Raw genomic sequence first — 144,179 nt, 5'->3', positions numbered from 1 at the left:
TTTTGAAGTGAGAAAAGGTTTTCTTCAAAGGGCTACTTCATAGAGTATCAGACGAGTATAAGATTCTTTGTATTGGGTTGATTTATATTTTCAACAACAATATTTTCTTTTTAGCTTACATGTATAGACCTTTGATAGTATAACGAATTATAGGAAAGTCTAATACATCTGCCAGCAACAAGAAAGCACTTTTTTAATAAAAGAAATGTCTTTTTCCCATTTATCATTTTATATATTTGTTTTTAATAGGTTGAAGGTGCTATTACAACTCAACCATTAGCATACGAAGTAAAAGGATTTAAAGAGTATTTCTTAAAATTAAAACCAGGCAGCAATCATCGGAATCCTTGGTTTATAGAATACTGGGAGCAACAATTCAAATGCAAATATCGAGGTAGTCCCTGGACACCTTATAACGAGAACTTTATAAAGGACTGCACTGGAAACGAATCGTTTGATCTAGACACATTTGATATGGAGGCCCAATTACAGTTTGTCAGCGATGCTGTTCTGGCGTTTGCACATGCAATCAAGGTATACGTTATCACATTCTGTAAACCAAATTATTTTCGCGAATACTTTATTTCGCAATCAACCCTTTCTAGTAAACTTCGCTACTATTTAATTTCTTAATTTTCTTATGTATACACTGGACATTTCGGTGGAACAATACATATATATATGTATCAACTTATGCATATAATATTCAATATCGAGCAAAAATTGATAAACAGTGTGGCTGTGGCCATTGATTGACACATTAAATTATTCCATTGACTGGGACAATTTACGTGAACGTTTGTCTGTAACGACCACTGTTCACGACGTACCTACGATAGACATTTAAACTGTGGGGTCACCAAGGTTTCTTAACGCCTTTTATTATAAAATAATTCGAAAAATTTATCAGAAATAACCTTTATGTTTTGATTTATATAATTGATATCAATCAAAACATCGTGTTATTTCTGATTAATTTTTTCGAATTACTTTATTAAGGTGTTGAGAACCTTTGGTGACCCCATAGTTTAAGTGTCTTTAAAAAGTACAAAGTGAGCAATCAATGGTCGTTACTTACAAACGTTCACCTAAATTGTCCCAGTCAATGGATGAATTTAATATGTCAATCAATGGCCACAGCCACACTGTTTTGAATTTCATTCTAAATCAAAGATTATAATAAGTTAATATTTTGATACTTTTAGAATATGCACCGAACACTCTGTCCAAATACCAAAGGATTGTGCGATGCTATGAATCCGATAGATGGTGAAACATTGAAAAAGTTTCTTTTAGAAGTGCAATTCAAAGGTACGGTAAAATTGTAGAATATGATCACTTTAAACTTCGTAACTTAGAAAGGAAAATGTTATACTCCAAATTAACTCTGACACGTTGAAGTCTTAAACAGATACAAGTATAAACATACGCTTATGAATGAAAGGAAATATGCAGCTTACTTCAATTAACAGCTTAGCTCAGGGGTCCTGATCCCGAAATCCTGGACTTAAAAACATGAAATCCCGCCGTCCCGAATTTAAAGTAATTTAAATCCCGACATCCCGAAATTCGAAAAAAAAAATATTCCCGGATTCGGAAAGGATTAATGGATTAATCCCGAAAGGATCAATCTCGAAATCCCGAGCTTAAAAATAACCGATCCCGAAGTCCCGGAAAATGTCCTGTCCCCACCCACCCTCCATCATAGACGTGTTTTCGATTTAATGATGTTATAATTTACCGTAAAAGAACAAAAGTATTGATGTAGCGTTATACCTATTTCCTTAAAATGTATTATAACCCAAAACAAAACTAGTGTACTCATTATGCAATATTTACTGAGTCCCGTTGGTTACAAAAAGGTATTATAAACTTAGCATTATATGAAGGATACAGCTATCATAAAATGTAAAGGTATGCTTAATAAAAACAAACATCGGCTAATAATTATCTGGAGTTCCCTTTGATACATTAGAATTGTAATAAAATATAAGAATCGGTTGACCTTGTTGGCGGTCAAAGCAAATGTAAGTAACGATTATCAGGTAAAACACATAACTATATTCATTTCAATTGGTTCAAAAGCCTTGAGTAAAATTAATAGATAATACATGTATGCCTATGCATATTGTACATCAATTCTTCTGTTGTAACTTTGAATCATGAAGCTACTCCTGAAACGTTCATTGTTGGGCTCGAGACGACATTTATATAAACAGCATATCTTCTTTTGATATCAGTATTCATTATGTCTTGATAGAACTTCATATCTCTTGTTCAAACATTTTTCCTCCAGAAATTTTATTTATGATAGACAATGTCAGAACTGAAATGCTGCGTGGTGAAACATCAAAAGTGATCTTGGTATTAATATTAGGTCATTCGAGATTCAATGAATTGTATAACATGACATAGAAGAAACTAAAATAGAACTACACTAATATAAACCCTTTTAATTCATCTTTACCTTAAGCTTGTCAGTCAGTTTCTTTATACTAGATCGACAACATTTGTAAACATAGAGATCAAATCATCTTTTCATATACTGGTGAATAAACTCATCATAGATACCAGGATTAAAATGGTATACGCCAGACATGTTTTTCGTCTGCAAAAGACTCAATTTTGAAAGGTTTTGTAAAATAAAGCTATGGTAATACATTTCTGAGGTAGAAAGTCCTAGGTGTTTCTAAAACCTGAAGTTTATATAAATAGTTGATTTATAAGTATGACCATATCAGTGGCAATTCATGTCAATATAGAAGTACTGATCACTAGGCTGGTCATACTCTCAGGGGAAATTTTTACCAGCAGTGGTGAAGCAATGTATTTTTTTATATACAATTTTAATGTTTTACGTTGGATTCTACTGCCTTATTTTTAATATATATATCTTTATTTCTACTGCCTTATATTTTTAAGTCGGCCTCATATCTTGACTTACATCTAGAAATTGATAATGAGGGTCGGTTGAAAACAAAACTTTACGACAAAAGAGATGATTTCAGCTTTCAAATTGTGAAATTTCCATTTCTAAGTAGCAACATTCCAGCAGTACCCGCATACGGGGTATATATCTCCCAATTGATACGATATTCCCGTGCTTGAATTTTCTTGATAGAGGGTTGCTGCTCACAAGGAAGTTATTAAACCAACAGTTCCAAATTGGGAAGTTGAAATCATCCCTTCGTAAATTTTACTGACGCAATAACGAGTTGGTTGACCGTAATGGAATAACCGTTTCACAAATGATATCGGATATGTTCCTTACGTCGTAACTACAATCCCTTTCCCTTTCATGAATATGACCTACCGAATTAGACAATTTACCGGATTTGTTATCACATAAGCAACACGACGGGTGCCACATGTGGAGTAGGATCTGCTTACCCTTCCGGAGCACATGAGATCACCCCTAGTTTTTGGTGGGGTTCGTGTTGCTTATTCTTTAGTTGTTTATGTTGTGGCATGTGTTCTATTGTTTGTCTGTTTGTCTTTTTCATTTTTAGCCACGGTATTGTCAGTTTTTTTTTCGATTTATGAGTTTGACTATCCCTTTGGTATCTTTCGTCCCTCTTTTTAAGCTCTAGGACTCATCGTGATTTCGGTTAATTATTGTCACGAGTCAACAAATTTTGTAATCATAACTAACCTTTAAAGGGATTACGCAACAGAAGTGCTTGGATTAAACTAAACATAAGAAAATGCCTAAACAGTATTCATTAATGAAATCAACATTGTTCGCAATGAAATCATAAACATTTTACATACCACTAATTTGACAAATTTTATATATCCAAAATATATTGATATAATTGAATTAGAGATCAGGCCTCACGGTCATAAAACTTTGGAGCATGATTTTTGTACTCAGACTCGAAAATCAACCAATCAAATTGCTGGATTTCATGTTTCGAGCATGATTTTTGTGCTCCGAGCACTGAGCAAAGTTTTATGCCTTCAAGGCCAGAGTTAGACAATTTAAGACCAATGTATGAGAGTAATCTTGCAAAATTTTTTATTAAAATAGCAATACATGTTTTGCTAATTTTGGAATTTTGGGTCTTCAATGCTCTTCAACTTTATGCTTGTTTTGCTTTTAAACTTTTTTTTTATCTGAGCATCACTGATGATTCTTATGTAGACGATACGCGCGTCTGGCGCAACAAATAATAAGCATTGTACCTTTGCTAACTATTTGCAAAACTAATCAAACTATAAAAATATAAAAGCTATATGCAATTGCTAAAAACAGAAGAAAAAAAAACCCGATAAATAGTATGATGTAAAAGTGATATGTTATCAAGTAGGTTATTCCCTTATTACAACCAACAAGACGATGTTTACAGTACTGGTTGTCTTTTTTTTGTGAAAAATATTGATTTCTATTGAAAATTTAATCCTTGATGTATATAAAATCAGGATCAGGAATTCAATAAGCACAATCAAACAAAGTTTCTAATGTCATAATCCAGATGTTATCTAAGTCGTGTATGTTTCATATATCAAGCAAAAAGATGTTATGATTAAAATATTGATCAAACTAAAAAATAGATAAAAAAATGAAGAAAGTAGTGTTTCCTTATCTCTTAAAAGACATGTGATCATTATAGAAATGTAACTGATATGTGTTCGTTTGATAGCTTGGTAATATCGTCTTCGGAAAGCCAATTAGTGGTTTATTAGCATCACAAATCGCTTAGGGTAATAAAACACCATAAGTCGAGGAATTACAAACTACAACATAATATCAGTAAAAAAAGACGTTTAGGCTAACAGCGGTCAATACGCACTACACATAGCACTTACTATTGAGCTGTGCGAAAATCGTACTAAAATTTTGGGCGAATTAATGAATGAATGAATGAATGAATGAATGAATGAATGAATGAATGAATGAATGAATTTTATTCTCATCAACTAATGACATAGTTATAGACACAATAAGTATATACAACAATATAATATACAGTGCATGTATGAGGAAAATGATATACATTAACCAGGAGGAGAGACTTTCACATTAACAGCTTTAATATATCGACATAAATTTTCTAAAACAGTAATATTATTTGAGGAAAACAGATTACATAATTTCAAGATAGTTGATGTGTAATCAAAATAAGATAATGGACGCCGATAGTTTATGATGACAAATCCTCTTTTTTTTTTAGCGTTCAAAATCACAAAAAATATAAACAAACTAGAGACAAATAATGAGAAATATAACAACTTTAGAAAATTGTGGTTATTTTCTTAAATTTTAATGTTCGCATTGTAGTTTGGTATGTTTTTCATTTATATTCAATTTTTATGATTCTGGCGAGGGGTTGAATTTTGCCTAACCAAAAGGTTTTTCTAATTAAAATCATGTACAAATAAAAATATCTATATTTTTAAAATATTAAAAATTAGAAAAAAAAATAGACATATTTCCTGGAAAGAAACATATACAATTAAAATTGATCTAGTTTTTGTGAATTTTATTTCTTACAAAATCGTTTTACAATGTATTTCCATTAATAAATTATATCACAGTAAGTCATCATTATAAAAGAGGGACGAAAGATACCAAAGGGACAGTCAAATTCATAAATCTAAAACAAACTGACAACGCCATGGCTAAAAATGAAAAAGACAAACAAACAACAGCACACATGACACAACATAGAAAACTAAAGAATAAACAACACGAACCCCACCAAAAACCTAGGGGTGATCTCATGTGCTCCGGAAGGGTAAGCAGATCCTGCCTGCACAACATGTGGCACCCGTCGTGTTGCTTAGGTCACATTCATGAAAGGGAAGGGGATTGTAGTTACGACGTAAGGAACATATCCGATATCATTTGTGAAACGGTTATTCCATATCGTGCATAAATGTTTTGATCAGGTTTAAACTGACGCATAAAATATACAGGCGACTGCTGCAGCTTTAATTTTAAAGGATGTAGCCCACATACTTCATAGGAACATGCCCTGAATATACCTATCAAAGTCATGGTATTATCATTGATTATCATATAAATCCATCTTCCCATAAAATCCAATTTTGGACAATATATAGTCTGTACTTAAATGTACTACTCAGACTCAAGTCTCCTCATGATTAAACTTAGAGAGAGAAAACAAAACAGTTTCCATCTCCTGGGAAGTATGAGGTATATATCTGTAATGTGACATAATCAGTGAAAAGATTTGTTGAGAGTTTGTCAAAGGATGTACAGAAGATTATGAATTATTTTTTTTTGTTTTAAACTTTGGTTAAGTTTTGAATTAGTCTGTAGGCTACATGAATAACTGTGATCACATTCAACAGTATAACCAACGTTATTATCAATGTTCCTTGATATGGGGAATTATGTGGCAAATGAATATAAGTAGCCATGGTCAACCAGTGCACCGGAGTTTACCCTGTATGCCGCATGGCCATTATAAATTAAATCCCGAAAAGTATTACTAGCAGAGGTTTTTTCTGTGTTCCCATGGCTGGACGGAACTTTTACGCTAAATATGTTATCATTAATTATGATTGTGGGACTTTTAAATGATGTACTTGTGATTATTTAGGAAATTTGTTTTGACCTCACTGATAATGGAATGATGAGCAGACGAAACATGGCATCGGATGTTGTTGTCCAAACTTCGGTTATTTCCGTGGTGCAATAAAATTTAAATATAATATAAAAGTTACCAAAATTTCTTAATTCTTGTTTTTATAAACAAATAAATATTCATGTCGTATTTAACATCGAAATTATTCACGGCCGATCTGTTCCGTTTTTTTAAGTTCGCGTTGAAACGTTAAATTCGGCAGCCATTAAAAGAAATTAATCGTACGAGATTTAACGAGAGTGACGAAACTTTTAAGATGGGTCGTGTAGAGAGAGTTATCGTTCTTTATTGTGAAATACTTGTGTAATGAGTAGAAAAGTCAAATGTTTTAATACTGTTACAAGATGAAAGAGAGTTAGAGTGTATGTACTCTAAAAGATCTTTGGAATTTTTAAGTATCCACATCTGATTCACGCCACCTCTAGAATAGGCAGTTTCACAATAACTTTGAAGCCCGTCTTTGATTGCTGATAAAAGCCCTCAATTCAACCTTATAATTTAATACTAGTATAATGTTTTTAAAATAAAATGAATGTAAAACAATCGTAAGAGAACCAAAACACTGTTAACCAATGTTTTGTACTACCATTTTAAACGAAGAGCAATTGAAATAAACATATCTACACAATATGAAACATGTGAACTTCGGAATAACAACGTTCAAATCGATTATAGCTATAGATAAACATATACTTTGACCCATAATGGTTTACTATGAATTAAAATGTGCTTTGTTATTAAATGCAATATCAGTATTTAGTTCAAATATATAATCTTAAATTAATCCTAATTCTAATGACGTCATTTTTTCGTCATTTTTCATTTTTTGATGCTCTGTTTTACTAATTCTAATGACGTCATTTTTTCGTCATTTTTCAGTTTCAAATAGGACGTCACTTGGCGTAGAGGTTTATACGTATTCGGATGTGTCTACTTTTGTGTTTCAAATGTCTGGTTATGTAAATGTATTTCAGTTGTTTCCTGTAGTTAGTTAATACTTCAGCTTTATCATGTACATCTTTTGAATATTCATTTTATTAAATTTACTGTTTGCAAAAGTATAAATTACTCTAAATTATAGGGATTTTCTGGTAACTTAACGGAAAACCCTTGCCGTTTTTGGCACAACCTTTTTGATCTTTTGGTCCTCGATGCTGTTCAACTTTGTACTCGTTTCGGCTTTCAAACTTTTGTATCTGTGCGTCACACATATGTCTTGTGTGGACAAAATACACTTCTGGCGTATTGAAATTTTGAACTTGTTGCCTTTTGTTGGCTGTTGTTCGTGTGATTCTTTGTCTATTGTGTTCTCCAATTTATTTATATTGTAGTCCTGTGTTGTCATTTTGATGTTATATTTCACATGGCCATAAAAGTGCGAGGTTTGGCATGCCACAAAACCAGGTTCAACCCACCATTTTTTCCTTTAAAAATGCCCTGTACCAAGTCAGGAATATGGTCATTGTTATATTATAGTTCGTTTCTGTGTGTATTACATTATAACGTTGTGTCGTTTGTTTTCTCTTATTTTTGAGTGTAAATTCACATTGCGATAAGACGTGTCACGGTACTTGTCTATCCCAAATTCATGTATTTGGTTTTGATGTTATATATATATGTTATATTTGTTTTTCTCGTGGGATTTTGTCTATATGTGTTACATTTTAGTGTTATGTCGTTGTTCTCCTCTTATATTTAATGCGTTTCCCTCGGTTTTAGTTTGTTATCCCGATTTTGTTTTTTGTCCATGGATTTATGAGTTTTGAACAGCGGTATACTACTGTTGCCTTTATTTACTTCTACAAATTATGACTTGGATGGACAGTTGCCTCATTGGCACTCATACCACATCTTCTTATATCTATAACTATAAGAAAGAAAGCTGTGTTGATATTTTTAGATTTGTCCGGTGATGATTTCCAGTTTCTGCCTAACGGAGATGGTCCTGCTCGATATCGAATCCTTAATTTCCATCAAAAAGAAAAAGGTGAATATGAATGGAGTACAGTTGGATATTTCAAAAATGGAAATCTTACTGAGGTTTGTAAAATCATTTTTCTAATTGGAACTCGGTGAAGATTACTAAAGTTTATTTTAAAATGTAACGGCCAATAGAAAATGTCCATGTCATACACAGCTTCGTTGATACTGAATAATATACTTTGTTTTCAACCTATTCATATAATAGAAATTGGGTAAGTTTGATGGAAATAGTACCGGTAAAAACATGCCATAAAAATTTAACAAGGAGAACCAGTATTGTTTACCTTTGATTGCTGTAATGTTTTTTCTGTGTCGATGAATTATTAATATAAATATGTGCTTAAATAGTCTCCCGTAATTCTTTTAAGACCAAGGAGCAGCAAATTGGCTACATGTATGTCACAGATTTTGGTAACATTTTGCATACAATTTCAGCTCTTTGAGTTGTATCTGAAAATCGAATAAAAAAACTACAAACAACACGTTTAATAATTTCTTGCGTTCGAAGCGCTTTTCTGGATCTACCTTCATCAGGAACGCTCAAAGCCAAACATTTGAAATCCGAAAATGTATAAGTAGCGAAACCGTTGAAGAGCTATATGTCAAAAATACCTAAAAAAAAGATAGACCCAAATGCATCTAAAGTCAACTTTGCCTTTCTTTCTTTATAATTTCAAAATTTATAAACGGACAATTTTAGTAAAGTTTGTTAAATCATGTCAGTACCGAAGTACTACTACTGAGCTGATGATACCCTCGGGGACTAATAGTCCACCAGCAGAGGTATCGACTCAGTGATGTAAAAAAAAATGAAAACATTTATCTATTTTAAAAGAAACCAATCTGCAAAATCAAGAAATTCTGAGACTTCGCTTTGAACTATTTTATTATATCTGACTATATGCGGTATTGCTCTTTGTTAAGGTTACCTATAGTTGTTAATTTCTGTGTCATATTTGGTCTTTTGTGGAGAGTTGTCTCATTTGCAATTATGTTCCATCTTCTTATGTTTATTATTAACCACTCTTTATCACTTGTGCAATGTTAAATGTTCATAGTGTTTCTCCCTACACGATAACATTCAAGTATCTATGTAATTAACTTTTTGTTCCAAGGTGTTACATTTCAATTTTGACAATATTTTGAAACTGCTCTCGTAAATTATTAATTGCACTCCATATAGTATTATTATGTGAAATGTTTTGTGACGGAATCCTTACTTTAATAATCTATTAACAACTGTTATTTACATTTGAAGATTATGCATTTAGTCATGTCATTAAAAAATTATTTATGATAACAAATAATTGTTTCACAAATATTTTCTAACAACACTTCTATTTTATATGAACAGATGCAAAACTTAACGTACAGACTTGACGAACCGATGCATCCACCATCTGTTTGTAGTCATCCATGTGGACCAGGGGAAGCAACTCAACTTGTTGAAGGTGACTCGTGTTGCTGGACATGCATGAAATGTCATACTTATCAATACATGCCATCTAAATCTGAATGTGTCACGTGTCCTATGGGTACAATACCCATGGCCGATAAATCTTATTGTCAACCAATTCCACAGAAATTTCTTGACTATGGTGATGCGTTAAGTTTTGCTGCCATGATTGTTGCAACACTTGGATTAGCAGCGACATCTACCGCAATGATTACGTTCCTTAGATATAGTGCTACACCCATTGTAAAAGCATCAGGGAGAGAGCTGAGTTTTGTTCTTCTAGTTGGAATTTTTCTGTGTTATTCAATGACTTTTATACTTGTTTCAAAACCAACGGAAATTTCGTGTGGAGCACAAAAATTTGGAATTGGACTTTGTTTTTCAATTGTGTATTCTGCCATATTGACTAAAACTAACAGAATTTATAGAATCTTTAAAGCAGGGAAAAGAACAACAAAACGTCCTAAATTTATTAGCCCTAAATCACAACTTGTAATTTGTGGGTCATTGGTTGCAGTTCAAAATGCGGTGGGTATAGTATGGGTACTGCTACGTCCACCCAAAGTTATATCTTATTATGCCAATCGGGATGACCATCAGTTAGTGTGTAATGACGCCGTGGAGGCGTGGTATATGGTGGGATTTACCTATCCAATATGTTTGATTATTGTTTGTACTTTCTTTGCATTTTTGACACGTAACATACCAGAAGCATTTAATGAATCAAAACATATAGGATTGACTATGTATACCACGTGTATTATATGGTTAGCATTTGTGCCAATATTCTTTAGTACAGCAGACGAAATAGACATCCGAATAGCCACCATGTCGTTTGCTATAAGCCTTAGTGCCACCGTAGCTTTAGCATGTATGTTCGCGCCAAAATCATACATTATTATATTCCATGCAGAAAGAAACGTCCGACAATCTTTAATGGCAGCCAAGCCGGTAATGTCCGGCCCTGTAGTACAGAATAATTATAGAGCTACTAAATGTAACATTCGTATCGACACAGATTCAAAGTCATACCAAGGTAAAATTACATGTAGTACAGATTCACAATTCCAACGTTTTACAAAAGTGAAGATCCCTTTCTGTATGGTTTTCCTCTTGTCCTCTTAGTATCACCCAAAACACCTACCCTATTTTCCCGACATAGGAAACATATATGTTTGTGTTTGGTCTAAGTAAAGAGCTTTGTTAAATTAACCAGATCAGAAGAAAACATATTTACATTGACCATTTTCTCCAATTATAATGTCAATTAATTAAAAACTAATTGTTAAAGGTTGCACTTTGTAAATACAGCTCATTCACAAACCACGCCTCTTTTGAGATATTATATTTTCATAAATATTTTGTTTTGTTTGACTATTGGTAACGAGATATGATCGCCATGTTACATCCGAAAGAGACTTTACTTTGGAACTTTACCAGCAAAAATACTGTTCGACAGCGGACAAATTGAATTCGCAGAAAGTCTCAAAGTGAAGGGGAGGGTAATATATATTTTAGTATAAGTTTAAACTCTTTGAAGTTCCATCCATGATAATGTTGATACATGACTCACTATATCCCATATTTTTATCTCTGGAAAAATCGTAGTGCATATGAACTTTACATTTCAAAGTCGAATTTCTTGTGAAACATTTTAGTAAAACTTACACAGTTCCTGTGGGAAGTGGTATATTGTCTATATTTACAGAAGAGAAACCTACATCGTATATAATACAATTTACTAAGCTGTCTCGGTGGTTTGGTTGTAGCATCCAAAGTGGAATGCTGAGTTTGTTAGTGCTTTAAAAATGGGATAATTTTAAGGAATATAAGGAATTATACAAAATGGCAGGTAGGAGATCACATGTCGAACTACTTGTACAAGACGAATAAAAGTGGAATAAAACTGGTGTAAACGATAGTCATTTTACCTTCTCTATCAGCATCTTTTCGTACTTATCTTCAATTGTGATTATTGCGTGCCGTTGCCTTTACTGTGTATGTCACCTATAGCCACGACTGTACAGTTAAATTAAATGGATAGAGCTATTACAATTACTGACAGTATGTTCACTTTGAGATATATTTTTTTTTAAATCACAAAATATAAAACATTTCTAAGTTTTGTAGCGTTCTAAAAATACATTTGGGGTAAATTCAATGGAGCACATAAAACACTTAACCATCCCTATAAACATCAAAATAACAATAGTGTAACCAAACAGAAACAGAAAAGGATGGAAAATGAGTTTAAGTCGTAACTTTTGAAATGTATTGATTTACTGAAGTAGGTATTGAAGATAACTGTTTTTTAACTGATTTTTCTATTTGCAGGTTCCGATATGGAACTTACTCATAGACTAAGAACTTCCGGTTCCTGCAATAGCTTGTGTAGTAGATCAACTAATCTGACGCAAGCCAATGGGATCAGTATAAGTACGCAGACACTAAACTGTCCTGTCAGACACAAATATGAGAACAGGGAACCAGAACAAGATCAGGCAGAAGAAACAGAACCAGACCAGGATGTTCAGTTATGAGTCAGAATTAAAACCAGAAATATTTTTGTATGCTTGATTTGATTTTTGAACTTTTTGTCCATCATTTCGACAATTTCGAGATTGTTGTTTCTGCATTATTCATTGATCTGAACCAGTGGTACGCTGAATATTTGTATAATTAACTTATTTCATATGAAAGAAAATTGCTTTCGTCAAACACGTTGGTATATTTTATGTAATCTTGTTTAGAAACGGGAGACTAAAAGTTAAAACAAATACAACATTTGATAAAAGAGAAAAATGTACATGAAAGGCAAACTCTAACACAATATACATGGTTATCTTATTTTTTTAAGGAAAATACGTGTGTTTCTGAAAGAGTAAAACGGTCCATTTGCATGCAATGTCATAAATATTAAACTATTTGGTTAACATGTCATAATTAACGGTACTCCTATATTTATTTTGGTAATTCGGGTACTTTAGTCAAACAATTGCAAAATATTTGAATGAAAAGCAAGGTGTATCCATAATATCATGTCATTATCTTATAAATGAAAAAGAATTCCTTTTTATGCTCAATTATGTATGTTTTATAATAAATGAAAATATTGTAAAAACGTTTGTTTGTGTGATGTTATTTACAAAGAATCACCAGGTGGTTTGTAATTGTCTTAATGACAATTTTAAACTTATATGATTAGTTAGAATGAAATATGACAAGTGCAAAGAAACTGAAAACAAAAATTGGTTTTCTCGTTTGGCTGTTTTACATTTGTGATTTCGGATCCTTTTGTAGCTGACTATGCGGTGTGGGTTTTGCCTATTGTTGAAGGTCATACTGTACCTATACCTGTTCATTTCTGTATTAACTGGTCTCTTGTGGAGAGTTGTCTCATTTGCTATCATATCACATCTTCTATTCTATATTGATAAAAGAGAAATACATCCAGATGACTGTTGACGAACAATACAAGTAAAAAATATCAAGCCAGGTGTACGCATAATTGGACAAATTCGTACCGAGTTTCCCACATCAAAAGTCCTACCGATACAAATTTCGTCTAATCTACGGCAATTCAGTGATACATACGTTTATGTTATTTTCCCTCTTCATAGTGGGTATGTTGGAAATAATTTTTTACATATAGAATGTGAACTTATGCTGGTAAGGTAAACAATATGGGTATAACTACCGCCAAAATATGTTCATTTCAAAAAATGTAAACTATTAGTATAAATGTAATCTATCAAATTCAGATTATATATTAAACATTTTTTTTAAATGGAAGACAGTAATTTGACAGCAATTACTCATACAAATACACCTGCAAGACAAAATAGTTCTCTCGTTACTGGTGAATTGGTGTACATGCCGCGTGCCAGGTGCAAAGTGCCCCGAGTACTAGACAATTACAGATATTACCACAGATATCTTAACAACAAATAGTAAGACAAGCACTGGCGATAACCCCAGTTTTGCTAGTACATACCAATCTTAAATACTCTATCTTTAATTTTTGATTTCAAAAATGTTTAGAGAAGAAGGCCCAATAAAAAAGATATCCAGAAAAAGCAATTGGCTAAATAAACGTTTATTATACGAGAAATTATGACCCAAACAATACCAACAAACACTGCATGCAATATAACCATTGGCGTCACTTTTAAACGAAGTATTGTCAATTTGCTTAGTTTCTGTTGTTACTTATTCTGACCTCAGACTCGGACTTCTTTTAAACTTTTAACGGTGCGTATTGTTGTGGTTTTTTTTTTTAATTCTACAATGGCTAGAGGTATAGGAGAAGGGTTGTGATCTCGCAAAATATGTGTTTCTAGGTAATAGGGATATGTTTGGTATTCCTCGATAAAACATCACACAATAAAACAAGAAAAGACATCAGATTGCATTTTATTAAAATATTATGCTTGAGACAATGTGTTTCTACAAAAAAGAATTCAACTCTAGATTTAAAATATTGATATTAATTGCAACATCCTTGGCTCTATCATAAGCAATGTGCTGCAAACTCTGTATTTATATGTTATTGTTGTCAAAACTACATTGTATGCTATTTTACATTTCAAATGTAATTTTACACTCTTTTTGAAGCCCTTCTTATTTCATATAGTTTGAAATTATTTCTTTCATACATTTCGTTTGTAAAATAAAATATCCCGCCACATCATTTTACTTTTAAAAGAAACAGAAAATTATATTTGATTGAAAGATAATTTCTGAAGTTCATGATCTTTTCTTTATTTTACATACTTATTGCCGTTAATTGTGCTTTGTTTAAAATATATATACATTTTATGTGCTTCATTATTATAACTAAATTGGAGGTCAGATTGTTCAGAAATATACCTCATTAAGAAACAATTCTGCACATTTTACAGATACAGGATTTCTATAATCTTTACCATTTTTTTTTTTACAGCTGTACAACAAAGTAAAAAAATATATTTATTTATACATAATATACACAACAGCACTGTTCAACACAAACGATGAAAGACATAGTTTCAATGATAAAATTTTACAACATAAAAATGGCCGACAGGATTATCGTAGTTATACTGATGGTAAATGTTGTTGCTCTTGTGAATGGTGCACCTGATACTTGTCTGAGTTTACGCGCGAAGTTGTCGATGCTGCAGGCATCGTTTGCCAATGTCTTCTGTAGTGATTGGTCATTCTGGCAAGTCTTTGGAAGCAGACGACACTCGTACTCATTTTTGAGTCCGACGCTGGCAGGAGAACATTTTCTAGTCCATGCACCCATATCACACTGGAGATGGCTTACACGAATGCTGAAATATAAATGTATAATCTTAAATACATGTATAATCTTAAATACATGTATAAACCATAATTATACATTAATTACGTGTATTTTTATACAATCATAATAATGAATGAAATTCAACAAAAGAAACTAAATAATACAGAACAATGATAATGATGATAATAATAATAATATAAAGACAAAAAAAAATAAAAAATATTAATACTGATAAGAGGAATAGAGTAAGATATTTTTTTCACAAATTACGAACTGAAAAAAAATATATATCAAAGATTATAATAAAAACCCAGAAATTAAAACTTCACTCACGTGCAATATTCTTTGAAAAATGCTGATTGGTTCATTCCAAACTCGATTTGTCTTGCTGCCAAATCAATCATTCCAGATGACATTTTGTCCATGCAATTTTTCACATCCGTGGTTGCCTCTTGGAAACATTGGAGACCATCAATATATACTGAAACGAAACAAAAAATATATTTAATTGTATTCGAGTATTAAATGTCGCACATACATTTCTGACATTTCAAAATATGGAATTAATGAAAGGGCAAAGAAAAGCGCAAGATAACAACATACCAATAGACGAGTGTAGCATTTTTTTGTCAACTTACACATTGTACTTACTGTATTTGAATTTTTAATTAATTTAACGTACATTTTGAATTACAAAAATGATATAAAAACAAGAATGTGTCCATAGTACACGGATGCCCCGCTCGCACTATCATTTGCTGTGTTCAGTGGATAGTGAAAGTGGGATTAAACTCTGATTTGACATTAAAATTACAAAGATACTATCATAGGGAACATATGTACTAAGTTTCAAATTGATTCAAAATGCAACTTCATCAAAAACTACCTCGACCAAAAACTTTAACCTGAAGCGGGACAGACGTACGAACGGTGGGTGGGACATAAACATAAAACCGTATGAGCGTGAGTATCACTTATTCAAAGTTACCTTCTATGTCATCACAGAGGACCTCAATGCTGGCCTCCATGGAAGAATGGTCGTATCCGGTCAGCAGCAGATACTCGGCAGCGCCTGCGCAGTTATCCAAAACGTCTCTCATACATCCAAACAGTTTACCACGAAGTCTGTGAAATATAAGACAGAGTTAAAGTAATATTCAACGCAAACATGAACACAAATCAGTAAATCTCCAATATGTTAAAGTTACAAATAAGCGAGTTAACAGAATGGTATAATAAGGGAGCTACCATTTGATTTTTATGGGGGGGGGGGGGGGGGGGGGGGGGGGCTAGGATGAAAAATTTTGTCCTGCATTTTTTTTAGTTGTAATCTCTGTCCTGCCTTTTTATTGTCACTCTATTCGGTCCTGCCTTCTTTTTTTTTTAGTTTATCCAGACTTTTTTTTTTTTTGCAAGTGTCTCACCATGTCTTTTTTTTTTACCTCAAAATTCCTGTCCTGCCTATTTTTCAAATTCCCCCCCCCCCCCCCATAAAAATCAAATGGTAGCTCCCTAACCATGGTATAACTAAAATAACAGTAAAATTACCATCCATCAACAACAACAAAAGGTTGGTGGTTCTCTCCGGCCACACTTTGAACTCGTTCGACCTCCACCAATAGAAACTGACCGCCACGAAATAGCACAATAGTTTTGAAAGTGGCATTAAGTACCAATAAATCAATCCTTCGAACAAATCAAAAAGCATACTGTACATACCCACAAAATTTAGATGCGGCTGGGTTATCCTTTCCGATAATAGCTCCTTTAATTTCAGTTTCATTAGAAATAAACATATCGGCTGTCAATCCAATTTTCCCATAGCAACCCTGTAAGTCTCCGTTGCTGTTTGGATACATGGTCTTGACGTTGGTAGATTACCTTTAGTAAAACATGATTAAAAAATACAGTTACCTACTGTCGTGAAAAAAACATTTTGTTTAATTGGGTTGTTTTAGATTTTAATGTGCATTTTTTTTTCAATATTTCAATGTACATATATTACATTATTTTAGAACACATTGAAAAGTTATCGCTTAGTCGGTAGTGAATATATTATCGTGCGATATATAATACAGAATGTGTAAATTTATTAGAATATTATATTTCCTACAACCGTTGAGTTCCATATAAAACTCAAGAACATGCAATGCGAAAACAGTAGTAATAATTCAGACAGGTACCAGTTGCTTACCCTTAAACAATTATAACAAATGAAACGAATCTGTATTAGAAAACATTCATTTTCTAATTCCCCATTTTCATTCTCTATTTTATTTTCTAACACTAACGGAGGTTCAAACTCACTCAAGACCTTAACATTAGGAGAAATTGACTGTTCTCTTTAATAGTTTTTTTTTTGGTCATGTAGTTTAGTAATTGTTTTATTATTCATTCATTCTTTGCATTTAAATGTTGGGTTTAGACGTTACTGATAAGAGATAATCCAAAAAGATGCTTAGGATGCACCAAATTATTAAATTTGAAGTGTTATGATCGTTAACACTGGGTCGATAACGATGTTGGTTGGCGATAAGTCCCCAGCAGTATCATCAGCTCAGTAGGCAGTACTTCGGCACTACTATACTGCCATGAATAATACTAAATTTGTCTTAATTTTTCTATAAATAAAACTAGAACTTATCAAGAAAATTAGAGTCCTACTCCCTTAGCAATGTTGACCATAGGAGGATTTGCCTGTTCTCTGTGTGTCCCTCCTGATCTTGTATCAATAAGCGAATACTAGTATTCTAAATTTATAACCATCAAAACATTTTGAAATGAGCACAAAGAAGAACCTGTTGATGTAATTTTGTGTATTCTTAAATGTTTTTTGTTGGATTTTTTTCGAACGCGATATAACATGATATTTTCAAACACAACTAGCTTGTCCTTCGTTTACTTAAACGGTTCATGGATTTAAATAACGGTTAGGGTTAGGGTTATGATATGGTTTGTTTGAAGTCCATGTTAGGTTTGTTTGAAGTCCATGTTAGGTTTCAAGCCTATTGCTAGTGTTAGGGTAACCTATGGATAACTAAGTATTAGTTTTATGCTTAGAGTTAGTATAGTACAATCCTATATACATGAAGATATGGGTTATATCTCCAAAATAAAAAGAAAGCCATCAGCATTACGTGTATGGCATAGAAAGATAGTACAGACAGAACCAGATATATGAAAGATACAGATAGATACCAAAAGAACCAGTTATACCTGAGTTAGTATTAGATGTACCTGCTCCACACATATCCTGGAGGGAGGACAATCTTCGTACAACCTGGTTCTCTGCAAAGTTAAATTCTAGAGGATCTGTACATGAACCAGCTCCTCTCTTGTTTAATGTGGCGGGAATAATGCACTGTATCACCTGAGGTCGGATGCTGTTTAAAAAACCATTAAAAAATTTAAATATTTGTGTTTTAGATTTGCAATTTTGTTCTCAATTTTACAGTTTAACATAATTATATAAACATTTGAATACACATACATATCTTTATTAGAGGATGAGCTCGTAATTGTCCCATGGATGATAAGTAGAACTCTAAGTAGTTCTGAATGTATTCGACAACAGAAACGACAAAATAACTGGCATTTAAAGCCCAATGACATCTTTCGGATCAACACAGATTACCAAATAGTATGCCAATATGGTTGCATTTTAAATTTGTTATTACAAGACACAGGCACTCGTCTCAGAATATTTTTTTCCATATACCTTAATGTAAAGGTATATGGGAATTTTTTTTCTGAGACGAGTGCCTGTGTTACAAGATTATATAATAATATCATAATATTTGTTTTTTTATTTCGGCGTGAATAGGAAAAATCTGTTTGATATTAACATTTAAAATGTTGCATTTGTTTTTTACTGGCTGTTAAGTAGACTACAACCAATCATTTGATACAGAAAGCATACTCTGTTAAAATATGTTTCAATGGCTAATTAACAGAGAGAAAAAAACATTTGTAAATCAAAATTCACGGTTTCCGTAACAAGTATCGAGTATTTCTACTACACATTATACTATGAAGGTAGCTACTTTCAGATACATGTATACCCACCAAAACCTCCGATTTATATCCCCCGGCCCCGACTGTGAAAACTTTAGAAAAGGCATGCTTACTTGCAGAGGGCACGTCTAAGATCTAGTAAGTTGGCGTTTGGTGGCAGTGGTGTAATTGTTCCGTTAGAAATAACAGCATCAACAAGTTGTAACTGGTAGCCGGCATTCTGGAAACAATTTGAACTAATCGAAATAACTTCCATCACGCATGAGTCAGCCTGACGAAGAATGTTGCCCTGTTGGTTGACTGGGTTTTCAGGTAATGTCGATTGAGGCACGTTCTGAGCTTGGATTCTGCCTTGATTTTGTCTGGTGTTCATAGGAAATGCTTGTCTGGGTCCTGGTTGTACTGGCTGTCCTGGCTGTCCCGGCTGTCCTGGTTGTCTAGGTTGCACTGACTGGGCAACAGATTGCAAAATCATTGTAAAGCCTGAAAATAAATTGACAACGAAAATTTAAAAAACCGACCAACGTTTCAAAAATGTCCGGAGAAACTGCAATGATTTGTATTTTTTTGTATGTGCTGAAACATATAAAATTTAAAATTAAAATATCGCTCTTTTTTCGCTCACTGCTTTCTTACGGGGACTAGATATGAAGAACGACAAACTGATTTGTTCGGTCTAATATTACCTTAACACTGCGGGATCTAGAAATTTTATTAAGTGGGGGCCCACTGACTGCATAAGAGGGGGCCCGCTCCAGTCACGCTTCAGTGATTCCCTTTATAAGCAACCAATTTTTTCCCAAAAAGGGGGGCCCCTGCCCCCCCCCTAAATCCGCCTCTGCTTAAAACAAAACTCAAGTGTCCAGCTCTCATTATCTGTCAATACAGTTGGTGCGCACTTAACAGTGTAGCCCTCTGTAGCCTTTCTTTTGTAGACATATTTATTTGAGACAAACTTAATCAATTTTTGTATCCAGGATGGTATTTGTATGAAATACTTTTCACTGGACGTTTTGTAAAAAAGCGAAAATAAAATAAATCAGTGAGTCTATCAAGCAAAAAAAAAACTTCCGCACATCAAAGTAGCATTTGTGGATCGCTTATAGTATAGACCTGGATCTATGATTGCTGTAATTATATGTTGTACATTTAAATTTGATTTGTTGTGTTTCTGTATATTTCAATATTACTCTTTTTACTATGAGCCGATGTATTTCGGTGACATATTTTAGGAATACAAAATAGTAGTATGATATTCGGCAATTCCAAAAGATAAGTGTATTACTATTCAAATTCTTAGTCCATTTATATTGTTTATAATGATGATGTGCTATTATTGCCGATGAGACAACTCTTCACAATAGACCAAATGGCAGAATTTAATAACTATTGGTTACTTTAGATGATAATTTTTGAGATTTTTACTAATTCGTTGAAAATTCTTTTTAACAATTTTTTAACCAATTTGATGAAGTTTTTCCGATTCTTAATTTATTTTTATATTTGATTTGATTTTGTAAGCTTTTAAGCGTATTTTTTTACCTTATATATATAGTTTTGTGTATGTATGAATTTGTGTATATTATTTAATATGTCAAGCGCTTTGAGTAATGGTAGTGTTATTTAATGCGCTTTATAAATGCCTTTTATTTTAAATAACTGAGCTTTATAACTTATTTTTTTTTTAATTACACTTCTTTTTGGCATGCAGTTATTATGTTTTACTCCTGTACGTATGTACAGCTTGATTTTTTTCTTTTGACAAATTCGTAAAATATAGATAGTAAAGAAATTATATCTGAAAATAAATATTTCATGTGTTATCGTAATAAATTTTAACTCAAATTTTTTAAATTAAATCATTTGGATGTATGTATAATAAATTGAACGAATTAATTTTAAAATTGTGTAAAAGAAGGGTATTTATACAATAACCTTGTCGAATTCTAGCAAATTCAATTGTTTTTTTTTAAATACAATCATGTATTTCAAATAATCAAAAATACTTACATGTAAATGTTATAAGAATCGATTCCATGGTAAACATCCTTGAAATTAGTTACTGTTTTAAATTAGTTTGGTTTCTTTAAAAGTTTTCTGTACAACCACACGCAAATGAGTTCCGCTGAATCTAACTCGAAATGTAAATAAGATCGAAATGAAGGTGTAGATAGATTGACGTCAAATGATAAAGTTAAATGATTAAATATCGGGTGATTTACAAAATGTTTCTTTAAGATGATTAATTAATAAGTTTCCAATGCATCAATCTAATATTTGACTATGTGCAATGATGTATTTCAAACCTCAGGGTATATATATGATTCTACTAATTAATATTTAACAGGTACAGTAATAATTACAAATATTTACAAATATGTCATATAATCAAAATAATATGTTTTCACTGGGCCTTCAGGGCGTTAGAACTTGTAACTGCAGTAAAACATGTAACATACTGAGTCAGCTTCTTGTAAGGGTTTCTAGTTTAAACAATGTACATGTACAAACATAAGTATAATCGTTATATACTGTTAATTTTATTGTACAGCAAATTACCATACCCAATCGAATCATTAGCTGACGTAAACGGATATGACCGAATTAGTTCAATTTTTTAAATAGTTTTATGTGTTTTCAAAAATCTACGATTATTTAATTGATCTTTTATAGACCATATAATAAATTTATTCATTTAACAATTTGGTGATCACGAAGAAGGTGTATGATCAAGACAGAAAATCATTACATAATTCATAATTCAATACTTTTATACAGTCACATCTCTCAACAAGTACAAACGATATCATAAAACGAGAGCCATTCTATACAGAATTATAAGAGACTATTTTTAAATATGAAATAATGTACTATTTACAATATGTAAAATTTCTACGTCTTCTTTAAATTAAATAACAGGTTTCTATATGAGCGCAAATTACATGTACCTAACTAAATGCAAAGTTGAACAGATCAAAGTCCATGGAACCATTTTTTAACGCTTACCAGTGTTTTGGACCTTTTTATGCATCTTAACTCTTTTTTTCAGATCTTTTCATGTAAGCACATGTACTTCAACGATTAACAAAATTGATTCCATGGCAGTCAGGATAAAACAATAACAAAGAGATATAAGAAAATTCGAATAATTGAAATACTTTCTTTGATCTCCTTTTGATATTAGCATGCAGGTACATTCAAATTTCATTACCCCCCTTTTTTATAATTACACGTCATTACTAGTACACCAATTGATTATTTTCTTTAAATGCTATGATTGTTTGATTTTGTATTAAAAAAAATCAAGAATTTTTGAAAAAAGTACGTTTTGCGAGTTCAGCAAGATGTTCATGAAGAAAATTAATACAAGGTTTCTTCAATATCACACATGGAAGAGTCTCAACCGCAATCAAAAATTAATTTAGATATATAGCAATACATTAAAATTTCGAAGCAAACGACCTAAGGCATATAGTCAATATAAAATAAGATGTGGTATGATTGCCAATGAGACAACTCTCTACAAGAGACCAAAATGACACAGAAATTAACAGCTATAAAGGGCCCCTAAATGACAATGTAAAACAATTCAAACGAGAAAACTAACGACCTAATTTATGTACAATAAATGGACGAAAAACAAATAATTATGTAACACATAAATAAACGACAACCACTGAATTACAGGCTCTTGACTTGGTACAGGCACGTACATACATAATGTGGCGGGGTTAAACATGTTACCGGGATCCCAACCCTCCCCTAACCTGGTACAGTGGTATAACAGTTCAACATAACGAACTAAAAAAATCAGTTGAAAAAGGCTTAAACTCATCAGATGGATAAAAATAAAGTCTGGAAAGTCTGCGTTCCTGTCATACCAAAACACCATGATTATGATTTTACATTGCTACAGGACACACATGAACTCCTCTTAGAATTATTGCAAGGGTTTACCATCGTGGGAGTAGTGCCATACCAACAAATTTAACGATGGGTCTTGTCTGGGTGTTTATTTGCCCCGGTCGACGCCGTTATGCATTGGTTTAACTGTCTGATAGAAGAGCTACAGTTGATCCTTTTACCCAACTACCCGATAAACCCATAGGATAAGTTTTTATAGGTCACGAATTAATGTACGATGATTAATATTTGAAATTTCCAATTGTCATAGTTTCTATCATCTTGAACTGCAATGGCGAATTTGTATTCTTCATTTGTTTCATTGTTTACGTTGTTGCATGTTTAATATAAGATGCATTGTTAATGTTTTATTCTGTTCCTGCCGGTTCTCGTCATGACCATGTATGCAATATGTTCCACTGAGCCACGGGGGGTCAACTTCCTATTATTGGGAATACGGGGATGTGCCAAAAATATGGGTCATAATTTTGCGAGATTTTATATAAAAATGACCCTCCTTTTTAATGACATCCTATATTAAAATGCATTTACGTTTGACAACTATATATTGATTCGGGGTATGATCTACATATCATATATAAATATGCTATTGAGAATCATACATTATTAATGGTCAATTATTATATTAAATTAAATCAATTCATTTGAAAGTTCACCTTTCAAACAAAATGCTTTCAAATAAGTTCCCAAATGAACCCCTGTGAGTTAGTGCTAATATAAGCATGGGTCATATTTTAAATATTGTATATAAGTATAGGTCATTCTTTCTTAAATATTTATATAACTATAGGTACTGAATTTCAGTGAATGTTATATTAAAATGGGTACGTTTTTTGAGGCTAATATGGCACACCCCTACCAAAAAAATATCGAAGTTACCCCCCCCCCCCCCCCCCCCCCCCCCCGTGCACTGAGCACGAATGACAAATGTAAAACAATTCAAACGAGAAACTAATGTCCTAATTTATGTACAAATAATGAAGGAAAAACAAATATGAAACACAACAACAAACGACAACCACTAAATAACAGGCTCCTGACTTGGGACAGGCACATACATACAGAATGTGCCGGGGTTAAACATGTTAGAGAGATCCCCCTAACCTGTGACAGTAGTGTAACAGTACAAAATAAAAACGAACAATAAAAATCAGTTGAAAAAGTCATAACCCATCAGATGGATACAAATAGAAATACTCCTAACAAAAAAAAGTCAGTTTATTTTCGATCAAGAGTTTGAATGTCCCTCTTGTATTCGCCCCTTTATTTGTGATCAGACAGGGACGCAACAAAATAAAACATAGTAAATATGTGGAGAAAACAATCACAGAGATACAAAATCTGAGAAACAACAACAAAAGGAGCACATTCCTTCTTGGAGGTGACTTCAACCTACCTGATATCAGCTGGGAAAGAAATGAGATTAAAGGTAACCAACTACCACAAACAATCAATCGAGCATTTTTACAGATGTCAGCTGACTTGTCAATCCAGCAAAGAAACAACTACAACACAAGAGGAAACAACATACTAGACCTGATGTTTACAAGCCACCCAGGACACATAGAGAGATGTAAAACACTGCCACCTATAGGAATACCCAACTAAGACGTTTAAGCAAACAGAAGCAAAGAGCTTACTCCAAGCTAAACTCAACAACTCACCAAAGGACAGGAAAAGGTATAAAAACATCAAAGCTGAACTTCAACGAGAGTCTAGACGAGCGCATACAAAATTCATGCAAAATATAGTCAGTGATGATTTATACAATGGACCAGGGATCAGTACCAGAAGATTGGAGGACAGCCAACATAGTCCCAGTCTTTAAGAAAGGGGAAAACATACAGCTGCAAACTACCGTCCAGTTTCCTTGACTTCCATCTCATGTAAGCTGCTAGAGCACATAGTACACAGTTCTATCATGGACCACTTTGACTAAAACAACATACTCTGCGACGAACACCATGGGTTTAGAACCAAACGGTCATGCGAGTCCCAGCTGGTAATAACTATACATGAAATAGCTAAGAACATGGAGGACGGCGACCAGACAGACATCATCCTGTTAGACTTCGCCAAGGCCTTTGATAAGGTACCACATGCTAGATTTCTACGTAAAATGGATTATTACGGGGTAAGAGGTTCCCAGCTCGAATGGATCAAACAGTTTCTGTCTAACAGAACTCAGTCTGTGATTCTTGAAAACCATAAATCGGACCCTCTTGACGTGGTATCTGGAGTACCTCAGGGCACTGTGATGGGTCCCTTACCCTTCTGGCCTACATCAACGACCTCCCTGAAGCAACAACTTCAAGTGCTAGACTGTTTGCTGATGACTGTCTACTCTTCCGCCGCATTAGGAATACGGAAGATGCAGACTTGCTGCAAAAAGACCTAACCTCGCTGGAAAATGGGAAAAGGAGTGGCAAATGTGTTTCCACCCGGAGAAATGTACAGTCATCCGTGTCTCAGGACGACGTCATCAACCCCAGGCGTCATACACACTCCATGGACACAAATTAGAGACAAAAGACAGCGGGAAATACCTGGGGCTCACTATCAACAAAGACCTCACCTGGACAAACCATATCAACCAGACAATAGGGAAAGCCTCAAAGACACTTGGCTTCTTACGGAGAAATCTTGGTAGGTGTACTCCAGCAACAAAAGTCACAGCCTACTCTACGCTCGTCCCCAGTATGGGATCCTCACCAAATCACCACCATACGCGACATAGAGTAGGTACAAAGACGAGCAGCTCGCTTTGTTTATAGTTGCTACCAGGACAGCTCTCCTGGATGTGTAACTTAGCTACTGGATCAACTTCAGTGGGAATCACTGCAGCACAGACGATGGAAACAGAGTCTGGTGCTGTGTTACAAGACTCAACATCAGATGATTGCCATTGATCCAGCCAAATACTACACGACAGGAGACAGTAGGACCAGGGGCAACCACAAACTTAGACACACTAGAGTAAAGAGGGATGTCTACTACCACTCATTCTTCCCAAGAACAACTAGAGAATGCAATTAACTCCCTGTATCTGTAGTGGAGTCCGGATCTCTAGAGGACTTCAAGGCCAGAGTGAATACCATCCCCTGGACCCAGCCACATCTGAAATAGACAGCAGGATAACCAGTGTACATAGATGTAATTTTAAAGATCATATTTTATTGTAAATACCGTCCAGTTTATTTCCTGGACTTTTACTTTTGGCCAGAGGAGTGGCCTCCTGTCTGTTTGATATGCGCCCGAGTCAATTACACTTTACTACAGAGTTCGACTCGTAACGAGAAGAAGCAGAAGATCAGTAAGTTAGTTAATACAGAACCACCAGTGGAAGGTTACTTATATTTTGTATGCAGTTATTTTAGCGTTGGCACATTTTCATTTCCATGAAGACTTTTTGACATCAAAATGGTTTATTGACGTTCAATGTTTTGCGTAGTTTACAATTTGCCATTTAATATCAATATTTGTTTTAATCTATCGAAATTACCCAAAGGCGAGACAGTTTCAGTTTATGTTATACGCATCAGTGTGCAGGATCTGGCCGCAACTCCCCTACATGCTTCATCAGAGGTTATTACACTTTGTAAAACATGTAAACGGCAAATAAGTTAGGCATCCTGGTCTGTTGAGAAATCAAAGTTTTGCCCCTTTGCACATATACATTTTTAATATGATATCATTTAAAATTTGAAAACAATAGATATAAGAAAAATTTAGAGAATGTACATTCCTATCATTTTCTTATAGACATTTGAGGCAAACAAAAAGATTGTCAGATATCAGTTGTAATACCTTGAGTTTTGTTTAGTATAAATAAAAAGCTTGCTTAGAAGTCTGGGTTTTCTCATTGTTGGAAGACCATACGATATACTTGGCTCTATTTTGATTACTTTATACATAAATGACCTTCAACAAAATTACTATCATTTACCTGTGTAAATTATTCCATTTGGCGGCATTTTGTTCAAGGTTAATATGGTTGTTTTTTTTTCTTCAAATTGTTTAAAATCTAACCCCTTATTTTATTGATTTTGTATTTACAATGTCTCGTAGACCAAAGTTATTCCTGCAGGTATGTTCACTTGTGTTTATATGTCTTTTGATTGAGTTAAGCCATTTTAATTCATATTTTATAGCGTGTCTTTCTATGTTGTGATATTACAACGTTGTTTCAGCAAAAAAGGTGACAGTTGGTACCTATCAAAACGTTTAAAACCGCTGCATTTGTTTGAACCTGTCCTAAGTCAGGAATCTGATGTTCAGTAGTTGTTGTTTGTTGGTGTGGTTTAAACATGTTTCTCGGTTTTTTTTTAAATAGATTGAACCGTCGTGTTTCAGCATTGGAATGTCAAATTAATTATTATCGGTTTTAAAAAAATAGTTTGGAGAAACATTAAAACTTCGCTTTCCATCCTTGGAAAACGCCAAACTGTTTGGCATAAATAGAATTCGATGGCAAACTCATTTCAAATGTGACCTATGATATCGATTAGTTGTATAGGTTTTTTTATTTAATGCACATTTAATGCTACATTTCAATATAACTGTACTGCAGACCTGACTTTTTCTTAAATGATTTAAAACTTCACAACATTAAAAGATATGACTAAATTGCTAACTGCTTTATTTAGGTATTTTAGAAATTCATGTACTCGCAGTATTCTTCATTGAAGAGGTAACAGCGAAGATTTGCAAACATAAAGAAACCTTTCAATGACCAATGCGCCCCACTTTCCATTGGCGCATATGGTTCCTGATCCCACATCCAGGCGTTGAACTTGAACGCTAATCGCCAGGGCAAAAATATCAAATGTACAATGTCTTGGTCCTCATAGGTAGCGTATGATGATACAAGATGGTCGTCGACAATCAGATTTCCAGTTTCTGTCAAAGGTGCGTATAGTCCGGTTTTAACTTCTTCAGATATATGAATGACACGGACAGCTTTCGTGTAACCTCTGTATTTATCGAACACATGAATGAAATCTCCTTCTTTGATTTTTCCAGCAGCTTTGACCTCAATTTTGTCGTTTCGTCTTTTTGCCGTATATATCAAATGTTCAAGGCTTATTTCAATAGAATGACCGTTTTCAGTTACAATCTTACGGTATTTCAGTTTTCCTTTGCTGTCGTTGTGGAACATTAGTATAACTTTAGTATATTTGTATCTCCCATGTGCATCGACAGTTAAGATGGTCTCGCCAACTCTCAGAGATTTCATCTTGATGGTTTTGTTATTAACTCCAATTACCAAGGAATCCGGAGGAAAACATCCCCCAGCTAGCTTTTCATCTGCAAAATCATTTGTACAAGACAGTTTAAATAACTTATATTTGTATAGGTGATATACCACCATTGATTTCCTCTAAAGGTCTTTGTTAAATTTGCACGTTTTAAAAAATTGTGCCGATTTTTTTTTTGTTTCAAATAAAGATTTGACGAGAGTAAAGTTTTATCCTGTTCAGTACAAAATTTCACATACCATTTCATTGCATATAAGAAAATAACCATCACTGGAAGTTAACCATTCACATGTTCACCTCTTTTTTTACCCGTGTACAGCTTTAGTGACCATGTAACCTCAAGTTTCCAAATTATTCTATAGGAGCACTAAATAAAAAGATAATGGTGCTTTAAAACATCCAAGATATATGTTAATGACCCAGAAATGTTGATTACCTACTTACGACTACAACTGTCAAATTCAAGGGAACATCTTTTTCAACCGTTTTACGTGCAACCGGATATCACGTACTATGATTTGGTGGTATATGATTGTTCATTTGATAAGTTCTCGATAACTATGCATGTACGGATAGGGACATTCTTTTATATTGAGATTTACATTATCCATAGAACAAATGATGTATTGTGAAATATTTATTCACAGCTGCTGTTGAACACTACAAGGTTCTAACTATGTTTTTGCTTCCTACATTACATTATAAATTACGTTTTCTATCTATATAACAAAGATGTGGGATGATTGCAAATGGGACTACTATCCACTAAAGTTCAAATGACATGAGTGTAAGCAATAATAGACAACCGTACGGACTTCAACAGAAAACCCCATACCTTATAGTCGCCTGTAAAAGACAAAGTCCCGACATGAAGAGTATGAAAGAAAACAATTTTTACGAAAACAAATATGGCTGAAATGTAAGCAACAACCACTCAACTAGCGAACTACAGGGTCCTGCTTGGGACACATGCAGAATGTGGAGAGCTCCAACATGCTTGAAAGCACAAAACTCCCCTAGCCATAATAAAGGTGTAACGGCGTAACACAAGAACAGACTAAAAAACAATTATGACAAACACCAATAAACGACAACTACTCAATTCCAGGCTCCAGATTTTGGACAGGAACATGTAAAACTTGGCGGGGTTAAACTACTTTGAAGGGGCCAACCCTCCCTTAACTTGGGACACTGGTGTAACGGCACAACATACTAACACACTATACTTATATACTTGAAAAGTGCTTAACTGATCAGATCGATACAAAGCAGAATTTTTTTTTCCTTTCACAAAATGATCATTTGAATCCTTCAATGTAGTATTCTATTGCTTGTACATAACTTGTATTTAAAAAAAAAGCATTACAACAATTTGAAATAGTTTAATTGCCATAAGGACTTTAGGCTATTAACATTGCAAAATAAAACTAATTGCTTCATTCTCTATAACTATTTTGGGTTATGAAGCATTGACATGATTGACAAAATCACATTTTGTATGAAAAAGTAAAATACCAAAAATACCAAACTCTGGTGAAAAATCAAAACGGTTCTTAATCAAATTGCAAAAATCTGAAGCGCGTTTTTATGCTATAAACATGAAATTACGATCTAAATCAAACCTTTCCGTTGTCACGGAGAACATGTTACGGAAATAACATTTTAATTTAGGAATGCCTCAGCCAATTGTGTGTTTACGTACCGTGGTCCTTGTTGATTCTTTCCACAAAGGATCCATCGATTAATTTTAGCCTGACATTTTCTCCTTCTATATTTATATCACATATGACTCCACTTTTTGTGAACGGGTACAAATAGCATGTGTGACAATTACGAATAGTATCAATTGGACATAAATCAAAGGTTACATCCGTATGATACGGTGCTTTTTGTCCGCAATTTGCTTTTTGTCCGCTTTTGCTTTTTGTCCGATAATTTTGCTTTTTGTCCGAAACTTTTGCTTTTTGTCCGTTGCTTTTTGTCCGTTTCGCTTTTTGTCCGATAATTTTGCTTTTTGTCCGAAACTTTTGCTTTTTGTCCGTTGCCTTTTGTCCGTTTCGCTTTTTGTCCGATAATTTTGCTTTTTGTCCGACACTTTTGCTTTTTGTCCGTTGCTTTTTGTCCGTTTTGCTGGTTTAGCTCACCTGGACCAGAGGACTAACTGAGATTTACTCATCAGTAGGCATCCGTCTTCGACGTTAAATTTTACAAAAATCTTTCTCCTCTGAAACTACTGGCACAATCATCCTTTAGGTATCTAGTTTAAAAAAATATATCACATGACCCCACCCAATAATCAAGATGGCCACCATGTCTATAAATAGAACTTTGGGTAAAATTTAGATTTTGGCTTATATTTCTGAAACCAAAGCATTCAGAGCCAATCTGACAAGGAGTAAATATGTTTATCAAGTCAAGATCTATCTGCTGAATTTTTTTTCGACACATCGGATAACAGTTTTTAGAGTTGCTGCCCCTTAATTGTTAATTTTAAAGAAAATTATCAGATTTTGGTTTTTATTTGAATGAAGTTTTATTACGATCTGTGAAAAAAATGTCAGATCAAAAAGTGTAGATCGCAGTAAGGTCGTATCACGATCGTGGTGAGGTTTTCAAGATCGTGATGAGCGTGGCCAACTTTGAACATGTTCAAAACAATCGTGGTGCGGTCGTGGTGAAATCAGGTCGTATTAGAAGCGTAGTGACAGCGCACTAAGGTCGTGGTAAGATCACAAAGGTCTCTGTACCATCGTAGCGAGGGCGCAGCGAAAGCGTGATTCTATTTTCGGAGAGACAGCGCTATTATCTCACAGCGACGTTATTACGACCTCACTACGACCATCGTGTTATCATAGAGACCCAACTACAAACATACCACGTTAACACCACGCTGTTCACGACCATAGTAGGATTCTAGTACGCCCTTGGCGTCCTCAACACGCTCTTCTTACGACCCCACTACGTTCATTTTACGACCGTCATTCTCATTGTCATTGTCAAAATATATTAAATCTCTCCAGGTTTTATTTGTCTGTATGTAATTAGGACTTCTTTTTCTCTAACGGCTTAACCATGCTTCTTGTTTTTATATGCTAGTAGATTAGACCGTTGGTTTTCCCGTTTGAATGGTTTTACACTAGTAGTAATTATGGGGCCCTTTATAGCTTGTTGTTCGGTGTGAGCATTATTTTTTGGATTAAGTTATTTTTGGATTAAGCATTAAGTTTCCGTGTAGAAGGCCGTACCTTGACCTATATTGGTTTACTAATATAGATTGTTACTTGGATGGAGCGTTGTCTCATTGACACTCATATCACATCTCCTATTTCTATTGACACATCTTTGTCATCTCTGCTATCGTTCACTAAAATATCGTCATTTGAGCTTGATGGACCAGCAATAGGTTGTAATTTAGATTTGATTGGTCGGTTCGACATCTCTGCTGGATCAGGATTCGAAACTATTAGAGCTCCCTTTGCCTCTACATCAACCCCTCAGTACCACCACTCCCACGTGCGGTGAGAACGTGTTATTATCGTAGAAGGATTGTCGTAGAAGCGTAATGAGAACGTAGTAGGATCGTGAAAGCAACGAAAATTTCCATTTCCATGCCGCTCATACCGCGACCTCACTACGATCTGAATTTATTTTAGAACTCGGTGAGCGTGGTGTGATCGTGGTTTAGAGGGACTGGGGTTTAACTTGTTATAACGGCTTGGATTTCAACTTAGCTAACTTGTTTTAACGACTTAACCAACATCGTACTCTCTTGTTCCTGTCAAAAAGGGACAAGTTTTGGTGTGATTTAATAGAAATAGATATGAGGGTTTGGATGGGGTTAACTGATTAGAGAATAATGCCCTTAAAAAATGAAGATTAGAGAATAACGGGCAAAAAAAAAAGATTAGAGAAATGTATGGTCTAAAAATATAATGAATATTGAATGATTAATAAAAGAAAACACTAAAAATTAACTGTTAACAGAATTTTCCCTTCTTAAAATTTAAAGAAAATTATCAAAATTATCATTGTAAAAATATGATAAAAGTGAAAACAAACTTGGTAAACCTTTTTTGGGTTTCGTGATAACAAACTATAGGATTCAGTCAATGTGAACTGGTTTCCGATACTTCTACTTGGACTTTTAATTCAGTGGCGGATCCAGAGGGGAGCGTAGAGGGCGTCCTTTGTTCAGACTTTAAAAAAAAAGATTAATCAGACATATTTATATTTTTGTCCATCTGTTGAGTTAAGCCTTTTTCAACTGATTTTTATAGTTCGTTCTTATTTTGTACTGTTATACCACTGTCCCAGGTTAGGGGAGGGTTGGGATCCCGCTAACATGTTTAACCCCGCCACATTATTTATGTATGTGCCTGTCCCAAGTCAGGAGCCTGTAATTCAGTGGTTGTCGTTTGTTTATATGTTACATATTTGTTTTTTTTTACATAAATAAGACCGATAGCCAAGTTTTTTCGTTTGAATTGTTTTACATTGTCTTATCGGGGCCTTCTATAACGGACTATGCGGTATGGGCTTTGCTCATTGTTGAAGGCCGTACGGTTACCTATAGTTGTTAATGTTTGTGTCATTTTGGTCTTTTGTGGATAGTTGTCTCATTGGCAATAATACAACATCTTCTTTTTTATATAGACTTCGTGAACATGGTGAACTTTGCCATTTCCCGTGTACTACTATTTAATTTTATACGACAATTTTTGACTTATAAAGATATTTTTCGCTGGAATTTACTGATTATCAAAGTCATATGATTCGATATGGTGAAGTTGACCTGCAGTGCGTCGAATAAAACGTCTCTCAGTCATTTTGAAATTCAAATTACAGTAACACATTGCATAGGCTGAGGATGACAATCATAACCTTCAAAGCAACACAGGATTTAGCAAGAACATATTGACTTCTATTTCACTATTCCACCAAACAGAAAGTAATGCTCTATAGACTATTACACTCTCATGAAAAATAGTTCCACTGCAATATATAGTATCTAACTACGGAAATATGTTTAACCCCAAACGCCCTAGCCTATTTAAAAATAATTTAGCTGAATATCGATCCCTAGTCAGTATAAGCTCTATATAGTTTTAAAGTCGTAAGTCCGAACCATTTGATTTGAGGAGACAGTCTTAGATATTTGAGAGAAAAAAAATTAACTCTGATTTTTGCCTTAAACAAAATTTATAGACGCAAAATAAAAATCTTGTCCACTATTTTGCTATTAGAAACGAAAATTCCCAACAGAATTATTTAGCATTAAATGAACATGATGAATAAAAGCGGGCATATTTTTTTGTGGCAGGGGTTTTCATGGTTGACCGGACTGTCTGTTTCGCCGAACTGAAATATATGGAATACTTTTTTCAAGACCAGACTGCAACCTTCCTGCTGGGTGTGGCCTTTATGTCTTCATGTGTCGGCCGGCATTCATAAATTCATTGTCATTTCAGACTCATTCTTAGCCTTTGATTGATTTGGAACCCTTTACTTCCCTTAATGTTGTTGGTGAAACATATCAACCAAATATTTGGATAAAAATTGCTTTTTTGTCTATTTTTACTCGTGTCGGTCGTATTTCAAATTCAATCGAATAGCCCAGCGTATATCTTGTTAACAACAACAACTCTGTGAGGTTATTCTTACTTAACTTACAACAAACGTACGAACATTTTTCATGCCTATGTTTTACTGACACATCACACATTAAATGTATCAGTACATAGCTCTTGGATCCAAACTATCATTTAATGATAGAAATTAATAAGGAGATACAGCATCTAAAATGTCCAACCCTTACACCTTACCAGCAATTACAAAATATGCATACCCCACGCCAGGAACCGTTTAAAAAGTGCATATTTCACTTATTTTATGTTTTAAGTCCTAAAAAGTGGCCAAACATAATTTTGCCTCGCTCCGCTCGTCGATCTTTGCAAAATACGGCCCCACTTTCAAAAAACCTGGATCCGCCCCTGTTTATAGCTGACTATACGGTTGGCTTTTGCTCATTGTTGAATGCCGTACAGTGACCTATAGTTGTTAATTTCGGTGTCATTTTGTCTCTTTGAAGAGTTGTCTCATTGGCAATTACACCACATCTTCTTATATGTAGTCAAAATCACCGGAAAGAACTGATGAGAACTTGGACTTGTTACATGAAGGAACTAGCACTTTAATCATGCAGAACAATACGCATCGACACGTCATTGTTGAGAAACAAATGAAAGCCTTGCTGTTGTTTGGAAATCACCGTTCTCATTCATTTAAAAGAATGTTATTTTACTTTTATTTTAAGATTAAAGAAAACTGGAAAAATCAGAGAATAATGCGTAAAAAATCAATTTTAAAGAATAGACTTATTTTTGGAAGATTAGAGAAAAAAGGGGGGAAATTAAATGTTTACAGAATAACAGACCCCCCCCCCCCCATTGAGACCCTCAGATATAGGTCCAATCGAATTCAGTGCCTATCTACATAGCTTAACTGACGAAGACTTTTTAGCATGCATCTTAGCATCTTATGATGTCATACAGACTTTGTGGCGAAAGAATAAACTATTAGTTTCTGATTAATGTTCTATTAATAATATAGATGTTACAACAATACACAGTCCACATTGATACTGATTTAAAGTTCTAAATTGTTTTTGTTCAGCCCACGTTTTCAAGGGAGATAATTTCAGTCTAATAAAAAACTAGCTAAAATAAGTATCACAAATTTCCGATATTAAATGTAAAGTTAAACTGAATTGAATTATTAATAGTCCATAAAGAAAAATATTGTTCACAGAATGTCAGTTAATAAAATAAACTCGCGTCCTTCGCGACACTCCCAAGGAACAGAAAGTATTTAACAAATTAAAGTCAATGTTCACTATCAAGACGTCCACTCCTGGATTTTCTGTTTTGCTTGTGTCGCAGCACGTCTCTGAGGTCTAGTAGATGAGGTTTGCGTCTCACACTTTGAGTTCTGTTCAACATTATTAACATTGTCAGTTTGTTCAACATTTGACAGTTTAGTGTTTTTGTGAACAGTTACTTCAAATTGGTCCCAAAATTCTTTAAACTTCTGTTTATCTCCATTATAACCCATTATTTCCAGTTTTGGTAATTTTACAGCTGCTTGATTTAGTTCATCATGTTGAGGTTTAGCATTTTGTAATTGCATTTGTTGCATCATTTGTATTTGTATTTCTATTAATTGTTCAATTTTAGAATCTGGTTCTGGTTTTGATAAGTTTTTGTATTTTTCCTGTAGGAAATTGTCAATCAGTTTGAGCTCTTCCTTGCGGCTTGTTACCTCTGTTATTATATTAAAGTACAATTCACTTTCTTTTTGAAATGTTTTCAGGTCTTCTTCGGCTTTGGCAGTTTCTAATGCGAGTGATAACCTTTCCAAAGTTTCTTCAAATTTTGGGCCAAATTCATCAAATCTGCGATACGATTTGTTTACCTTTCTGATTTGGGATTCAAGATCAAAATCGGACACTTCTCTTGTCAAGAGTTCTTCAGATTTACCAAGTTCGACTTCTAATAAATTTTTATATCGTGTTTTAAGGCCTTTCAGATATGCGAGTGACATTTTGAATGTTTACGTTTTGTCGTTTGTATGTATCGGAAATTATTGTCAGTTTCTATCACTTACTCCCGGGTTCCGGCACCATTCAATGTGGCGAAAGAATAAACTATTAGTTTCTGATTAATGTTCTATTAATAATATAGATGTTACAACAATACACAGTCCACATTGATACTGATTTAAAGTTCTAAATTGTTTTTGTTCAGCCCACGTTTTCAAGGGAGATAATTTCAGTCTAATAAAAAACTAGCTAAAATAAGTATCACAAATTTCCGATATTAAATGTAAAGTTAAACTGAATTGAATTATTAATAGTCCATAAAGAAAAATATTGTTCACAGAATGTCAGTTAATAAAATAAACTCGCGTCCTTCGCGACAGACTTCGATCTAACGAAGATGAACGGACTATGTTTCAAAAGGCCTGCATCACAAACATATACTGGATGTGTGCGACTTGAATTGGATGAATGGAACAATTTCTACATATTAGACAATTAGTTGTGTCAAAGATTCTACTGTGTGAATATTGCTACTTTCTTAGGCTGATAAACATTTAAATTCATTCTCTTGTTTCGCATTCTTTACATTTATATATTTGTGTAAAGGTTAACTTTGATATATCATATGTAAATATACTGTCCTATCTCCAACGTTTACCTCAACTATCGATCTAACTAATGCTCTTCATTATTGGAGGAAATAAAGATACTGTTTTATATATATATCACATATTAATTTCTTAAATTCAACCGTCTGGGTAACCGAGGCCTGTTCCAGATTTGATTTTATTTCTCCTCTTTTTTCGGGACTAATTACTGGAGATGTACAGTCATCTATCTTTGGTTACTACATACATATTCCGAAGAAATATAAATGAAAATATAAGAAATATACCGAAAACTTGATAATATTTACGGATTTTATGAGTAACGCATTTCAGTGAAGAGGAAAAAAATAACAATAACTTTTAACGCCCTACAGACTTAACCTATTTTGAAAATAAACATTGTTGATGTATTTATTTCAAATATTTCTATTAAAAAAGTGTTTTGTATTCAAAAATGCACTATGTGTACATGAGATATTGTGCACATCTATTTCGTTAATTAAATGCTAAGTAGCCTTTTTTTTACTTCCCCATCTCTTTTTACCAATTCTAGCCAGTCCAGGCGCTAATGGATGGCGAAGGAACAAAGAAGATTCCTTTTAAAAACAATCTTTCTGAGGCCTCATCATTTTGTTAGAAGTTTGTATATTTTGGATGTAAAAAAAGGATGCCTCAGTCGTTGTTATAGGGGAAATAGGGTCCCCAGTGCACTGCGTTGTGTGCATGTGGTGGAGAGTGTGAATAAACATGTATTTTTTGGCCAAATAGTAGTAATTTAAAAAATATTTCAATTAGTAATTTAGTGAATATTTTGTTTTATCAATCTATTCAAAACTCTACATCAAAGATATGGATAGAGGACTCACCTTTGAAATTTACGCCATATTTTTACCGGACGTGTCAACTTTGTATTTAGGGGACGACCATTTGATATTCTTGGGGGGGGGGGGGGGGGCAGCCTTGATAATCACAAAAATAAATGGTTTGTTCTGTGGTGGTTTGAAAATAAATAACCCAACTTGCAATGTATTGAAAATAAATAACTCAGCAGGTCTATAGCTTCTATGGCCTTCACCGGTTCATACTATGTATTTGTGTTTCGTTTGTCCTGTCTCGCTATGTATTATCTTAAAATGTTTGTATATTGTCCTATTGTACACAAGTATGTGTCTGGGGTTATGAATGAAATCTTGAATCTTAAAATTTCTGCAGGGGATAATGATCTTTTCTGATTAAATGGTACATAATGACTGGACTATACATGTATAATTAACAAATATTTAAAAAAAATGTATGTTTTCGAGTATCATAAATATAGTTGTGAAAATGAATAATCAGTCCCTTGCTTTCATGAAAATGAAAAATCTTGCTTCAATAGTGCAGAAAATGAATAATCTGTCCTCTCAGTTTACAAAAAAAAATAACTGATCAAAAACAAATCCTCCTGCCCCCCCCCCCTCTTCCCAGAATATCAAATGGTCGTCCCCTTAAACAGTTACAACAGAATAGAATAAGTGGTTTTGGTGATAACTTAAAGCCAAAAGTTGAATGACCCAACGTTTTCTTTACATGTTAAAAAAGTTGAATATTTAAGTAATAAATCGATATTTCTATGTCCGCCATTTATTTATCTTACCGGAAGTCAGGGTTTTAAAGATATACGTCTTATACATTATGTCCATGAGAAGCACTAAAGAAAGGTTTCTGCATAATGTAATGATAGTGGCAATACATTAAAACACACTTCAATTACCCTTCCTAAAAAAAAACTTTTTTTAATACAATAACCGCCATGTGGGATTTTACCGGAAGTAGTGTTTTCAAAGACATCTTATCTATATAATATATCCAAAAGTAGTCAAAAACAAAGGTTTGTACTGAATATTATGATAGAAACATGATAATAACACCTTTTCAAATACTAGTCTTCGATATTAGGCTGATTCAAATATGGTGTCCGTCATTTTGTATTTTTACCGGAAGTGAGACTTTTTTTTCAAATGCCTCCGTATCTGAAATCAAAGAGTAATAGTTGAGGAAAGTCTATGCCAAATTTCATGCTTGTAGCAGGATGTACACAATTCGTCTGATATATGCTTGTAGCCGCCGGACTATACTTAACTATGTCAGCAAAATTTGACATGTAAGCAGATCTTGACTTGCAGATCATTTTTGTGATTTAAAGTGTATCTTTATCTATTATAATTTTCTATGAGATATGACAAAACGCAAAATAGGTGGTGAAAATCGTCTTTTAGGTGGTATGGGAGAATAGATTAAAAATGATTTTGCAACAAACTTAGTAATATTGTGAAATGTTCAAAAATATAATAAGTATGATAGGTAAACGAACATTTTCTCAAGATACAGGTTGTGACAAAATGACACATTTGTATGGATAATACAGGGAAAAAAAACCAGCATTATGTGATCAGAAGCTAAATTAAATGATAGAATGATGAACAAATGATAGAATATAGCTTTTAGAAAAGAAAATGCTTTGAAAACATTAATAGATTAGAAAGGGTCACCGTGCTCAAATGTAAAATAGCAAAAGATCATGTAGTAGTCTGTTGTTATTTATAAATATTGTATTGTCATTTTATTTCTTTTCTTTTGTTACATCTTCTAACATCGCACTCGGACTTCTCTTGAACTGAATTTTAATGTGCGTATTTTTATCCGTTTACTTTTCTACATTGGCTAGAGATATAGGGGAGGGTTGAGATCTCATATACATGTTTAACCCCGCAGCAATTTTGCACGTGTCCCAAGTCAGGAGCATCTGGCCTTTTTAGTCTTGTATGATTTTTTATTTTAGTTTCTTGTGTATAATTCGGAGTTTAGTATGACGTCCATTATCACTGTACTAGTATACATATTTTTTAAGGGGCCAGCTAAATGACACCTACGGGTGCGGGAGTTTCTCGCTACATTGAAGACCCATTGGTGGCATTCGGCTGTTGTCTGCTCTGTTTTATAGTTATCTCCCCTAAAATTACCATTTAAAAACATTACTAATCAAACAAACAAAATCAAATTTTACTACCTTAATTACAAATTTGTCCTTGGGTTCTCTGTTATTTACATTTAAAAAAAAGAAGAGGAAAGACACTACATTAAAGGGCAATAACTTAAATAAGAAGTCGCCTTCATATTGTCTTTATTGCAGATTTAAGATCCAGTATGAGGCAAAAAACGCAAACAAAAAAATGGTCAAAATCATCATCAAAGGACATTTACTGTAAGTAGGATTCTATTAATGAGTTCGACCATGTTGTCTCACTTGTATAGAACTGATCATACTGATCATCATAAAGTTTTTCTGTCTCCATGGTCTCTATTTTAATTTTCAAAATAGTAGGCAAACACGAAAATAAATGGTAAAATCCATTTGAGGGCAATAAATCCAAATGAGTCCTTTGGACACAGATAATGATTCCGCTTGCATTTACCTTTTGAAAGGGACACAAACATGGCACAAGTGACACTACCCAAATTTGAACTTGATCGTACTTCTGTTAGTATAAGCATTTTGTATAAGTTTCATAACACTTGCTTAAGACGAACTTAAGTTAGAAAACAAAAACGACAAAGTCAGCCTTTTCTTATTTATAAAGGGGCATAACTGGAAAAGTGATGCCACCATTTTGACCTGTGATTTGTAGTAATGCACATTGCACCTTTCATACCATTTTTTAAGTAAAAGAACGAGAATAAAAAAATAAACAGTTTTTGCAAAGGGACATAACTCTATAGCAGTAAAAGTGAAGCCACCGAATTTCAAACTTGTTCTGGGTTATGTGGTAATAAGCATTGTGTTCAAGTTTAATAGCATTGGTTTAAGGCAAACCATAGTTAGAGAATGGAAACCAATTTTGGGACATCATCTGACTGTTATGAAATGTATAAACAATCGGTAGAGCTCAACATCCTGCTGTTGTCAGATTTCTACCTCTTTAGTGGTTTTCAAAATAAAAGACAAAAATTAAATTTTACCCCATATATTCTATTTCCGGCGTGGTTTTCATCTTGGTTGGTAGGCGAGTTAATTAGACAATGGAATGAATATTGAATATTTAAAACTTCCATGATTAGACATATTTTTTTTAATGAGATACCCTAATGATGAGTGTTGCCAAGTTTGTTTAAATTTGGCCCAGTAACTTTAGAGTATTTTTTTGTAAAAGTTAACGGTCGACGACGACGACGGACGCCGGACGCTACTTGATTAGAAAAGCCTATTTGGTCAAAAGAGCCAGATGGGCTAAAATAAATAAGTATGTTTTTTGATGAAAAAGATAAAAGCATTGCATGTTTGATAGCATTCAGTTATAAATAATGTTATGTGCATAACTTAAAATTTTAGCTATGTAATACTTCTTACAAACTATCAAACACAAAACGCAAAAAATCATAAATATGCACGATACCAATAAAAATTTCTGCCTCTGTTGACAATATGCGCAATCACTTATGTATGTTTACTTTTGTAATAATAAAAAATGGCAGGGGGTTTTGATGTTCAAAACGAAACCGGCAAAAGATATACACATTTTTATATCGGACATAAAGCAAAATCAGCGGACAAAAAGCAAAACGGACAAAAAGCAACGGACAAAAAGCAAAAGTTTCGGACAAAAAGCAAAATTATCGGACAAAAGGCGAAACGGACAAAAAGCAACGGACAAAAAGCAAAAGTTTCGGACAAAAAGCAAAATTATCGGACAAAAGGCGAAACGGACAAAAAGCAACGGACAAAAAGCAAAAGTTTCGGACAAAAAGCAAAATTATCGGACAAAAAGCAAAAGCGGACAAAAAGCAAATTGCGGACAAAAAGCACCGTATCATCCGTATCTGAAAGTATTTTATTTGATACATGATTTTTTTAATTTTACTTAATATATTTATTGTAGTAATTCTATGAAGTATGAAGGTATAGTATGTATTATTATTACATGTATATACTTTAAATGCTTTAATCATGTTTTAGTTAAAAGTTATTCACTCACCAAAGACAAATATGATACTTCCATATTATTACCAGGTTCATGGCCGATTAACGTACAATAGCAATGTACAATGTATAATATGCAAGTTAGAGACATTACAATACTTTGTTTTGAACTGCATTGACAAGACGATCAACATTATACGTGTTAGCCCGCATGGTGAATGTATATTGTTCCAATAGCCTTCATCAAATGTGTTAAACAGTATACTGTTTACTCAGAAAAAAGCATTTCCTAAACTTATGAACGGCCATCTTAGTAATTATAAACAGTATGAGATCTTTCTCTCAGTCGTTATTTGAGATTCCGTGGATACATTGAGGCTGATCTTAATTGAATGACTATTTTAAGACCACTAAACAGCTTGATTAATTTAAAGGGTAGAGATCACTCGAGAAAAAAATGGATTAGAAAATTTAAAAAGTTTGTACCAAAAATTATTAGTGTTAAACCATTCAAACGGGAAAACCAACGCTATAATCTATATAAAAAACAAGAAACGAGAAACACTTATGAACCACATCAACAAACTTTGAAACAAACTACTGAATTTTAAAACATGCATTTACTGTTTCAATTGTGAACCCACATAATAAAACACAGCCGTACTTTAAGCTAGTTTAACCGTTTCATTCCAAATTCCCCCATCAAAATAATTTTTGTTCAAATTTTGTATTAAAAAAATATTACACATCAGTACAGTTTGGGTTTCAAATTAATTGCTATGAATAAATTTTACTACAATTTTAATGTTCCCTCAAAATTCATTTTGTATACTAAAATTATATTCTGCAATATTTATTTTGGTATGGTATTCACACCAGGAAATAAAAAACCAAACAGCAAAAACAAACACAACTTTGTTCATGAAAAACGTGTATCATTAGTAGTATGCATCTTTCAATAACAGAAAAGATAAGTAAACGATATTACCATATGGGAAACAATGAGAAATGGTAGAGTATCCATTTTGACACTGCTGCACTGAAATAAAATAAATATTCGACTCGTTATGACCTTTCAAGTATTTTGACGTATATATAGCGTATTGGTTATCACATCATGTAATTCCTTCAAAATAGCATAAACGTGAGCAAACTAGAGCCTGTCATGTACAATGTTCAATAAAATCATTTTACGACAAAGCTGCCAAAATGGCCTATTGTAAGTGGTTTCCCATTTAGCAAGTCGCTGATTTTTGTTTATCACTAGATAATGGTGTTGTCAGCTATTATTCTACATGTGCACTTTAATTTTACCGTTGTTATTCCTTAACCCCCCCCCCCCCCCCCCCAAACACACACACACACACACACTGTTTTGGCAGTGATTATTCTTTACATAATTTATTTTTATATACTACTCTTAAATACGATAGATAACCATCATATGCTGTCACACTAGAAATACAATTTACATTGAAACTGACAGAGAGAAGAAAAATAAAAAATCTCGTACTTACAGGTATCACAAAGTTCACCTTCCCATCCCATATCGCATAAACAGAATGTTCCAACACAAACACCGTGGTTACATAGTTTCCCATTGCAATATTTGACAATATGAACAGTTTCTTGGAAAAAGGAAAATCAAGTTGTCAACAAAATAAATTAAAAAGACTGCAGCAGGGTTTATTCAAAATCTAATATATAGTACGACAGTTTTTAATTATTTTTTACGGTAAATAAATAAGTAGGCATGTAAGTAACTAAATTGTTTATTATAGTGACGTGTATGAATATGGACAGATATTAAATATATAATATATGATATTAAAGAAAACACCCGGGCCAATGGACACATAAGTCACCTCAGATGATATTAAATAAATAAAAACAGTTGTCATGTTCTTGAAAATAACAAATTATACATGAAATTATCTTTTTATCATCGGTAAATAGAATTGCGTCTTCTGGAATAAGCCTGTCCTGTACAATGTAATTTTTCGAGAATATTCATAATTAATAATTTCCGCTTTTCATTATAAGTCATAGATGTAATGAAAGAAGTTATCAAAAGTTCACCAAAATACATTTTCTCGTATACCAGAACAGAGTGTAATAAAAACAAATGAGTCTCAGTTTCAGACTATTCTTTAGTGCATAATGTACAGTCTTTATATTGGTCGTTCACCAATATACTGTCTGGTTTCTATCCCCAGGGGTAATATTCCACATACCAAATGTGAGCATCAATTAAATGACTTAAATTGATTTTTACATATTGTCCCTGATTAAAGGCAGATTTGAAAGCTTAATAAGTTTTGGTGCATGTTGTATATTATCATACCAGATGTTTGAATAAAGGCACCTAATGCTCAATTCAACAGTTTTAAAATTGATAACTGTTTTTGATTCCAAATAGTATTCATTTTATGTCGTCCTTTTCGCTACACCAGTTTGTTCAGCTTCGAAACTGGCTTGGGATCCATCCAACATCCAAAATGACGGGCGATAGTAAGCGCAATACGATGAACACTCACTGGTCTTCGGTAATTCGACAATACGACGAACTGATTAAAAGGTCATTTGTCATCTATGACATCGACCACCGACTTGTATATCACTGTTTTAAAATGTATACAAAAACCACGAAAGAATTGATAAAGCATGTTTCATATGTCACGAAACATCAAATGAAATGTTGGAATAATCCACTTCGGTTATCCATTACTTCTATCATTTGAGAAAGTTTCAATATCCTATCTTTAGTTTCTTTTTTTCTCGTGCCAAGATGGATTGAAAAATATGTATGTTTGTTATTCACCGGTCATTTCCGAATGTTGATATAAAATGAAAGTGGTTGAGACTCCATAAACCATATATTTTCTTGTTACTTGTCTCAGGAAAAATGAAAAAAAGATCCGTATCAGAATGTTGTTTTATTTGAACATGTTTTAGGCTTGATATTGTCGTGTTTCTGTGTAAAGTTTCTGTAAGTTGAGTATATTTAACCCAGGTATACTGATTGATAGCGTTCAAACATTTTGAAATGATTGAGATCCTCGGTATCATTTATCATATTGCTTCTCATGTCAATAGTGATTAAATGCTATAAAGACTGATTCAAAAAGAATCATTCCTGTCCTTGCATACTTGATAGTATAAAATTTTACAATACCCAACTCAAAATAAAAGTAGAAGTTACAAAACGGACAATTATAGATCAAAATTTTAGGAAAAATGGACAAAATTATTGCATTTTTTACCTTCTATTAGGATGGAAGAATGCCTCATTACGTTTGTCTGAGGAGACTTCGGTAAGGGATATAAGCCGATAACAGTCCATTCTTTAAAATATTGGACAGAAAAATAAGCAAACAATGATTAATTTTCATCAAGTATGAAAATTGTTTTGTGAATAAACTTTCTTTACTTTAAAATAAATCCTACATGTTGGCCCCTTTAAACAGTAGCTCAACTTAAAAAAAAATAGACAAAAAGAAAGTACAGCTGAAGGTAAACAACATGTATTGCTACATGACGAATAATACACAGGGTATGCTAATCATGATTTTTGCGTACGCAAGGACTACTTATATTTCCGCCTAAAGTTTCCGTGAATACCTTTACATGCATTTTGTGTTTCAAAATGGATAAAGCGAAGAAAGAATTTTCTTAATGCAAAAACGAAGAAAGAGAAGTCGTTATTAGTGATTGTGTTGTTTCAAACTTTCTGATACGAATACATTATTTTACAAAGAGGATATAGTCAAATCAGCTAATAATGGCAAATTTTATATATATTATATATTGCAAAAAGTAGTCTTCTCCTAATATTTTCTTGTTTATTCTCAGGTTTTATATTTTACTTGGTGAATGAGGAAAAAAAATAATAGCATATGAAGACAGGTTTTTGTTGAACCATATCGAGTGCACCGCAGTAGATTTTATTTCAAATATATAATTAATATGAACAAATAAGAGACAACAATTAACATGCAATCAGTTGTATTCTTTTGTTGGAATTTTCAAGAGACTGTTATTGTTTACCTAAACGGTACCACCTGAATAACCCCCCTTTTCAGTTTTTGTTTCCGCAAGGTCGTGTCGCTCTTTTTACGTTTATTTGTTTATTGATTCCCCCTGTATTTGTAAAAGGTTACCGAAACGCAATTGTGTCTCGATTTTCTTTTGAAAAAAATCTTTTATAAAATGATCACTGCGAACAAAGTGCGAATCGGACACACAATTGGTTTGTTTGACAGATAAAATGCGGTAATATCTTCCTTATTCTGCTTCCCATATTCATCGTCTTTCATAAGAGAAGTGTTGCATTATATTCATATGTAATCAGACTTAAAAACAACTTGTAAATCAACGCCGAAACTGAAAACTATAAAAACTTTTATAGTCCCCTAGCTAGTTCATGTAGGAAATTCTAGATTCACACTTTGTAACAGGACAAGGTTAGGTTGTTCGTGGCCCCTGTATTGAGGCATGATCTATCGAGTTTTTGAAGCATGGCTTTATTGCTTTTTTTTTTCGTTTTAATTGTAGTTGAAAATGATGTTAGGAAGAATAAGAGCAACACCAGAGGTCAATTTTGATAACCTAAAGACGGACGAGGATCAATCTTTTGAAAAAGGAAATTCATAAAAGCAACACAAACCAGATATCAACAAGCATAATCAACTTATTCAATTAGTGCTAAAAGAGACAGAAACATGAGAAAATTGGCTGTAATATAAGTATCGATAGTGTTAAAAATCAATTTGAGAGTGGTATTTAATAGTTTTTTTTGTATATATATATTTTAGTGATTGAACTATCATATACCTGTAAGAATCAATTATGTTACCTTTAGCTGTCCAATATTTTTAAGTAAGATGAGGGCTATTCTTAAAATATTGGACAGCTAAAGGTAACATTATGGTTTCTTACAGGTAAATGATAGTCTAATCACTGAAATAAATAACGGATTAAACAAGGGAATGACGTCACAACAATGTTTTAATAAACAATGTATTCAAATCAATCGGTAGTTTTATTCGTTTTGTCCACTCCCAGTAGTCGATTAGTGTTTAATGACTGGAAGTATCATTGATATTGTTTTGGGGCTAAAATGTTAAAACATTTCTCAAGTACTAAGGTTTTCATTCCCTTAAATACAAAGCATAATAGATGATGAACATCTTTTATGATTTCGTGGTTTGCTGCGCATGCAATGCTCAAAAACACAGAAAAAGATTCTTGAATTCGAACTGTGATTCGCATGCCACTGGTAAGTCGTGTGCGAACACAGTATGTATGATTTAAGTTGTATTTGTACATAATGTATGTAGAATTTTATTATATGTAGTACAGCATTTTGATACTTTTTGGAAACCCCAAAAAGAAATAACGATCTCTTTTTTTCCCGCGTAAGAAAATCAAGATACAAGATTTGAACCAAATACAGATCAAATTCAATCGTTATAGGACTCATCTTCAAGCTGCATCTAATTATAATCATTGTCTTTTTTCTTTGATTCAATTTTGATTTTGCTCTACAACAAAATAATACACTACCTATGAAAATGATAACGATATATTTACATACGTACTTGTATCACACCTCAGTCCTGTGTATCCACTTTCACAGACGCATGTGGGTATTAATGTAGTGTTCAAACATGTACCATGTACACAGTAGTCAGATAGAATACAGAGACTCATATCTTCAAAGATTTGAAATACAAGTTACTTTTAAACAACTAATTGACGTATGATAACAGATGGGAACAAATTTGATTTGTTCTGTACTTCGGATTCGTTTCTACCTCAGGAATAGATTTCCTTAGCTGTTTTTGGCAAACCTTTTAGTAACCTTTGGTCCTCAATGCTCTTCAACGTCGTAATTTATTTGGCCTTTTAAACATTTTTTGATTCGAGCGTCACTGATGAGTCTTTTGTAGACGAAACGCGCGTCTGACGTAAATATAAAATTTTAATCCTGGTATCTTTCTATGATGAGCTCGGTCAAAAATATCCATCTTTTCTTGCCTACAGTAGATTTGTTTATCAACAAATATATATATATAGGATTCCATAGTTTGGATTGGCAGACATAAATCACAAGATGCTGTATGTCCTGATAGAAAAAAGAGCAAGTTAGAACTCAAATTAGGGGTTAAATGACAATTTCGGTAATTTAACCTATACGTAGATCTAGTCTTATTGGAAAGTTTGCAGCAATGCTATGATAAATATATATGTCTATCTATCACAATAATTGTCAATAACACTAAACATTGGTAAAAACCTCACTTTAATTAAGAGCAAATACTCAATTATGGAATTGACTCGCGATTGCGGCTTATGAACTTGTTTGTAGATCTTGTCTTACTGGTAATGTTGGCTTTAAAGTTTCAATCTATCTAAAGTTTTTAAGATATCAGAAAACAAAAACAAAGTCTAGGTAGGCAAAACCAATTAAGGTGGCTAGGGAGTCTTCAATAAAACTGATAGAATTTTTTGATAACTTGACAAAATGAAGATTTTATATTGCTTTTTTCAAAAATATATTAAAAAGTATGGGTCACCGGACATTTTTTCACGCTACAGGTTGTGCAAAATTGTCAGATTTTGTATAGATTATATGCATGGAAAATCAAATTCTGTGTAATATAAAGAAAATGTTCTGCACAGATAATAGCGGATATTTTCCTAATGTCGTAACTACTATCCCGTCCTTTTTCACGAATGTGACCTACCGAATAAGACATGTAACCGGGTTTGTACTAACATGAGTAATATAACGGGTACCACATGTGAAGCAGGATCTGCTTACCCGTCCACAGCACCTGCGATCACCCCCAGTTTAGTTGGGTTCGTGTTGTTTTAAATTCTTTAGTTTTCTATGCACTATTATTTGTCTGTTTGTCTTGTTCTTTTTCAGCCATGGTTTTTATTTTCAAACTACGAGTTTGGGAGTCCTTTTGGTAACGTTCGCCCCTCTATTTCAATTCTTAAATCTATTTGTAACCCATAAACTTTATTTACAAGAAAAAATAAAAACGAAATAAAAATAGAAATAAAATACTTAGTCACAACATATTTTGTTAGATATGGTTATAATTATTTACCTGTACATGTTCCATCAAGTTTTCGCATTTGCCCTCCTTGACATCCGCACATGGAGAGTGAATGATTGGAATACAGCAATGCTCGTGTTTGTCCACAATAACAATACACTCCTCTTACCAATGGATTGGAAGAAGTGGACACAATGCAATCTTCGTTCAATGGGTAGATAGAACCTTTAGAAGTATAGAACTCCTATCTTATATATGTATAATTAATAGAAAAACACATATAAACGCAATAATTACAATAATAATGTATGAGATATACCTTGCTACGCTCATGGTAGCAGTTCTACTTAACGGAGGTTTAATGGAAATATTTCTTAACAAATAGTAAGTGGTATTTTCCCTTTGTGAACAAGTTAAAAGTTTCTTTAAATAAAACTCCAAATATCAATTGAATGTCGGAAAATTGGATAAAACGATTCAAATGAGCAATAAATGTTTATACTAGCCGCAAATGAACGCTTCAATTGCCAAAACACAAAAACTTAAAGACGATACCTCAAACACAACTCCGTCGATCTCTTTTTCGTTTTGTTTTTTTTAAGTTTAAAATCGTATGATTTATAAGTGATGTACAATCATAGCTCATTTGTAAATAAGAAACGAGACAGAATCAGTTGGTGTGTTTTGATTTTTAGGCAGGTTGTTCGCCATTACTGTATTTCGTCAATTTATGGTTTTGTACAGTCGGTGTTCATTCATACTTAATAATATTTTGTTTCTTTTTCATTCGGTAAATTGTTTTGTTTTTTATATTTTCTTATATGTTTTTTTTTTTCATTTTTGTTCAGCTGTATGTCTTAGTGAGTGGGAGGTGTTGCGGTTTATTTCTTGCTTATTTTTGCGTTTAATATTTGTATGGTCTTCTTACATTTATTTTTTTAAAGGATTGTCCATTTGTGTGCATTAATGAAAATAAATATACACAAAATGCCACTATGCATATGGAAACGATAGATCTTTCGAAATTTAAATAACTTACCCGCAAAATTATATTCCGCTACATGACTGAGGTTGTGATGTACTAAGTCATGATTTATAAGGTCATAGCACTTTCCAGCCACCGAAATCTTTGATCGTGTACAGACATGCTCTGCACAGAAACAAAGATAAATTACAAAATTTTCGAAATAAATAGGTAAGCATTTGGGCTCGGAGTTAAAACTATAAAGGATAGGATGACATGTCTGTTGTGGACTAACCTATACTTTGAGAACTAGCATGTTATATATCCAACTCAGCTTGTCGGTTTAGAGTTCATTATCATATTGCATCAACATCTCCTCGTTCTGTACAGGCATATAATTTTGTCACTGGACGTTAAACCACCAGTCATCATTATCCTAAAACGCTCTTGCATTACCTTTTGAAAATGATGAAAAAATTGACAAAGGCCCCGTTTGCTAGATAATGGCATTTTTTTCCCGTCTTGCTTCTTACCGCCTATGAACATTGTTCTATCGAAAAGCAATATTAAATGTTATTTCAAATGATCAGCAGCGTATATTTACATTTATAAGGTGATCTTATGAACATTCCAGTTTCTTTGGGAAATGAAAATGGGACTGTACTGTACATTATGCTCAGACTTTATACTATTACGATTTATAAACCAGACTGAGCATTAAAGATAAAATCTAAAAGAAAATTAAAAAAAATTGGTAAAAGAGGGTAAAACTTATGAAAACCAGTTGGAATTGTCAATTCAAGAAGACCCTGACCAAGGAGTTGACATTCCACCGCCTTTGAAAATAGATAGAACTGAAAGTTATGTTTTCTTTGACCTTGAAACCACCGGATTAGGTAGAAAAAGTGACATCACTCAAATAGCAGCACTTACAAATGGGAAAAAGTTTCAGAGATATGTTATTCCACGAGTTGAAATTAATATTGAAGCCAGTAAGGTAACTGGAATAACATATAGTCATTCAACAAACACAATGTACGTAAGAGGTCAAAAAGTGGAACCTGTAACACTACAGAAAGCACTGCTAGATTTTATTTCCTTCATCAAAGAATTTAACAATCCAATTCTAATTGGACATAATATTTGCAATTTTGACATTCCAATAATTAGTGAAAAATTAAAGGAATGTAAACTTTTTACATCATTTTCTACTATTGTTAAAGGATTTATTGACACTTTGAAAGTTGCCAAAAAATATGTTTCAAATTCAGATATTCCTAACTTCAAACAGGAAACCCTTGTGAAGCATTTTTTAGGAGAAACTTACTTGGCTCACAATGCTATTGAGGATGTTAAATCCTTGCATAGTTTATATGAAATGAAATTGGCTCACCACATCAAATCTGATGATTTGTATGCATTTGTTTACCACAAATGTCTGGATTCTTACTCCGATATCTTAAAGAGCAAGGCAGTAAGTAGGCTGATCTGTGTAAGACTGGCGAAAGAGGGTATTTCTCTTAAACATCTTAAACTGGCTGCCTCAAGAGATAGCAATGGGATAAAATTTGTATTCGAAGACCATAAAGTTCCACAGAAAAGTGTGAAAGCCTTCAGTGAATACCTGAAAGATGAAGAATGAATAACAGTTCCATTGACATAATGAAGAATTTATTGCTTATATATATTTATTTACTTGAAATGTCATTCATTGAATAAGAATACCTGGATATTATGGTTCAACCATAATTTGATCTGTCTGTCAACCAGTCCGTCCACCAGTATCAAATTTTGTCAGCTCAATGACTTTTTTACAGTCATGATTTTAAAGATTATACTTGTAAATATAAATAAGGATATGTGGCTATATGATATCAATGAGACATCAGATTACTCTTCAAAAGAGACCATCTGACACAGATATTTACAGCTACAGGTCACTGTACAGCCTTCCGCTATGAGCAAAACCCATACCACATGTTTATTCATTAACACCAGAAGATGTTTCATACTTATATAAAATCATAAGGTTAATACTAAGGTTGTGAACCCAATGCTATGCATGTAGTAAAGATCTACTCCTGATTTTTAAAGTCTATACTTTGCATGTATGTTCACTTGCATCAGCTGGTCTGTGATTATAAATAAACTTGAGAATAATTTGAAGTAATGTAAAGGTACCCACATGGTTGTTTAGCACTGTCAAAAAGAATATCATGATTATTTGGCAAATCATAAATCCAGGTAAATTACTGAAGTCAATGTGGGATAGCTGAATTTGTGTTTGAAAATATTGCATTTGTTTTACTTAAGAACAGCTAAAAGTGGCCTGGGGTGACATTATATGGCACGATTATATCCATGTTCATATATAATTTTATATGCATCACATATGAAGTTGTGTCTCAAATGATGTCCACATATCTTTGTTAATGGTTAAAGTCAAAGAATGTAATTCACAGATGGGTACCAAGGACCCAGAATCTTTAATTAAGTCTTCCTCACTTTTTTTTACATTAGAACCTTTTCAGGGGGCATACAGAGATGGATTCTATCTCATTCATGTTAGTTTTATTTGGTCTATGATACAATAATCCCTGTCTTTCTCACTCATGTATGACTGAGTATGGTTATCAAACAGTATTTCTAAAGATAATGGAAGAAAGGAAAAAAGTTGCGGATGATGACCAATTTATTGATGCCAGTTCACTCTTTTTTCTATCATGCTTGATACTTTTATTTGTCATGATTGAAGATATAGACCATGACATTATTTACAGCTACAGATTTAATTTTGTTCTGGTCCCATGATTTTTTCTCAAGTTTGGTCCCAAAGTTTAGGTACTGATGGTCTAGTTAATTTTCTTTTGTAAGGTTTGTTTACCTGTGTATCAAAAGAAATCACAATGAATGTTCATCTGTCTAAGTCTTCTAGATACAACTTCTTCAATAAAGCATAATTAATTCCTATAAAAAAAATGTATTCTCATACCTTTTGGTCTTAACAGATAAGGTGTTCAATATTTTGACTTTATTCTTTCTTTTGAATTTATAAAATATTACTAATTTACTAATGAAGTTCAATCTGTATTTTTATTTTTTTTTGTTGCTTTTAAAATTTTAAAAATCTTGAAAGATACATGTACATTTTAATTGTACTTGGTCTTTAAGTTTAATTTGCCTTAATAGAAACTAAGCCATTATTTTAAATTGTATGGAACCGCAAGTAAATTTTGTCTTGTAACAGATAGTTTTCATATTTTGTATGCATGGAATAATAAAATATGGATTTTGTATGCATGGATTTTTTTTTATATGTCGTGATAATGTATGTGTCTATATTGTTTTATATGTATAGATCATTAAAGATTGTTGGATATTACTAAATACCAACTTCAAATAAATATTTGAAGTGAATTGTATTGAATTGATTTGAATGAAACAGACAAATATCTCAAACCTACCTCCAAAGACAAGTCATAGCCAGGTCAAGTGTTTATCGCCAAAAATACAGTTATCCTCCTTCAGGTCTAGGGTCAAGGTCACATGGAGGTCATAATTATAAAGGGGTATATAAACCTCATAATGATACACCCATATGCCAAAGATGTAAGGCATAAGTCAAAGGACAAAACAGTGGTGACCTGTAATAAAACATTCCTGTCCAGTATAGCCAGGATCACATATACACCAGTGTGGCTTTCCACTATCAAAGTTAGAACTGTGACAGTAGCCATTGACACACGGACCTGTATCACAATGTATATGGCCTACAAATATAAATCGATCAAAATGTATGGTATAGGCGAGTGAAATTTGTTTTTTAAAAGACCAATAGTCAATGACTTACATACGCCCATTCAAAACTCCATTTATTTATTTTTTTGGCTTATTTGTTTTTCTAAAAGCCATATGAACCTAGCTTATGAAACAGAATACCATAATCAGAAGTCAAAACCTTGACTTGGCAATACGCTAGTTTTGTGATTAGATTTTATGCCGAACAAATAAATTAATCGAGACAATATTTGGCAATGATATCACGACTTTATTTAATGAAATAGCTGTCACATTCCTGATTTGATACATATGATGTGGCTCTGTACTTTTAAACTTTCCGGCCATTATGTTATTGTTCTAATATACTTTTTGCATACTTGAACACTACAAAATTATTTTATATTTCTACCTGTGTAACGTTTACATTCTGACGTCAAACGCGCCATTCTACACCAGAGTTGATGTTTATCTAGTCGTTCGGTCACAGGACTTAAAACATCTCAATCCTTTATGAGTTGATTTAACATACATAAATAAAATACAAAATAGGTATGCAATGAACGTGGTTGGTAAATTTGATAAATGCCTTTTGTGCTTCTTTGTTTAATATTTTTATGGTTTTTTTTATCTGATTGAGATTGTTACATTGTGATGACTGCTGTACCCTTAATCTGACAATTTTACCTATTATTTCTGTTTGTTTTGTTCACGCATCGTTGTCAATATAATGGCATTTGATACGACTGTCATACAAGTGAGAGGTTTAGCGTTATAAAACCAGGTTCAATCCATCATTTTCTACATAAGAAAACGCCTGTATCAAGTCAGGAATATGACAGTTGTTCCATTCGTTCGATGTGTTTATCTTTTGATTTTGCTATTTGATTAGGGACTTTCCATTTTGAATTTTCCTGGGAGTTCAATACTTTTGTGATTTACTTTTTACCTGTAATTTAATACGATGATGGTGATTATCTTATTGTCATTCACTAATTTTGTTGTCCATTTGATTTATTTAGTTTTATTTGTTACAGAATGTTGGCTACTTTTGCGTTCCTTTTCATATACATCAATTAAGTCATTATAATTTGTAAAGTATAAAGATATATGCAAACAATTAGTTTCTTTGAGCAACTTAACACAAAGAAAACACGATACAGATAATATAAACAAAAATCAAAAAGTCATATAATAAAATCAAATGATGAGAGGAGACTCTAATCGATCGGACGTCGTTCTGTGGCAAAATAACTCATTGGACGTGAGTAAACAAATAAACAAATTAAAAAGCAAGTCATTAGCGCCTTCACTATACTTACCAGGATAGTTCGGTGGACAAACAGTCTTGACAAACACGTCGTTGGTCGTTCTCACCATACCAACCTGTTTATATGAAAATCCAAATGATTCACAATATAAAAATTATGTTTTTTTTTTTTTATTATTATATATTCATTATTCCTTATTAAACAGTCAAATCACAAAGATACTGAACTCCGTGGAAAATTCAAAATGGAAATTCCCTAATCAAAGGACAAAATCAAAAGCTCAAACACATCAAACATCAAACGAATGTGAAAAGATCTGTTAAAACTAAAGCATCCTCGATACTCTTGGATATGAATTTGTTCTAAAGATTTTAGCCATTAGGGTCATACATTTTAATTATTGGTAAGTAGATTGTGTAAGGGGGCGACCAGGGACAGGTTTGTGTAGGAAGATTTGTCTCGGATTGACTATTGGCAAAAATACATTTGCATCTTAACCGACTGGTTCCTGCTTGTTGTGTTATACTGTAGAATATTTTGTTTTCATCCTGTCTTATGCAAGATTGTATCTTCAATATTATCAACACAAAAATTTTGGCAAACATATCATGCATAATAAATCCTCGGTCGACATCTAACATTCTTAATGAGTTAGCTGAAGCGAAAATCTTAAATAAATTGGATTACATAAATTGTCCTCAAAGGAAAATCGTATATTTGTCGATATTAGGCAAAATGAAAAGATGTTTTCAAAATATAACAACAGTAATTCTCTTCAATTATTTACAACAAAGCGAGATATGATAAGATATCATAAATAAAACAGCCGGTTTAATTACAAGTTGCAATATATAACCAGGTTAGACATTCGGGCTGATTTATCCTACTTAATATGAGTTTTTCTGCAAAGTAGGTAAACACCAAACAAATCTGTGCGAGAAACAAAACATAACTTAAGAAACAGAACAAACATGTTTTAGACACAGGTGACTTTTTTCAGAATAAATAACTGCAATTGCTTCTTTCTTAATAAGAAATACATGAGTAAATACCAACTATGTTAGAATGATCAATGGAACAAACAAATTATTAAACAACATAAAAATATGATGATATGTAAGACATTATGATAATGCGTTTTAAAAAGACTGAAGCTTGTCCCCTTTCCCACTAGATTTTGGGAATAATTTCAAACTGTGGTTGAAACAGGTATTAGAGCTTACCGCCGAAAAGGTTTCCAAAGCTAAATGCCTGTCATATAAAACTGAAATCCATGGATCCTGCACAGGAGAAGCTGATTGGAGACAATAGCCAGCTTCAATGTAAGTTTCAATATGAGCAAAATTGCTCGGCGCAGACAATACAGGTTGTCGACTGTGAGCGCAAACGCATGTTCCATTTGTAGAAATGCTATTCGACACGCCTATGGTAATCGCCAAAGTACAAATACTGAAGACAATCTGTTGGAAAATATAACAAAATTGATAAATATTCAAAAGTCAATGTTACTAGGTTTGGTGTTTTATTTGAACATCAACATGAAGTTGTTTAAACGTGTATGGGTCATTATAAAAAAACAACATGCAAAACTATGTTATTGTGTCATTTTAAGCCACAAACATAAAAACATATCAAAATAACACTTCCATATGTTAGATATGAATGTTTTGTGATACACAATATACAGTTTACAGTATGAAATGTTATAAAAACATCCTTAATGTTTTCTTAAACCCTTGGAGATAGCCAAAATTAACGGTTATTTTTACTATGAATCCTTTCAGACTTGAAATAGGACTATTATTCATATGATTTGTTTTTTGATTTATCACTTTTTATTGCATTTTGATACATACAAACATTTTTTTTAATGATTTAGGAGGTGCATGTTGGTTTTATAATAAAAAATTTCACCCAAAGGATATGTTACATCTTTTAAGTCAATGGTGTAACCAAAGGACAAATTAGTTGGATAAGAGTTATCTTTCGCAAGATTTGGGCATTTACAACAGTTTCTCCCTTAGCAATATTACCTGTAAGCATGTTTTGCAAAAAAACCAATCAATTATGTTGAAAATTTAGTGAAAAAATCTTAAAAGTAAGTAAAAGCTATATCATAATTGAAAATAGTGTCCGTGGTGTACCCTTATACAAATCGTTTTTTGAAAACATTTCCTGAACTTTGAATTATGAAATATATTGATTATAGAAACATGCACCAGGAACAACATATAGAATAGGGGAATGGAGCACTTATTTCGTAACTAAATCTTAAAATACACCTTAAATCATTGGTGTTACTGTCAATGGTGAGACCATTTTGATAAAATAACACCATTGACCAGTTTAGTAACACCACTGAATATATCATGACAATCAGCATTGATTTGTGTTTCTTTCATGCTTAACAAGCGAAACATCATATTATTTACGAAAAACAATACTTATTTAACAATGTTTTAACAATATCATGTATTACATATACAAAGTTTTCACAAACTGATGTATGCTGGTAACACCAATGACACTATTTAGTAACACTATTGACATTTTTAGTTATTGATGTTATGTTATATAATTTGAGATATTTTAGCCTAAGAATTATTTTTTTATCTGTTTCTTTTGCTCGGTGTTCTTGGCTCTGTGTTCAGAACTTAATAAAGGTAAACTTTGAAATGTGATGTCAATGGTGATACTTTTGTGTCATTGGAGTTACTGAAGGGTCAGTGGTGTTACTATATAAAAATGCGACAGTTGTTTGATGTTAAACAATAATATTTAGTAGCTAAATGTATGCTTTAAATTGGTAACACCATTGACACGATTCTATCAAAGCATGACCTAAAATTGTTAAAATTGAAGGAACTCTTCATTTTTCCCATTGCATATTTCTGAATATCGTTGCTATGATACTATAGAATAGCGGAACACATTTAAATGTTTTAAACAATGACATCATTTTTCAAAATGTTGATGTCAGACAGTGTATATATTCGTCATTTCAAGTAGCGTAACACGAAAGACTTCATAGCAGAATCTGAGAACCCTGATTGACTGGTGACTAGTTGTTATTTTTAAAATTAGTAAACCAGTTTCATCAGAGTAGTATCAAATATGGGACATCTTAGCGAAAAATGTAGAACTACATGTACGAAGGGACATTTGAGCACCGACATTAGAGCCCATGTTAGCGCCGGATTAATACGTTCACCTGTATTTTCGAAAGCTCACTGAGCTTTTGGCAGAATTTCAGTGTAATTCAAAGCAATCCATGCCCATAGCAATGAACAATGTTATAGTTGTCATCCAGCTATTTGCGTTTTTCTTGATACTATCAAATTGAAACAACATAAAATATAAAAAAAAAACGAGGTATATGATAGACGAATGTGCACCACAATCTAGTCAAGATACAGAGAAAGAAAAGATACTAATGTCATTCAACAGTATAGTACAGAGGGTATATCGAGAGCCAATTACGAACGTTTTATATCATATAAATTCCAGACTAGAACGAACTTTTAACATTTGATTAAATCTTTTAGAAATTTAGTCCTGTATTTGAATGATCATTCAGATGTTATATATTGTGCTGTCTTGGGCCTATTAAAGTTTTTTTTAGTTTAGTTTATCTTTATAATGTGTTAAAAATATTTCGCTAAAATGGGCATTGATAATTTTAATATTCGCTAAAATGGATTAAAAAGCAGGCGCTAAAATTGGTTCTACTTTAACGCTGAAACGTTCGTTTTTTCCCCGCTCAAATGTCCGATCAATGCACTAAAATGTCCTCCGCCGGTTTGTAGTGGCAATGCGAGATAAATTCATTAGTTGTTTGAAACAAAGTTAAAATGACAACCAAAAGTAATGTTGATTAAAAGATGTCAATAAAAATTGGTCTAAAAATTACGATATTTCAAAAACTGTTTATATAGTTTTTTGTTGGTTTTTTGTTAATTTTATTTTTTCCTGTTAGTGAGAGTCTTTATATAAACCCACTTACCATTGTTATCCAGTTTCTGTTGGTTTTTATCGATGCAAACTGCACTGCTGTGCAGTTAACCGATTTATCTTATCTTTTATCCAGAAGTCGTGCATTAGCAATTCAGTTTTTACATAATACTATTGTGCTTCTTATCAATACATGCTGCCTTGTTCATTTTGTACATAGTCAAGGTCGGCGGTTTTTCTCGTTTGAATTGTTTTACATTTACTATTCGGTATGGGCTTCGCCTCATGTGAAGGTGGCTGTACGGTGACCTATAGTTGTTTTAAATATCTGTGTCATTTGGTCTCTTGTGGACAGTAATCTAACATTATGTCTAATTGGCAATCGTACAACATCTTCTTTAAATATTTTTTCATTTTGTGTACATACGACGATTTAAGGTAGATCATCGGTATATATTTCCTCGGATAAAATTTTCTTTTACTTTGCCAAAATGAAAATTAAACTGTTTTTTTTTTCTTCAAAAATATAATAATAACAAGTGTGGGCTATCCTGCTATTTTTAAACCTACGAGTGTCACGAGTCGTTAAAATTGCCCAAATTCCCTTACACTGTTCATGAAAAACACATTTTTGCGCACAAAAAGAAATCTATGAGAAAGAATTTTGAAATAAAATATGAGAAAATAGGTCTAATGATAGTTATGTTTTCAGAAAAGAAAAACTAGTGTCCCCCGAACTTGTTTTCTTGATACAAGTAAAATAAAATCCCATTTCAGTCCAGTATAAATTTTTACTAAAAGAGTTATCATGTCCCCTTAAATGGCTAAGTTGAGAAATTGATTCTAAAAACACTTATACTTGGTATTTGTTCAAACATCTTGCATAATGCAATTAATCACTAAGTTCTCTCTACATAAATAAAGATGCAAAATATTGAATGTTGTCAAAAGAAGGACATATTTTTTCAAACCAGTTGTGAATGTATTTTCTCATTCCCAAAACCAGGAAAAAGATCGGTTCATTGATTTGTTGTTGATTGCGTAAAATAAAGTAGATATATAGGAAGATGTGGTGTGAGTGTCAATGAGCCAACTCTCCATCCAAGTCACCATTTATAAAAGAAAACCATAATAGGTCAAGGTACGGTCTTCAAGACGGAGCCTTGTCTCACACCAAACAGCAAGCTATAAAGTGCCCCCAAAAACTACTAATGAATAATCATTGAAATAGGAAAATAAACGGTCTAATCCATATAAAAAAACGAGAAACGAGAAACATTTATGAACCACATCAAAAAACGAAAACTACTGAACATCATGCAGATTCATATATTTGAAGCAAGCTCCATTCACGATGCAAGAACTTTGTTAAAGTTGAGGAAATAACTAAACATCAAGTTTCATACATGTTTTAGTTAGTTCCGAGACGATACAGGTAACTAATCAGACATGGTACACTGTATTATACATCTCTTCTCCAACCAAAATGCATTTTTTTCCTTTTAAAAATACATGCACTTGTCGGAGTTGTAAAGAAAAGAGAAAAAATGAAGACACGGTCTTTTATTCAAGAAATTTAGATAAATGTGACTTATTCATCTGTATTTAGGTTTGGTATTTCCAAAAATTTGAAATGATTTAATTAAGAACTTGATCAATATCGCCTCTAAGTTAATTTTTTTCAGGTCCCCTCGATTATTAATTTGACCAAATGTAAGTCAAGGGAACAATGCTCTAATTATGGGTTGGGTTTAGGAGTTTGGCCTTGTCACACCAAACGACATCAACACAAGAAAAGCAACAAAAAATTGCAGAGCCAAGAGAAAAAACAAGAGTGCACACTCTGAAATGTCTCGCCTGCTTTACTGTCAATTTATTTTATGTATTAAGTCATAATTAAAGACAAAAGTTTAAGTAAAAGCATTACAGAAACTCAACATTTTCAAACATCTACGACAATGAGGTTAAGGTCAGATAAATTGTGTCAGACAAACACATGCACCTTACAGTTTTTGACACACCAAATATAGTTGACCTATTGCATGTGTATGCTATTGAAAATCAAACAATAACATTAAAACCTATACACCCTTAACCATAAAAAGAAGATCGGTCAGAAACCTGCCAGGCAAACATTTACCCTTACAATAATCCCATTCACCAAATATAATTCTCCTATTGCTTCTAATACTTGAAACGAAGACAACAGCACAAAAGATAACATTGACCTATGAACCATAAAAAATGAGGTCAAGGATAGAAGTGGACACATGCAGTAGACATGTACTACTTACTATTATTCCATACACCAAATAGTTGACCTTTTGCTTATAATAGTACTTGAAACTTTGTAGTATGAAAAATAAAGCTTTATACAAACAGTTAACACCACCCCTGCCATAGAAAATAAAGCATTATACAAATAGTTAATGCCACCCCTGCCATTCAAAAGTGATATGAATGTCTTGCATATATACTGTGACTAATTTTGCAGGCCAGGAAAAATTACAAAAATTAAAGATATGCTCATCTTTTAATTTTTCTGCAAATGACAGAATGGAGTAGCCACAACCTTACTGTAATGGTAACAAGTTGAAGTGTTCATTATATGTTAACCCAGAACTATTTTAAGCCTTTAAGGATATTTGCTTGTCATGTTTTGAATTTTTGTCAGATTTTCGAAAATCCTCTGGTTTTATCCATTTGAAAGCCTTAAAAAAAATTGCCCACGGACCCCCAATTTTCTTTTTATAAATCTTTTACATGCATAATTATAAGCCATTTGTTAAAGTCTTATACAATCTTATTTATTTTCTAATAGTTTTTGAGAACTTTATCTGGTCAATGATAAAGCTATGAAAATTCAAGAGAGAACATTTTCCTGCCAAAATTTCAATGGCTAATATCTCGAAAACAAGCACATTAACCCCTATATTTTTTTTTGCTTTTTTGATTCCTCAATTAATCCCCTATCAATATATACTAGTTTTAAGGAAAGTTATTTATTTTGAAATTGAGCAGCAAACATCCTTAAGCCTTTTGTTTGCTATACCCTACACATGAGCAAAAGAGAAGAAAACAGCAAATGGGTCTTCAACAAAAAGAGAAAATCCTGCACCTGAAGACTGGCTTCATGTTGTCAAATACATAAATTATAACAATTTAATAATGTTCACTTAACCACTTTATTTGGTGTTCAATCTTATTATGCCAAGCACTTTAAAATGACAATATTCTTCTATAAAATAAGAAATCAATTTATATGTATGAACAAATGTAAAGATAGATCATTGGTAATTCAATTCAGAATATTGTAAATGCAATCAGGAAACATAACACAACAATAAAACTGTTGCTATAAACTAAAATTTCTCCTTTGAAAACTATAAGATATAGCCTTCACTATTCAAAAGTCATAAATGGTCTATGACAGATTTCTTTTTTGATAAAAAAAAAAAAGAGAGCAGTAAGGAGTTTAGCCTTCATTTAATATCATGTTTTATTTCACATGTTAAAAATATTCATAAATACATGATTAAAATTGTAGAGACATAAAATATCACAGATTAATGTAGCCGTATACGACTTATATAGCAAATAATTATTTACACAAATTGTCAACAGAATAACAAAATAACAGAATAAAATTCATAGTCAGTTTCTATTTATTTGATTTTTTACTTTTTTGTGTTTTTTCTCTGGCATTTGATAAGTCATATTTATGGGCATCTTTTTTAGCCGCTGATTCACGTTTTCGTACTGTCTTCATTACTCGTGATTGTAACTCTGCTCGGGTGAAAGGTCGTGCTTCATCTTCACTCGCATCACTTCCTTCACTGTCATATTCATCACTGAAAAATAAATAAAACAATAATTAAAGATGGCTGAGCAATTAAATGTACATATAGACAGCTGTTTTCTGCTCTTTGGTCGAGTTGTTGTCTCTGTGACACATTCCTTATTTCCATTCTCAATTTAAGATAAAGATATGTTAGTTATTTTTTTTTATCCAAATCACCCTCAATAGTAACTATTTAAATGTAAAAACTGAGGAATAAATGAATTCTCATAGTTTTTTTACAAAAAAATTGAGTTATTTCGCCTTTATTTGATTAAACATGTTTTTGTAAGATTTAATTGATGGAAAGTTCGAAATCATTGCATGCATTTATTATTGTATTTTTTTCTCTATTATAGAGAAAAATGCAAGATTAATCATTGTGATAATCTAAAATCTGTTTACAGCTATATGAATTAGACAACTGAATGTGCGTTCTTATTATTGAAATTCTAACCCAGCCCCATTTTTTGCATTAATATAAACCTTGCAATAATTTCTAAGTTGACAGCAGTTAACGAAATTTTCAAATTAATTGATAGAGGCATAAGGTTTGTTTTTTTTTTATCCAGTGATAGAGTTTATAAACAAATCAAGGTAACAAAGAGTGACTCATATCATGAATGCTAAAAGTAGCAAGAAATGTGCAACATAGTTTTTGTGTCTGAACAAAGTCACATGGTTAGATTATTATTTACTTACCCGACTGATGGAGGAAGAATGGGTAATTGTTGTTGTGGTGCTGCAGGTCCTTCTCCTAGTAAACCAGGACCAGTCTTCTCAAATCTCGTCTGATCAGTATCCTAAAAAAAAAATATTAAGTCAGTAAAAATAAAATATGGAAAAAATAAAGTAATAAAACTCAACTTAAATCAAATAAATCTATAGAAGTAGATCTTTATGGCAAAAAATTCTGATCCATATATTCAATGTATCTATTTCTGGATAAACAAGAATGTATCCCCAGTACATGAATGCCCCACTCGCACTATCATTTTCTATGTTCAGTGGACCGTGAAATTGGGATAAACCCTCTAATTTGGCATTAAAATTTAAAAGATCATATCATAGGAACATGTATACTAAGTTTGAAGTCGATTGGACTTCAACTTCATCAAAAACTACCTCGACCAAAAACTTTAACCTGAAGCGGGACAGACGGACAAACGAACGAACGGACGAACAGATGCACAGACCAGAAAACATAATGCCCCTCTACTATCGTAGGTGGGGCATAAAAAAGATGTTCAAACCATCAATTTGATGAATATATATATCTTCTGATTGTCCATGATCCATGATAATATTCCATGAAGTAGAAATGATTGCACTTTAGTACAGTTCATGCAGTGATTATAACTTTAAAACGTTTTGAAGATACCAAACTTACCAATCAATGACAACATATGAGTATGGCTATATTAAATGACATAAAAACACTACATTTTCAAATATATATAAACTATTATTCCATACCTTAGATCCAATGTAAGACTGTATTGCTAATAATTCATTTGTTCTTTGTTCAATGATTCCTAAGTATTGTATCATGTTGCTATCGGTAACCCCTGATGCTGCTCCCAACATGTCATCAATTGCTGATCTATCACAGTTAATTTTATTAAATAGAGAGTCAATACCTAAAATAGATGAAAAAGATTATACCAGTAATTTTGTAAGCCGTCAGATTTTAATAGGTGAGTATATTAATATTCTGAAAAAGTTTTTTAGACATGGCTATTGCTGCTTGACAGGCAGTTCAGCTACTAGGTAAAACGCAGCCTCAAATGACAACTTGAATTACAGCTGTTCCAAAATTACATACTGGTATATGACTAAGGGAAGGCACTATAAAAAATAATCTATAGATGGGTACCAAACTCTTTAATTTGTTTTATGAAATTATAAAATCATCTCTATAGCTGTAGGTAACTACCTGGTTTTCCAAGTGTCTTTTGTGTGTAAAATATATGTTGTAGTGGATTATGGAAGATGTTCAATTGGAATATCACTCTCAAAACATGGGTTCATTCCCTGTTACATATTTTGTTGTTGCTAAAGACCATTCTTTCTATTTAAATTATCTTTCTGTTTAAATTATTAAAAGGGTTTTGTGTATTTGGTATTTTATTCTCCACCACAAGTTTTGCTTTTTTTTAATTTAAATACTTTATTACGTAATTAGTCATTCAAGTTTCCTAAATAGGGGGAATAACTCATGTTTAACTAACCTGCTCTTAACTGATCAAGTATTTTAGAAATTTCTTTATTCTTTTGTTCATACTCATCGGCTTCTTTAGAAGAGCTTGCTTGTTGTTCCTCAAGCTCCTTCAAGATTTTCTTTCTCTTATCTTCCAACTCAATTCCTGTTAGTTTGAATTTTTCAATTTCGTTTTCAATCTGAAAATAAATACGAGAAATTAATACTTATCTCACAGTTGTAGTCTTAAAATTTACTTTCCATTATTTGAGTGATAATTTATGTATATCAAAAAAAGATGTGGTATGATTACCAATGAGACAAAAGATTTTTCACTTTCCAGAGTAAGTTTATTGTGAACAAGTTGAAGCATTGGCCTTGAAAGGGAACTTACAATTTCTTTTATAAAACTTTTCTAGAGGAGTACAGATAATTGCCTTGTTAACCATAAAAATAAACATGTAAAAAGAATGTGAAATCATTGGTAAAATTTTCCCTCTTAAGTGCTCCTTTGAAATTATTACCCAGAATTCTTATAATATGAACTTATACTATGATACAGAGAATTGCAAAACATGTAGAAACCAAAATAAACTTAAACTTACATCTTTGATTTCGTCATTTAATTTCTCAATCTCATTATTCTGTTCATTTACAAAGTTAAACAATGCAAAGTTACGATCTTCAACTTCAATAAATCGATTAACCAACAGGTCAAGGTCTTCCTCTCCAGTCATTTCACGAATTCTCTCAAATGCCATTTCATATGTCTCAACAGAATCTTCTTGACTCTCTTTCTTTCTTTCTGCTTCCTGAGCCTCTGAAAAAGTAAGGGAAAAAATGAAAGATTTGCTCATAGTAAACATGTATATTGGTTCTTTTAATACTGGAAAAGCTGAAGGTAACAAGATGTGTAAATTATATTCCAATGTTTCTATACCCAAAAAAAACACTAAAACCAATGAAAAAGAATTTGTCAAGTTGTAGCAAATTTATCAAGATTTTGCAAATTGATTAAGATTTCCTTTTAAAAATGATATCCGAGTTGGACATTTTTCTACTAGTAAGTCATTTAAATTTCATAGTATACATTGCGTAACACATGTGAAAACACAGGCAGTACTTTGTATTAATATATTATATACTGTTCCTCTTACATGGGGTATAATTTGAAATATGATTTATCAAAAGTGACATAATTAACATATCATTTTGTGTTATTTTTGTTTCACCTACCCTTTTTCTGTCTCCATGCAACCAGTTGTGGATCTTCCTGTCTCTCTTGACCTTTGATCCCCATGAATTCACGGAGGGCACGATCATGGTCAATAACACGTAACAATTCTTTCATTTCAGCTTGATGTTGCTGTAAGTCTTTGTCTGCCTTCTCTTTAAGTAAAATTATTTTGGCTTGAGCTTCATCTCTGTAAAATAAAAATGTTATTTGATTAGTTAAATGGAAAAACAAACAAGAATTCAAAAATAGATTTTCACCAGTCAACCCATATATTAGTTTAATAGCGTCTATGTCCTGTGGTCTCTTGTGGAGCGTATCATACCACATCCTCTAATTTTTACTTATAGCTTCCTCTGGGATTTCAAAAACAATTATTTAGTAAGAAATACATTCATTTATAAACAGAATAATTGTATTGTGGTTATTATACATATTTTTATATAAGATAAAAGAAACAAAATTATTCTTCCTACTCTTAGTTTATGTTGTTGGTTTTTTTTTTAATTCAAATTGAAATTGGTAATATTAATGTCTTTTTAGTTTGTTTTAAGGCTATAAGATTATTCTTATTTTTTTACAACTCACTAACAAGTGATAAGAAGCCTACAAAATAATTTTATCATGAAGAATAACCATACCTTGCATCATATGCTTGAGTTGAGCTTTCAATTAATTCTCCTTTCTTCTTTTGAAGTTGTTGAAGTTCTTTCTCTAATTTCTTATACAGGTTGTCAAATCTATTTCTCTCCACACGAAGACTTTCAATTTCGTCTCTCTGTTTTGCATTTTCTGACAACTGCTTACAAAATGCTTGTTTGGACTAGAAAAAGAAAATTCTGAATTATAAATTTGAAATAAGAATTTGTATGTGTAAGAAAATTCAAATAAATTAAACAACAAGGGGTCAAATATCTCAAGCAATTTACAAAATTCATGATAAGGTCTATATAAAACTTAAAGAGTTACAGAGACAGCCACTCAAATAAGTTTCCTTACAATGGGAATGACACCTTAAATAGTTTTGTTAATATATTAACACATGGACACAATTTTATAAATTAAATACCAAATACAAATCAAATCAGAATTTAATATGACAAATGAAGGTACTGTGGCAAAAAACATTTTCAGGAGCTCCAAATTTGTTTCTTTTATTTAAATATATATTTAAGTGTAATAAGTTATTTCCACCAACCTGATCAAGTCTATTTTCTAATGTCCTGACAGTTTTCTGCATCTGTACAGTGTGTTGAGAACTCATGTGAACACCTCCCATATTTTTATGTTGATCTTTTATCTTTTTCTCCCATTTTCTGATTTCAGCATCTAATTCTATATGCATTTTCTTTTCTTCATCGATATCAGTTTCATTCTCATCTGAAATAAATATTGTACATACATTGTAAATAAATAAAAAATTTCTCTCGGAATATTATATAATTAAGGAATTACTGTAATATTTGTTCTGTCTATGAAGAAATAACATCAAAAAATGTGGTACACACTGAATTAGTGAATAACTGGCGTAGCGGGTTATTTTAAAGTGTGCACCACATTTTTTGTGTTATTTTGAAAAGACAGAAGAAATATTACATTTATTTCTTATTATTTAATTCTAAATTCCATTTTAAGCCTGAATAAACCATGAAAAAACGTTGATGACGTCACGGTCACATGACAAAATTATGTCTACAAGCTGATAAACATAACAACGTCAGCCAATCAGAAGACCAGTTACATCCAAAATAGAATTATTTACCAATGAATGTAACAAAAGTATATGAATTGACTGCATCTATTTATTATGAAGTTATAACTCTCTGTGACAAAAGTGTATTAAATAACAATGTTTAATGTTTCATTGTTGTATTTATTCTAACCTACATGTATAACCTCTGCCAATGTGACAAGGTATATAAACTGCTTTATTTTATCGAAGTTATTTTGATGCACCTTTAAAATAGCTCTGCCGATATAACAACAGTAAATGATCCAGTCTTCACGATGAACTGCAAAATCTACAGGCCCAGAGCTCAATTTTTGAAAATTTTTAATTAGATTCTGTTGGCTTGTAGATATGATTTTTACAGGCCCGAGAGCAACTCTATAAGCCTGGGCTGCCACTCAGCATGAAGACTGATGATCTAACATTGCTTTGTTTTAGAAAGTTACATGTATTAATTTCTACTGACCTTTAACCTCAGCTAATGTGACGAGAGTATCTGTATTAACATCATCTTTATCCTGGTTACTCCTACTTTCAGCAAGACGTAACTCCTTCAGTAATTCTTGTTTTTCTGATTCTAGCTGACCAATTGAGGCTCTGCAATAAATTATGATATAATTAACCAACTGGATTAGCAACTCTAATAATCGTAAAAAAAAAATATTTGTCAAATGAATCTATTTTTTAGTCATCAACGTTTTTTCATGGTTTAGTCTGGCTTGAAATGGAATTTAGAATTACATTTAATGTTAAAGATCTGCCAGCTGTTAACACAGAGTTACAATTATGAAGTTCATTAAATTGTTATTTAAAAATATGAATGATAGACAAAAAGTATAACTGTAACAATTAAATTCATCAGATAATAAATAAATTTGGTGTAAATTACTGTCTTCTGATTGGTTAAAAGTATTAGTTTTATTTTCAATGTTGTCAATCTTTATGGTGACATGCCCCCTCTGACATTGTGCACTCATCATGCTCATACGCCAACATGTGTGTACATTATTATTGTTTATATATAAATAATGTAAATTGTTCTTTGAGCCTTATTTTTGATAGAAATTTATTTATAAGGAATATGGCAATAATTTATTTTGAATTTATTGAACCATAAAATGAATTTTTGACTCTTCACATTTTACAGTCCGCTTCGAATTATTCAATTTGAAGAGTCAAAAATTAATTTAAGGTTCAATAAATTCAAAATAAATAATAGCCATTCATTAACAATGTTAACATATCATTTATTTTACAAAATGTCAAATCGTTTTCTCAAAAAATTTTGGATTTCTTTTTTTGCTTCAAACAAAAAAAAATGAAATATTTAATTGACTTTTTAAAAATCTAACTTCCTTTTCTTACTTTTGTTTTCTTATTAGATTCTGTGATTCTTCCGTGTATGCTGCACGATCTCCCTCCATAATACGATACTGTCTTTGGAGTTTGACCAATTCTTGCTCCGCCATACCTTCCAGGTCGGCATCGCTAGTATCTGATCGAGCAGATCTTGGACGTGGCATAGTGATTGGCTCTCAAAACTGAAGAAAAACAATCAGATTATTGTTGTGATAAATGTACAAAATGTATATACATGATATACAGTGTGTACATCTATATACATGTAGATGTAAATATATTATTCAGATTTACACTTTTATCATTTTAAACATGTACCTTCTCAATTAACAAGTTCGTTGGAGTGAACCCCCCCAAAAAATTATCAACTAACTGGATTTGAGTTATAATTGCACATTTTAAATAAAATCAGTGATTCTAGCCCGAGACTTTTTAGCGTGGGGTCATCGCTTTACATTTTTTTTTTGTACATGTAGTTGACTGTCCATTGCTGTCCTAAGTGGAATCTTTTCAGGTGCTGCTTAGCTAAAGGGGTCCTGAGTTCGAGTCTGTAGAATCATGCTCTCAAATCACACTTAATATAAGGAGAATATATGTATCTAATTGTCCTCCATTACTAAACATCACTAACCAAGGGTTCCCTTAAAATGTTGATGTCCGAGTACAAAATTCTGATGCATCAATGGAAAAGTGATTGTAGTACAACGTCAATAGTTCAAGCGGCTTAGATTTCAACAGATAAGGTGTATTGGTGAGGATATGTATAAATTACTTTCATTTGTTTTCTGTTGTAGTGATGAAGAAATACATTACTATTATTTTTGCAAAATCCCGTGTATGTAATTTTCAATATGATTATTTTGTATGAAGTATTATTTATACATGTTATATACACATTGTTCTGGTATAAATAAGGAAGGCAAAACAGTGTATGGAAAAATCGGTCTTGCTTCTGAGATGCAGTAGTCCAAAATCTCCTTCATTCAAGAACTTCAATCCACAAACAATTCAAATACTCAAACAGACCTTGTAATAATGGACTTTGCGAAAGCCTTTGATAAAGTTCCGCATCGTCACTTACTATACAAATTACACTATTTTGGCATTAATGGAAACACTTTAAATTGGATCTCTGCATTTCTCTCTGATCGAACCCAGACAGTTGTTCTGGATGGAAGATCATCAAGCACAGTCCCAGTCACCTCTGGGGTTCCTCAAGGTACTGTCTTAGGTCCTGTCTTATTCTTGGCGTATATCAACGACCTTCCAGACTACCTTACACATAGCAAACTAAGACTATTTGCTGAATACAGTATCTTATACATGCCAGTTAAATCCCAGAGTGACTGCCTAAAACTGCAAGCTGACCTTGACGCAGCTGCAAAATGGGAAGAGGACTGGCTGATGGCCTTCCACCCAGACAAGTGTAATGTTCTCTCTGTAACAACTAAACGTCAACCTTTAAAACATAATTACACTCTCCACAATCATATACTAGAATCTGTTACATCTGCTAAGTACTTAGGCATCACATTACAATCAAACCTTAAATGGGACAAACACATAGATGACAATATATCAAAGGCCAACAAAACTCTCGGCTTCCTTCGAAGAAATCTGAAAACATCAAACCAAAACATCAAGAGCCAGGCATACCAAGCACTTGTCCGTCCCAAACTCGAATACTCTTGCTCAGTTTGGGACCCCCACACTTCAGAATCTATTTCAAAGATAGAGATGGTCCAAAGGCGAGCTGCTCGGTATGCCTGCAACAGGTATCATAATACTAGTAGTGTATCAAACATGCTGAACACACTAAACTGGCCTATTTTGACACAACGCAGACTGCGTGCACGACTGGTTATGATGTACAAGATCACACATCAACTTGTTGCTATACCATCTAGCACAATTCTCATTCCATCAGACTCAAGAACCAGAAAACATCATTCTCACACCTTCAGATATATTTATACATCAAAAGACTCGTACAGATTTTCATTCTTCCCATACACAATAACTCAATGGAATCTTTTACCAACCACAGTAGTAAATACACAGACAGTCGACTCTTTCAGAGATCAGCTAACATATGCTGTTCTCTCCACTATTATTTAAAAAACTTCATCTCATGTACATAGTTTTAATCACTACATCTGTTCTTTGCACTGTTTGTAAATATAACTTATTTTAATAAATAGGCCACGTATGCACCAGTTATTAATCATCTTTATTCAGATGGAAAACTGGAAAACTTAAAGAAGAAGAAGAAGAAGAAGAAATTATTATGACGTCTGGCAAGGCTATTTAGCACCTATTTAGAGATGCAGGTGCCCGTGGAACCGTGCCCTTCCATCTCGGCATCTGTCCGAAACATGCGAAACGCACAAATTGTGTTTTAACCAGTTAATTTGACATTTCAATTTACAAACTAATTACTGTTTTCTTCTAAATCACTTTCTTAATTGTGTGCACCTACCTGTATTGTGTTGAACAATCAGTAAACAACTTGTGAAAATATTTTGATGGTGGAAACAGGGTAACGTATCCAAGAGAAACAAACCAAATAGAGGCTTTATCAAGGGACATAATTCAGAAATTGAAATAGATTGCAACACAATCAAATACATATTCAAACATATTCTTTTTCTGGAATAAAAATTCAAAGATACGCACCGATTTTGACGAAAAAATATCATACATGTTTTTTTCACAACATCAAGTAAAAACATTTAAAAAAATGTAAAAATGTTTTTATTTTGTTAGCCTGGTCCAAACCAACAAGCATTTTTCACTAAATATAGATATGTATGATGAGATATAAATGATTTTAAAAATATTTATACATTTATTATTAACATTTTCAGATTTATCTATTTAAACAGATTTGATTCTCCATGTATTTCTTTTAAAATATTATAACTTCTTAAATACCCTATTCCGAAATCTATTATTTTTTTTTATTATCAAAATGAGTACTTTTGAAATAAAGTGTCAGTGTGTATATATCGTCGTGTCATATGTTTTCGTATGTCATATGACGGTTTGCGTATCATCCATATGTTGTGAACAAGTTGTAATGTTGTACAAATTATAATTTGTACAAAATGTTTGTTCAAGTTATCAGAGTATTATGAACCGCTTTACACACATGGAAGACGCAAGCAAACAGTATTTTGTTTCTCAAATGTCTGTCCTATTCTACAACTACATGATATAGTCTAAGTCGTCTAAGACTGAGCATTGATATAAAAAATATTATTAGAACTTAAAAAGACTTTCTATGGATATGATTTGGTATATGGAGAAAAATAAAACTAGAATTTAAACCATTTAGGTATCCTCATTTCCAGTTTTAGGACAATGAGAATGGCGCTAAATGTTAGGTTGAAGTATATAGATTTGAATTTTAGACATTTTACTGAAACATTTTAAAAGACAAACTTGTATCACCTGTTGCATGCAGGTAGGTGTCAAAAAACTTATAACTTGTACAAAAACGCTGTACAAATTATAATGTATACAAACTTACATCTTGTACACAACACATATATAAGTTCATCGGTTTTGATTGCACAGCGTGTACTGATCCAATTTTTATACGCCCGTCAAAATTTTGACGGGACGTATTATGGTATACAAATGTCCGGTGTCCGTCCGTCTGTCTGTCTGTCTGTCTGTCTGTCCGTCCGTCTGTCCGTCTGTCCGTCTGTCCGTCTGTCCGTCTGTCCGGCGTACAAACATGTCGCACCGTAACTTGAGAACGACTTATCCAAATTTCATGAAACTTAATATAGTTGTTTCTTATGATGGTCAAATGATCTGTATATTTTTGGTGAAAATAAGATTTAAACTTTTTGAGTTACAGCACTTTATGACTAAAACAGGGGTGTGTTTTTTTCACATGTCGCACTGTATCTCAAAAACGATTCTTGATTATGACTTAAAACTTTAAACACTTCTTAGTTATATTAATCTCAATATCTGTATACTTTTTGGTGATGATTCAAAATTTCATTTTTGAGTTATTGAGTATTTTGTAAAAAAAGGGGGAGGGTTTTTTTACATGTCGCGCCATATCTCAAAAACTATTTATGATTATTGCTTAAAACTTTACACATGTCTTTGTTATATTAATTTCAATATCTGTATACTTTTTGTTGATGATTCAAAATTTCATTTTTGAGTTATTAGTATTTTTTTAAAAAGGGGGAGGTTTTTTTTTACATGTTGTGCCATATCTCAAAAACGATTTATGATTATTGCTTAAAACTTTACACACTTCTTTGTTCTATTAATCTAAAGATCTGTATACTTTTTGGTGATTATTCAAAATTTTATTTTTGAGTTATTGAGTATTTTGTAAAACAGGGGAGGGTTTTTTACATGTCGCGCCGTATCTCAAAAATAAGTTATGATTATTGCTTAAAACTTTACACACTTCTTTGATATATTAATCTAAAGATTTGTATACTTTTTGGTTTTGATTCAATATTTTATTTTGGTAATATTTAGTTTTTGTAAAAAAAAACCAGGGTGGGGGGTTTCACATGTCCCGCCGTGTCTCTAAAACAATATATGGTTATTGCTTAAAACTTTCTCATAAACTATTTATGATTATTGCATAAGACGTCGGGCGTATCATGCGCTCATGGCGCAGCTGTTTATTACTTCATATGACGCCGTTTTTTGACATACGAAAATTGCAAAATAATCTGAAACTGTGAAAAATCGTAGTGAGCCTGGACAAAAAAATCTAAAAACATAAAAACTTTCGATAACACATGCTTTTGAAATTTTTTGAGTACACAAGTAAATGAAAACTCAACAGTGAAAACCGTAAACAGCGAAAATTGTTATTAGTACGAAAACACATCACACGAGGATATATTTGTGATTAGTTATTGCATTTTGGATGCATGTTTACCTATAGATGTCCATTACACAAACTCACAAGGATTTCTTTAAGCGGTGTCAAATATAAAAGGTACTCTCACATGCATATCTCATTACTAACGCAGCTGAAATGAAATACATTAAACCAATAATTTAAATATTTACACTGCCGGGACTATTATACTAGTATAATAACCCCAGATTTACATAAGCGCACTGTTGCGCAAGTAATATATATATATATAATATTTATACACGGTTCATCAGTTTTTCATAGACGTCTGTGTGTAAGGTATTTGATGCTGTAATACTTTGATATACGGTGCCGTTCGACATCCAACCCGAAGTGAAAAAAGAAGCCAGACTTAAATCTATTTGCAAAAGAACTAAAAGCTATAGCTTCAAATGATAGCGAGAGTCTGATCTTAAAATCATAACCATCGCCTGTCAGCCGTATTCTCCATATAGTCGACAACACCATAAAACCAATCATTCCATAATTTTTATATATAGTCGCGAAAACTCGACGTAAAATCCAAAGAAGGGTTTGATTAATTTGTTTGAAATTTCACTTTATGAAAAACTTAAGGACTGGGAAAATGAAAAAAAAGATACAAGATTTGTAAAAGGTGCAATAAAACAGAGGTCCAATGCCCCAGTCATCTCGGAACTTGGTATATTACCCGTTCATATACCGACATCATATAACTGTGCATATACTGGTTCTACTAGAGCTTTCTTACAAATTGACGAAAGGTACGTATGCTTGACGAATCATACGTAAGGCTCGTTTTAGGAATCCTTTGTTTTGACATATTTAAATAATAGTCGTTGAACCTCGGACAATTATCGTGCATGCAACGACACTTATTAAATTGGATTTTTCTTGAGATATATTTAGGATTTCGGGACGTACGATAGGTTAGAATATGATTATTGATACCACCAGGTCGGAGAAGATAACACTACAAAATATTCTAAATGTAGAGTAGTCAGACGAAAAAAAATGCACCTAGAAGACTAAAAACCGGCCCCTCCCCCACTCTTCAATATTACAATGTTGCACTGTTTAACCTAAGAAAATGTCAAAGCAAATACATTGTCTTCTTCCCTAACAGAAACACAAATACTTCCTTGATTCAAAATTTGCAACGCTAAAAAAAATAAAAATAAAAATGAAGAAAAAAAGATGATCTTCATACTATGCCATATTCTGGTGCTCGTTTCATAACTTTTGAATCATCCCCCTGGTAATATTCATTGCCCCCCCTCCCCCCCGCTAAATGTGTATATATGATACACCGGAGCAATGGAACGGTTATTTTAGCGTATAACTGCGTTTTGCCTATAGTCCTGAACATTCATGAAATATTAGCCACTGGACGATAAGTGACAACTTCGCGTCTATCTTCCAAACATGTGTACTGTTAAATCGTCATTATAAAATCCACAATATATATGGTGCAAAATTGTAGATTTATTTTCTTGATATACAAAGTCTTTTTTTCTAAATTTATTGAAAACATTACTTTTTAAAAACATTGTAGCATAATTTTTTAGCAAATCTCGATATTCCTCTTTGACAATTTGCCGAAAGTGTACTGTAACAAATAAAAATAAAAGTGAATCTTGTCGTTAAATTTAGACTAACGTACTTCAATAATGTCATTGAAATTGTTAAGCTTATAAAATTCCCGCGGAAATGTGTGTACTCGTGGTTTACGTAAGTAACGTATTGGACGTAAGTGTATTTGACACTATTTTTCTCTGTTTGATTATATTAAAATCGTGTATAATTTGCGAGATTATTTTTTTTAAAATAAACTTGATTTAGAAAAGAATGCTGTTTTACTGGATAAAACAAAGACTCTTTCAACTGTTATTGTAGAAATGAAATACGTGCTCCCTTTACGTTCGTTCGTACCTTTCGTCAATTTGTAAGAAAGCTCTTCTTGAACATTTAAATTAACAAGTTGTTCATTACAGTGCCGGGGCGTACAATGCATACCGGTATACTAATGTACCATATAAGGACAACTCTTGCTACTCCAATTCTGATATATACAATGTTTCTGTTAAAACTAATGATATTGACCTTCAATTATCAAAAACACTTTTTAAATACTGCAAACATGTATGATCATCTCAGTTCGACGAAACCATTTATATCGGGGTAATATTAATTATCAGCGACGACCCATCATTTAAATATCAACGATTTGAGATTTTTTAAAATAAATAACCTGAAAGAAAAGATACCATATAAATTGATTAGTGTGGTTATAAATTAGACCGTTAGTTTTCTCAATTGTTTCATATTTTCATGTCGGGCCATTTATAACCGACTATACGTAACAATGTAGGGGTTTCTCATTGTTGAAGGCCCGGCCGTACGCTTGGCTATAATTGCTTGAATCCACATTCGATCTTTGGTGGATGGTTGTCTCATTAGCAATCATACCACATCTCCTTATTTTTATATTATAATTATCTTATGTTAATAACCAACATCTGCTCGGCAAATTCATAAATAGATATAGAGTTATCCCTCTTTATTCATTAGGCGGACTGTCTCTTCCATTGAAAAACTCAGACAGTAGGTTGTGTCATGTATAAAATGGCTCTGTGTTTAGGAAGTATAGAATTTGAATTTAAATTTTAAACTTTATTAAGTAGAAAATGAGCCCATACAAGTAATGTAAATGATTTTTTTTCATTAATTGTTACATATCTTAAAAATTAAACACATTTAAATGACATCATAAGGAGAACCATATCCTATTTCAAGCAAAAAATAACAAAACAAGATTTACTTGTATTATATATAGTTGTAAATAAGGTTAAAATTCCGTGCTTAAATATGTTTTTTTCCCTATTGACGAAGGTCGATCAGAAAAACTGAATAACAGGAACCCCATCATAATAAGGATTGGTATAATACAATTTTAATATACAAATCTTTGATCATTATAATAATAATATTTCTTTAATTAGGGCTATACAGTCATTTAGCAGTTGTAGACAACTTGTTCATACACCAAAATGAAAACAAAACATCGTCATTGGTTGAATTTCCATTATTTTGAACGTTGTTATTCAATCACAACGTTTTGGTGCACGTTTTCGAAAATGCTGCAGCACCATACATTTTGAATTCTGAGAGTGCCAATTGTCACCATTACAGTTTAAATAACGTTATATTATGTTCTGAAGGCGAACCAACAAAAACCGGGAGATATATTATATTTATTTTTTAAATGAACAATACATTGTATAACATACGGGCACCAAAATATTCAGATATTTTACACCTTTTTACTTTTGAACACATTATTCAGAAGACATATTTGCGTATTGTACAGTGGATATTTTATTTCTTCATGTTCAATTTTTGTCCAATTAAAATATGAGAAAAGGCCAAATCATATTCCTTATTTACAACAACATTTTTGCACGAAAGCATCTGCATTATACCAAAGTAACTATTTCTGTATCATTTCTCTTAACTTTGCTTGTTTATCGTATGTTCTCATCATGTCGTTATCAAGAGTTATGGCAGCTGGTGGTTTATGATACAGGGTTACTCTAGCTGTTGTCTGGGGTTGCTGAACATGATTTGTCTTTCCAACAAGAAAATTGTCTGACGTGTTGTATTTGATCAGACCTGGGAGTTTTGACGGCATCTTCGCTATGCTATTTGGTCTAGCCACCGCACCTTTATTCAACGTGTCAGTAAATCTAATTTGTCTCGGCACAAAATGACGTTTTTCTTGGTTGATATTTGTACTTTCGATTTGAAATGGGATGATATTACCCTCAACAGCCCGTTTTATATATGCATTTTCAATGTAACGATCTCTACAGTCTCCTACAAGTGGTTTATAAAAAGCATAATAATTGTCTTCCTTGTCATTCGGAAACTGCTTGCTTTCTTTAGAAACCCCCGAATAATCTAATAACACTATATTGTCCTTGGAAACCGACTGATTATCCTCAGGTCTGCTTGACGCAGTTTTCCTACCACTTGCTTCACTTTCACATCGTTGTTCGCTTATTTCACCAGTCATTGTACTGCCCCGTCTACTATTAAAATACTGATAGTCAGTATCTACAAGCCGTCCGATTCCAGCGTCGCTTTTACTTCGATATATCCATTTTGGTTGCGGATTCATTGCTTTTAACAGATCGTCACTGGGGTATGTGTAATCTAGCTTCGTTACCGACTGGTAAGGACCTACTGGAATTGTAGCGGCGGGGGCCCGGTACCGTAACAAGGAGTCCCTTTCTTTCTTTACTGGTTTAATGTTGTATGTTGATTTTTTTATAAAGTCAGACATACGCCTGTCATACCTGTTTGTGAATCTGGTTCCAGCAGCAAAGCTTATTCTAGAGCTAGGCAACGAACGCACTAAATGATTCGAACTCTTTGTCGGGTACTGTTCGTAAAAAGACATATTATCCATCTTTATATAAAATCAATGTTTCATTGACACAACTACACACTGGTTGATATGTTTCTGTTCGTGTATATGAAATGATAGTGTTACGTCGCCCCAGTAGACAATTTAAATTCATTAACAGAAGAACACTTTCAGGAATTGTTTCAAGTCTAAGTCTTTCACTGTAATTATTGTTTTAAATCCCTGTATAAATAACGTAAAGTGTCTTTTCCATAATTTTGAACATGTAAAAAATCACCACAGTTTTAAAATTGAACTTGATCAATTAATTTAATTTAAGATTACGTTAAGCTGTACAATATGCACTGGGTGAATGTTCCAAATCCGATTCAATAGAAAGTATTTGTTTGCACAGTTAAGATATCAAATTATAGGCGATTAAACTCTTTAACAACATAGTTATTGTACTTATTCAAACTATACTTTTTACTTTTCAAATTAAAACAAAGGCGAATAATATTGATTTTTAAAAAAGACGATCATATTTCGGAAAAAAATAAGGTTTAATTTCATAATTGACAACAACAAATAACAATAGCTTTACTAAAGTCTCGAGTCTTGTCATTAAATAACATAGTGACCATTCGAACTGTTCATTCGTTCAATTAAATAACATAGTGACCATTCGAACTGTTCATTCGTTCAATTAAATAACATAGTGACCATTCGAACTGTTCATTCGTTCAATTAAATAACATAGTGACCATTCGAACTGTTCATTCGTTCCATTAAATAACGCTAAATGAATGTGGTTCCATTATCGGCGTTTGTACTGTTGATAAAAAAAAAATATGCAGCTGTTAACGAACGAATGACACTATTTCAGTTTGTTACATAGAATATCTTTGCATAACCACTTATTGTATACATGCGTGAAGAATACAATGAACTTATCGCCTTTCCATTTTCTCAAATTGTTTTCTTTTGCTGAAATAATTTTTAATTTATTTTTGTATTTATTTGTTTTGATTATCTGTGGCATAGCAATATAAATACATATTATATGAATCGTATAACTAGGAATAAGAAATAATAGGAAAAACAAAGGATTTTAGGTATCCGTCCATGACAGAAAATCGGTATGAGTATAGCAAAGGATACACTTGTAAAAAGAATATTTCTGTTCTTCATCTCAGAGTAACAGTTGGGCGTTCAACACGGAACGAAAAAAAAATCCTCATCTCAGTGCAAGTTTAAGACTTACCCTAATACATGTACCGGCTTGAGTGGAATTCTTGACACAAATAATTTGTACAGATTCTATTAGCTGCAACACGACCAAATTGGGCCCGGTATTAAAGAGCATAATCGATTTTGGTATGTATCTAGGAAACGTCGCACGATACTGGTGTTATTTTGGTGAAATCGTGGACAAGACACATTCCTGCCATTTATTTATAAACATTAAAATTGATGTGCTAAAGTGATATACATCATTTTAAAGCTTTTAAAATCTACATTCCGAATAATGCAATTTTGTATATGTAACAGATTGTTTTCATTAAGTAAAAATCAATAAAACCTTCATTTGTGAATATTATTTCCTTGTCCCGCATTACACTTTAAATTTTGGAAAATTCAAAATATCGTAAAAAATATATATAAAATTCCACCAACCGATATAAATGTTTTGTCTAGAACAAGCACTTCATAATTGGTCGATGGCGTAATGTCGGTTTCTTTCTTTGAAAAGACTGCATTTTGAAAAAAGGATAAATATGACACAAATGATGTGTCCCATGCACGAAAAATTGCCGTCATTTTTCTAAATAAGGTGAAAACAGAGCAATCACCATGCCGTAAGTGAATAATTCTTATACTAGTATTTTGTACAAAGCTCACACTTTCACCTCATGCAATAATCAGCTGTTTTGAAAATAATTTCTTTTTTATTCGAGTTGAATAACAATGTCCGTTTGACATAGGGTTAAGTTTTTCTGTTTTTTTCATGATATTCTTTATACAGTGCTTTATTCGCTACATTCAAAAAAGTATAGGGGATAAAAGTACAAAAAAATCTCTCTATTTTGATAATAATTTCCCATAAATTTAATCTAAACTACGAGATATCAGATACAACTATAAGGTCCGATGCAATGTCCCCATATGCGATTTTGACGTTACATGTATGTAACATGTACAGTATACAAATGCTACGTCTAATCGTCATCATTGCAGTTTTCACAGACGATTCGGAATACGGCTATTTTTTGGTTACTTGTGAAGAAAACTTTAAATGTTTTAGGTAAAATCTCTATCAATTCATTAGACGGCAAGATTTCCTCTCGGAACTGAAGTGTTTTCCAGACTTTATTATGTTCGACACTCCCATCTGCTACAATACAAATTAATAGAAAGAAAAACAGCTACTGATCCCGCTGATTCCCTTTACTTGTATATATTTGTTCAGAACTCAATGACACTTTCATGCTTAATACCGTAGTCCAATCGCCTCGACATTGTTGTGGATTGTATAAATGAGTGCATTTGCAGTTCGTAGTTTATTAAAAAGGAATGATATTATGATTGATTTTGTAATGCAAATGTTTACTATTCAAATGATTCAATTTCATTTACATTTTAATTCTTAATTTGCTAATAAAAAGCTTAGTATCTATTATCTAAGAAAAGCATGGCTCCAAATTTCTTAACGTATTTCACTAAAAAAATTCGTCAATATTTATTTTAGAAAGCCAAAATATGCATTCTAAATTAATTTTTTTGTTTTGGCTAGAACGTCTTCAAGCGTGTAACGTGAGGTGACACCAGTATCGTGCGACGTTTCATATATATAAAACAAACAAAATAGTTTTTCAAGTAGTACGCATATAAGATAAAATAGTTCCTGCGCATATGACTTTTTTTTGTGTAAATATCAAACTAAGTAATATAAACTTTGGTAATTCATGTTAAGCATTAAAAAAAGATCGTTGTTTCATGTCGGTCATATTGGAATTTGCACGAGATTTTCGAAGAGAACACACTGTACATTTCGGCTGGAAGGTTAAATTAGTTCGCAAGACAGTTTTTACACATATTTCATTTTGTGAGGTAAATATTCATTTCTATCTTGATTTCGATTAAAATCAATATTATTGATTATCAGTTCTTACCAAGGTTGCACATTTATAAATTCACATTTCATCTCAAAGAGTGCACACCAATCAAAGCAAACAGTTTCATGGATATATGATCAAAATGAATGTGATTGAACTTTTCACTCTAAATTACGTCAAATACATTTATAGTTATTTCTACCATAGGCATCGAGTGCGCTAGAAAAAAAAGTAATTACTTAGCGCTAAAGATGTCATTTTGTATTTTTTCATATGTCGTTATAAGTAAGTGATAACAAGGTGACCTTTAAGCCTGAACAGTGATATAATACGTACATCATTGTTCAATATTACATGTTATACAAGATACACACTATTGTTTCGTCTTTCTACTGCCATAATGTAATTTAAGTATAAAAATAAGGATATATGGTATGATTGCCAATAAGATAACCCCCAAAGTTTACATGAAGTAGATGTAAGCAATAATAGGCAAAATTATTGCCTTCAACAATGAGAAAAACCCACATGTGGAGCAGGATCTTCTTACCCTTCCGGAACACATGAGATCACCCCAGGTTTTGGTGGGGTTAGTGTTGATTAGTCTTTAGTTTTCTATGTTGGGTCTTGTTTGCAATTATTTGTCTGTTTGTCTTTTTCTTTGTTAGCCATGGCGTTGTCAGTTTATTTTCGATCTATAAGTTTGACTGTTCATCTGGTATCTTTCGCCCCTCTTCCATACCGTCTGGTCGGCTATAAAAGACCCTGATATGACAAAATAAGAAACAATTCAATTGAGAAAACAAATGGCATTATTTGTAACAATTTACGAAAAACAAGTATGACAAACATCAACTAACGACTACCACTACACTACATGCGGCGATTGTATAAATGAGATTCTAGATATTTGGCTTATGACAATAATAAAAGAAATATTTATTTTACTTTTTTCTTTATTAGATAATATAACAGATTAAAAATAAACAAAACATAATAAACAAAACCAAATATCAGTTATGCATATATATTCCATCCCAATTTTGATACAAAATATTAAAGAAAAACAATGTGTTCTTTACAACAATTGTTTCCTTCACAGTTTAAACGTTGCAATGCGAATAAATATACCAGCAAAAGTTCATTTAGTGATAACACATCATCGTGTTGTCGGATATTTTTCAAAGGCAATGTAACGAACATGGAAGATGCTGTACTACTTTCAATCATGCCTGATTGTTTTCAAGAAACAATCAATGCATGTAATCAGATGTTTTAAGAATGATAAACACACTAATTACGAAAAAAGCCATTTTCAATGAAATATTTAAACACAGTGCATTACAATTTAACAATATTAATTGACAGATTTCTAGTGAAAAAAAAAAAACACGGACAAAACAATATAAATATGGTTTACATCATAAAGACAAAAAATTAAGAAACAGAACTTTGGATTTGGTGATTAATTGAGAAACATAAATGGTATTGTTGTAGTTTTGTCTATGTAGTTAATGTAGAAAATAGTGTGCCAGTATTGACTATATGTTGCCGTCAACTTACGCGCTCTAGACCACTCGTTCAACCAGACTGAACTAAAAGTTCAACTTTCGGTGACCAGATGTTACCTTTCATCGTCAGTAGAATCTACATTTGTATCACAGTACGTGATATATAAGGCATAAAAATGGAATTGAATACAGATTATCTAAATTATCTTTCGTAAAGTATCGTAAGATGCAGTCACAGAATTAAATTATTTGATAAGTATGTCTTAACAAGTGATTACTATACGACAGATCCATTCATAGGATCATCAATGAAGTTTATACACGGCAGAAAACTCATACTATATTCATGATGACTCTAAATATAGTTACCGAAAAAAGGACAGTATTTAATGCAGAAACAGTACATCATACTGTCTTTGACCATTGTCGAAAAGAGAGGACTAAACACCAATCTGGCATTATTTAAGATTCCTGCAGTCACATGGTCACGACTGTTTAAATGTTTTACAGTAGAACAACTATATATACACAATTCACGATGCATCTTAAAAGAAAGAAAGCATATCGGATTGATCCGATTCATAATCATGCGTTTTGTTACTATCTGAACCTGTGAAAAAAGAAATCGATCTTTGTTGTCTTCGTTTACTGTTTGTAGATGTTTTGGGTGTCATATAATTATTAGCGGCAATAGATGTAATACTAGGTATTCTGGTTACTGGAACATAACATGTTGAAGCAGATGAGGCACTTGTAACACTTAATTTGAGTGAACGTGTATTGGGCGACTGACGTCTAAAAGATCTAATTATTCCCGGAAATCCGTCATCTTCCATTCTAGATTCCCTGACGAATACACACGGGATAAGACTGATGGACCTTGGTTGCTCTGGTAAAATTATAGCGTTTATTACCACGTTTTCTGCATGTGAATGTCGCCCTTGAGATGTTGGCTCTGAAACTGTAGACAAGGTAACTTCTCTCTCATGTGTGTTTGTGTTGGTATTGCGAGATCTCCAAGCCTTTGAAATTCTTTTGACGTCGAGGAAAGATCCCAAGAATTTTCTGCGCGGCTGGAGTAGAATACCAAAGGTGATTGGGTTAAATATAACAAGTAGAATTTTTGTGATCCAAAACAAGTCTACGATTGTCTGCTCTAACTCTTGTTGTTGTATGGTATGTATAGCCCTTAGTTCAATCCAGTAAACGAAGGCAGCCGGAATAACGAAGAAAAAGATTTGAAAGACGAGTAACTTTAAAAACTGTCTCAACAAATCAGCTCTTCGGACAGTAATGCTAGGGGGCCTTATCGATACTCCGATAGCGATTCGTGTGTTCCAGAATCCATTAATGAGTTTTATCAGTACAACTGTACTGAAACAGACAATAAAACAGTATGGAAGTTCTATGACTATTCCATGGAAGATTTGTATCGTGATAGGGACGTTCTTTGTGTACGTCACATTTAGAGTGCCCATCTGTATTCCATAGCCAATAGACGAAAGCATTACAAACACTACTGCGACCAGAAGACATCTGTTTGATTGGTCGGAGCGAGAGTTACGGTTTTGTGGTGTGTGAAGATCTTTGAGAACTATGAATCGAAACGTATTCAAGATCAGGTGACTCCATAGATATAATCCATCCAACAAGAATGCAGCAGTATCTACAAAAATAACAAACACGTTGATTAACACTTTTAGTATTAGTTCAGACCACAAGGCAGATAAGGATTAATTCCCAACCTGTCTGCATTTTTAGAATAATGATAAGCAGTTCTTGTGGGGTCACCATATTTTTATGTATCTATTTCAGAAAAAAATAGTGTTTGTTTCAATGTTCTTTTTCACAATCAATGGGTTTATATTTTATTTTTTTTGAATCCAAATTGTTCGCTAATTCCTGGTACAAGCAGGCGTTATAAACAGTATTTGAAAACTCGTTAGGAATTCAAACCAAGTGTGATATACATGAAGAGTCAGATAGTTTATACGAATATACCTCAAATGAAACAGCACCCTTTTAATGCAAAAATGCCAAAAGACATCAACGAATCAATTCATTCTTCAACACTATAGACAATGGTTTTCGAAGTATCGAAGATGTCAAATTTTCAATTTCACAGAAGTATATAGAAAAATAGTATACTTAGAATGGATAAGAGAACTCGAAAGATACGGAGACTCATTTTCTTTTAAAAATAAATTGCAAACTAAGTTGAAAAAAAGTTAAATTTTGTACAATTACTTACCAAAAACAACAAATGTATCAGAGTGTGCCATTCGTCCTTGAAGGCTAAGGACTGATCTCATGAACAGTTGTACACCACTAAGAGTGTAAGCAACACATGCACTTATTATGCTAGCATCAGTGAGAACTCGTCGTTCGTTAGTCTTTGTGGTTATCCATATGTAAACCAGATTCACAAGAATACCAATTCCTGCCAATGGTAAAAGTGCTAAGGACGCTTCGAAACCTGCTGGCGGAATCATCACGGTTACTAAGTGTTAAGCTAAGTAATGTAAACAGTCATATATTTTATAAGAAACCGAGTTTTTTTCCAATGCGCATGTGTCATATAGTGATAATAGATGACGAAGATATCTTATATCTTTTTTTATAAAGACGTTCAAACATTTAAGTTAAAGGCTAATGATAAAACTTATTAAATCCGATTGCATCATATCTATTCCATATTCGAAAGCGAAAAGTTTTTCAGCAATATTTCACCTCAAATTGTAACTAGAAAAAGTGAGTGAATAAATAAAATGTATTAAAAAAATGAATTCAAATTTTTATAGAAATTAATTAGCAATTACATGACGGATTGACGGACAGAGATTTTAAGCGTTTAATCAACAGACACATGAGAATCTTATAGTGTTGTATGTCCGATTTTGACCAAAAAAAATGAGATAGCTAAATGTTTGAAATCCACGTGCAATGGTCTATCTTTCTAAACAACTAATTATACGAGATTTCCCCACTGTATGAGTTTAATTCAGAACTACACTGTTCTATCCCAAACTCCCAATAAGAAAAATCAGGAAATCCTTTAACCAAAAAAAGTCTCTTAATAAAATGTCCTAATCAGTTAAATTGCACAGGTTTCTTTGCACATGGAAATTGGACTTTAGACTTATCTATACAATTAACATCTACCATGAGTACACACAATTTTAATAACGAGTTGAGAACATGAAGGTCCATGCAAGAAACAAAATATAAAGATATGATATAGAATGCAGAATTTTAGATTATTAAGCAAACTGAGTGCATAAATTGACATTGCGATTGGTTTGTGCAATTTGCATAAGTCATCAAGTTTGTAGAAATTGGGATTTGATAAAGCCGGTTATCATCGGGAAAATTATGTACATTCCCAAGTACTAAATAAAATAGTTTTGCTTTAAATGTATATTCAAATAGTAGATGTAAATATACTCTTTCAACTGACTTCTTCTAAGGCAGCAAACATTTGATTTTCTGGGGGTGGGGGGGGGGGGGGGCTATGTTTTTTTTTGGAAAAAAAAGTTTGTTTCCAGTTTTTGGAGAAAAAAATAATTTGTTTTTGATTCTGAGAAAAAAAAATTGTTTGTTTCACCACCCCCCCCCCACCCCCCCCCCCAGAAAATCAAATGGTGGCTGCCTAATCACAGTCAATTATTTCAATTCCAAAAGCAAATACAAATTCAGCAACAATCTTTTGGTGACCCGGCAGTCAAAGGTCTTATATTCACGTATTACTTTTCTTTTTTAAAGAAAGCAACTTGTCAATATATATATATATAAGAAATCTACAAGGCAACTTCAGTTCAATTTCAATATTTAAATTAATCTAATGGATTTGTCAAATGTCAGAGGGAATATCTTTCAAAATTGGTTTTTAAGATTGGTGCATGCAATGCAAATGTTTTAATGTTGTTTTTTTTAAATCTATGTATGGGAATCTCATTTTATGTTGTATGTGGTGAGACTATAATAAAATATTGAATCTGAATCTTTAAATGTGGTAGGAATACAAATGAGATAACTCTCTATCAAGACACAGTGTGGTCAACGTAAGCAATTATAGGTTATGAGATAGCATTCAACACAAAGGCTTGGCTCACGTCAGACTGCATCCAGGGCACAAACACACTTTTATCAAACAATTTAAACAGAAAAATACAAATCCAATATCACTTCAAACCAGAAACATAAAGGAAATATGCACTGCACCAAAAAATACATTCATTTAACAACATGCTTCTGACTTTGGACATGTGCTTATTTATACACCTGGTTTAAAAGAATTAACATACATACCATACGACAGAAGTGAACTTTAACGGGAAAAAGCTGACAAAAAATCTTTGGACTCTTTTTTTAATTCAGTACTGAAGATAGTTGATATACGTATTCAACATTTTATAGAGCATTTTACTATTAACAATAACCACAATAAACCTATTTCTCGTATCAAACATAAACTAAAAGAACTAGCAAAGGAATTTGTTTTTGTCCCGGCCGATATAGCTGCTAATAATATTATTATTGTTTGACGTTAATTTTACATTGAGGTTCTGAAAAAGGAAATCACCAATTCACCAACATTCCAACTGACTCCATTTTCAGAATACGAAATCTGTAACAAACATAAACTTTTAGCCACCGCTTTACAAGCAGAGCCAAATACAATGAAAGTCCCAACTATGTATTGGCTTCCGAAGCTACACAAAACCCCTTACAAATATAGATTTATTTCGTCTTCAAGCCATTGTTCAACTACTAAATTGTCTATTCTTCTTACCAGCACACTTGGTACAATTAAAGACCTGATAATAAATTGTTCAAATAAGGCCTTCGAAAATAGTGGAATAAATTACTTTTGGAGTGTCAAGAACTCGTTGGAAATACTTGATAAATTGCATGCTTATATTGGTGATTTTGAATCTGTTCAAAGTTTTGATTTTTCTACCCTGTATACCACATTGCCTCACATTCTCATTAAGAAAAAATTCACACACCTAATTAAATGGGCATTCAAAAAATCAGAATGTGAATATATATGTTCAAACTCTTTTAGGTCATTTTTTAGTAGCAATAAACAAAAAAACTATGTTAATTGGACATGCTTTGATACTATATATGCCCTTGAATTTTTACTAGATAACATTTTTGTTCGCTTTGGGGATTCCGTATATCGTCAGATTATCGGAATTCCAATGGGGACTAACTGTGCACCACTTATTGCGGACCTGTTTTGTATTGTTATGAGTTACAATTTATGACAAAAATAAGCAAAAACCCATCGAAACAACATCTGATAAACAAATTTAATAATACTTTTAGATATTTGGATGATATTTTGGCTCTCAATAATGACGACTTCAGTATGTATATTAATGAAATTTATCCTGTTGAACTTACTTTAGATAAAGCTAATACTAACAATGACCAATGCCCTTTTCTCGATCTTGATATCTATATCACTAATGGAAAGCTGAATACTAAAATTTTTGATAAAAGGGATGATTTTTCATTTCCTATCGTTAATTATCCGTTTTTAGATGGTGACGTTCTCTTATCACCATCTTACGGTGTTTATATATATCAACTTGTACGATTCGCTCGTGTATGTAACAATGTTTAAGATTTTAACGAGAGAAATTTATGTATTACTGAAAAATTATTACACCAGGGTTTTCGATATCACAAACTAGTCAAAACATTTACTAAATTTTATCATCGGTATAAAGACATCATTCGTAAATATAGCTCAACATGCAGACTTCTAATACGTTCAGGTATTTCACATCCAATTTTTTATGGAAATATTCTTTATAAAGCACAAAGGTGTCAGTATTCACCTCAGAAACTTACAAAACCTTTGAATAGACTTTTTAAGAAGGGATATAATTACGATACTGTTGTCAAGTCATTAAAGATTGCATATTTTGGCGTTAATATTGAGTCACTGATAAGGTCTTTGAATCGGAACTAAACACATTTATTCTAAAACAGTTGTTGTCATGACACGGGTTATGTTCTTCTCATATATGTTATGATGGTATGACACTAAACCCCTAACGGGAAGGATTGTGCCTGATGTTCAGATGATGAAATCATAATCTTTCAGTCAGTTTAATTAAAGTCTGGAGCTGACATGTCAGTTAACTGCTAGTAGTCTGTTGTTATTTATGTATTATTGTCATTTTGTTTATTTTCTTTGGTTACATCTTCTGACATCAGACTCGGACTTTTCTTGAACTGAATTTTAATGTGCGTATTGTTATGCGTTTACTTTTCTACATTGGTTAGAGGTATAGGGGGAGGGTTGAGATCTCACAAACATGTTTAACCCCGCCGCATTTTTGCGCCTGTCCCAAGTCAGGAGCCTCTGGCCTTTGTTAGTCTTGTATTATTTTAATTTTAGTTTCTTGTGTACAATTTGGAAATTAGTATGGCGTTCATTATCACTGGACTAGTATATATTTGTTTAGGGGCCAGCTGAAAGACGCCTCCCGGTGCGGGAATTTCTCGCTACATTGAAGACCTGTTGGTGACCCTCTGTTGTTGTTTTTTATTTGGTCGGGTTGTTGTCTCTTTGACAGATTCCCCATTTCCATTCTCAATTTTATTTACCATGTAAAAGAAACTCTTTTTAAAAAAGTTAATGAAAAACACGTGTTCAGATAAAAAAAAAGAAAAAGAACACCTTACAGCAGGTTTGGCCTTTAGGTGATGAGTATTCAGTGGCAATTTCAGGTTTGACCATGTTAATTTTTTTGGTTGTTTTCAATTTTGTTTGTTTATTTGTAAGTACAAGGTGTAACTGTTTTGTCTAGGTTTCTTAATGAATTGTTTTCGGTCAACAAGGTGAAGATGATACAGTGCAATTCAAATTATAAAAATTATTTAAAATCAAACTTGCAGGCCTTTTTTTATGACTCACAATTTAAAATATAAGAAAACATCAAAATAAAAAGGGAAATTCGGAAAATATCTTCAAAGCGAGTGAAAGGTTTTAAAAAGTATTTGTTTTTGAACAAAAAAGGTTTGTCATCCAAAACTTCTAAGAGCACAAATCACACAACTCCAAACTACCAATTCTCTATTCCCTCAGCATCATAAAAACCTTACACAGCAGATGTAAGAATCTTAATGATGACCAATACCAAGCCATTGTTCAAATAACCATGAACAAATCTCAAATTTCAATAAAAACATCATTTTTACAAGTTCACGTATTGCATTTCTTAAACACAAAAAATCATTGATTGATTAAATTTCTTTACATTTGCATTTGAACTTTAGCGTAAAAACTAATTCTTATCTAAAACAAAAACCAGCACCGTAGAATGGAACATCCAGTAGTGGTGACTTAACATGCTGTCTTTCGGGAGAGAGAAGAGAAACAAAAAATATTCCTTTAACAATGATTCCTTCAAAAAGAATATTTCACCCCACATTGAACAGTATATAGTTTCTTTAAGTAAACAATCAATGTCAGTTTCTAATTCTCTAACAGTTACACAATGCATCTTTATTAAAACAATTAGAAATATTTAATGCCAAACAAACATCTGGGTTTACGATTGCATTTCTTTTTTTTTTTAAAGAAAGCAACTTGTAAACATTTGCAGACGGGCTGCGGACAATTCAGCAATATTTATACTTTACCGCCAATCTTAAGAAAACTCCAGAGGCTCTATGAATAGTTAGATGACGACTAGATATATTTAGAAAATACTTTGTAACAATCATTTTGATTGGTTGACAAAAGTACAAAACTTACGGTATAGAATGAAAAACTTACGGTATGAAATGAAAAACTTACGGTATGGAATTGAAAACCAACGCGTTGAAAGTAAAAACCAACGCGTTGATAATAAAAACCAACGCGTTGAAAGCAAAAACCAAACCGTTGATAATAAAAACCAACGCGTTGAAAATTTCATACAGTATGTTCATACCGCCACTGACACGAACGGCCACTCATAGAACTGCGAGGTATGGTAGAGTAATCAGGATGAAGGTATGTACTATGATTGCCCATGAGACAACTATCCACCAGGGACCATGCACATGACGAAGAAAGTTAACAAGCTACTATAGGTCACTGTACGGCCTCCATGCAATCATCAGTAAAACCCATACCACATAGAAAGCTACGAAAGGCACATAAATGACAGATGTAAAACAAATCGAACAGAAACCTTAAAGTATGATGCATGTACAGTACACACCAACAAGCATTAGCCTTTCAAAAAGGGCTAGTCGCCTCTTAGCTGATGAAAATGGAAAGTGCTCTCGCTTTGCAGATTAATTCATTTACTAGAATAGCCACGTGCATCAATCAACAAATTTTACCACACACGTGAGGTCACACGTTAAGTAGTATATATCGTTTAACGTTGTTGTTTACGAAACTCCAGAAGATTCGACTATTTATAGATAAAAGTTACCTGTGTACCAATATCATGAATATGCATGATTAATGACCAGGCAAAATCTAATTGCTAAAATAGAGAGGACAAATCCGATACTCTACGGGATTGAAGGACATTTACTAGGTTTGGATTGTCCTAACCAATCAATAAAATTTGATTATTCACTTCTCGTAATATCTTCCAATCAGGTAGCAAGAAAAATTCACGTACTAACTGTCCATCGTTGAATTCTTAATATCGACTCCTAGGAGTCGGTAATAACGAAAAACAAATATGATATACAACAACAAACATACGAAAACCACTGAATCACAGGCTCATGATGGAGACAGGAACGTGCATAAAGTGGCGAGGTTAAACATGCTTCTGGGCCAGCCAATAGTACCCCTTACATGGGACTGTCGTGTAGCATTCCAACATACTCTATAAGAACAACATATAAAAAGAATTATCTCATTAGATCGAAACAATCAGGACAAAGTACAAAAACTAATGTGTTGAATTGGTATTTTTTTTTAAAGAAAATAAATGTATTTAAAAGATCGATAAATACCACTTTTACAACCACAGAGAGTATGAATATTGCCTTGCAACAGGCCATCCACATATCCCTCCGATATGTATTGTAAGGGTTCATCAACGTGTAGATAACTTGGTAAGTAGGAATCAAGCACAACTTCAATAGTGGAGCGTTTGGAGCTACATTCTGAATTTAGTCTGTCGTATGTCAGAAGCCTGTAATTCAATAGTTGTCGTTCGATGCTGTATATCATAACGTTTTCGTTTATGGTTTTGTACACTAATCTGACCGTCAGTTTTCTAGATCTGGTTTGAATTCTTTTACATCTGTCATATCAGAGTCTTTTATAGGTTGCTATGCTGTATAGGCTTTGATTGTTGTTGAAAGCCGTTCACTAAACCATAGTTGCTGACGTTGTATGGCATTTGGTCTGTAATGGAGAGTTGTCTCACCATATTATTGATATTGTCTGTCTTTTAGATAGTTTTCCAAATAAATTCTATGGATCTGAAATTAGAAAGTTTATCATTTTAAGGCAACTTTAAGAACGTTTTTCGTTGATTCTATGTGCTTTCTATACACTTATTCACCTATTTTGAAAGAAATTCAATCTGTAATATTTCAGAAAACAAGAGATAAATGCCTTATTTTTTTTCGATTTTCAGTTATAGTTCAACACGCGTAGTATGCGAAATTTTACCAAAGTCAGCCCATTTACTGTACTTTGAAATTTTGATCACTGCATTCGAGAAAAAAATGAATTAATACATACGTAACTAAATAATTTCAAAACGTTTTGATAGAATACTGAAATCAGCGCATAACAGTAAATAACTCTTTCTACATGGACAGGAATAGGTGACAAAAATAAAACGAACTTAAATATACCTACTTGCTAATTTATTGACAGACTTTGTTATGATAAAGGTTGCGTATTTTACTGTGGCTAATGTCACGATGAAAAAAATATCAAACTAACAAAAACATAAAAAGAAGTTCTCCAAATTAAGACAAAGTGATAACTATTTCAAACTTTTAAAATTATTTTTAAATGTTTATACTGGATCGCATGTATGCCTTTTTTTGTTTCTTTGTTGGCATACTTGTTTGTTTTTATAGTGATTTGGATTAAAACACAATATTGACTGCTGTTCCCTTATTTTTGATATTTCTACCTATAATAAAATTGAGAATGGAAATGGGGAATGTGTCAAAGAGACAACAACCCGACCAAATAAAAAACAACAGCAGAGGGTCACCAACAGGTCTTCAATGTAGCGAGAAATTCCCGCACCCGGAGGCGTCCTTCAGCTGGCCCCTAAACAAATATATACTAGTCCAGTGATAATGAACGCCATACTAATTTCCAAATTGTACACAAGAAACTAAAATTAAAATAATACAAGACTAAAAAAGGCCAGAGGCTCCTGACTTGGGACAGGCGCAAAAATGCGGCGGGGTTAAACATGTTTGTGAGATCTCAACCCTCCCCCTATACCTCTAACCAATGCAGAAAAGTAAACGCATAACAATACGCACATTAAAATCCAGTTCAAGAGAAGTCCGAGTCTTCTGTCAGAAGATGTAACAAAAGAAAATAAACAAAATGACAATAATACATAAATAACAACAGACTACTAGCAGTTAATTGACATGCCAGCTCCAGACTTCAATTAAACTGACTGAAAGATTATGATTTCATCATATGAACATCAGGCACAATCCTTCCCGTTAGGGGTTTAGTATCATACCATCATAACATATATGAGAAGAACATAACCCGTGTCATGCCAACAACTGTTTTTAGAATAAATGTGTTTAGTTCCGATGCAAAGACCTTATCAGTGACTCAATATTAACGCCAAAATATGCAATCTTTAATGACTTGACAACAGTATCGTAATTATAATTTTTTATCCCTTCTTAATAAGTCTATTCAAAGGTTTTGTAAGTTTCTGAGGTGAATACTGACACCTTTGTGCTTTATAAAGAATATTTCCATAAAAAAATGGATGTGAAATACCTGAACGTATTAGAAGTCTGCATGTTGAGCTATATTTACGAATGATGTCTTTATACCGATGATAAAATTTAGTAAATGTTTTGACTAGTTTGTGATATCGAAAACCCTGGTGTAATAATTTTTCAGTAATACATAAATTTCTCTCGTTAACATCTAAAACTTTGTTACATACACGAGCGAATCGTACAAGTTGAGATATATAAACACCGTAAGATGGTGACAAGGGAACGTCACCATCTAAAAACGGTTTGTTTGTCTTTGTTTTGTACACATATCTTTACCAATATAATGGAATTTTATGCGACTGTCATATACGTGAGATGTTAGATTGCTATAAATCCAGGTTTAAACTTCCATGTATGCATAAGAAAATGGGTGTACCAAGCTTAAGTCAGGAATATGACAGTTGTTCTCCATTCATTTAATTTGTTTGAGCTTTTGATTTTGCCATTTGATTATGGACTTTTTTGTTTTGAATTTTCCTCCGAGCTCGGTATTTTTGCTATTTTACTTTTTAAAGGAGTAACGCAATTTTCCTCTGTTGTTCTTTTCAGACGTGGATCCAGTCATTTTGAAAAGTCAGGTTATTTTTATAACCAATATAGTTGTGATTTAAAGATATAATGATGTTGAAGGCCGAATTGTAGGTTAAGATGTATGTGGTCGAATTACAGGGGTACTTGACATTTTCCTAATAAAATGAGCACTGATATATATCACAATTAGTCTTCTCAAACAATGTTCGAAAGACAATGAAATACGTGGACGTAACTTGACGCATCAGTGAGTGATTTAGTGAAACTTTCCACGTAACATGAGGTACAAACAAAGAGTGAATGTCTTTCAAAACAATAAGATCAGGATCCAATAACATACGATGATTGTTTACCGAACTCCACTACTAGTTCTTCAAACTGAAAAAAAGACGAAACAACGATTGACTTCCAAGTTGCAGTGTGCTCATAATTGAGAAATTAATGGAAATACTTCTATAGATAATACTTTGTGCTTACTTTTATAATCCCGCAGGAAAAACCTGAAATTGTGTTATTTTAATTGAACCTTAAACATCATTGAGTTTAGGGAGGGAAATACGGATTATGATGGCTTAGTATGGAAGGCGGCGTGTTCCTCCAAAGAACAAAACTTCCCGTTCAACAGAAAGAGACAATCTTAACAACGCAACGGGAAGCACGTCTCGGTTCTTGTTTGTCTTATTAAACCTGGTATAAATTTACAGTATAGTGATGACTTCTTTAAAGCATTATTAATTTTTTCGCCGTTGACACAACCATTAATTCTACATAGCTAACTGACATTCCTTTAGCAGTTGACAACTACAGGTCACCATATGGCCTTAAACGATGAGTGAATTCTTAAAATATATATATTATACATTTTTTGCAGCTATTGTTAGACATAAGTTTTAAAAAAATATCATGCTTGTTTACCTCGGATAAGAATAATTTGATACAACATTTTATATAGCCACATACTTTTCATGGAATATATTTAAGAAATTTTCTCATGTATTCATGAAGGAGGAGACCTCCTTGAAGACATTATTTGATAAATGAATATTAATATGGATCGAATTTCATAGTTAAATGTTAGCTTGGACAATAAGACAAATATCACCGGGAAAGACACTATTTCATAATGAAATAATGTTATAAGCATTATTTCACGGTATTTTGATATAATGAAATCTGCGGTCGAATTTCAATAAAGTTCCAAAGAGAGATCGTACATGTATGAGCACTAATGTTTGTTCGACAAAACCAGATACCTTTAAGTTATTAAAAATAAATGTATAAAATGAAATTTTCCAAAAATTTATTCAAACTGCTAACCAATGATCTTAAATATTTAAGAAATGTTTATTTCGCAAATGTTTGCTTTATTATGCAAAGCTTTGTGTGATAATGCAAAGTGCAAAGCTATGCGTGAAGAATCGAGTGTTTTGTTATCAAAAATGCAGAGAAAAAATGATATCAAAACACTGTCCTTTTCTTTTGTCATTAAGCAAGACATTTTTATTCAATAAAGCAATAAAATTAAAAGAAGGTGACAAAAACAACCTGGCAGAAAGGCAAGTAGGTTGTGACCTTCATTATATTTAAAAAGAATGACAAGAATGTAAAGAATGTCAAGAGTGACAAGAATTATACGATCTATGAAAATGGATATGCAAGATGCCGTATGAAGTAAAACAAAATTGAAGGTTGAATTCCAAAAACAACCCATAGTTATTTTAGTAAACCTTTTTGTTTCCACATTGCACAAAACTTCGCCATTTCATGGTGACACTGATATGAAAGTTATTGCTTTAACGATGGGAATATTTTAAATCTTACGACTTTCTACTCAACAATATGTTTGTCAAAATAAATTTAATTGGATCGGGCATCATAATATGCCGATGGTAAAAGCAATATGCAGTATGGTACATTGGAACAATACAACACATACAAAAATAATAACATCACAAAAGTATAATTGCATATTCAAAACTGACAATATGTATCAATTTATGTGTTCTCATTAAATGTATAAACTTATGCGGTATAATGTATTCAAAGTATAAAAACGTATACTGAATACTAAAATACTGTATACACAAATGATATTTGATATGTTACTAATATAGTAACTACAATCCCGTGTCCTTTTCACGAATGGGATCTACCGATAGGAACTTTTACAGGTTTTTAATAACACAAGGAACACGACGGGTGCCACATGCGGAACAGGATCTGCTTACCCTTTCTGATCATCTGATATCACCCCAAGTTTTTGGTGGAGTTCGTGCTGCTTAGTCTTTAGTTTTCTATGTTGGGTCTTATGTACTATTGTTTGTCTGTTTGTCTGTATCTTTTTTGCCATGGCGTTGTCAGTTTATTTTCGATCTATAAGTTTCAATGTCACTCGTGTATCTTTCCTCCATCGTTTATTAATAATTGGTCATTTTGCTCGAATGGCATACTTACAATTTCACTAGCTGTGAAGAAGAGATACATGTTGTATTACACCTAGCATGAGCAAAGTCTCTCTGTTCTAACTGTGCTATAATCTTGATAATTCACGAAAAAGCGTTGTGTGATATTGCAAAGGTTTGCGCGATAACACAAACATAGAAAGCAATATTAAAAAAAAAAACAACAGTGTGTGTGGTGCGAATGCGCTTCCGAAAGTCACATTGTGTACGTTAAATAACTCAAAAATATTTACGTTAAGGCTATGCAAATGTTAACTATCGCATGTTATGTCATAAGAATGCGGACAATCAATGATAGCAAAATACTGACCTTGACAGTTTGTGACAAAAGCAACCTGACAGAAAAGCAAATAGGTTGTGGCCAGCACTAACGGTATAAATGATGTCAAGAGTGACACGAATGACACAATCTATAAAATACGTCGGCAAAATGTTGCATTGAGTAAAACAAAGACTAGCTTCCAAAAACATCGCCATTTCATGGTTCCATAGATTTGACAGGTTATTGCAAAACGATGGGAATATTGTAAATCCTAAGACCTTCGTTTAAACAATATTTTCGTCAAAATAATCTTAATTAGATCGGACATCACAGTAGACCGCTGGAGTAATGTACAGTATGGTATATTTGAACAATACACCATGCAACATACGACAAAAATGACTTCACAAAATTATAATTAAGAAATAATTCATGGAACCCATAGATTGTTGGAAAATTACACATGGCCTGGGCCGTGATATTCGAATTTTATCCTAAGCGTTAGCGAGGGATAAAATTAACGAATATCACGGCCCAGGCCATGTGTAAATTTCCAACAATCTATGGCTTCCATGAATTATTTCGATTCTAATAGGACAAATACGGTCATTAAAAAACTGAAGCGATCGCAGGTATGCTGTGTGTGTGGCTGTTATATTTTTACTCCCGGTTCGATAAAGCTCAAATATTCATAAAATCTGCAGCTTGCATGGATTGTTTAGTGAATAACCGCTAGAAAAAAAATCTGTTTAATTCTTTAAATTCACAAACCCAACATTTGCCATTTTTAATTTACATGTTTTTCTCGTAAGCTACCGTCAAATCCAAAGTTGACATTTTGTAACTAAGGAGCCGCCATGTTGACTTGCTGAAATCAGTAAATATGCGAAAAATGCAATAGAATAGAAAATAAAACAAAACCTACCTTACAAATCAATTTTAATACAATATTATACGAATTTCGATGGTTCACCTTTCAGAAAACGTTCAACTGTAGCGTTTTCATTTGTATGACGTCATGTTTTGAAATGACTTAAATGCGTCAAAAACATTAAAAGACTTTCGCGGAATTTTATTTTATTTTTATTTTGTTGATTTCTCCGAGCTCTTGTGCATTACTTCTTTTTATTATGCATCCGAATTAGAATAAGTTATTTTGTCTTTTTTAACTGCAATTTAAAAAAAATAAGAAAATCGGCAAATGGTTTACAAATAGGTTCCAATACATGTGGATTTACGTGAGAAGTATATGTAACAGTCATTATTATGTATATCTCTGAGTCTGCGCTAAGTATAGATATATTGAGAATTTTATCACGGTGTTGTTTACAAAGCGAAAGAAGCACGTCATATTAGAATTTCATATTCAAAACTGACAACATGTATCAATTTATTTCTTCTGATCAAGTATATAAACTTATGCGGTTTACTTTATTCGCAAATGCTATTGGATATGTTTCTTATGTAGTAACTACAATCACGGTTGTATCTATCTTTTTAGCCATGGCGTTGTCAGTTTATTTTCGATCTATACCTTTGAATGTCCCTCTGGTATCTTTTGTCCCTCTTTTATTAATAATTGATCATTTTACGCGAATGGGATATTAACAATTTCAGAAGCTTCGAAAAAGAGATAGTATAACACACAACAAAGTCTCTTTGTTCTAACTGTGCTATAATATTGATAATTCACGAAAAAAGTTGGTACTTTTAAATCCCAAATTAATTTGTTGGGTTTTGATGTTGTGTTTGTTGTTGTCATCGGATTTTGTCAAATGTCTTAACGTTTGTAGTTGTAAATCGTATTCTTTTTCTGTTGTATTATTGTGTTGTGTTGGGGATAACTACTCATCCAGTTCATTTGGTAGATTTAATTTTGGATCAACGAAATTTACACTTGAATTTGGTTTGCAGTTTGATCAGAAGAAACACCCACAAAGCTAGATAATACAATTAATTATCTAATTACTACTACAATTAAATATTAAGTAGTATTATAATTTTCACTGTTATTAATATAAGTAAGATAAGTCATACAAATCTTATCTTGAATTTCTTCCAAATTCTTTCTTTATTTTCGGAACACGTTTTAGAAATTTAGGAGTGACGTCACTTTGGGCGTTGCATTGACTATGGCTTACAGGGCTGTGATTTTGTAATGTATTCGTTTTTATTCTATAGCTAGCCACCGCTTCAGTTTAATCCTGTATATCTATTATATAGTCATTTTATAAAATTTACTGTTTGCAAAACTATGTATTATTCTTGATAATAATGATGTTTTTGTCCCAGGCGGATAACCCTGGCCTCACAACTTTTTGGAACTTTTGGTCCTCGGCGATTTTCAACTTTGTAGTTGTTATGGCTTTCAAACATTTTTACATCTGTGCATAGTTTTGTGTGGACATAGCGCGCGCAAGGCCGTAGCTAGGCATCTTATTTTAGTGAGGCAAAATAATTCAGCCGAGCGAAGCGAGGCGAACATTTTTTTTGGAGGGTATAAAATGAATGGTGCAAAATCCTGCATTCTAGGCATTTTCAGAGAGTTTGATAATGTTTTGAATTTGGACACTTTTTATATAAATTTTTCATATTTTAAGACTTTTACCAACACCAAATTTTTAAAAACTTTATTTAAATATATATGTTAGATAATCATCAAAATATCACTGATTTGAGTCTGCTGCCAGAACATAGAACAACCATCGATTCAGTAGAGTTTGCCAAATTTGTCTATGGCCGGTTCAGTCAAATCGTTTCAGAATCATAATTTGGTCTGCTGATAACCTAATCGCGATGAACATGGAGCATGGACAGATCGCACAATCTTTCGCCAATCATGCATGCTCTTTTCCAACTTTTCAGTCGTTTCAGGGCAGTCAATGTTTCTAAAGGTAGCACATTATCATCAACACAATGATCAATGTCTTCTTCCAATTCCTTATCCATCAGCAATTCGGTACGCGGTAGCATCGGTAGTAACAGTTTTGTTTGCAAAAGGGAATTAAGCTTTCCTGTAAGCACCATCATACAATCGCAGTTACAAAATATTAAACTCGCTTTTATGCTGACAAAGAGTAGACAAACTAGGGATAGAATGAGATAAGATACATGTATATGATTCTATCTATAGAGTTATAGTAAATATGATATGGGCACAGGGGAATTGGAATGGAGTTTTTGACGTTTACATGTAGTTTCAAATTATTTCTGGAAATAGTTAGTGGTATTTAAGTTCCAGAATCTATAAATTTAGGGGTTAGGGGTAGGAGTGTCTGATTCCGAAACCCCGAATATAAAGAAACGAAATTCCGTAGTCCCGAATAAGTGAAGACAAAATCCTGTGTTAATTTAAAGGTAGATACCATTCCTCAATAATATCAAATTGGAATATGGGATATTCTTTCAATTTTTTAGGTTAAAGAAACATGGATAAAAACTAATCCATGCATTCATGTTTCATATTATTTATATTTTATTTATCTGTAAAGAGAAAGATTAAAGTTCGTGAAATGAATACACAGACAGGACCCCCCCTTGCGATGCCCAGTACTTGATTTGTCAAATAAAATTGAGAATGGAAATGGGGAATGTGTCAAAGAGACAACAACCCGACCAAATAAAAAAAAACAACAGCAGAGGGTCACCCAATCTAATTAAAAAACCGATCTCTCATCGCTCCTGTTTCTGATATGTCGCGTGGGAGATCTAACGAAACCCGCTTTGAGGTCACATGTGAGTGACCTCGTAGGTGTGTCTTTTTCGACCAATGAAATTGAGTCTTCCACGATCTTGGAAGTTTAACGTAAGGCAAAGGGATGTAACTCATTTTATTTACGACGAAATCGTCAGTCATAATAATTCATAAACTTTTTTGATTGGCTTATTAATAGGTCGTCAACTCATTTGCATATCTTTATAAATTCATGACTTTTAGTTCACTCACATGTGACCTCAAAGCCGGTTTCGTTAGATCTCCCACGCGACATATCAGAAACAGGAGCGATGAGAGATCGGTTTTTAATTAGATTGAGGGTCACCAACAGGTCTTCAATGTAGCGAGAAATTCCCGCACCCGGAGGCGTCCTTCAGCTGGCCCCTAAACAAATATATACTAGTCCAGTGATAATGAACGCCATACTAATTTCCAAATTGTACACAAGAAACTAAAATTAAAATAATACAAGACTAACAAAGGCCAGAGGCTCCTGACTTGGGACAAGCGCAAAAATGCGGCGGGGTTAAACATGTTTGTGAGATCTCAACCCTCCCCCTATACCTCTAACCAATGTAGAAAAGTAAACGCATAACAATACGCACATTAAAATTCAGTTCAAGAGAAGTCCGAGTCTGATGTCAGAAGATGTAACCAAAGAAAATAAACAAAATGACAATAATACATAAATAACAACAGACTACTAGCAGTTAACTGACATGCCAGCTCCAGACTTCAATTAAACTGACTGAAAGATTATGATTTCATCATATGAACATCAGGCACAATCCTTCCCGTTAGGGGTTTAGTATCATACCATCATAACATATATGAGAAGAACATAACCCGTGTCATGCCAACAAAAGTTGGTGAAACGTAGAAATGAATGTTTTTGGATTGTTCTAATGAAGTTATATGCAATACTCAGACTATGTTCACCAAAAAAACTAGTTTACTAGAGTTATTCCTTCTTTACCTTCAGTGTCGCTTTTCCTTTTTCTGCAAGAGCCTGTTTTAACTATAAAGATCTATGGTGATTATCGTTACTGTAATCGAGAAACATCACCCGTTGAGATGCTGAGTTATATCCAGGAAAAATAGTTTAAAAGGAATGATGACAAGTTATAGAAATTAAGGTTGAGACAGAACAACAAATGACTATTATATTTATATATATGTATAAAAAAGAATAATCAGTGTCGAAATTTTAGTGAGGCAATTGCCTCACTTGCCTCAAGGGTAGCTACGGCCTTGCGCGCGTCTGGCGTATAAAAATATTTTTTATCCTGTTACCTTTTGATGACTATTATTCATTTGTTTCTCTGTCCTATATTTTCTCCCATATATCTGTTTATTTATTGTAACCCTGTCGTGTAATGTTGTCATTTTAATTTTATAATTAACACTGCCATTAAAGCGGGAGGTTTGGCATGCCACAAAACTAGGTTCAACCCACCATGTTTTCATAAAATGTCCTGTACCAAGTCAGAAAAATGGCCATTGTTACATTATAGTTCGTTTCTGTGTGTGTTACGTTTCGGTGTTGTGTTTCTGTTGTGTCGTAGTTCTCTTATATTTAATATGTTTCCCTTAGTTTTATTTTGTAACCCAGATTAGTTTTTTCTCTATCGATTTATGAATTTTGAACAGCGGTATACTACTGTTGCCTTTATTTATGTGATATTGCAAAGGTTTGCATGATAACACAAACATAGAAAGCAATATTAAAAAAAAACAGTGTGTGTGGTGCAAATGCGCTTCTTACTGTAACATTGTTTACGTTAAATAACTAAACAAATTACGTTAAGGTTATGCAAATGTTAACTAACGCATGTTTTGTCATTAGAATGCGGAAAATCAATAATATCAAAACACTGGCCTTATCAATTGTCATTATTAGGTTAGACATTTTAACTCATGATATGCAAAGCAATAACATTTAAAAGATTTAATGTGACAAAAGCAAACTGACAAAAAAGCAAATAGGTTGTAACGTGCATTATATTAAAAAAGAATGTCAAGAATGACAATCATGTCAACAGACTTGAAGAGTGACAAGAATGTCAAGAATGTCAAGAGTGACAAAAATGACAAGAATGACACAATTTATAAAAATTGATATGCAAGATGACGTATGAAGTAAAACAAAGTTGGATTCTAAAATAAACCTACATTTATCATTGTAATATTAACAATATTTCGTCAAAATAAATGTAATTGGATCGGGCATCATACTAGGCCGATGGTGAAAGCAATACGCAGTATATTACATTTGAACAATACAACACATACGAAAAAAAATGACACCACAAAATTATAATTGCATATTCAAAACTGACAATATGTATCAATTTATTTCTTCTGATTAAGTATATAAACTTATGCGGTATACTTTATTCGCAGATGCTGTCGGATATGTTCCTTAAGTAATAATTAAAATCCCGTTCCCTTTACATTCTTATTAAGTATATAAACTTATACTGCATACTAAAATACTTTATTCACAGCTGATACTGGATATGTTCCTAATGTAGTAACTACAATCCCGTTACATTTATCACGAATGTGCCCGAACGAAAAGGACTCTTTACAGGTTTGTAATAACCACGCAACACGACGGGTGCCACATCCTTCCGTAGCATCTGAGATCAGCCCAATTTGTTGGTGGAGTTTGTGCTGCTAAGACTTTAGTTTTTATGTTGTGTCTTATGTTCTATTGTTTGTCTGATAGTCTTCTTATTTTTAGCCATGGCGTTGTCAGTTTATTTTCGATCTATAAATTTGAATGTCACTCAGATATCTTCCACCCCTGTTTTATTAATAATCAATCATTGCGCGAATGGAAGATTAACAATTTCATTAGTTGCGAAAGTATAACTCATAACATGAGCAAAGTCTCTTTGTTCTAACTGGGCTATAATCTTGATAATTCACGAAAAAACTGTTTGTGATATTGCAAAAGTATGCGTGATAACAGAAACATAAAAAGCAATATTAAAAAACAAAACAGCTTGTGTGGTGCTTATGCTCTTCCATATGTAAACTTATGTACGTTAAATACTTCAAAATTCTTAACGAAATGGTTATGCAAATGTTAACTATAGCATGTTTTTTTCATTAAAAATGCAGAAAATAAATGACATCAAAACACTGGCATTTTCTTTTATCATTAAGTAAGACATTTTAACTCATTATATGAAAAGCAATAAAAATTGACAGTTTGTGACAAAAGCAAACTGATAGAAAAACAAATAGGTTGTGGACAGCATTATAGTTATCAAGGATGTCAAGAATGACAAGGGTGACATGGCGCGACAAGGATGACACTATCTACAAAAACAGGTATAAAAGACGTTGCATGAAGTGAAACAACGGTTGGCTTCCAAAAAACAGCCCACAATTCGCCGTTTCAGAATCTAATGCATTCTGGGTAATATTTTCAAAAGTGTACACCAAAACGTCGTGATTGGTTAAAATCGTCCTAAACAATGGAAATTCAACCAATGACGTGACGTTTTTTTCATTTTGGGGTACGAACAATGAAATTACCCATAGTCCTTTAGATTCTGAAACGGGCAATTACGATAAACCGTTTCGTTTCATCATTGCACAAAAACTACGCCGTTTCAAGGTGGCACAGAACGGTTATTGTGATAACGCTGGGGATATTGTAAATCCTACAACTTTCGTTTAATTTAACAATATTTTAGTCAAAATAAATTGAATTGGATTGAACAATACCGCACATACAAAAAAAGTACATCACAAAATTATAAGTGCGCGTTCAAAACTATTTCACGATCGACTGAACATAGTTATGCTTCATTTTTTTTCCTTCTGATCAATTCACCTTTTCAGAATCTACAGAACTCCTGGTAATCTCATTGTTCGTACACCAAAATGAAAATAGTGTTACGTCATTGGTTGAATTTCCATTGTTTAGTAAATTTTAAACAAATCATAACATCTTGGTGTACGCTTTTGAAAATATTACCCAGTATATTAGTTATGTGTTGATATATTAATTTGTGTAAGAAATCATCCACCAAACACATATTTAGCCCATTATCCATTTGTTTATATATTTTCATGGGAATTGCTCTGACATACAAATGTACGATACCAGTAAAAGATTGAAATTAACGACCTTCATTCGAAAAGATATTAGTTCGTAAAAAGATTCTCTCATTATGAAGTCATAAATGTCAAAACTGACATGTTTAACCTTAAAATATCATATTCCACGCGCGTATAGTCTGGTAAAATTTAAGATGAGCCGCATCCGTACCCATAATGATGTACATTTAAGCTCATATAACAGCTTTGCATAAGAATTGTGTTTCAACCTATTTAGCTAAGTTTTGAATATAATTTACAAAATCTCGAATTCAAAGGATCAAACAGATAAAATGCCTTACCTTTTACGTATCCGCTCTTACAATGAAGGGCCTTCTTATTAATCAGGCACTTTCAGACCAAAAATTTTAAACGACAAAAATGTACCATACCACGTTGAAAGGTGACCCTACTGTCAGTTATGATAGAGGAGTAGAAATAGAGTCGAAACTTTAACTAACGTTATTACAAAAGACTCAAATAAAAAAAATTGAAATAAAATTCATAAAATGTCTTCACTAAAAGGTACTTAATATCAAATTTAGCATGTATTTTAATCGGGAGGGTTAACAATGCAACATGTTTTTATGATTACAACAGCTTTCTGTCTTGATAAACAAACAAACAAACAAGTCAACATAACACAACATAGAGAACTAAAGATGGAACAACGCGAACATTACCAAAAATAAGGGATGATCTCAGATACGCCGGATGGATTAAGCAGATCCAGCACCACTATATTATACTTAAGTATACCAAACGCATTAACTAGAGTACAATTCAATAGACTTCCAAAAGTAAGTATTTATAGCTTAAAACACCTTTTCTATTTTTAATGGCTGAATGTCTGTGACTTTTCAAAGGTCATACCTTGAATGTCAACTGGCACAAAGCTGCAAATCAAGATGCGTGATTTTTTTTACCTCTGGCTGACATTTTACTGTTTAAATAAAAATGGCGAAGAAGAGCTCATAATAACACAGTTGAATGTCGCGTTTATTTTCAAAAGGTCATTTCTATTCTAATTCAAAGGTTGCATAAGTTTTTTTTATACTTTCTTATTAATAAAAAATAGGGGAAATTCGTACAAAACAATCGAAAACTTAAAGGCGAAAAAATAACTAGACAATTCAGTGGCCTAATAGACAAATTACAAAAGATTTACGAAAGTGAACAAATCCTGCAGAAAATGAAAGAAGTTTCAACATGAACCGACCAAAACATTGTCTGTTAGGGCAACCAGTTGCTGTCCTACTAAAATAAAGAAAATATTTGATAGGTGATATAAAAAAAAGTTATTGCCCGTTATATCTCACTTTCTGGTAGCTATCGAGGGTAACAAAAATACAAGTAGATTATTCTTTAAAGTGCAAGTTACTAATACATGTATCACACTCCGAATATTGTAATCATACGGTTCCTTGATACGTGTTTATCATAACAAGGCATGTATTTTGACAAATATTCAAATTTTCACAAAGGAGTTAAAAAAGTCATCAGTCTTAATCTGTTTTTAAATTGTACTTTAAACATTACATTAGTAGGAACAATTACATAATTGAACGATGAGTTGATATCCTTGACATTCGCATTGATTGATATTCATTTAAAGGGGTGTAACATTTATCATTATCATCTACATCAGATGTTTCTATTATCTGATCTATTTAGAGTACAAATAGTGTATAAAAATCTTATTTAGGTTTTATTCTATTATAAGAAATAAATATTAAAGATATTATAGCCATTGTGTTTTCGATACAAAAACAAACCGCAGCCATGAAACAAATAAGTAAATTTCGTATTGGAAATGTGATTCATTGGAAAATACAGAAATGTATTGTTAAAATATAACCGTCGATCTTTTGAAATATGATGTATGTAATATTTGTGACTTGGCAATAGAAAGGAAATTATCAATCAGTCATGCTGTACGTGGAAATTGGTTTACCGCACACAGAATTCATTCCAAAGAAAAAACTTGTTGTACCGCCAAGACTTTTACCGGATGTTTCCAAAATGAGTGCTAGATATGCCGGATTTGAAACTGTTTCAAAGTGGGAAATAAATGCATTGTGTGATAGACTTTCGAAACCTAAAAGTACAAATGTTAGTAGTCAACGTCAGATACCATGTCACAGCGCTCACGAACAGGTTAATAAAACAAACTCGTCAGCGGCTCGTTTCACAGGGAAGAAGAAAATGTCATCTAAAGATATTCAATCTCTTGTAGATCGATTATCTAATACAAAATCAGCACGTGTTCCAGATTCACAAAGAATTCATTCAATAGAGGAGAAAAACTTAAAGAGTGTTGTAACAAGCCATGCTTGGAATGGAAATGTGAAACACAATACACAGTGTTCGCGCGAAAATTTAGAGAAGTACGTTCATAGAATACGGAGTAATTTTTAATTACGATTTTGTACAAAAATTTGATACAGAATAATAAATAAAAATGTTATTTCTTTTGGAAGATTGATTGGTTGATTGTTGGTGTTTTGATGCTACGTTTGGACTATTGCGTGGCGGTCAGTTTTTATCGGTGAAGAAAGCTTTAATGCCCAGAGAAAACCATCGAACTGCCTTTTGAAAGATATTGTTCTTATTAGTTTTAAAATTTTGTTCTATCAACATCAATATTGAATGAAAACTATTTTAAACTTTTTTTACGACGTTTGTATTTATAAGTACAAACGTGTAAATGTAAATTTCAGTTATATTGTATACTTATTTTGTATGTCAAAAACTTAATGTTTAAAAATCATATGGCAGCCAATACACATTTGAAATTGAATTTGCTATACATATAATGTTACAAATTATTATTAAAATTTGTTAATATTCTTTTTTTTTTACTGTATTGTCAATATAATACTTCCATGGTGTAAAGTTAAAACAACGCTGGTGTTGACAGTAAAAAACAATATGTAAAACAATATGTTTTTATGCAGTTTGATATATCAACGAATATTCTTTTTTTCTGTCATACTTTAACAACACGGTACAGTATCGATTTCAGGTGCGGTGATTGTGTATGTAGACGGACGAGGGTGATGTGTATGCTTGATATATTTCGTTGTAAGTTGTATAACCATATAAACAAATTAACAAGTGCTATAGGCGAACTCTCTCAATGTGCTTACGTATTACATTAATAGCTAAGATTTCCACCATGCTGTACAAAACGTGAAAAAATCAATTCTCAAAAATATTTGAAGTGGTTGTGTGTAAATCATGTTAATACATCTATATTAAGATAAAGTTTAACAAATAATTTATCCAAATCCATACACATTGATCTAAATATCAGACAGTGCAACAGTATGCAAATAGATATACAACATATATATATCGATGTGACACATATCATGGAAATACATGGAACTTGAGCTTTTTCTGTAGTTCAGTGTTAAAATGAGACAGTATATGATCTGTAATTCAAAGGTATGTTTCTATTTCTTGATGACACCATATTTTTTTATGTTATTTCGAATAGACAGATAAAATATTACAGTTCTTTTTTATAATTTAATTCTAAATTCCCATTTGAACCGGAGAAAACCACGAAAAAACGTTGATGATGATGTCTATGGGCTGATAAACTAAACATCGTCAGCCCATCAGAAGACGCGTTACATCCTAAACTAAATTATTTACATATAAACAAAATATGGAAATCCTCCTCAATACCATTTCTACAAAAAATACATGTTCTATCTTCCTTTGAGATATATATTGTACCAACGGCCATTTTCTAAAGGTAAATGATTGAAAAGCATGTCACATGATCAATGATAATTTAATCTCCCAGAAGTAAACAAACAATTGACCTGTATGTAAATAAAATGTGAAAACAATAAGGTCTTCAGAAATCAATTTAGGAAAAAAATCAGTGTTACCAATCCTTTCAAGGATTTACCGTGCTCCATATCAATACTGGTAAGTGATGTCATAATGTAAGTAACATTTTTATTTATTGCGATAATCTACAAATCTATCATTTGATTGGTGTTGATCTTCGTAGGAAAAAAGTTTAATCACAAAAATACTGAACTCCGAGAAAAATTTAAAAAAGAAAGTTCTAATCCAATGGCAAAATCAAAAGCTCAAATACATCAAACGAATGGATAACAACTGTCATATTTCTGACTTGGTACAGGCATTTTCATATGGAGAAACTGGTGGATTAAACATGGTTTTGAAGCTAGCTAATCCTCTCACATGTGTGACAGTCGCATAAAATTCCATTGTATTGAAAACGCTGTGTGAACAAAGCAAACAGACATATTAGGTATGAATGTTAGAAATAGGCTACAGCTGTCAATTGAAAGACTTGTTGGTTTTTAATTTGCGGTATTGGCTGTTGTCGATAATTTAATTTTGAAGACCCTGTAACTGTTTTATTTTATTTTATAATTATTATAAGAACAGCTGCAAACAAAAGTTCAATGATGAAATTGATACCTTACGTGGTAAATGTGTTGTTCGTCATAAAAATAACATACCTTTTAAACTCACATTGCCCGAAGGGCATCATCTGAGCGAAGCCATCACTTGGCGTCCATCGTCGTCCATCGTCTGTCGTCGTCTTCGTCGTCGTCGGCGTAAACTTTTTAAAGAATCTTCTCTAGCCCTCTGAAAATACTGGGCCAAATAAATTCAAACTTAAACTGAATGGTTCTTAGGGTATCTAGTTTGTATATTTTATCCGAAGTTTGATCAAGCAACAAACATAGCCGCCATGGCAAATGATAGAACAAACAGGTCAAAAACATTTTTTGGCTTATATCTGAAAAAGCATTTAGAGCAAATCTGACATGGGGTCAGGTTCATTAGGTTAAGATATAATAGCCCTGAAATTATAGACGAACAGAACAACCAATTGCTGGGTTGCTGCCGCTAAATTAGTAATTTTAAGAATTCTGCTGTCTTGAATATTATTGAGGATAAAGATAAGATGTAAACAGCGAAAATGTTCATTGGAGTCAGATCTACAAAAAAAGTGAACATGACCAAATTTGTCAATTGAGTCTTCAAGGAGTTATTGCCCTTTATAGTAAAATTTAACAATTTTTTTTATCATGTTTTTGAACTTCAAAAATCTTATCTGAAACTTTCAGAAGCAAATTAAAATATAGAATGAAAAACATGGCCGCCATGGCAAAACATTTAACATAGGGTAAAACGCAAGTTTTGACTTACATCTAAAAATATTAAATAGACCGGCCGATGGGTGAAAAAATTGCTCAAATAATGAGGAAAGTTCCAAATCTTGCATGAAGGTATATTTTTGTGTACTGAGCAACATAAGGTATGGACCCACCCTCAACATTTAATATGGCGACTTATTTCAAGATGGCCGACATACATTCTAAAATAATTCCAGTATTGCACAAACCACAGTGGATTTGATGCTGGAAGCACACAATACAACATGTTTGAAAGACTTGGTGCAAGATTTTGTTCTGATCTGTCCTTGAAATTCAAAATGGCGGCTTTTTTAAAAATGGCCGCTTTTAAAAATAAGCAAATATTTAAATAATAGATAATTGATCTGAATTTAAGTTTATTAAAGTAAAGTGTCATTTAGTCTCTATTCCAGTTCTGTTCTTTTGATTTTGTCTGGCTTGTCATTTCATATACAAAGTAGTAGCTTTCATAAAAATCTGCAGAAGTAGCTTTTATTAAAAGCGGCATTTTTTTTGTCTTGGGTTCCACATAAAAGCTGTGATTTCAGTTTTATCTGACCTTAGATATTATTCAGTGCCTGTCTTATTTCTTGGGTCGCAATATTTGCAATTTGAGATATTATACTGTGATTTGAGAATTGTATAAACACATATCAGTAAAATTGCAGGAATTGAGGACAACAAGGTCAAGAACATTGAAATGGCAGAAACTATATTACTTGGGGATATGTAAAACCACACAGCTGTAGAAACATTAACAGAGGACAACTCAGAAATGACTATTCAACAGTTGTATCTAGAATTTTGAACATTGAAATGGCAGAAACTAAATTACTTGGGGATATGGAGAAACAAGAAGGAAATATAATGCTCAAAGAATAGATGAGATTGACCGCAATATAAAACAGAGCGATGCACAAATTGATAATTGGTATATATATTGTTGGTCTCATAACAATGCAAGCTGAACAGAAAGAAGCAATGAATATTATAATAACAGATGGGAGCAATATCTCAACAAATTCAGCTGTCTGAAGACAAGCCAGATCACATGGTAAGCGCTTGGCGGAGTTGACGGTCAGACCAATGAGACATTCAATGTTGTGGTGAGACAGAGGGACAAGCTGACAACAACTGCGGAAGGAGACACAGTTCAATTTAAAAGTGCATTTTAGCGCAGAGTACTTTCCAACAAATCGCATCTGTTGTGAGTGAATAAGTGAACAAGCGAAATAAAGAATTTAAAATTCTGCAATGGACACATCATCTTAGCCAAAATTTGACCTTAGCCAGTATAAGCAAGTACACCAAAAGTACATAACGAACTCCATGCCGTGGTCTTTCCCCAATTATTTCGCATCAACCATCAACCGCACTAACTCTGTTGAAGGCAGATTTGATGTCTTCACCTAAAGTCGGAAGTCCGATGTCAGGGCCCTTGGCACTGCATGAGACAGTTAAATTTATTCAACAACAACCTCCATTTAAGAACATACTAAAAACCTCTAGTACTGGTCAAGAATACCAGGAAATGGCTTCGGTATCTACTTACGCACACTTACCACCTACTATGAGTCAATCATATTTGGTTCAGAGCAGCACACCATTACAGAAACAATTGGCTGCAAGTGGATCCTATCAAGTTTCTCCAATGCTGACTGCAATGCCTACTAACAGTACCACCACTGTCTAGTCAAAAGCAAATCCTCCTCCTCCCACATTTATGACTGCAATTATGATAACCCTGTCAGTTCCTTGGGCTCTAACAGGCTTGTCAAAACAGCATGCTGACTCCATTTACCGATCCAGGAAAGGGCAGAGGAAACCAAAAGAGCATGACAGGAGAGAGAATATAACCGATGGCAAGAAAATTCTGGTGCCAGGGACCGGAGCCGACAGCTCCAAAAAATCAAAATATTAAATGGAAGCGGATTCATGACTTATGAAACATTCATTTACCAATTTGAACGGACTGCCGGTAGACGACAATGGGAAAACAGGAAGAAGGTGTGTAGGCTTCTAGATTGTTTGGCCGCTGTTGGCTTGGATTACGCTCGCAAGGAAAACACTGATGATGATTCCAAGGTCTTAACAGCAACGGGCCAGGCCAGTAGATCAACGCTCGACTTCCAAGTCTATTGGCCACGAAACATCACCTCATGACAAAAGCAAACAGCGGCCCACGGCTTCGTCCGATGTTTTCATCAGACGAACCATTGAAAAAGCCTAGCAGTACGAGGTACTATTTATGACAAGAATGTGAGCATAATTGTGGACACTGCCGAAATGATAACATTAGTAAATGAGAAATTAATTACAGCAAATAATGAGATTCGGAAACAGTAACGCGACGTAGTTTGGGTGAAAGGCTGGTTCCTAGGAAGATTACACAGAACACCTCTCTCGACATTGATAGAGTAAACATACAATGTGTTGCCAAGCGCCGTTAACAGACGATGTTATACTAGGGCTAGATATTTTCGACACACTGCGCAGTGAAAAATCTGAGTACTTCCACACTTACCATCAACAACAACGTGATAAATGCAGCATTTGTTAACGGTGGAGATGAGATTTCAACTCAGCAAGTTTGCATAAAACGAACTATCACAGTTCCGCCAAACTCTAGAAAGACTGTTACCATTAAAAATAATAAAAGTGCTGACCAGGAGTTCATTTTAGAACTATTCTCGGTGACTACTTGCGTATTGATTTCGCACGTAGTTGGAAAAGGAAATGGCAATCGTCACATCCTCCTGAAGAAAGGTACACCTATTGGTTACATAGAATAGTTTGACGATATAGTTAGTACGGCAGATGAAAAGTGACGTTAGACGCGGCATTGATTAGACACGAGACAAGGTACCATCGGCACTGCCTCAATGTTACTTAATATGCCACCACATTTAACCGACCTATATCAACGTTCAATCGACTCAATTCAACCTATTTCATTCCAACCATGAAAATTGAAAGCGATTAAAGAACAATTACAATAACATGTAACATATTGATTGACATTTTAATATTCACTATTGGTTTTTGTGTATGCAGCCATATTTATATATGTATGCGTTTTAGAAATAACCAAACTATTTTATCTTTATTATAAAATTCTTTGATAACAAATTTAAGAACATAAAGACCATTTTTAAAGAATAATTACTTTAATTTCCGAAATTATAGAGAATACACTGCGGACAATCTCGATATTTATAACGTTTTTCCGCCATCTTGAAAATGGCAGCCATATTGGATTTTTCTGAGTGGGTCCATAGCTGAAATCAAAGGGTATACAACCAAGAACTACTGTGCAAAGTTTCATGCTTTCCTCATCAAGTGAGCAATTCTGCTCTATATCTGCACCAATCAGCCGGACTATAAGCATTTAGAGCAAATCAGACAAAAATTAAAGTATTCATGAGATCAAGGTCTACTTGTCCTGAACATTAGCCAAATCGGGTATTTGATTTTTAAGTTATAACCCCTGAATTGATGATTTAAAGGACATTTTTGCAGTTTTCAGTTATTATCTTATAATTTTATAAACAGTATACATGTTGTGTACAAGTTATCATTTTGTATAAATTATAATTTGGATACAAATATTGTACAAATTATAATTTGTATTTTGACTTTGAACAAATTGTAATTTGTACAAAAAGTGCCTGTACAAATTATAATTTGTACAGAATAAGGCAGAATTTCACTCATAACTTGTACAATATTTTACACATAATAGGTTTCAAATCAAATGATAAAAAATAATTTCAATTTTAATTAAGAATCAATATGAAACACACTGATAACTCTATGTACAATACTATACATTAATATACAATGCTCTCATTTGTTGGAGCAGGTGAGCGAACCATGACACCTTGAATTACACAAAACATTCTGCTTTTTGTATTTACACTTCGAATTGTTACAAGAGAGATAACCCTGTCCATCAGTTGTTGAATTTCTTTTCACAGCTTCCCTTCTGGAATTCGTGAAACGGACAAATAAGAGTCACTAATTGATTCTAGTTGCTTTCTGCCACGCTCTTTATCAATTACCAGCTATTGTCCCTACACGATAGCAAAAATTTCCTACTTCTACAACAACACCTTGCATATTCCTCGAATCGGTCGATGCCCGGTCATATTGTGGTATTGGGATAATAACATTGACAGACAAGTAACAGAAGTTCAATTCATAACCTCAAGGCAAAAACAAATGAATCAATATGACTTTAAAAATAGCATTGAAAAGTTTTTATAGTGGGTATCAAAACTTTTTTTATCACAATATCCATAGGATAAATTATTGTACAAGTTATAAGTGAAATTAAGCCTTCTTTTGTACAAATTGTAATTAAGTACTTTAAGTACAAATAATAATTTGTACAAAGTAAAAATACAAATTATAATTTGTACAATTGTTTTGCACAAGTTATAATTTGTACAACATGATAACTTGTACACAACATATATACGAAAAAGCAATAATAATCATTGATGAACAACATAAGCAAAACGGACAACGTTGTCGAATAAAGTAAACCTGCGTAGTATAGCGCACGCACTGTCATTAAATTTGTATTGAAATATATTGTGTTTAACATATTTAATGCATGGATTCGTTGACATAAGTATAATTCCCAAAATTCCTAGGAAACATTTATCTGTAGTATACTATCTTAATATTAATATAACTAAACGGTTAATAGTTTCATAAACGAGGCATCCCTGTGACTATTTTCGTCATCTATTTACGTTGAAATATGTCACATAAATAATAAGGAAAAACTGTATCGGACTACGTTTGCATTTACGCTTAAGATGGGTGTTATTTTGTATCTAATATTTACTCCTTGGTTTTGATTGTTATTGTCTTTCTTTTAGAATGGTTGGAGAGAAAAAAAGTAAAAGCTCTGTCGGAGAAGAAGAAGACTACATTTGTATGAGTACATTAGAAATTAAAGCTGTATGCACAACAGTAAGATTATGTTGTAATTTAGCTATTTGTCTTGGCAACACCTGAAATAGCAAAACATTCTTTGGCAATTTCAGCTTTGAAAAACATGATGTTTACATAACAAATGAACAACTTTTAGGCCAAACTAGGTAACTAACTGATTCAAATGGTTATTTATGAATTAGGGAAAAAAATTATATTCAAAACTCTCAAGGAAATTATATTGGAATGTTTCGTGTTCAGAATAATTATGTCAATAAAGAACATTATAGGGGATGGGGGGATCCCGCTAACATGTTTAACCCCGCCACATTATTTATGTATGTGCCTGTGCCAAGTCAGGAGCCTGTAATTCAGTGGTTGTCGTTTGTTTATGTGTTACATATTTGTTTTTTTTCTTTCATGTTTGTTTTACTTAAATAAGGCCGTTAGTTTTCTCGTTTTTATTGTTTACATTGTCTTTTATAGCTGACTATGCGGTATGCGCTTTGCTCATTGTTGAAGGCCGTATGGTGGCTTATAGTTGTTAATGTCTGTGTCATTTTGGTCTTTTGTTGATAGTTGTCTCATTGGCAATCAAACCACATCTTCTTTTTATATTACGTCATACGCTCCCCACAAATGTAATGAACGCAATTGTTCTTATCCTTATTATTGATATAATTAAACATAGAAGTTTGAGTATTTCATTTGCACATTCATTTTATGAAAATAATCAATTGTTAAAAGTTTAGTAACGTAGTGATCATTTACCGGAACCGATCCTCTTTGATATATAATATAAACTCTCAATATAATTTTAAAATAATGTTATGCTACAGGTAGACCGGAACAGAAATATTAGGTTTTTGCTTTCTTCTTTTTATTTTTTGAGAAAATGTTTGATAAAATTTAATTTGTAATGTCATTGTGTATTGAATAAAATGTATTTATAGTGTTGTATTATTACGCGATGTCTTCTGTCATTGTTTTGAATTTTCCTCAGAGTTCGTTTTTTTGTTGTTGTGATTTTACTTTTTATTCATTCAAATACAAGTTTAGAAGTTGTTACTGAATAAATAAATTGGTGCATATATATATCACTTAAAAAAAGTGCAAGTCACTGTCAAAAATTCACACGATTGAAACATGTTAAAGCAGATCAATGGTGTAGGACCATATACTAGGATGTTTAATCGTATGATTAGGAGCATGAACAAATTAAATACCTAAAAATCATTTCATATATTTTACAAATTTAAATTCACAACTTTAAAAACATATTAAAACAATAAAATAAAGCGAAAAAGAGTGTAATGCCCAAAGTATCTTTATTTAAAACAGTTAACTTCTTGTTTAAAGGTTCACATACATATGTCTGGAACTTTTATTTCAAAGTCGAAGTCGAAATATTGTGTTTTGTAATCTACAAATGCTTGCAAATAAATTTTAATTTGTTGGTAAAATTCTTTATATTTTATTTATCAAGTAACGTTGATTGCTATTTAAATAAATACGACTACAATTAGACACTCTATATTAAAGACACACTGAAAGCTCAAACAAAATGCGAAATTAATTGCGAAACGCTTTAGAATACTATTTTATGACTTCAAAGAAGATAAGATTTCTTTATCAATAGATTATTTCTTATAAAACGGATTGATTAGTTTTGATGATGAACATGATTATTATTCATAAAAATCCAGCTTTTATACAGCATTCTAATTGGTCCCACTGATTTACGTTTAACTCTGGTTCTCCATTTGCTGGTGACCAGAAACCACGGCGTTTAAATTGGGTTGACGCCGGCCATTTTTCAAATCAAGCATTCTGTCATTATGACGTAATGTTTACTATTATGTAAACATCATAATTCCTTAGGCCTTTGGACCCCAGCGTGGCAGTCAACGGTAGTGTTTTTGAATAGGCCAGATAGACCATATGGCAAAGAAAAGGTTAAATATATTGCCATGAGCATACGCGTATAGTTCAAATACTCAATATATAGCCCGGAGCATAACTATGGTAACTAGCAGTTCTTTAGTTATGGTGTCGACTTCAAATTCAATCACAAGAATGTAACGTCACGGTTTCCAAATTGCACCGATTACAAAAATTGCACTTATTCAACATAAACAGCTGGGAAAATATTAAAAGTTTTCCTTGAGACTAAACAATTTGTATTTTGATTATATGCATTATACACGTCTTACAAAATAGATGCATTTAATCAAATATACACTAAACGTTCACAGTTTATATCAACAGATGAAACTTTCACTGGAAAAGAAAAAAATACGAAAACGGCGCCATGCGACGTTCACAAAAAGTCATCTTTTTAAAATGAACAACCCAAATATGTTACAAACATCCATTGGAAAGTTGTGAGCATGTACTAATGTCGAATTGTTCTAAATATTTGAAATGTAAAACAAAACATCTATTATTTGATTTTTTATGATCTGACCTTGAGCATGGATGCAATTTTGGTACTCCTCATTACGGAATCATGGATAGTTTGGAGGTCGATTTAAACCCTTTTTCCTATGACTCAAAAGGGATTAAAAATCAAATTAGTGTACCCATATAATAAGGAAGAATACGGCTTCAGAATAAACACGGAATGTAAATCATAACACAATGTAGGTGAAAAAACTGTCAAAATAGGTGCAATTTGCGGTACCGTCACATTAAATTTCTATAAATATTTTGTTTGTTGTTCACATTATGTACATGTAGTTATATGCTACTAAGTCTACTTTTATAAGATAAAATAAATCAAAAGGTAAGTAAATAGGAATGTACGACACCCTGTTTGTCTCATACTATTAAGCGTATTCAAAGCCTAGATATGTAAATTAAACTTTCTAGCGCTAGTCATTTTTCCTTTAAAAACCAAACACTCCTTCTATGTGTGAGACAAACAGAGGTCCGTCTGTAAGGTAATTGTATCATTTTCATACTTGTATACAGCCGTAAAAGAGTAGAACAGCAATACACTTTCTCCTAGTTTATATAAACAAGTATATCTCTGTGAAAAACACATGTTTAAGATCGAGTTTAGCCTCTGTCCGCCATTTTTGTTTATCATATGAAACATATTCATTTTATTATAACAGACATCTTAAAGACCGATATGAGTAAACATGTAGTTACACTCGAACAGGTATTATATTAAACAATTCAAAAAGGTAATAAACAATTATGACCTTCATTATAGGTAAATTTCAAAAATTATCAAATCGAAGGAAAATTATTTTATTGGAAATTTAATAATTTTGGATATTAACTTTTATGAAAGCTATAACTGTATTATCATAATATCAATGTATTGTGGCGCACATCAATTCAATTCGGTGCACATTTTTATTTGTGGCGCATATAACAGCATTCGATGCACATTTTTCAAAATAGGATTTGTTTTGTTAATGTTTAGAAATATCTTAATTATATTTATAATTTCAAATATTTTGAATATATTGATACATGAATTTGCACACAAATATCATAAATAATTATACAATATGAATTTATGCGAATGTTTCTCGTATTTGACATTACTTTTGGACTTTGGGTTCTCATTGCTCAACTTTGCACTTGTTTGGCTATATAACTGATCATAACCATTTTGATTTGAGCGTCACTGATGAGTCTTATGAAGACGAAACGCGCGTCTGACGTATTAAATTATAAGCCTGGTTCCTTTAATAAACATTGTTTAGTATATGAGGAAATTATGGGGTCGGGGCAGAGGAGATATTTTCTTTAATCGGAGGATGTGCCAGTTGCAATTGTTACGACATAATAAACAAATTAAAGTTCATATCGGTTCGATCCAAGTCGTCGTTTTCTATCTAGATCTATCAATGTAAATGTACATTATTGACTGGATGTCAAATGAATTAACTGATCTCACATGCATTAACGATCTCACATGCATTAACTGATCTCACATGCATTAACTGATTTCACATGCATTAACTGATCTCACATGCATTAACTGATCTCACATGAATTAACTGATCTAACATGCACTTAAAGTTGTACTTTACAACTAAATTCAAGAACACACACCTCCGAAGAAAGTTTAAACCACTCTCGTTTTTTTAGACATACCTTCCTTCTTTTTCATAACTATCAAATAAAAAACGGAGGTTGTAAATGTGCGTAAATATTAAAAATGTAGTGATATAAATGAAAATATTCAGATTCAAATTAAAAAAGGGATGAGATGCATCAGTCATTACCTGTGTAAATAATTACAAAAGTAAACTTCTATATTAATACTTTAAAGATGGTAATTTCTTTGAACTTAACACGTTTGATAAAGAAATTAAATATCTAAAATGGAAAAATAAACAGTTTTTCCCATTAGACCAACCATTCAAAAGTCGGCAACTAATGACTTTCAATTATTATTATGAATTCACAAAAAAAAAAACAGTTCAATGTTTATGTCTTATTTTTATCAAAATGGGAATACAAAGAAATTCCAAAATTCAGATATTTAAACACGAATTTGTCAGTTTTATTATGTTTTTTAAATCGCAATGCAACAGGCAACTTCTCTGAGCAATTTAGTTTTAGTCATATTCATAGCATTTATTAATTCGATATGGATTGTTCAAGCCAACGGATTCGAATGGAGACCAAATATCAACGGAACCAATGATTATACTTGTAATCTAGATGTTTGTACCGGAAACCAGTATGAGGTGAATAGATGTTGTGCTTGTCTCTATACTGCGTCAAATGATTCAGAGTTTACACCCTTGTATGTAGAATTGATAAACAATAAAGGATAATCTGTCGGCATTTTGAATAAAAAGGATATTGGGGCTGTAAGTATTGTGATCACACATTCAAATGGATGGTTAGGTCACTTTCCGTCAAATCTGTGCGACTTCAAATCAGAGTTAAAATCTATAGATTTCTCTTACAACCACATTAAGCAATGAACTAATTTATCATGTTTGTACATTCTTGATTCACTCAATCTTACGAGAAATAGATTAACCACAGTTTCGAACTCAACTTTCATTGGACTGTTTTCCTTACGATCAGTCGATCTGTCATTTAATGAAATTAGAACTATAGATTTACATTTAATGTCGGATCAATCAATACATTTATTTAATATAGATTTATCCAACAACCTCATGAAAACACTTGACTGGTCGAACATGATAGTTCAGGACAAATTTTTCTGCAAAATTGACTTTTCACACAATGATATACAAGGAGTTACCAACAAAGTAGGAATTCTTTTAAACAATGAAGTAGATCAAAATGGTGGGGATATCTTGCTGCAAAATATGAGAGAGGTAATATTAACAGAATGGTTGTCTGATTTTGCCGATACTATTGAGGATTACCAAAAATTGTTTAGTAGTTATCGTGGAACGTACGACCTTAAAAATACAACAATACATTGTGATTGTCGAGTAGGTAGATTCCTTAAGTACTGTCCCTTTGACTTTTACCAGATCTATAAATCTAAGGAAAATGAATTACTATGCAGCTCTCCTTCAAAATTGGACAATGTAAGTGTCTTAGAACTGCCATAATCTGATAACTTATTTGATGAAATGATTTGTGATGTTTGGGATCATTGTCCAAGAAAATGCAAATGTATAGAACAACCTAATAGAGAACGGCTATTCATAGACTGTTCAAATCAGAGTTTGTACACACTTCCAGTGGAAATGCCTAAATCGTTGTTCAACCTCAAAATAGATTTGAGTGATAACCTAATTCTGAATATCGACCGACGACAACAGGAAGTACTTAAAACGTACAGTAGAAATTAATTTTGAGAGAAACTCAATAAAATCAGTTGACAAGACATTTATAGAGAATATACCCATGATGAAACATGTAAACTTTAAACAGAACCAAATTACGACTTTGGCGAAAGAAATTCAAAATCTACATCCGGATATGTTTTTATTTATTCAGACAGAAATAATATGTGGATGTTCTTCCGAATGGAACAAAATCTGGCGGGAAATTAAGCACGCGAATAGTTCTTTTGAATTTCTCTGCCGGGCGGCGAACGGACATGGCATTGTGATCGAAATGTTTTCATTTATTGACCTTTCTTGTGAAACTGAAAAAACAGACAATAGTGCCATTATAGTAGGGTTTCTCGTTCTTGTATCTATTTTATCTTTTTTGTTGACTGCCATAATTTTTTTTCACTTCGAACTTTCAATTTTAGGCACTAAACGTCAACAGAAAACAAAAAAAGATTGGAATCGTGACGTGTTTATATCTTTTGACGAGGAAAACATAGAGGCCTTCATATTCATACAAAAAATTCTGAAGCCAAATTTAATTCGCAAAGGCTACAAAGTGTTTTCATCCGACGATATGTTAGCCGGTCAATCGAGGGAACTAAAAGATGAGCATAATGTCCAAGTCGAACCACGTGATGTAATAATCGTACTATCTGATAATTTTGATAAACCTAAGAACATAAATGATAAATGCTGGTTATTGACAGAGTTTGATTATTGCTGGAAGAAGTTTATTGGACTGCATATCCGCAGTTTGATCACGTTGAACTTTGATAGTCTTTGTTCATCCAATATATCGAACAGAAAGTTGAAGGCTATTAATCGGATATGTCTGTGCGTATTGGTCCCAGATCGACATCGTGAAGTCCTTTTTCGTCTGGAAACTATTTTAGGGGCACCAATTAGAAAGCATGCTTTCAATTAGACACAGAAAATTGAAAATAATGGAAGGCTACAAACGAGAAATTTCAATGGAAGTTCAATCACGCATACATGATGTGTTAAACTTATAGGCCTTACATATATATTAAAATAATCCAAAGGAAACACAATATACGAACTTTGTAGGATACAAAATTAATTGAGACTTAAATAAAGCATGAAACAACATTGCTAATGAGACCCGACAGTAAACAAATAGAACATATAAGAACCTACAGACGAACGTGCTCAAGTACAAACATGTTTACCGATATTGTATAAAATGTAGTACTCTTTATCTTTAAGAGTTGTATAGATTTTAACACATAGCTATGTGATATATATCTCTTCTTTGATTTGATCTGAATTTAAGAATAAAATATAGAATTGAAAATGGAAACGATGAATGTGTCAAAAAGACAACAATCCGACAAAAGAACATACAACAGTAGTATTGTATATATTGTAATAGAAATGTGAGGGCACACACCCTTATTTATTAACCTGTTGATTTCTTATCACGTAAATGTCGACGCGAATGTATTAGAGAGGCCCCTCATGACGGTGTCCAAGTTATCACGTAATCACAAATGATTTGTAAAGATAATCACATAATCAATATTTCTTTTATAAACAAATTAAAGGCAACATAATAACATAATCATTAATTACTTTTTAAACAATATTATCACATAATCATTTATTCTTTCTTAAGCAATATGATCACATATAAATCATTAATTCTTCCTTTAATAATGTAATCAAATAATCTAAATTACAGTTCTAGATAATCAAGGAATCAAATTATCATAGAATATTTGTTTTGGTAATAAATTATTCACTATTTAAAAGGCCAAATAATCACGTAATCACCACAATAAGGAGGTTTATCAGATTGATAAGATGGGTGGATTTTCTCCGTAAATAATTTGTGTTGAACAGTCGCGAGTCTGATGGTATACGTCAACGCAACGTCTATATTATTACCTGGGAAATGAAACAAAGGGGGAAGAGGGGGAGGGGCTTATAAAAGTACGGATAAAAAAGTTTAGTAAAACATGGCTTGAATTTTCCGATCACGGAGATTGTCGTCTCATATAATCTATGTTTTAAATGGTTCACAGGGATTCGTTGATTTTGATTAGTTAAACAGGTTGAACATAAATCTGGCGTTTTAAATTCTATAAATAATGTTAAAAACCTTATTATAAACTCACAGTTGATATCGTGAAAATGTGTACTCAAAGGTGATGTGGGAACATAAAAAATCAACGAATAAGGCAAAAAAGGGTGTTTATTAATATTAAATCTTTGCTTATCTAAGCCATAAATAGTATGATTTTGTTTATCAATTTATCTTAAATGCCTCCTTATATGTTCTCTATTTGTATTATAAACGTTCGACTGTTTTGATTGTATGTATATACATGTATTTATACGTTCATTTGTTTTTCATTTTATGTAGCAACTAAGGTAAATGCGTGAACTTGTTTTGTATGCATCAACTAATTGATTAAATCATAATCATGTAATCATTATATATTACATTGTAATATATGTAAAGGTCTAATTTAGGCGTCAACCTAGGCAATATCCTTCATCATAAATTAGTTCAATCGAAAATACCTCCTTATTTCAAAGACCAGTCTGTACCAATAATTTCTTATACCTATACCAAACCTATTGCAACTAAAATTTTCAATTACAAACGCGTTTTGAAGAATCTCGATATTGACGACTTCAAGTCTAAACCTCCTGATTGCACTTGTGCTAGTTCCCTATTTACATATAATCCTGCTGGCCACGTTATTACCGGTGACCTTAACATTGTTAATAACACTTCTCTACGAAATGTGTTATCGAAAGGTCCGAAATATCGTGAGCCTAAATTCATCAATTGGAAATACAACTTTAAAATTTTGATGGACTCAGTCGAGGATTATGCCAGGCAATGGGCTCAACGTGAAAAGGAAGACGTAGACACTCTATCCGAATGGATTAAGGCAGTGAGGTCGTTAATACAAATCAGAATTAAGAAACTGAATGGGTTCATCAATGCCCATGCTACGTCAATCTTTAAAGACCCAAATGTTGCTAAACACTTATCCGACCTCCATGATAAATATGTTGTTGTCCCCGCAGACAAAGCCCCAAATAACATCGTTTTTGTCTGTAAAAGTCACTACATTAATTGCTTGATAAACGAATTAGGTATAGACAATTCACTTGGAAACTCAACATATACCCTCACGACACTTACCAAAAAGGAAATCCTGGATAATCATAAGTCTGTTCTTTGTTCCTTTGGTATTTCAACCAAAGATGAAGAACTGGATATTCCATCACTGTATTGGATACCTAAACTACATAAGTGTCCTTACAAACAACGGTATATTGCTGGGTCTTCCAAGTGCTCCACGAAATCTCTTTCTAAATTATTAACATCTATTTTATCAGCAATCAAAGACGGGCTTCAAAGTTACTGTGAAACTGCCTATTCTAGAGGTGGCGTGAATTAGATGTGGATACTTAAAAATTCCAAAGATCTTTTAAAGTACATACAATCTAACTCTCTTTCATCTTGTAACAGTATTAAAACATTTGACTTTTCTACTCTGTACACAAGTATTCCACATTACAAACTAAAAGACAAATTGAAAGAGTTGGTATTACTTTGCTTCATAAAAAAGAATGGCCAACGTAGATACAAGTATCTTGTCTTAGGGAGGGATAAATCATACTTTGTAAAGAATCACTCTGATTCGAACAAAAAATTCTCTGAAACCGATATTATCAAGATGCTTGATTTCTTGATTGACAACATATTTGTAACGTTCGGAGGACGGGTTTTTCAACAGACTGTCGGCATCCCAATGGGAACAAACTGTGCCCCTCTACTTGCCGACTATCCATAGATATAACAATAAATGTCAATATTATAAATTTGACAATAACATACGTTTTTATTTGTTATTAAACAACACAGTAAGTTGTACAATGGTCACATGAATATGATTACATGAATTAGTTAGTATACATATTTGTTAGCATACACTACTAACACACATGTTAACATTGGTCGCTACATAGAATAAAAAAAAAGAAAGTATTTTTATATGCATACAAATTAAAACAGTTGAAATGCTATCATTCGAATAATGAACATGTAGAATGATGGACCCAATCAAAACTGTGGTTGATAACTTAAGTAAGCAACAATTTGAAAGTAAAGGACATCCGATTTTGTGTTATTCGTCCACAGGTATGTGCACAAAGGGTCACATACATTATTCATCACGGGAATAAGAAAGTTAAGGTGTATGACCCCTTCTGTAGCCACCTTTAAACTGCAATAAGTTCAAACTACACATATAAAAACTAAATAATAATGCTTTGCATCAAGTTTCCCCTTGGTATATATACAAAATTGCCTATCTCTATTCTTCATTATATGTGTAGTTTTGAAACTATTGCAGTTTTAAAGTGGCTACAGAAGGGGCCATAAACCTTAATATTTATATTTGTTTTAACCAATAACTGCATTAATAAACTTGTTTTTAACTACATTAATAAACTTGTTTTAAGGAAATTAATGCTAGCACTGCATGCAATAATCATATAGCTATCAGTCACCAAAATTGCCAAATATGAGAGTACAAGGACAAAAGCTATGGATTTTCTATAAAATGTCCATACGTTTAGCATTGAATCAACAAAAGGATACATGATAAGTTTAGATGGACATTACTCTTGTGTAGCCCTCCACAATTTTCTATATTCGGGTTCTAATTGAACGCATGCTTTCTTATTGGTGCCCCTAAAATAGTTTCAAACCGAGCAAGGACTTCATGACGTCGATCAGGGACTAATACGCACGGACATATCCGTTTAACAGCCTTCAATTTTCTGTTTGATAAATCGGATGAACTAAGACTATCAAAGTTCAACGTAATCAAATTGCGGATATGCAATCCAATAAACTTCTTCCAGCAATAATCAAACTCGGTCATTATCCAGCAATTGTCGTTAATGTTCTTGGGTTTATCAAAATTATCTGATAATACGATGATTACATCACGTGGTTCGACTTGGACATTATGCTCATCTTTTAGATCCCTGGATTGACCGAATAACATATCGTCGGATGAAAAAACTTTATAGCCTTTTCGAATAAGATTTGGCTTGAGAATTTTCGGTATGAATATGAAGACCTCTATGTTTTCCTCGTCAAAAGATATAAACACGTCACGATTCCAATCCTTGTGTGTTTTCCGTCTAAGTTTAGCGCCTAAAATTGAAAGTTCGAAGTGAAAAAAAAAAAAGGCAGTCAACACAAAAGATAAAATAGATAAAAGAACAAGAAAACCTATTATAATAGCACTATTGTCTGGTTTTTCAGTTTCACAAAAAAGGTCAATAAATGAAAACAATTCAATCACAACGCCATGTCCGTTTTCAGCCCGACATCCAAATTCAAAAGATTTGTTTGCATGCTTCAGTTCCCGCCAAATTTTTATCCATTCGGAAGAACATTCACAGACGACTTCTGTCTGATTGAATAGAAATATATCCGGATGTAGATTTTGAATTTCTTTCGCCAACGTCGTAATTTGATTCTCTTTTAAGTTTACACTATTCATCATGGGTATATTCTCTATAAATGTCTTATCGACTGTTTTTAGTAAGTTTCTCTCAAAATTGATTTCTACTGTACGCTTTAAGTATTCCCTGTTATCGATATTTATAATTGAGTTATCACTAAAATCGATTTCGAGGTTGAACAACGATTGGGGCATTTCCGCCGGAAGTGTGTGCAAACTCTGATTTGAACAGTCTATGACTAGCCGATCTCTTCTTGGTTGTTCTATGCATTTGCATTTCCTTGGACAATGGTCCCAGACTTCACAAATCATTTCATCAAAGACTTCATTATATAATGGTATGTCTATGACACTTACGTTAACCAGATTTTCCGGAGAGCCGCATACTAGTTTATTATTTTTTGCTTTATAAATCCGATAAAAGTCATCGGGACAGAACTTGAGGAATCTTGCTAGGTGACAATCACAATGTGCTTTTGAATTCTTAATGTCGTACGTTCCACGAAAATTAGAAAATAGACTTTGATAGTCTTCAATAGTTTTGAAAGAATAAGAAAACAATTCCTTGAAGTAAAATTCCTCTCTCATGTTTTGTAAAAAAATATCCCCACCGTTTTGATTTACTTCATTTGTTAACAGAGTTTCATCTGTGTTGGTTATTCGTCGTATTTCATTGTACGAAAAGTCTATTTTGCAGAAAAATTTGTCCTGTACAATCATGTTCGAAGCGTCTAGTGTTTTCATGAGGTTGTTAGATAAATCTATATTAAATAAATGTATTGATTGATCCGACAGCATATATAAATCTATTTTTCTTATTTCATTAAATGATAGATCGACTGATCGTAAGGAATACAGTCCAATGAAAGTTGAGTTCGAAACTGTGGCCAAACTGTTTCTTGTAAGATTGAGTGAATCAAGCATGTACAAACATGATAAATTAGTCCATTGCTTAATTTGGTTGTAAGAGAAATCTATAGATTTTAATTCTGATTTGTAGTCGCATAGATTTGACGGAAAGAAACGTAACCATCCATTAGAATGTTTGATAGAAACATTTACAGCGCCAGTATCCTTCTTATTCAATATTACGACAGATTCTCCTTTGTTATTTATAATTTCTACATGCAAGGGGGAAAACTCTGAAATGTTTGTTTTAATATAGTTACAAGCACAACATCTATTCACGTCAAACTGGTTTCCGGTACAAACATCTAGATCACAGGTATAATCATTGGTTCCATTGATATCTGGTTTCCAGTCGAAGTTTTTTCCGCCTTTTACGATCCATATTGAATTAATCAACACTGTACATAAGACTAAAAATAATTGAGCCAGTGCAGTTACTTGGAGCATTGCGATTTTAAAAGTAAAATAAGTCGGACAATCTCGTGTTTAAATAACCGAATTCTGGAATTTCTCTGTATTCCAATTTTGATAAAAGCACCTAAACCTGTTTTGTAAAATGTCTGAATGGAACACAGTTTGGTTTTTCCGCTTTTTTAATTTTCAATTCCGTACTTACCTTATCAAGTTACGGTCTTTCAAAGATATAATCTTAAAGTATACTTTTGTTATTCTTTAACTGATATGATTGGCGTGTATTGTTCTTTTTCTTTTCTGAACTTAAATATTTTCATTTATAATTAATTGACTGTGTAGTAAATGTTGTTATTACAACCTTTGTTATTTATTAAACTAAATGCCATAATTATTGAAGCAGGAAGAAGGAATGCACAATCAAAACGACATTTAGTTAAACTTGCATTGGAAGTTAACGGTACTTTGGTGTGAGAATATAGTTGTAAACATAAGCTATGTATCTGAACTGATTTGACATTTTTTGAATGTAGTATATAGCATTTACATTGGCGGATTTTGCGGATTTAGACACAAAAAGGGGGACGGTTGTGGTTGAACTGATTTGACATCCAGTAAATGTGGTATATAACATTTACATTGGCGGAATCAAACAAAAAAAGGGGGTGTGGTTGAACTGATTTGTCACCCAGTGAATGTCATATAAAAAATTATAAAATTTACAATGGCGGATTTAGACGAAAAAGGGGGGAGGTTGTGGTCGAACTGATTTTATATCCAGTGAATGTAGTATATAACATTTACATTGGCGTATTCAGACATAAAAGGGGGAAGGCTGTGGTTGAACTGGATTGAACCTTTAATTGTTAGCAAAACGTAACTATCGAGACTAGACCCTCTTCCGTTGAAAAATCATAAGTTATACACACCTCCCTATACTGCCCAAGAGTTTTTATAAATTCAGTTTATGAATTATCTGATGAAATTATTCTGCAATTTTTGCAACAAGTTTTAAAAGTTATCAATAACATCAAAAGGTTTACAAATATTCATGAAGAAAAAAATGCATTGAATGCTGTATGTCAACAATTTGTATTTATGTATATATGCAGGTCGATTCAGTGATTTACATCTGATATGATTTTGATTAAGTACATTTTTAGTACTAGTGTACTGTTCATTCATGTACTTATTATTGTCATATGCTTAGCCAGTTTCACCAGTTACATATTCTGACATCGGACTCGGATTTCCTTTAAACTTAGTTTTACTGTGTATTTTTCTCTGTGCTTGTTTATTCTGTATCGGTTAGATGTATCGGGGAGAGTGGATATCTCACAAAACATGTTCAACACCATTGCATGTTTGCGTCTGTCCGAAGTCAAAGCCTTTGGACTATGTAAGTATTGTATACTTTTTTAAATTTTAGTTCATTTATATGTTTCAAAGTATGGTATGACGTGTATTTGCAAGTAAAGGAGGTCTAAAGTGGCGCGACCAGGTTATACCAACGACGTTTAATACTTTGTATTTTTAAACACTCTATACAAACATTATTTCATAATGAGTATCAAAAACTGGTATATTAAGAATTATGGTGGGGTGTCCTGGCAAGTTGATATGTCTTACTGTTAACTGTCACCTTTTTAGTTTTTTTCGAGTCACATAAATGTGTCCTTGGAGGTGACACATTGTCTATATGACTGTTACCTTGAACGTCGGTTATAAGTGAGAGTGATGTGACAATAAAGGGTGACATGTCTTCTTGTTGACTGGTACATTGGGTGTCAGTTTCAACTCGATCGGAGTAATAGGTCATGGCAGGGTGACATGTCTTCTTGTTGGCTGTTACATTGGGTATCAATTTCTACTTGATCGGAGTAATAGGTCATGGCATGGGTCTTCTTGTTGACTGAAACATTGGGTGTCAGTTTCGACTCGATCGGAGTAATAGGTTATGGCAGGGTGACATGTCTTCTTGTTGACTATTACATTAAGTGTCAGTTTTGACTCGCTCGGAGTAATAGGTCATGGCAGGGTGACATGTCTACTTGTTTACTGTTACATTGGGTGTCAGTTTCGACTCGATTAGGGTAATAGGTCATGGCAGGGTGACCTGTCGTCTTGTTAACTGTTACATTTGGGTGTCAGTTTCGACTCGATTAGGATAATAGGCCATGGCAGGGTGACCTGTCGTCTTGTTAACTGTTACATTTGGTGTCATTTTCGACTCGATTGGGGTAATAGGTCAGAGCAGGATGACATGTCTGTCTGTTGACTATTTCATTGTTGATCGGTTTCAACTCGGTAATGTGTCATGTGCCATAGTAGGATGATATTTTCCCTTTTTCCATTTCGAATGTTAGATAGTTGGTCGTTTTCTATTAGGAGTAATGTGTCATGACAGGGTGATATGTCTTCCTGTTAACAGTAACATTGTCGGTAGGTTTCCATTCAGGGGTGATTTGTCATGGTAAAAACAAATTGTCATGCTAGGGTGACATGTCTTACTGTTTATTGTTTCTTTGTTGGTCTGTTTTGGACTCGGAGTAATGTGCCATTGTAGGATTGTATTTCTGGTTGTTTACTGGTATCTTTTAAACGTGTTAGAGTCAGATTAATGTGTCCTGTCATATTGGTATGACTTCCTGTGTACGGATACCGTGTAACCTAGAGTTACAAATACGTCGCTTGGTATCAGTTTTGTACGTCCTCCATATCAATGACAAAGCTGCCCATAACAATTGTCAATCATCTTACTGATAAATATTACATATGTATTGCTCATGTAAGATAATTTATTGAGGTAAAAAAGAAACACTCGATTGATTGATTAAACTTGAATAGTAAACCAGTTACCTGAATGGTTGATAGAGGTATAGACATATGGTCATCATTCAGGACTTTTCACCATTTGCGAGTATGGTCTTGAGGAAACGATGATAGTCCGTCGGAAGGGGACGATAAATGGCTGACCCGTGTTAAGAGAGAGCCATATCTCTTGCACGTTAAAGACACCCTTGTAGATTTCGAAAAAGAGTAGGCTAATGCCGCTACAAGGCAGCACTCGCACCCGCAAAGTGGAAAGGGATTAATATAAGTTGCAAAACTTGTTTCCCAATCCACTATAGATAAATATGTTTAAACTATTCCGGACTTTTCAAATCCTGCAACAAAACCCATGCAAAAGTGGAGCGTAGCTGTTCGGAATGTATCCATACACAACAAATCTCTTTCGGAATTAGGATACTCAATCCTAATGCTCGTGGCGACTTAATAATAGTTTAATGAAATTTTGCACTGTTACAAGTGACTGTGAAAGACGAATAACCCAAACAATACTAAGTGTTGTTTATTATGGATCATTAAAAAGATATAATTTAAATAGAACTAATTTGTTTGAATCATTGTCATTATAAGCAAAACACAGCATAAATACTGAGATAACAAAATATCACAACACGCAATATTAATGATGTCACACAAGTATATTTTGGGACGTTCTTTTATACTGCTACTATTTTCAGAAGAAGTTTTCGGCTATAAGAAATCATTTGATATTTAGAATAAATAAAATGAGGATAAAAAACGAGGAGATGTGGTATAATGGTCAATACAACAATTACCCACCAGAGTTTAAAGTATAGTAGCAGTAAACAATATGTACCAGTTGTATTTACTTAAAAAGCTCAATTCTACTATAAAAAACGTGTATACAGGGACTTTCGTTTTTTTATTGACTTATTCGCTTTTCCGTATGCAGTATCTTATCCACAAGACCTCTCGGTTTTAATTCAACCATGTCAAACAAAACAACAAAAAATGTGCGGTAGATGATACACATTAAACTTTGCCACTATACTATACAAAAGTATCTTAAAGTTGTAATGACAATGAGTAAGTTGGTAATAGACATAAGAAGATGTGGTATGAGTGTCAATAGGATTTAGCTGGGTTTGTTTTCAGTCTAAGATAGCTGTTCGGTGTGAGCCAAGGCTCTGTGTTGAAGACCGTACTTTGACCTATAAAGGTTCATTTATACAAATTGTAATTTGGATGGAAAAATGAACCTTTATAGGTCAAAGTACTGTCTTCAACACAGAGCCTTAGCTTACACCGAAGAGCTAGCTTAGACTGAAAAAAACCCCTGGTAAATGCTGTGACTTAGATATCGGACGGAAAACCCTTCATAAAAAACAAAACAACAAAACAGCAAACAAACCAACAACATATGATTCCCACACCGTCTCGTAAACCATATATTATGTATGTGTGTGCATGCTATTTTACACTAAATATTGAAGGTTTCATTATCAATGATATTGTAATGATCTACAAACTGACCTCTCCCCCTTTATTACAAGAGGTTGTGCAAGTTAATAACTTTGCACATTACTTATACCAAAGTAACATATGTTACAGTTAATGGTATAGTTTATTTTCATAAATATTTGGTATATGAGATTGGTAAATGTAAGCACATGTGGAGGAGTCAACATACATTTTGTGTACGAAGTGGCACGTCTGGTTTTAGAGGATTTCTTTCGTTTAAGCATATGACAGCTGTTTCAGAGGTTATAAGTCGTTTGGACTTCTTCTGGTCTTACCTTTCAGCATGTCAACATTTCATTTTTGTTTCTAATTGTTGTCTTATCGGTCAATGTTTATAAACTCCTGATGTACAAAATTCCATAGAGGATGTGTATTCGAAAGTTGACTTTGCGCATGTGCGTACTTGGATGAAAATAGAAGAAAACTTTCAGAGGCTCGATATGGGTAAATTTATCCTGATTCTACATTTGGTAATGGTTTTCAATGAAATAAAGTTTATTTGAGGTTTTTTAACGAAAGCTAAATAATATTGATAGTACAAAGAAGTAACATGTTGTTGGGATAAAAATACGAGATTCTAATCGTTACCTAAGAGACGGCGAATTTCGCGCCACTCTTAGCTGTAACTATGGGGACACCATAGGGATAGCTAAATTTTAGCAATTGCTATAGCTACATAGCATCGTCATATAAAAACAAGAGCGTTTGGCTTATTCGGGGGTTCTGGGATTCGACAGTCAAAGAGGAAAGGACATACGGAAAAAAATACAGATATTCACAAAAAAAAGGTACAGAGAAAAATTATTTTATTTAATATAAAAGAAAGATATATGCATATTTTATAGCTTATTTAAGCTTTATAATTACTTTACTGAGGTGATTCTCATAATTTGTTGCAAATATTAAGGAGAAACAAGCTATTCAGGACGAAATATTTATAATTTCAACATTAAAGTGAGTTCTAGTCGGACATAATTCCGAAAAGAGAACAGTTGCTATATCCATATACGGGGTTAATCCCGATATATTGATTTGGTTCAAGGCTCGAATATTTGGTACAAGGCAGAGTAGCCCGTTTGAAAAGATCGGTTTATGAAGTTAAAGTAAAGAAAAAGACAACTAAAGAACAAATTAACTTTATTGTAACTCTTGGAAATCCTGTCATAAAAAAATAGCATTAGAAGTTCAATAAATCATTTATTGTATACATGTATTACATTATTTCTCGATTTGATTAACGTATATTTTCCCCATCCCATGAACAAAAACTTCATTTTTATTAGTAGAGTTAAATGTGTCACGTACACGCTACCCAAACCCGTGAAACATAAAGTGGTTGCCGGCGGTGCGATATAGCTTCGTTTATTAAACTTGCGAGTTATTTCGTGAGATCGAACTATACAGCCTGGTGAATAAAATTTAGTGAACTGTACTGTAATAAATTTTCAAGCGATTTTGAAATTTTAACGTTTTAGATTCAAAACTTTTGGAAGTAAAATGGTTAGTTTACGTGTACGTGATTTTCTCAAGTTAATTTGAAAAAAAAAAACGACTCCGGGTTTTCAAGACAAGATATAAAGAAATTCTATTGTTAAACGTGCATGAATTACGAAAACATGGGAAGACGAAAGCCAGCAAGGTCACAAAATGATAAAGATTACATTTCAGAAATGGAGATGTGTGAACCACAAGACGAGGATAATGATGACGAAGAAATCAATCAACCTACGGCAAATATCCTGGAAAGAAGGAATGAGGGTCATGAAGAAAATGCCGATAAAGAAAAAAACCGGCAACTTAAAGATCTTCACAGCAAGTTCGGACAACGCTATTTTTAGACGTGAAATATCAACACCTATAAACGGGACTGTCATGACAGCACTAGAGGAATTAGGCAACAGTTCAAGAGCGGCAGAAGGTCTCCAAACAATTACAGAAGAATATGGATGTACATGTATGGACCAACACAGTACTGAGAGGCTCAAGACAAGAAAACCTTTAGAAGCAGAGGGTCAACAATTCTTACATGAGAGATTTGTAAGTAGATGTAATGAAGATATCCGGGCTAGGCCATTAATGAATGCACACAGTCACATGGACGAAAAAGGAAACGACAGACAAAGAACAAGACAACACAACGGACCCGAGAAGGACATTTTAGGAGACCAGAAAGAAATATAGAAAACATGCATTACCAGAACACAAAATTTCAAGATTTTAAAGATTGCTCAGGCCAAGGAGATCGTGTTCCCAACAGGGAAACAAACAGACAAAGAAGCCCAGAATTCAGGACAGCAAACCAACACAGACAAGAGAACGTGTATGCTAAACAAAGGCAAGAAGTAAGACATAATGGAATTACAGGCTTTCAAGAATACAACATACCAAGACCTACTGAGTACAGACCTTTATCACGACAGCCATCTTTGGTGACAGATAGACAGACACACACAAGTAAATAGTTCAAATCCGAAGTTACCTGCATTTAATGAAAAGGACCACTGGGAAGTTTGGATAAACAGATTTGAGGCAATAGCAAAAAGGAGGAGCTGGACAGATGAAGAGAAGCTTGATGAGCTACTGCCTAGAATTCAAGGAGAAGCAGGAGATTTTGTATTCACACAACTACCAACAGGAGTGTTAGAAAGATACACTGAACTAGTAAGAGAACTAAGCTACAGATATAGAGTAATTGAAAATGCAAAATCATTTATAGCTAGATTTGCTAGCAGAAATCAGAAACCTGGAGAAAAGGCAGAGGAATATGCTGTTGAGTTAAAAAGATTGCACCACAAAGCTTATTTAAACAGAGATAGACAACAAAGAAAAGAAGACCTGCTTGAGAGGTTCATGAGGGGTATATTGGATGAAGAGGTTAGATTTTTTGTGAATTATGTGAAGAAACCAGACGATATAGACGAAGCTGTATATTTAGTTGTTGAGTGCTTGTGTGAGAGAAGATCAAGTAAATTTAAAGAGCCGTATGAGAGAAGAATGCAGAAAAATATAAGAAGAGCTAGCCCACTTTATGAGTGTAGTGATAGTGAAACAGAGATTGAAGAAGAGGAAGAGGAAACATGTGATACAGCATATAGGCTAAAGCGAGCACAAAATCAGAAACAAAATGGACTTAATTCTACAAGTACAGAAGAGATTGACCATAAGAATAAAGAAATTAAAAATTTAGAGACTAGTAACCAAAACGACAACCAGAATAAAGAAGTTATTCAACAGTTGCTGGATAGGATAAAAGTACTGGAAACACAAATACAGGGAGGGGACAGTAAATCAGAGCCAAGAAAGCCAATTGTCTGTTATAATTGTAATCAGCCTGGCCATATTAGTAAGAATTGCCTAGCTCCAAGATCCAACTTTAACAGAAATGCAAGTAATTACAGCAGGCAAAGCCAAGGACAAAACAGACATTCTTTAAACTACATGGGGCAACCTCAGATGGCCAACAGGGAGCCCTTTTCAAGCAAGGCCAGCGACAACAAGTAGACACAAAACAATATGAAGGAAACTTATTAAAGAAAATTCCAGAATATCATAGTGCATATATTAAAGGAAAAATACAAAATAAGCCAATAGTATATACTGTTGATACTGGAGCATCAAGAACAGTTTTATCAACTAAAATATTCAACCAGTTGAATACAGGCAATAAGTTCACTCTTTCTAAATCTTCAAGTTTAGCAGGTGCAGGGGGGGGGGGGGGGGACACCAATAAAAGAATTGTGAAAAGCTACTTTTTCTTTAAAACTAAGGGCACTAGAGCTTGAAAAAAAGTTAGTTATAGCAGAAATTGAAGACGAGTGTTTACTTGGGATGGATATTTTACAGAATGATCCTAGTGGACCAGCCGACGTTATACTGAGTAGGGGTATCATTATACTTAGAGGTGTAGAAATACCTGTAATACAGGTAGGAGTAGACATAGCTAGGAGGGTAATTTCAGCTGACCACTATGAAATTCCAGGTTACACAGAGGCTGTTATTGATAGTTACATTGAAAGAAGAGAAAAAGATGATTATAATGTGAATACAGAATTTGTAATTGAACCTGCTTCAAATTTTGAAAAAAGGTACTCACGGCGAATGGCAGCTACATTAGTTGACATAAAAGATATAGTTACCAATCAAATCCGTGTAATGAATCCTTATCCAACATCTGCCTCCATCAATCAGGATGCAATACTTGCATATGCAGAAAGACAAGAAGGAGAAACAAGATTTTTTGCAATTGAAAATTTTCAGCCCAACATGCATGAAGCAGATAACAATGCTATTAGAAGAATACTGTTTCTGGTACCCAAAGTTGAGAAAGATTTTGAACCAACTGTCAAAGTTATCAATAAAGATGAAGAAATAGAAAGAAAAATACCATTTCACTTACAAGAATTGTATAAGAAATCAACAAAAGAAAAGCCTTTTCAAGAAAAGATACAAGTTGGGGAAGTTTTGATCAAGTTTCAAGAATGTTTTTCAAAGAATGATAGTGATATTGGACTTACTAGTTTAACAGAACATACAATTGACACAGGCGATGCAGTTCCTATTAAACAGCATCCAAGAAGAGTCCCACTAGCCTATGCAGAGGCAGAAAAAGAAGCTATAATTGAGCTACAGAAAAAGGGAATAATAAGAGAGTCTTCATCACCATGGGCCAGTCCTATTGTACTTGTAAAAAAGAAAAATGGAAAAATGAGACCATGCATTGATTTTCGCAGAGTAAATTTAGTGACACGAAATGTCGTAGCGTTTCCGTTACCGAGAATAACTGACTGTATAAATGCAGTAGCTGGATCAACCTTTTTCAGTTGTTTAGACTTGACAAGTTCGTATTATCAAATACCAGTTAAAAAACAAGATATACAAAAGACAGCATTTTGCACTAAATATGGACATTTTGAATTTTTAACCATGCCAATGGGACTAAATGGGAGTGCAGCAACGTTTCAAAGAACGATGGAACTGATACTACAAGGATTACAGTGGACAACAGCAATAATCTATATAGATGATATTGTGGTCTTTGGCACCACACTAGAAGAACATTTAAACAGACTGACAGAATTTTTAATAAGAATAATGGATGCAAATCTTAAACTACAACCAGAGAAATGTGAACTGTTACAAAAAACTATAACGTTCCTTGGGCACCAAGTATCAGCAGAAAGGGTGAAACCATGCCATCAGAATATTGCTAAGATCCTGCAATGGCCAACACCGTTCAATATCAAACAGTTGAAGCACATATTAGGTATGGGATCTTTCTACAGAAGATTTGTAAAGAACTATGCGGATATAGTCAGACCTATGACTGATCTTACAAAAAAGGGGAAGAAATTTGTGTGGACAGATCAGTGCGAGACAGCATTTCATAGAATAAAACAGGAGTTAACAGGAGCAAATATAATAGGTCAGAGGCGGATCCAGGGGGTGGTCATCCGGTGCCGGTGACCACCCCCTGGGTTTGCAAAAATGGTGCACCATGTACCAAAAAATGGTGCACCTTGAACATTTTGAAAAATAAATTCGTCGATCAAATCAATTTGTCTATCGTAATCACCAGTCATAAAGTTGTCATTACTTACATCAAGGCTAAATACATGTACCTTGACAGGTATGTTTATACAATGAACATGTAATCAACAATCGCTAATTACTTGGTCGATTTCTTTGATGTTAAGGTGTAAAAATGAAGAGACAGTCCTCAATCTAGATGTTTTTAGCAGGTAATTTATACTTTTTTTACATTACGTTTATCTAAATTTTTAAAGTTTGTATAATAACTTTTCTCGACCAATAATATTTTTTTTACTGTGATGCCAGAGACATATAATACATGTATATGATGCCAAAATTCAAAAATAATTTTAAAGTTTAAAAGTCACATTAATATTCTATATTGAATGAATACCCCCGTTCCATCATCTGTTTGTCTAAAAGTTTCGTTCATTCCAATTTTTTAGTAACTTATACCCTCTTTTCTTCAGGAAACGCCACAAATCAGCCCCCTCTGAAGTACATATATATGTACCAACGACTTGTAATGGACCTAGCATTGATACGAATAAAAGTGATCAGATTAAAGAAACCCCCGGCTTGCATATAAGTACAAACGACATTGGTTTTGTAAAACAATCAACACGTAAATTAACAAACGAAGAGAAATTTAATTTGATAAGAAATCATTTCCAACCTGGAATAAACTGTAACTTTCCTATACAAAAATATGCAGGAAAGAACAGACTGTTTCAGCTGAATTGGCTAAATCGCTATGATGGGCTAGTGTACTCACCTTCACAAGAAGGAGCTTACTGCATATACAATGTACTGTGCTCTGTTTGTGGTTGATAGTTTGGGAACATTATCATGCAAACCACTAACAGATTTGGCACATGCAAAGAACTACTGATATTCAAGCATTTATTGATAAAGCAATGAATGAACGTATAAAAGCAAACAGAACTGTTTTGAAATCTATATGCAAGTGTGTTTTGCTTTGTGGCAAACAGAATCTTCCTATAAGGGGCCATAAAAAAATTGAATTTTAATTTAAGATTTCAAAAGGTGACCCTAATAAATTCCTGGATCCGCCCCTGTGGGTCATCCTAACAATGCAGATGAATTCATACTTGATGTTGATGCATCTGGAACAGGTATAGGAGTAGTTTTACAGCAGGTACAAGAAGGAAGAGAAAGAGTTATAGCATACGCTAGTCGTTCTTTAAACCGAGCTGAAAGAAATTACTGTATAACACAACAAGAATTATTGGCTGTGAGATATTTTGTTGATTACTTCAGACAATATCTTTTAGGGAGAAAGTTTAAGATAAGAAGCGACCATCAGGCCTTAATCTGGTTATTTAGACTTAAGGAGCCAAGAGGAAGAATAACACGTTGGATTGAGGTACTATCATCATACAATATTTCAATTGAGTACCGAGCTGGTAAGAAAATGGGTCATGCAGATGCACTTAGCCGCCTTGAATATCCACATGACTGTGAGTGTCCAAATATAGATACACAAGAACTATTGAAACGTGGTCCATGCAAAAAGTGCCCAAAAAGAGCAGAAGAAATGATTTTAGAGACACCTGACACAAGACAAGAAACACCAAACCTAATAGTGGAAGGGGAGATAAGCCAGTATAAAGATATTGGGGAAAAGGCAGAATCAAGGGAGGTAATCAATTGTGATGGACAAGAATTAATAGCAGAGGGTAAACATATAATGAAGAACACTACATGCGGCATGCAAACTCGAAATCAAGCACGAAAGGATATGACAGATACAGCTGACTCAAAAACAGCTGAGACCAACATAGAAAATAGGTCAACAGTTTGTAATAAAACATTAGCAAAGGCTCAACGGGAGGACCAGTACTTCAAACCTATCTACGACGGTCTGAAAGCTGACAAAAGACCGACAAAAGAAGAAATGGTGATATCAAGCCAGAAACTAGACATTATTGGATAATATGGGATACTCTTTGTCTCATAATAAAATTAACGGTACCAATTTTCTTGCACCAGATGCGCATTTCGACAATACATGTCTCTTCAGTGATGCTCGTGGCCAAAATATTTGAAATCCAAAGCTTATATAAAAGATGAAGAGCTAATGATGTGATTATCAAAAAATTTTCAAAAATGGATGGAACAGGGGTCTATTATCAGTGTTTGGTACCAAAGCAGTTAAGAAAGAATATTATATTCAGGGCTCATGATTGCATCCTCTCGGGTCATCTTGGAAGTAAGAGAACAGCTCAAAAACTACTACAGAAGTACTATTGGTATAATTTAAAAGAAGAAGTAAACAATTATATTATGCGATGTGACATATGTGAAGCAAATAAATTTCCACAAAAGAAGCCAAAGGCACCATTAGGGTCGCTGTTGACTGGAGCACCACTTGACTGCCTAGCAACTGACATACTAGGGCCATTACCAACAACTCCAAGAAACAACAAGTATGTACTGGTTGTAACCGATCATTTTACAAATGGGTGGAGATCTTTCCTGTTCCTAATCAGAATGCGGAGACATGTGCCTCAGTTATATTAAATGAGGTAATCGCACGTTTTGGATCACCTCTTTCAATTCACAGTGATCAAGGAAGGAATTATGAAAGTAACATTTTCAAGGAACTCTGCAGAATGCTCGAAGTCAGAAAAACTAGGACAAGTTCGAACAACCCAAAAGGCAATGCAGTATCAGAAAGGTTCAACAAAACACTAGTGAGGATGATAAAAGCATATCTAAGGGGACAACAAGAGAACTGGGATCTCAACTTAGGTTGCCTCGCGTCTGCTTATAGATCAACAGTCCATGCTTCTACTGGAATGACTCCAAATTTGCTTATGCTAGGACGAGAAGTCAGGATCCCAGCAGAATTAGCATATGGAAGTACGACCAAATATATTCCACAGGACATCACCTCATATGGAGAATATGTAGATTACCTTAAGGAACATATGCAAATTGCACATGATGTGGCTAGAAAACATCTAGGGTTTGAAGCAAGAAGACATAAAGAAATGTATGACTCCCAAATATCTGTGTACAAGTATGAACAAGGTGATTTAGTATGGTACCTGAATGAAAATAGGATCAAAGGTGTAGCTCCTAAGTCAGAAAAGACATACAGTGGCCCATACATCATCAAAAGAAAGATGAGTGAGTTAAACTTTGTTCTACAGTTGGCAAGAGATGGAACAGAAAAGTTAATTCACCACAACAAGTTAAAACCTTACAAGGGAGTTAATTCACCAAAATGGCTACTAACAGTGAAGAGAAAACTAAAGAATCAATAAACATATTTAATAAAATTTTAAATATTTGTGTGGAATAGAAAATGTATATATATATATATCTGAATTATACTGGTTGGCAGTTTATATTTGGATTTAGTGTGTTTGAAATAGTTGTGCATGTCATTATGTAATGATTATTGTTCTATTTATTAAAATTGTAAAAGTTTATACTTTTGCAAAAGTTATATTATGTTTGTTTTATTGGAAGTTGAGGAAATAAAGGTTCAACATAATAACTCTCTTTCATCTTGTAACAGTTTTAAAACATTTGACTTTTCTACTCTTTATACAAGTATTCCACATTCCAAACTAAAAGACAAATTGAAAGAGTTGGTATTACTTTGCTTCATAAAAAAGAATGGCCAACGTAGATACAAGTATCTTGTCTTAGGGAGGGATAAATCATACTTTGTAAAGAATCACTCTGATTCAAACAAAAAATTTTCTGAAACCGATATTATCAAGATGCTTGATTTCTTGATTGACAACATATTTGTAACGTTCGGAGGACGTGTTTTTCAACAGACTGTCGGCATCCCAATGGGAACAAACTGTGCCCCTCTACTTGCCGACTTGTTTCTTTATTATTATGAGGCTGACTTCATGCAGGAACTTCTTAGAAAGAAAGATAAGAAGTTAGCAATATCCTTTAACTCTACTTTCCGCTATATAGATGACGTTCTTTCACTAAACAATTCAAAATTTGGTGACTATGTGGAACGCATCTATCCCATCGAATTGGAGATAAAGGATACTACAGATACAGTTAAGTCGGCTTCATATCTTGACTTACATCTAGAAATTGACAATGAGGGTCGGTTGAAAACAAAACTTTACGACAAAAGAGATGATTTCAGCTTTCCAATTGTGAACTTTCCATTTCTAAGTAGCAACATTCCAGCAGCACCTGCATACGGGGTATATATCTTCCAATTGATACGATACTCCCGTGCTTGCGTTTCCTATCATGATTTTCTTGATAGAGGGTTACTGCTCACAAGGAAGCTATTAAACCAAGAGTTCCAAATGGTGAAGTTGAAATCATCCCTTCGTAAATTTTACGGACGCCATCACGAGTTGGTTGACCGTTATGGAATAACCGTTTCACAAATGATATCGGATATGTTCCTTACGTCGTAACTACAATCCCCTTCCCTTTCATGAATATGACCTACCGAATTAGACTATTTACCGGATTTGTAATCACATAAGCAACACGACGGGTGCCACATGTGGAGCGGGATCTGCTTACCCTTCCGGAGCACCTGAGATCACCCCTAGTTTTTGATGGGGTTCGTGTTGTTTATTCTTTAGTTTTCTATGTTGTGTCATGTGTGCTGTTGTTTTTCTGTTTGTCTTTTTCATTTTTAGCCATGGCTTGTCGGTTTGTTTTGGATTTATGAGTTTGACTGTCCCTTTGGTATCTTTCGTCCCTCTTTTTTTGAACCTTTATTTCCTCAACTTCCATGTTGTTTTTACTGACGTTAAACAAAAAACATGGATTTTCAAGAAGACAGTAACATAACTGGTCCCTTTTAACTGTTGACCTAAAAGTTATGCTACCGTTCATAGTTTCAAGTATAAATAATAGGAAAATTATTCAAGATAAATTGAATGCTGATTTCTGAATGACTAAAGTGAAATTTAGTTACCGGTAATTGATGAGTGAAAATAGTTCAGAGGGGCTATTAATTATTTTTGTATTTGGTTGATGTAAGGGACCTGGATGTTAATTCCAGCTTGCCCAAACAAAACCATGTGCTGAAGATGCGTTTTATGAGTTATAGACGGAGGATTATAGGATTTTGTATTTTTGGTTACTGTGAGGGACCTGGACGTTAATTCCCACTTACCCAAACAAAAACCATGTGCTGAAGATGTCTAGTGATATGTTTTTATGCGTTTTAATGGTAAGAAGAGATATTCTTACTGTGAATATTTTGAGAATTTGGTTACCGGTGATAATAATTTGAATATTGCAAAGGACTTGGATGTTAAATTCCCATTTGCCTGAGCTTAAAGAGTACCCAAATGATAGGGGTGGATGAAAATGAGGAACTTTTGTCATTCAGAGATCAGACCCAATTTCAGAGATCAGACCCAATTTCAGAGATCCGACCCAAATTCAGACATCAGTCCTAGTTTCAAAAGTTTTTATCTGGTTCCCGGTTGTATGTAGCAGTATAAGGTATGAATCATACCAAGATCTAATATGGCACTTTTGTATATATTTTAAAAGTTTTTAGTGTATTAGAAAAAGGGAATTTTACTTAACGTAAACTTCTTATGTTTTTCAGATGGCTTCAAATATCCTAAATGCTAAAGCACGGCCGGTTTCAAAGAGGGGGAATACATATGAGTGTGTTAGGAACCAGACTAGCAAACCAGTAATCAACTCCTACAAATACGTGGTCAATCATATAAGGAAACAACATTTGCTAGCCACACAGTGTCCATATTGGTGCACCCTGTGTGAATACAGGTGTGACACGCAGGAGGAATTAGCCAAGCACGTTGACACGTATCCAGTGCATAAGAAGATAGTTGGTATACAGAAGACGTCAGGAATTACCATCCAACCTGACAGTTTCTTCGGACACTCTGATCATGATATGCCGTACTTTATATCGTCTGATGATATTGTTGCATTCAACAAAAGAGAAAAGCCAAGAACATTACAGCCAGAAAAGAAAGGAAAATGGAAGAACAGCGGCACGTACTGTGGAGGAATGTCTTAAAGTTCCAGAAGCGAATACTTTGAGTCAGCAAATACTGGCAGTTCTGCCATCTTCTGAAGAAAGAGATGAGATGGGGGAATATGATGCCGTTACAGTTGCCTCAGGTGATTTGGATAATACGGAGGTGGTGAATGTAACTACAGTGGTTAAAACACTAAGACTAGAATCAGAAAACTCTACAACAACATCCTCTTCAACATCATCCAAATCTACGCCCAAAACCAGACACAAGTTGGTTCCTTTTTCCTTTTTCCTTTTTCGATATTCAAATTTTGAAAAATATTACAAGTCCAAACTAAATTTTTTTTTGCTTCAAAACTTTTTTTCCTCAAAATTTTTTTTTCCTCAAAATTTTTTTTCCTCAAAATTTTTTTTTTCTCAATTTTTTTTTTTCCTCAAATTTTTTTTCCTCAAAATTTTTTTCC

General features: G+C 33.1%; 5 protein-coding genes, 1 long non-coding RNA gene and 1 pseudogene across 7 annotated transcripts in view; 2 read left to right on the top strand and 5 right to left on the bottom strand.

Moving 5' to 3' along the window:
* Positions 1-13,174, top strand: part of LOC139501032 (metabotropic glutamate receptor 2-like) — a 72,269-nt gene extending 59,095 nt beyond the window's left edge. The window contains exons 7-10 of one of the 2 annotated variants that reach the window (XM_071289982.1): positions 1,206-1,311; positions 8,515-8,654; positions 9,952-11,089; positions 12,388-13,174. In XM_071289982.1, coding sequence (XP_071146083.1) covers positions 1,206-1,311; positions 8,515-8,654; positions 9,952-11,089; positions 12,388-12,593 — 1,590 coding nt within the window. In that variant the 3' untranslated portion in view covers positions 12,594-13,174. The remainder of the gene's footprint in view (positions 1-1,205; positions 1,312-8,514; positions 8,655-9,951; positions 11,090-12,387) is intronic. The other variant, XM_071289983.1, reaches the window with a different exon arrangement.
* Positions 13,175-14,450: 1,276 nt separating this feature from the next.
* LOC139501112 (uncharacterized) lies at positions 14,451-21,604 on the bottom strand (annotated as a pseudogene).
* A 6,325-nt stretch (positions 21,605-27,929) lies between these two features.
* LOC139500437 (sonic hedgehog protein-like) lies at positions 27,930-28,514 on the bottom strand. The gene has a single exon (XM_071289176.1). It carries the CDS (start codon positions 28,512-28,514, stop codon positions 27,930-27,932), a length of 585 nt encoding a protein of 194 aa, XP_071145277.1.
* Positions 28,515-30,215: 1,701 nt separating this feature from the next.
* On the bottom strand, positions 30,216-49,965 carry LOC139500087 (protein kinase C-binding protein NELL2-like). Its single transcript, XM_071288826.1, has 6 exons — positions 49,808-49,965; positions 48,820-48,993; positions 47,299-47,412; positions 43,216-43,326; positions 42,687-42,737; positions 30,216-30,412 (listed from the first exon to the last, which is right to left on the bottom strand). Exons 2-6 carry the CDS (start codon positions 48,869-48,871, stop codon positions 30,231-30,233), a joined length of 510 nt encoding a protein of 169 aa, XP_071144927.1. The 5' UTR covers positions 48,872-48,993; positions 49,808-49,965; the 3' UTR covers positions 30,216-30,230.
* Positions 49,966-50,765: 800 nt separating this feature from the next.
* LOC139500436 (uncharacterized) lies at positions 50,766-51,374 on the top strand. The gene has a single exon (XM_071289175.1). The coding sequence runs from the start codon at positions 50,766-50,768 to the stop codon at positions 51,372-51,374; it is 609 nt and encodes a 202-aa protein (XP_071145276.1).
* Positions 51,375-53,386: 2,012 nt separating this feature from the next.
* LOC139500086 (uncharacterized) lies at positions 53,387-58,920 on the bottom strand. The gene is made up of 4 exons (XR_011658300.1): positions 58,784-58,920; positions 56,004-56,240; positions 54,832-54,895; positions 53,387-53,502 (listed from the first exon to the last, which is right to left on the bottom strand). It is a non-coding gene; the product is annotated as an uncharacterized lncRNA (long non-coding RNA).
* A 2,977-nt stretch (positions 58,921-61,897) lies between these two features.
* LOC139502286 (outer dynein arm-docking complex subunit 1-like) lies at positions 61,898-71,685 on the bottom strand. Its single transcript, XM_071291714.1, has 11 exons — positions 71,571-71,685; positions 69,098-69,273; positions 68,199-68,329; positions 67,202-67,383; positions 66,645-66,826; positions 66,006-66,193; positions 65,375-65,589; positions 64,801-64,969; positions 64,046-64,209; positions 63,272-63,372; positions 61,898-62,582 (listed from the first exon to the last, which is right to left on the bottom strand). The coding sequence occupies exons 2-11, from the start codon at positions 69,253-69,255 to the stop codon at positions 62,393-62,395; spliced, it is 1,680 nt and encodes a 559-aa protein (XP_071147815.1). The 5' UTR covers positions 69,256-69,273; positions 71,571-71,685; the 3' UTR covers positions 61,898-62,392.
* Positions 71,686-144,179: the final 72,494 nt, after the last annotated feature.

The sequence above is a fragment of the Mytilus edulis genome, chromosome 13, assembly GCF_963676685.1.
Source record: "Mytilus edulis chromosome 13, xbMytEdul2.2, whole genome shotgun sequence".
NCBI classification, from domain to species: domain Eukaryota; kingdom Metazoa; phylum Mollusca; class Bivalvia; order Mytilida; family Mytilidae; genus Mytilus; species Mytilus edulis.
The sequence above is the reverse complement of the archived record's forward strand: the minus strand, read 5'-3'. Positions and strand labels throughout refer to the sequence as shown.

Coding starts and splice junctions, on each gene's coding strand:
- LOC139500437 (XM_071289176.1), bottom strand. CDS start 28,514: ATGAAATCTCTGAGAGTTGGCGAGACCATCTTAACTGTCGATGCACAT.
- LOC139500087 (XM_071288826.1), bottom strand. CDS start 48,871: ATGTGCGGATGTCAAGGAGGGCAAATGCGAAAACTTGATGGAACATGT. Junction 43,327..47,298: donor AGGACTGAGGTGTGATACAA/GTACGTATGTAA, acceptor CCTTTTTCCAAG/AAACTGTTCATATTGTCAAA. Junction 30,413..42,686: donor TTCTCATTGTTTCCCATATG/GTAATATCGTTT, acceptor AAGCACCGTATC/ATACGGATGTAACCTTTGAT.
- LOC139500436 (XM_071289175.1), top strand. CDS start 50,766: ATGTACGTAAGAGGTCAAAAAGTGGAACCTGTAACACTACAGAAAGCA.
- LOC139502286 (XM_071291714.1), bottom strand. CDS start 69,255: ATGCCACGTCCAAGATCTGCTCGATCAGATACTAGCGATGCCGACCTG. Junction 68,330..69,097: donor AATCTAATAAGAAAACAAAA/GTAAGAAAAGGA, acceptor AATTTATTGCAG/AGCCTCAATTGGTCAGCTAG. Junction 67,384..68,198: donor CACATTAGCTGAGGTTAAAG/GTCAGTAGAAAT, acceptor TATTTATTTCAG/ATGAGAATGAAACTGATATC.